Below are 105,791 nucleotides of genomic sequence, written 5' to 3'. Positions count from 1 at the left end.
TATTTTTATATTTTTTTAACTTTTTTTCGTTATAAATTAGTTTTTAAATTATTGATAAATTTGATAGTAATAATTCATATACTAATAACGTTAGTAATAATTTTGAAGTATTTAAGTAAATTGATTAAATATGTAAAATTTAAGTGATTAAAGTCATATAAGTTGAACTTCATTGATCTATATCAGAATGGATCTTTTCTCAACTATCATCAGAATTATCATTTTGACAACTATCACCTTTTTTTCTGCTTCTTTCAGGAGTATATCAGTTGAGTGGACTCTACTTCGGTGGTTATCTTTGAAGCTTTAAGAGGTTAATAAGAGATTTTGATACTATATTAGATTTCATTTTAAAATCAATTGATACTAAGTGAAATTGTCCAACAGATATATAAGCTGCACCTCAAAAACTGAGACAGGCGATGTGGAACTTCCTAACAGGTTCATGTGTTTGATCAACCTCCGCCAGGCGTACAGATTGCTTTGTTAGCAGATGTTGCTGTTGTTCAGTTCTTTCGTGGCTTTTAGTTTGGGCTTCTAGCCCCATTGTAAACCAAAGAAAAAAAATCTTGCAATTTGGTGATGTTTGTTAAAGATTCCAAGACAAATGACGAGTTTACCCAGCACTAACCCGTCTTGTGCATCAGGTTATAGACCAATTCATTATAATATCGGTTTTATTTTTTTTTTAATCCTTTTAACACTTAAACATGATTACATGAAGAACATGTTAATCTATAAATAGACAAATAGTGTCATCGTTAGATAAAAGTCTTCCATACGAGCTTAAGCGCGTTCAAATCACACTATTTTATATTCAAACACAACTCAAGGTAAAGGAATTAATATATGGTATAGTAAGATAATGAAATATTCACTTTATCATGGAACGAAAAATAAAATTATTTTTTAAAAATAAAAAAATATACAAATAAAATTGTTCTTGATTCCACATTAGATAATGATCCAAGCTTAGCTAGCAACTCAGCACACATTGGTTACCTTCACGATAAATGTGCTTAAAGAAAAGGTTCAATTGGCACACTTTGGAATTGTTGATTCTTCGAATAAAAGCTACATATATATGAATGAAAAATAGTGTCATTCAGATCCAGCATTTGAAGAACTAGCAACCAATCTGACTCATGAATGACATTTGTAAAGTCATCATCCCAAGCTACTTGTAGCCCGGCCACGCATGATTTCATGAAACTCGGCGATGACATTTGTGGTGAATTCACAGGAACACTTGAAACCCATAAGTAACCTGCGTTGCCCAAAATTGATATCTTATTACGAGTATGTGATGCTTATGAGTAGTTGCGACCTTTTTCAAAATCTTAAATAAATTTGACTTAAATATTTTTTCTTTTGTCATTTATCAATGACTGAATTTTGTTGTCCAGTAATTTTTTTTAAGGAATATGTAGATTTGCTGTTGATTATAATTTTGCAGCAGAGTTGGACTCTTGCAGGTGACACCAAAGCTAGGATGGGAGGATCATGTAGCTTTTGGTTGAGAGGAAATCTAAGCATATATAAAGCATACTTGTAATATGTTGCTATTTTATTATATTAGTTGCTTTGTATAGGTGTTGCACAATATTTGTACTTAATTAGCTGTTTGTTGTAGTTTGGGGCTTCGGGCACTACTTGTGCATATATTTTTTTTCTTTGGTTTGGTATCGTCGGGCCTTCCTCTCTCATTAGTGAAATAAATGTATTTTTATAAGTTTTGATTTTTTGTGAGACAAACAATATCGTTAAGTTTATACTTAAAATTCATTGTTTTTTTTAAGAATATATTTTACCGGGATTGAAATTAGATCATTTCCATAAACTTAGTGTGTATTGTCAACTGAATTACACTCATTGGATAAACTCTACTTGTGCATATAATTGAGTTTTAAGAATATTATTTATTTACCTTTCAAAAAAACTCCCTTTTTGGTTCGTAATAAAAAAAGTTATTTTATTTTTTTTTCTCTTAAAAATTCTATCACTTTGTACCAAAAACATATTTAAGTTAATTTGTAAATCGTGTTGTGCATAGTGAAAAAATGTTTAAATATTTTTTTATACCTATAAAATATTTCTTTTTCATATTACTACCTAATTTATTTATATTTTTGCTTTTAGTACCTGTAATATTTTTATGTTTGGTTTTCGTACTTGCCATTAGTCTTAGTATGTGTTTGGATTGGTGTTGACAAAATTAATTTTGAATGGAATAGATATTATAATATTAATTTTGAAGTGATATTGTTTATGTTTAGATATTTTTTTTATAAAATTAAGTTAGGAGTAAAATTCGATATAAAATTTTGATTCTAACGTATAAACTACTCAAAGTTGCTTCAACCCATAATCAATTCTTGATCCAAAAATAATTTTGAATTCTTCTTCAATGCGAAATTAAACATGTGAAAATGTATCTAAAATCAATTCTAGACCCAAAATCAATTCTTCAACGCCAAACCAAACACAAACTTAATCCGTTAAGTGATGACATGACAGATAAAGTGTCAAGTTATTGATGTTACATCGTTTTGATTTGGTTGAGTTGTCGTCCTCCAATTTTTTACATCATTAAGTTTTTTTTTTAACCATTGGAAAATGTTTCCCCTTTTCCACACACCATCGAAAATGTTTTTACATTTTTAAATTCTAACCAAATGAGCATTTCCAAACAATACACAACAAACACCAAAATTTCCATAATGAAACCCAAATTCAAACCAAAAGAGATCTAAAATCAAGGAAAATCAACATCACAAAACAACCAATTCAACAACCAAAAGCCATAGCGTGCAACCCAAAAAGGAGATCAAATCATCACAAGCTCGAATTAAGGAAAGGGAAAACATGACATAAAACAACTCGTTCATCTATCTTCAATCCAAATCTACAAAAACTTAGATCCACAAAATACAAATATGCAAAACCAAAAATGACGATGGTGAATGGTGGTGTCGCGATCCAAAACCCGTGGCGGTGGTTTAACGGAATGGTGGTGGGGGAAAACTGGTAAGGGTTCACACTTTCACGTTGGGTACCAAAAGGGCACAAATCTGGTTCTATGGGGGGGGCATTTTAGTTCTCCGTCGGTGGTGAAGGGTGGTGTCACAATGGCAAGCGTGTCTGGTTTTTTTTCACTGTCGCTTCGAGAATCCCGTCAATTTGCTCTTCACTATCGCTTTCAGATTTCACTCATAGTGCATTCTTTCTGTCGATGTGTCACTCTCCACCTAGCATTGCAATCTCTTCCAAGCTAGAACTAGAATTTAGATGTGCATATCTCAAAGTTTGAAGCAGAAATCTGAGACGATGGGGTGAATGCCAAATTTTTTGTTGCAATAATGTTGAGAAAGGAGAGGGGTAATGGTGGGCAGGGGTTGAAAAACTGAAAAATTGAGTGTAAACCGAAAACCAACCAAAAAACCACAAACTACAAAAAAAATCGAAGAGCATTGATTTAGTTTGGTTTTTGTTTTCCCAACCGAGCGGGTTGATTCAATTTTTGGTTTAACATGCAAAAATTGAACCAAACCAAATCGAACTGCACTTGTTAGTTTAAGTTTAATTATTATAGGACTCAAGACTCATGCATACTACATGTAGTTTAAGTTTAAGCTTATGTGTAAACGACGTTTAACACTCGATCTCTACTCTCTCATTTCAAATTGGACTAGATATTATTCAAGTTTTGTTTAATTATAATAATTTTATTTAGTATTTTTTTTAATACTCACTGGCATAACTAAATCAAATTACAAAATATTGATTTGATTTAGTTCCGATTTCATAAATAATTTAAACTAAACCAAATCATATTGTACATAATTCTTTTATTTGATTTGAACTAATTTTAAGTTAAAATCGCATGGCAAATACCTCTAATGATGGGGATGGAGGGGTGCGACACCAAGGGTGAAGTATAATAAAGGATTTTATCATTGTTGAAAGGAAAGAAAGGGAGATGAAAGACTAATAATAAATATGAAAACAAATCATAAAAATATTATAGGTATCAAAAGTAAAAAAAAAAATATAATAATCTGAAAAGGTTGTATTTTATAAATATAAAAAACATATTTAAATCATAAAAATAAAAATAAAAAAATATTTAAGCCAACGGTCCACCAAATCACCAACAATCAACGTATACATACATAAAACTAAGGTTGAATAGATTTGAAATATGAATTTCAAAACATTATATTATAATAAAAATTTAAAATATCTTATGAAATTAATTAAAATGTTACACTGTATCCAGGACAGGGTACATGATGAACACAACGAAACTCGACGTGTCCAATCTCCAATGTCCATATAATATAATCCGCGAAAAACATCTAAAAGCCTAATTATTCTATAACCTCCTGAGCTCCAAAAATATATATATCATTGTATGAATGAATACACATTTACAGTATTAATTAGTGATGCACATATACATTATTGTATGAATGAATAGGCATTTATATATATTATTGTATGGATGAATACAAATTTAGTATTAATTAGTGATGCACATGACTAGATACCCAAATATACTTTTCTCGATACGTGGTACTATGCACAAAGGTGAGTCTGACACAAGGGAAGAATGTTAAATGACTTGTAACCACCTGAAATTGACACGGTAATGTTAGGAAAAAAGAGGAAATTTAATAAGATAAATAATTAAATTCGTTCATGAAAATATATTGGGGTGATAAATTAATTTTAAAAGATAAAAAATATAAATTTAATTTTTAAATTTTTAAAAATATAATAAATAAATTATGTTATTAAATTTATGAGATTATTTTATTATTAAATTGTAATCTTCAAAGATTAATTTAATATTAAATTACAAAGTTAAAAAATATTTATAATTAAATTATCTAGAGAATTAATTTATTATATTTTTTATATATTTAGAAATCAAATTTAAATTTTTAACTTATAGAGATAAATTTATTAACTTCTCACACTTGGATGAATTTTACTATTTTACCTAATTTAATAAGAGGAAAGTGACTGAACAATAAACATGCCTGGTGCCTATTGGAACATTGTGAAAACCACAAATCACTGTTGATTGCATTGCATGTGCATCCTTTATTAGGATACAGATAGCATTTTTGGGGGAAGACATTTTTACCTTTCCTCTTTGAACAAGATATTTTTCTACATTTTCTTAATAATTTATCGTTGCTTTTGGTCTTTCTCTGGTACTTTTTGTTACTGTTGTTGGCTTGTTGCTTTTGGTCTATGCGTTATTATTGTACAAAACAGTCTCAAATTATAGAGGTAATTCCAAGTGTCCATGCAAGCCGCTTAGAAATGGTTTATTTCATTTTTTAATTCAATTAAAATGTACTAGAAACTAAAAAAAAAATTGTATATTATTAAATTGTAGTGCACAGTAAGATTATTAATTTTTGTTTACTTCAAAGTATAAAATACTTTATTAAATGGTATACGAAAATCAAATTTTTATTTTTTTACCTTTTTTAATTTTTTTTATAACATTGTTTATTTCAGTATAAGGTCGACTTAATCAAAACTCTAGATAATATATGAATAATATATGAGTTGAGATCAAGTTAACTTGATTTGTAAATATAATATATCAATCTTAACATTTATATGGCTAAATCATATAATTAAAGAAGTACAAAAATATAATTAGGAAATATTTCACAATATGTATTTATAAAAAATATTTGGTTTGTAAACATTATTAGTCTAAAATATTTTTACATAGACATCCCATAAAAATATGATTTATCCACATCGTATTAATGAATAAGGTTATGTGATACAATTGTTAAATCTTATTAGATATTTGTGTCAGATTATTTTACACCAATTGTATATATAAGCTAAATTCTTAAAAATAATATCAGTATAAATACAGTATAAGTTTAATCCTCATGTATTGAAAATACAAACATTTTATATTATTAATCAATAAAAATATCATAAAAATGATTTTTAAATTATTATTATAAAAATATAAATTTATTAATCATTAATTACCATGTAAAAAAATTTACACAGTGAATAAACTTAAATTAAATTCATATAATATCATAATATGTAAAATATTACTAATTAAGTTAATAAATCTTGTTGTTAATATAATTTTTTATAGAGCGTATGGCTCAAATTCATATTTGAAACACATCAAATCTAATTTTTTTAAATACAAATCCAACTTAAATTCATACTAGAATGAGTTAGTGGGATGAACACTCTAAAAGTAACCATGTTGGAGGATTTCTTCTTTCAGCACATGTTGGTCAAAATAGACTTTGACTATCCTTTTAAAATACCCATAAAGTTCAGAGTAAAATATAAATGATTGTGATATCAGCATCATCATTTTATACAAAGAGATTCTAAGAGTAATTATTCAAATTTATTTTTTTTATAATTATTTTTTAAAAAATATAATGATTTTAATGAATAATTAATTTTAATCATTAATAATAAGAATGAAAAATAACTATAAAAAATTACTCTGTTGAGTAACTTGATTACTACTCACACAAGCACGCACAACATACACACATATTTTAAAAATTATATATTTATTAATTTTTGTAATAATTATTTTAAAAATCATTATGTCACAACTTCTATATAATACATCTCATATTTTTTTCATGCTTTCTTTTTCCACACTTCGTTGTTCAAATTATTGTATAATATATTGTGTCAATTCATATGGATAAAAAAAATGCTTCATTCGTTTCATAATTCATTCGTTTCATAATAATTGGTATGTACAAAAATCTTAAAATAATTATCATTTTAGTTTTTTATATATAATTTAATTACTTTTTTATTTATATTCCTTATTATACTAATGATGAATAAAAAAAATTATAAATGAATTACTGATAATATAAGGTTATTTTGTAAAAGCTTTACTTTTTTATCTATTTATTAACTTTTTTTTAGTCAAATTTAAGATGATAATTATTTTGAAACGGAAGAAGTATTTAATAATTAATAATAGATAGTGTAAACAATAGCACATGCATAGAAATAAACTTATAGCTACCGTAAAATCAACATTTACTGAAATCGGTCAAATAGCTAGTATTGAGATAACATGCATGAAGTCATAAGTTTAATATCAATGCAATCATTATAAAACAATTATGAACACAATATCATGGATAATGCACAATTTTTTTGTAATGAGCAATAAATGAAATTGTGATCGTTATGTAATTTTTTTATCATAAATATTAGTTATTAAATTTCTGATTAGGAAATTTGAACTCATCATTTCTTCTTCCTCCATTCTTCTTTTAATATTAAATCAATCTTATAACTCCTAATATGATATAAATGACTCCTATCGTTTTAAAATTCAAATGCAATAATGATAGGCTTTCCATATTTTAAAACTAGACATAAAGGCCAGAAACTTGCTATAATATCTTGCAAGATACATTCTTGCAATAGTGAGGCTAGTTAGGCTATGCCTACTAATGATATATGTAGAGGCACTACCAAAACCTAGATGGTGACACATACATGAATTCATGATGTCAAGAGGCATCTAAATTAGAGTTATTGTTTAGGTAGATAACATTACAGCTGCATATATATAAAATAGACACTAATTACATCTCCTACAACATTTTAGGCTGAAAAAAACATAAACATCATTATTAGGGCTCCAACTTATTATGCACAGGCCTTCGTCTGTGAGGCAGAGAATAATCCACATGCCACCATCCAGGAACATGGTTTTTCCCTTTCATGTGTTGCTGCTGATCATGCTCATGCAGTCCTTTTGAACCTGCAAGCCACTCAAATGTTTTTGCTGAATGACACAAAAAATATAAGAATGTTTTTGCGAGCAAATATATGGAGGAAACTTAAATCAAGTACTTTAGGTATAGTTTCTACCATTCTCCAATCAGAATTAGAGTTTTACTTTGGTATTCTGCATAATAAAATTTGCATTAAAAGATTTCATGGATTAGTAAGGTAAAACTTCAATTTTGATTAGAGAACGGCAGAAAACAATAATACTTAAGGGCTGAGGTAGTGCATCTAAGTTTTATCCTAAATATATACCTGAATGGTGGAGCTGTCTAACAGAAAATGTTTGATACTGACTGAGCAAGATTAAGCAAAGAATCACTCTAAGAAACCCCACCACCACCTTCATGTTAAGCCAGTTTATTCATATTCTTTCACTTTATTTACTCCTTCAACACTAGCTACCATGTTGATATTGTTGAACACGACATGCTAGTATTTATATTCAACAAAGGTAGAGAACAAAGAGTAGGGGTCATAGACTCATAGGTTAATGTGGCACACGCTGATATGTGAAATGAAGACAGTATTGATTTGTGTGCGTGACATGTTAGCCTCTCTCTGTTTCTTTATAGTGCAACGAAACATCAACCTTTGAAAAGGAATAAAGCAATGTTGATTTGACCACTTGATCCATGGCCTTGTAATTGTATAGAGTCCCCTGGTTACTTATGGTGGAAGGGAAGAAAATTTAGGCCTAGGCTAAGAAACACAAACAAGCTGCTGATTGGGTTAAAGATATAACAATAGTTTAAATATATTTTTTATTCTTAATAAATATTCAATTTTTATATTTATTTTTTATCTTTAATATTTTTTTAATTCCTAATAATGGACAAATTTTTTGTTTAATAGAAACTAAAATAAAAATCATTAATTTGTCAAAAAATAAATACAAAATTCATTAATTTATCAATAAACAAAACAAAATATCAAAAACTAAAAAGAAAATTATGAACTGAAAAGAAAATTCAACACAAAACAAAAAATTATTAAGAATCAAACTCAAAAATTAAATATTTATTAGAGAAGAGAAAACATGTTTCACTTGGACAAAGATATGTTGATAACAAATGCTTCCATTTAAAACTTTTCAAAAACTATTTTTGAAAAAATTGAATATTTATTAGAGAACAGAAAACATGTTTCACTTGGACAAAGACATGTTGATAACAAATGCTTCCATTTAAAACTTTTCAAAAACTATTTTTGATTCATTCGCTTCCCCAATCTAAGGAGCAAAAGGGTACGTATAAGTTTTTAAAGACAATAAAATACAAACAATGTGACAGGTATATAATTATCACTGTACCAACAGATAACATTTCCCTCGGAAGAAATGGGTGAACATGCTCCCCTTTATTTCTCATGTATTCATTCGTAAGTTGAATATCTGAGCACCTATTTTCATACTCGATACTCATTTTCTACAAGACTTGTACACTTGATTAACTCGTTGATAGGAAAGAACATTAAATTTATCACATTCTAAGATTTATATAACTTTAGTCATCACTACAGAGTTTAACTTTAGTCCATGTAAAATACTTTTATATCATCAATTAATATGAATTCACCTTAATGACTTTTAAAATAATTATTAAAATAAAACGACAATCTATATATGACAATCCATAATTAGATGTACATTCTAATTAATTTCGTACATATAAACCGGTGCAACCCTCTCAAATTGAGTTGCCTGGCTAAATCAGCCAAAAAATAATAATAATGAACTAACCTTTCTTCAATTTGAAAATTTGAATCACAATATTGATCACCTTAAAAAGTTCCAAGCCCAAAATGGAACACATTGCTGGTATATTAAATGCAGTAACAACCAGGCAATTGTTTTGTTAAGGAGCTCTGTCATAAGGCTTTGTATCATTGTAACAAACATCCCATACAGATTCCATAGAAGCCTTTGCCACACCAGAGCAATAAGGATTTGCAGACAATGATTTCATAACTCTTCTTCTGATGCATTCCTGCAAGTTGCATTACAATAGTTCAGTATTTAACAAGTACCAGAAACAGAGTCTAAGCTGTTAAAATATATTAGGGACCTGTTTAGATAAACTTCTCCAACCCTACTTTTATAGTTTTAGGAGAAAAAAATAAAAAAGAAAAAATGAAATGAATTTCTCCATAAAATAAAATTAGCATATGCATAAGTTAAGTTGAAGTTCTCTCATATTAGTTTCTCTAAAATTTGATTTCTAACTTAAGCATGAGTTAATATTTTTTTTAGTATATATATGCATAAGTTAACTTTAGCTTATGGAGCATAAAAAAAGACAAAACTTTAATTTATGGAGAAACTTATATCATTTTTTTTCTTATTTTCTTTCCTAGAAGAGCTTCTAGAGAAGTTTTCCCAAACAAGACCTAGAACAATGATAAAATTAAATTTCACACCATGAATATAGAGAAGCAAGCAATGCAGTTTGAGGAAAATAAAATGGAACAGACTTCAACTACCCTTTACACATTTCATTTTTGTCATCAAAAGTCAATCTTGCAACGATAAAATATCTAATCAATGAGAGGAAAAGAGAGCCTAGTGCTGGTTTATTCTTTCTTTATTTTTCTGATAAATAAGGTAAAATTATTAGCTAAAAGCCCTACAGTCGTCTAGCAATTTATGTTATGCTTCCACTCAATATTAATTTCAATAGAATTTTTCTAGTTTCCTAATCGGTTTCTAATTTGAGAAACATAACCATTCTTCGTCATAATTTACAGACCAATGGCCACCATTGTCTTTCAATAAAAGATCTCTCATACAACCAGCTTGTTATACTATCAGGCAACATCAAATGATTTGCAGTAATGTCCACATAAAATCTTCATAGAAAAGGTAGGTGTAAGAAAAAGTTCCACTAGTCAGTCACTCAACTACCAAATAATGGGAAAACCACATGTTTGGTTCAAATTGGATCTTCTAGGAAGGAATTCACGCACCAAAATAACCCAGAACGAGTTTTAAATCTTGATCTACAGAATTCGGATTTGAGTGATTCCAAAACGAGGAGAAAGATGACGCTTTGAACTGTAATTTAGGGTCAAGAAACACTAAAAACAGATTCGTAAAAACGTGCAGAACGAACCTGAGAAAAATCGGGCTGAAGGCACAATTTGGAGAGCACAGAAATGCCGACACGAACATAAAATGTGTAAGATAGAAAATCAAATAGGCACCACAAACAACGAGGTTTGATAAGCCTAGAGGATCGCCACAAGAATTGAATGAATTCCTGATAAGATCAGTTGGTTCAAGGAAGAACCCTAGCAGAGACAATTCTCACACGACATTCTGCATTTTCATTCAGTTCCAAAAGATTTATACAAATTAGTTCTCAACAAAAATAAGAGAAATGTAAAATCCCAACATTACAAGCATAGCTAATATGTCTTAGTAGCTAAAGCGAGGCATAGTTTCGTTTGAGGTCAAGGGCTTAAAACCGGCTGCAAGCACTTTATTATTATTGTTTTTGTTTTAAATTAAATGACTAAGTCTGTAATTGGGCCTTCATCCCAAGCAATCAACACATAAGACTAGTAACTCTCCCTTGTGGGCCTCTCCCTGCATTTGAACTGCCCCTAGAATAGTCACCATATGTTTCAAAGTTTCTTGGGCCTTTTTAGCTCTTGTCATAGGTCCTCCTATGTCTTGTATTGGGTCTTGGGCTTCCATCTGGTCATGGGCCTGGGTCTGGTGGTTGTCATGGGCTTGGATGCCCATATCATTCCCTCCTTCTTGTAAAGTATTTGTCCTCAAATCTACGAAGTCATCACCTGCATCGAAAAGAGTGAGATCAACCACATTAAAAGTAGCACTTACCCCATATTCTCCTAGCAAATCAATTTTGTAGGCGTTATCATAGATCTTGGCCAGTACTTGAAATTGACCATCTCTTCTTGGCATGAGCTTGGACTTCCTTTGGGAAGGAAACCGCACTTTCCTAAAATGTACCCAAACCCAATCACCTGGTTCAAATGTTACCTTTTTTCTTCCTTTGTTTGCATACCCTTCCATTTTCTTCTCAATTTGGGACTTCAGAGATAATGCATACAAAATTGATTTGCTAGGAAAATATGGGGTAAGTGCTACTTTTAATGTGGCTGATCTCACTCTTTTTGATGCAGGTGATGACTTCAGAGATTTGAGGGCAAATGTTTCTCAAGAAGGAGGGAATTATGTGGGCATCAAAGCCCAAGCCCATGACCAGATGGAAGCCCAAGACCCAATACAAGGCATAGGAGGACCCATGACAAGAGCAAGAGCTAAAAAGGCCCAAGAAGCTTTGAAACATATGGTGACTATTCTGAGGGTAGTTCAAATGCAGGGAGAGACCCAACACTTGGAGGCCCACAAGGGAGAGTTGCTATGTGTTGATTGCTTGGGATGAAGGCCCAATTACAGAATTAGTCATTTAGTTAAAAATAATAATAATAATAATAATAATAAAGTGCTTGCAGCCGATATTGAGCCCTTGACCTCAAACGAAACTATGCCTCGCTTTAACCACTAAGACATATTAGCTATGCTTGTAATGTTGGGATTTTACATTTCTCTTATTTTGTTGAGAACTAATTTGTATAAATCTTTTGGAACTGAATGAAAAAGTGTGAGAATTGTCTCTGCTAGGATTCTTCCTTGAACCAACTGATCTTATCAGGAATTCACTCAATTCTTGTGGCGATCCTCTAGGCTTATCAAATCTCGTTGTTTGTGGCACCTATTTGATTTTCTATCTTTCACGTTTTCTGTTCGTGTCTGCATTTCTGTGTTCTCCAAATCGTGCCTTCAGTCCAATTTTTCTCAGGTTCGTTCTGCATGTTTTTACGAATCTGTTTTTAGTATTTCTTGACCCTAAATTGAAGTTTAGGGCGTCATCTTTTTCCTCATTTTGGAATCACTCAAATCTGAGTTCTATAGACCGAGATACGATCGAAATTTAAAACTCGTTCTAGGTTATTTTTGGTGCGCGAATTCCATCCTAGAAGATCCAATTTGAACCAAGCAAGTGGTTTTCCCATCATTTGATATGCACATAAAATGAAAATCATCAGGATAAGAGAAGCCATGCTTCTATTTATCCTAACAAATATGTTTAGAGTATTTGAAAAATTATACATAAGGGACAGGGTTAATGATAAATGTTCTGTAACATGTCAATATACACACTAGCATATTATTCAAGTTTTTCTTCTCTCTTTTCCTCGTTCTCTACCTAAATCACCATAATTTCAAAAAAGACATTGAAGTGGTACCCCTTTTCTGTGACCTATCTTTTCACTATTCAGCTGTCAAGTTCTCTAAAATGAGGGGCTCCACTTTTATCCTTTTGATTAGCCTTCTCTTATTCTTTTATCCTTCCAACTCCCTTTTTGTTTCATCTTTGTCATTGGGCTTTTCTAACACGGCAGCCACTATTCCTGCAGTTGCCCATACACCCAAATGTGCCAATTCTAAGTTATACCATGTTGCCCTTCCAACATGTAGTCATTGTGATAGGAATTCTACCTCTAGGTGGGACAAGCCCTTTAAAGAGGTCTGAGGCCCTTTTAGAGTAGTGGAAGTTAGTTAGAGGAGAGAGAGAGTGGGAATCTTTTTGTTATATTGGGGATTGAGGATTGTGTAAGGGATATGGATATTTTGGAATGAGAATTGGAAGTTCAGAGAATCACCTCTGACTATGGGGGAGCCTTGCTCTCATCATTTCTGTGCACTTTCTTCCCTTTTATCTTATTTTCTTAGACTAAACACTGTGCTTGTTACTCAATTCGTATCACATTGTTTTCTTGCCACCATCTGCTGACACCCACTTCTCTTGTGAGCTTTCAAGTCAAACCAACCTCTCACGTGCTCTCATAAGGACACATTCCATTTTCTTATGTCCTCCACACCACTGCTGCTGTAGAAGTCTATGCATCAACTCCACCAGCTGACCATACTATAATCTTCAACAGCTTCTGGTTGTCAAAACCCACCCAGTCATGTTGCCACCAGAGCATCCATGAGCTACCATGGCCTGTCACGCTGTCATTTGGTTTTCTAATAAGTGAAGGAACATCTGGCCACCATTTTGGTAGTCTGCATTGTTTGACTTGGCTGACTATTCAGGAATTACGATGATAATATCCACCTTTCACCCAGCAATGTGGCTGCTGTCTGTTACTCCATCAATGCCAATCTCTTCATGGTTGTGGTGCACACCAGCCTTCACTTCTACCTGAATCCCTATAGCCTCAACAACTCTTCTAAAAGCTTAAGCTATTAGATGAAAACTCAAGAATAGTTTTATATTTAACACTACCCCTCATGCAAGAGCCCTTTGGTCTTGAAGCATGAATCATGGATAGGTCAGTATACGTTGTGAAATTCAACAATAATTTAGAATAGGAATGAGATGTTAAGGATCAAATTCATGACCACATGGACATTGAGGCTCTGAAACCATGTAAAGAACCAACTTTTTCAGAGGCTTCAGCTGTTAAGTGAAAGGTCATAAAAGGTTTTATATTTAAGGAGAAAGAGATTTAGAGATTCAGACATAGTAAAAATAAAGAATAAAACTTGATGAAGATTCAGCAACACATAATGACCTCGGAAAAATAAGAAAATTGTCAATTCGTTATATGGTAATTAGCAGGGCAAGATGCATGTATTTCCACAAGTTTCCTTCTCTGGTTTATTTTCACCAATGTCAAGAACATCATTCGTTAAGGAGAGAATACGAATATATAAACATATGTGTGGTGTAAGAACCATGAGGGATGGATGGCCCTTTTTGTGGAAGATGCAATGTGACAACTTTGAGATGGCAGATTTGCTGGAATTCACAAGACAATAGTGTGATTGCACCACAATTGTTGCTATTCAGTAACACTAGACTAAAATGCTTAATAGAATTAATACTACTGACATGTTGCAGGACTGTAGGCCACATAAGCCTATTTCCCTTTATATGTGCTATGTGTGGTGCAAGCTTAAACTCAGTATTGTTCTGCTGATGTTTCTTTGCCGAATTCGTTATTTTATTTGGCATTTCGGTGGATGTAAAGAAGCAAAGCATATGTGCAATCTATGCTACACTTAGGTCCATTCAGCTGGAGCTAACTCATGTATATCTTAAAGGAGATTTCAATGGATCAGCAGTTGATTTGGAATAAAACTAGGCCTTTGGCACAAGTTAGATGGTCTTTTTAACGGGGTTGCCATTATATACTTATCCTAACGGCCCTTTTGAAATAATGTTCTCTTCAACTTTATGAATTTATTCTTTTGTGAAAGATGTTAAAATTACTAATTCATGTCTCAAACAATAATTATAAGACTTGAGACTAAGGACTCTTTTGAATACGTTTTCCTAGTTGCAGTCGATCCCTAGATAAAAAAAAAATAACAAATAAAAGCTGCTACAATATATCTGTGAAAATATTCAACTAAAGTAATAGCTTGTATAAATGGAGAAAGGAAAGAATCAACATACTTGTTCATGCCCTCGAATTTTCAGAGAAGCTAATTTAAGAAGTTCCCGTTTGAAATGGCAATCACCACTTAGATGACCAGCTCTTATCTGTTTCACATAATCATTGAGAAAAATTAATCAGAGAAACTCTATCAAAGTCAATATGGCAAAGGGCACATTGTCAGATAGGAACCTCGCTACAAGCATGGTGAGCACATTTTGTCCAATCCAAGTTTCCAGCACGACAGTCATCAAATACATGAATTAGCTCATGCTTTAACAGCTGGTCAACATCATCTTGAGATTCCATCTCGTTGCAGCACACAACTATCTGAGACAAAGCCACGCCAATGAAGTAGAAATATGATATCACGTTAGTAATTTTAAAGCTCATACTACCACCAGCCAACATGATATTATAGAATTTAATTGGAATGCACTCACAGTGTAAAGTATAAAAGTTTTTACACTAACATTCAATCATAGAGTATCACATAGTAAAATTACTTTTAAAAGTCATATGTAGCGTGATTTCTAATTCGATGGCACTGTAAAACTCTTTCCACTATCAGTGTATCAAAGTTAACTCTAAAATTATATCATCCAACACTATAATTGATGAGTAAATAGTTTATACACTAACAATTTAAAACAGTTCCACATTATCATCCAATTACAAACCATCATATATGATAAGTCTGCTTCAGTGCTGACGATTACAAATAACTACCTTAAAAGTCATATTAACAATAATTTCTTATTGATCAACAATGCAAGAAAAAAAAATTACACCGACAGTGCGTAGCAATTAAATTCATAATTGATAGCTTAGCTTCATATAGTGTGAGTTAACATACTCAGATTTTGAAGCCACCACACCCGAAAAAATAAGTAAATAAAATAAACATAATGTTAATTGCATGTATAAATATATGTAGAAGGCCAAACAAAATCATGAGAGAGAGAGAGAGAGAAAGAAAGAAGTACCCCTTCACCCTGAGTATAACCACCAGCTATTGCAATGTTGTCACACTTAACAGCTTTTATGAAATTATCTCCAACGAGACACCCAGCTTTCTCCAAATGTTCCCTCAGGAACTTCACCTGCGGAGCTGAGTCATGTCGATGAATGATCAAATCAAATCAAACGAACCCAAAAGTAATAAAAAATAATTTTTAAGAAAAAGAATGAAGAAATTGGAGTTTAAGAATAGAGGGTAGTGAGATGTGATGGTATAATTGGAATTGGGAATAATAATAAAGAATAATGAAGAATGAAGAATGAAGAATGAATAGATACAAAGGAGACTCTTATGAATCATGCGTTGGCACTGGTCCACAGTTACGCCGCGGCGCTGTGTGGAAGAGTCGGAGGAAGAGAGATTGTCTTCATTCATTCCCAGCTTTGTCTTTGATTTCAGATGCACTTCAGTTGCCACGCTTTATAGGGAAAATTGTATTTTTTTTTCCCTCTAATGATTTTTAATTTCGATTTTAGTTTTTTTTTTAAATTTATTTACAAATTTAAACCTTTAATTATGTCAAATCATACGCCCTTCAAGTCAGATTTAATGTCTAGGAATTTTTTGACAATTCATTTGTAATAAAATATAGGACATAATATGTGATCAAACATTTTGAGCCTTGATTGAATTTTTTATTTGATTGGATTTTTATTTGAATTGAATTGCTTAACTTACTTATTTTAGTGTGATGTTTGAAATTAATTTTATTTAATTTAATTAATATCAAGAGTTTGATTAGTTGACTTAGTATGATAATTAAATAGACGTGACTTTGATTATATAAGTAAGGAACTAGAAAAAAATGGACCTAGAAAAATAAAATAAGAAATTTGGGCCCAGGATTAGAAAAAAAAAATCTTTCAGAGGGAACACAATTAGCGAAATATGGATGTGCAACCAGTAAAAGAGGCCTTGGGCGGTTGATGGATTTCGACCCAACTAGTTAGAAAAAAACACCTATGGGCCTACAAAGATGGGATTTCCCCCTGAACTCAATCATTTCGATACAAAATGAATTAAACAAAAGAAAAAACTAGAGAAAGAGAGAGGGAGAGACTTGCATGGGAGAGAGATATAAGGGGAGGTTATGAAACTTTATCTTCCTAATTCATTGTTCCTCCTACCTGCAATAGTCACTTCAAACCTCTTCTAACACTTCAAACATTCATCACGAAATGTAAGCTAGATTTCCTCCAAGCAAAGATCACCATTGGCCATCCTTGCCATCTTCCCTAGACCAAGCTTCAGGCAACACCTTCTAGGACCTTCATCTGCCCCTGCAAATAGAGCCTCAACCATTGCTCATTTCACACTAGCTACTAGTACCAAGTAGAGAAAAGTTATTGATTTTGTGAGGTTTTTTAGTGAGTTTTGGAGTTGGAGAAAAGCTTGAAGAGTTCGTCTAGTCTTGGAGAGAAGGAGAGGAAGAAAAAATTCAGTTACCTTTTCTTCCTTGTTCATTCCAAAATTAAGGTATGGGGGAGTTGGGATTTTATTCTTTCATTGTGATGTTTTGCCATGGATTTTGGGGGTGATGGTTCTTGAAGAACCTTTTGCTTCATGTTCTTGATAAAATGTTATCTAGAATCCATAAAATGCCTATACTCTTAATATTTTGGTGTTGTATTGTGGTTGCCACATGTTATATTTATGCAATATTGATGGTTGATGTGTGAATTACATGGAATTGTTTTGATGTGATTGTGTATATATTGATATAATGATTTCCTATATTTATGCAATATTGATGGTTGTAATTGGCCACCAAGTAGTTGGTGGTTGTGATTTGTAGAAATCTCACTAGAAGAGTGAGGATTGGACATAATCTTAGGTTTGGGTTGGACCAATGTAAAAAATTTGTATTAAATCTTTTTTTTCTCTTCTTACATTTTGCTATTAGTTGTCATATGGACTTCTACATCAAAACATTATGAGCATCAGAATGTCATATATCAAAATGCAAACATAAGTAAAATGGCATATTTGAACTATATAATATTTGTGATGCTAAGATTTGTCTTAAACTAGTTCAATCATTTATATCAAGTATGAAAGCTTTTAGAAAAAGCATGAAAATAGATTTATGCATGAAAAACTTAAACAATATTTTGAACAATGTTTTCTTTAGAACAACATTATGAACAACAACTTCTTGGGTATAAGATTTTCATAACATGAGATAAGGTTTTCGTAATAACAATATTTTGAGAAATAGAAATACTTTTATTTAAGTAATGATATTTTGAATATAAGAATATGCACATTGACATTAGATTCTCATAATGTTATCAAACATTTAAAAATAAATGTTGAAACTAACCACTTAGAAAAAAACTACCATAGAAAATACTTTTACATAGGTTAAAAATGGTCTTGAACATTGGTTGTAGGGTCAAAAGTCAAACTTTTTACATCGATTATTAACTAATCTTAAAAGTATTGGTTCCTTACCGCCTACCTTCAAAACATACTTTTTAGATGTTGCACCTGATGAATTGATTGACTTTATGAAAAGTAAGAAAAATATATAAAAGAAACAAACATCGAGAAGGAAACTTGTTTATATTGAAACTGTGAAGGGTTATCAGAGGTAACATTGTCAAGGTCACCATCCCTTTCCTCATTAATTGCAACGATGAGATCTAAAAGGAGAAACAAAAATGTAATCTCTGAAAATTCTTTCTGACTATGGCAAATGGTGGTTGGCAATGATGGTCGTAAAGAAGACATGGTAAGAAGATGATAAAACATACTATATAAAAGGACAAACAAAGAAAACATGAAAAAATAGTAAATAAAAATAAAAAGGAATAAAATTATTCCAATGTATGCATGTTTATGGTATATATAAAAATTACCTAGATCCAATAGTCACCGTTACTTATGTATGATGAGAAACTTGTCTTACTTTTCCACAATAGATGCAACCATTTTTTTTAGTAAGAATGATGTATTTATCATTTTCTCCCTGTAAACAATCACCACAACTACATACATACCACATCACAAACAAACATGTTTGATAACAAGTTATAATATATTTCCTCAACAATAAAAGCATCAAATACATCATAAACAAATTATAGTCAAATATTCTAAACAACATGTACTACTCATTGACCCTTACATAATATAAACAACACCAATAAGTTTATCACAACCTTATATATGTCTTAGCATATAAAAACAAAAAGTATTCATTGGATCTTAACATGTATGGTCTTAACATACAAAAAATTATAAACAAATAAGTCTAAAAATTGTCAAGTTCAAGAAAACAAGTTGCCCAACATTGTTGAATGTTAACAATATCCTTATAAGGCATTGGAACCAAATTATCTAAGATCTAATTTTTTTTTAAAAAAAAATGACAAAGTATTTGTTCATTAACTAAAACTAAAACCATAATTAATTTAATTTGTTGAGAAGTTCATTAATTACATGTTTCCATGAAACAACAATATTGTAGGTGATGATTCTAAGCATATGTGTCATGACATAATATTCATACTCACTACTCCTAGGTTGTGTTTGACACTAAAAATGAATATCAAATTTGAATATAACTAAGAACTTTTTAATTTTTTTAATTGATTTTTCAGTTTGTAAACTACTTACACAATGAAAAGTCCATATAGACTTTTTTCTATTTCCTGACCCAAATCCACCATCCTTTAATATTTGTCCGTAGCTCTAACATAATAAAATAATCTATTCATAGAGAAGTATCCAACTTGTAAAGAGGAATCCTCCACCCCAAAGCTAAACATTAGTGAAACATACAATAAAGAGGAATTGGGACAATATGGTTGCAACTTGAAACGATTATCATCCTGACAAAGGATAAATCCCTTAATTATAAAAAAAAATCCCTAAATCATAAACAATTTCTATGTTTCATGTCCCTAGATAACATGGTAAAATATTTACTTTTGCACTTAAATTTGGATAACTTAATTCTAAAAGAATAAATCCACCAACAATTGTCAAATCTCTTGATGTCTGGTCTGCTTATTAACCTTAACATTTTCAAAATTGACACATAGAAACCCACACACTAATGAGAAAGCAATAACATTGACAAGGCTTAAACAAACCAAATTATCTCTTTATTTACATCGGGATGATACTTAAGAGCAATTTTCTGATAGGCCTTTTTTATTTTGTCAACGAATGTTGATGGAGACACACCCAAAACTTCATACAGTGACTTGTTACGCTTTGCTTTCACCGCCATCGTTCTATTCCTATTGCTCCATCCTTCTGTTTTGTGGTGCTTCCACTTAGAAAGGTTAAAACGAAATCCGTAGCTAATTTTACAAGTGGGTATGAAACAACTTGGTGGAGGGGTAAGTGGTAGAAAAGATCTCAAAAGGAAAGTGTTTGCAGTTGTAGTGAGAGAGAGAGATATTCCATGCATTTTATCTCCAAAGTTTTGTTCTCTCATCTCTTATCATCATTCATATGAGGATTTTAAATCAATCGTTGGAACACAAACATTACTATCTTATCACCCAAACTAAGTTTGAGACATTTGGAGTGAAATTTCGCTTTACTAACATGTTATGCGGTGCTTAAACAAAAGATAGTAAATGTATGAATCATGCACTCACATGGCATGATGAGAATGATACTAGATATTTAAATGGACATACCCACACCACAATAGCTAACATTTATCCAATGTTCATATTCATCTATAGTGTTTATCTTAGGTACGTAGGGAATTGCGTTTATATGTAATTAATTTTGAAATGTATATAAATATAGAGGAATGCTAACAACACTATCTCTGCTAATCTTCCTATGATTGGTTGGAATTTATTCAAAATCATCAATTTTGGTAGATTTTACTTCTCATTTAATATAAGTCAAGAGAGACAATCATTAAATAATAAGCAAAACCTACCAAAAATGATGATTTTCAATAAATTCTAACCAATCATGGAGAGAGTCTTAGAAAGAGAGTGTCACTAGCATTTCCCATAAATATATTACTAGTTGAGTGCATTTTCACTTTAGCAGTTCATTTATTCTTTAACATATTCCTCTAAAATGAAGAAACATATAAAGTGAGAAAGGAAGAGGTGTATAGTGAGAAACAAGAAACCACAAAATAAAATGGATTGCATAATCAATAAAAACTAGAAACCACAAGCTAACAATATTAGTGAGAAATCACAAAACCAAAAAGCAAAAGGTGGTACTTGGTTTGTTGGTAGCAACTACGTGGTGCCAGTGCTGGAAACCATGTGGTTTGCAAATGAAAAATCAAAGGAAAAAACTTGCAACCTTGACAATGAGGTGATTCACACATAAAAAGAAAATAAAGGCAATATAGAGGTCATAAGGACAATGTCAGTATTTGTACAATTTTTTGCATTAGTAGTTTAACAATTGATGAAACAATTTGGTAAAATGGCATTGTGTAGTAGTGAAACCAACTATTGTCACATCTCCCTTTGTTGTTCCTACTTCGAGTATCTCTTCCTTGACTCACATCTTACAAAAATCTCACACTTCCTTCATCTTTTATTGTCATTGCAAGTAAAAAATACCTATAGATATGGGTTGTATGAGACTTGTCCCCACCTCATTTACAAATGAGTATAGACAACTTTCAATTAAATTACCTACGGATACCAATTTAGATATTTATTCTCTACGACAAATTATACCCAAAAGTATTTGTGGGCATCAATTTTTGGTCATCTCTTGTAATGCTTAGTTCATTTTTGTTCTATAGAATATTATGAATGTTACATATAAACTCTTTCATTTTGTTTACTACCTCCCTGATTTGGAAAATAATTAAGAAAATTGACAAGTAGATAATATATCCATACAAACTACACTTAACAATATAGTGTTAGGTATTTATTACACTACTCAACAAAGTCTTTAAAAATAATTATTGCATTTCATTTTTTAAATGATTAATATATTGTGAATTATATAAATTTTTATCATTCGAAATATAAATTCTTGGTAAAAATATAGAAATTTTTTGGTGATAAAAATATTTATTATGCTTTCTTATTATTATCATATGATATAAAATCAATTTTAATTTTATCTATAGAATTGGTAATGTTTTGTAAAAGTTATTAGTTATTAGAAATTAATAATTTTTAAAGGAAGAATGAAAAAATTAACCTATATTGGATTGTGTGTTGGTTTCACATTTGGTGTGATATATGAGGTATAGATTCATGATTAAAGTGCACTCGACACATTTTGGTGTAGCATTGGGTCGATTTCATATATATTTGGTAGTCTAACATTGAATTTCAATCTAGTCAATCTATTAATGGGTTGATATGTCTAGAAAAAAATCTATTTTTTTATTCCTAGTCTAATTCTGGTATAGAGAAAATTCTATATTTTTTTCCTAAGTCTAATTCTAATGAGTGATATAATATTTTAACACACACTTATTTTAAATACCACATCAACAATTTTTATTTTTCTTTATCTTTCTCCTTTTATCACATTATATTAATTATCAATATATATTTTTTCCTCTTTTTATACATACTCTTTCTAGGCATCAAATAGCTTTTGGGTGTTAATTTTTTTTTTTCAAATTCTACTATAGTAACATCCTATATAGTCAGTCTATGAATTGTCATGTAGTCAACTTCATAGCCAAAGAAATAATCAAATTGTACACAATAATCATAGAAACAATGCATTTAACCTTAAAAAAATAGCAAACAATGTATTTAGTAACATCTTATCGCTACTCTAATTTTACATAAGGACATTTGGTTTTGTGTTGTCACTTTTCTAAAAATTGTCACTTTTGTACTAATCTAAAATAAACAAAGATAATTGTTTTAGAACTTATAAGTTTATTGTTTTAACATAGACTTACAAAGAACTCCTTCGATGGTTTTTTCGTGTCATAATGAATCCCTAGCTAGAGATTCAAGTCAAATGGTCTAAATTGAATCCTTACCCCCCTTTTCCAAGCCACCAATTTGATCCTAATTCTAACTATTTTCCAATTTCTACCTGTCTCACATCTCCACCACAAGTTCCTACCATGTCTCATAACCAAAAACCTATAAATACACCCCTAACTCCAACCCTTTCACTACATAACACATTGTCCTCCCATTAGCAATAATTCACAAACACAAAACCGCCACCACCAACACACAATGGCACGCCAAGTGATTGTCATCGCCGCTCTACTCATGGTAGCCATTGTTGGTGTGGCCCTGGCCGATGAAGCCCCATCAGCATCACCTAAGTCAGCACCAACACCATCATCATTACCAAAAGCACCAACATCATCACCGAAGGCACCGGCACCATCATCCTCCAAGGCATCACCACCAACCTCATCTCCTCCGACAACTTCCCCTGTTGTTGAGGAAGAGCCCGCCTCCCCACCGGCCCCAGGCAGCGAGGAAATTGAATTGGGTGCCCCCGTGCCCGCTCCTGCTAATGAAGTGGCCGTTGAGGAGCCTGTTCCAGCTGAGACCACCACTAGCATCGCCTCTACCCTTAGAGTGCCTGCTATCATTGTTGTCATCGCTAGCTTCTTCGCCTTCTAAGCTGCTACCTTTTACGAGCTTTTCTTATATGTGTTGTGTTACACCACCTTGAGTGTTGTGTTTGTGAAATGACTGTGTGTTATTGAATGAATGAATTAACTTATTATGAATGTGCATTCTAATTACTGCTTTGTTAATTATGAATATAATTAAAGGATAAATGTTATACCAATATAGTACTACCTTTTAACACTTTACTTTCTAACTTGTTATCTTCAATTCGTTAATTCTCACGTAGGTCACATATAAGATTTTAAAAGGAAGTGAAGGAAACAATCATGGAATTAAAACTTGTATGTCCATTTTTCTTTTCTTTTTCATGGATTAAATTTATATGTTTGAATGAAGAGGTAGATTATCTCAACATTGATTAATAATGACAATGATATTTTTAGACATATCATTATTTTCAACACCTTTCATTTTTGTTTATTTGTCTCTTTTTATAATATCATATTACTTATCATATATATATATATATTGTTCTCTCTATTATTATGTGTTGAATAGGATTTTGGGTGTCTATATATATTTATCCTAATAACAATAAAGGGTATCACATATGCTGGAGTTGACTTAAAGGTTGATTTATTTAATTTAATTGCCTAGATAATTTGTTGCAAATTATTTTAAGGAATTTAACAATTTTTATGGAACATTCCTTTTTCATTCTTCATCTTATGTTCCCTCCTTGAGCTCCATGAGTTCTGAAATTAGTTGGAGAAATTATTAGATAGTGTTAAACAATTGTCAATTTATATTTTTGACTAGTATTATGTGACACATATTTAAGTTTTTTAATTTAAGGAAAAAAATAATAGTACACGATTATTATATATAGATTGATTGAAATTATGAATCGGATGATTGTTTGGGACAACCTAATAATTTCTAATACGCCATGCAAAATTAATGGGAAGAAGTCCAGGATGGATATATGTGTTGTAGGTTCACCTATTTTTTTTTCTTGTTATAATTTTTCTTATATAATGTATATTCGACAACTATTTTTATGTAGAAATAGAGATATTTAGTGTTGTTTATTTTTCTACTTTTGAAAAAAAATATTTTTTTATAGTTTTTAATTATGGAGATAATAATAGTTTTCTCTTTTTAAATAAAATGTTTGAGTATCATTTATTTTTCTTTTTAATAGTATTTTATTTTATAATCCTTTATTTCTATTTTAAAAGGCATGTATAATTGTATTTGCAATCAAATAACTTTATTACTCTTCTCTTTATATCTATCTGATTATATCTAATTTGATAATTAATGACTATATTTATTAACCTTTGTGAGACAAATTTACAAAATTATATATAAATGATTGATAACTTAAATATTGAGACATATAAATAAATATTCTCTTTTCCTATCATTGTTCTCCTAATAATACTCTCTTTGTTTTTTTATTTATTTATTGATTTTGTCTTTATTTTTTTTCTCACCATTGTTTGTGAGGCTCCATCTGTTCTTCTAATCTTGAGTGTACATGTCTAATCATGGATAGTAATTTATAACCCTTTGAAAAACAAAATTTCTTCTTCAATAGTTATTTACTATTATTAATGTTTATAACTAATAAGATTTTTTTATATAAAAAATATAGTTAATGTAAATACCAATTTTTATTATGAATTGATAAAGATTTTTGGTGGCATGTGAAACTAATATTAATATTTAACATTTGTAATTATGTGTCTTTCAAAAAATATATTTAGTTTACCTTCTATGTAAATGTATTTTCTATTATTCATTACAAGAAATATAATTTTTTGTGACAAAACTTTGTCACGGATATAAAATTTGTCACTATTTATATATTATTTGTGATTAATTTTTATTTTATCACTAATACTATTTATAATAATGACCAAATTAAAAATCACTACTATAATTTTCACTACTATGAAATGCTCTATGATAAATTTGTTTTTCTTACTATAAGATCATAGCATATATAATTTTTTTTGAATATCTATAAAGTAAGAGCGACAAAAGATTAATTTTTCATAATATTATATCGTTAGTAGTTGATACCAAAATAATCACTTATTTTCTATAACCAGCGACAAATTATGTGTCAGTAATTTGAGGTACATGTGTTTATTAACTTATAATAAATTTTATTTGATATAGTAGTGATAAAATGTAATTTTATTATATTAGAATCAATTATAAAATTATACAATAGTTATTTACTTTATATTAATAGATAGTTCCATCATATTAGTGGAGTTTACGAATCATTTACATTTTATTATTCATGACAAGTTATTCATAACTAGGGATTAAAAATATTAGTGTCAATAATAATTTTTCAAAAATTCATTTCTATATTAAATGAGAAAAAAAAACACTTAATACGTTCTTATACGTTAGATTAGAATTCATGTACTTCCTCTCGCAAACCACCGTTACTTCCACTATGCCACCATACACTTATATTATATGTAAAATTGATATTTATATACGTATATTTTTTGAAATTTTAATAAAAAGTATTTTCTTATAATTAAAAATATACTAAGTTACAATTTTAATTTTTCTATAATTCTTAATCCGTAATAATCATCTTTCATTTTAAAATTTATGATTTGGGTCTGTCAATTTTTTAAATTATAATTTAATGTATACAAGTGGTGTGGCAAAACCGTTTATAATTTAAAACCACTAAACCATTTGTCTTGTTTTAAATTGTACCACAAACACTATATTATATATACATTATTATATGAGTTAATTGTTTTTAAATATTTATTTAATGTTAAATCTGATTTAAATAATGGATCTGTCTAATAACTATAAAAATAAAATAGATTAATAAAAATTTTCATGCAACCAGTGTTGTCTTTCAATATCTTTTTTACCCTATTTTCTTCTGATTTTTTTACCGCATCACTAATTATATAATTTATTTTAACATTAGTAAAAAAATAATATTGTTTATCTTTTACATGTTAAATTCTACCTTTAATGAAGTTAAATGATCTAATAATCATGTTTAAATTTTAAATTTTATTTAAATATATACGATAATGATAATATTTTTTTTTTATCTTTCACATGGGTTGGTTTAATTTTATCTTTACTTTACCTAATAGTAATATTTAAATAGATAACATAAAATAATATTTTTTATACATTTTACATGGTTTGGTTAAATTTTATGTAACGATTTTAAAAATAAAAAAATATAAAAAATTGAAATAAGGTGGTTATGTGATATAACTTCTGTTGATGCTTAGAGTTCAATGTCATTGTTTTGTCTGAAATTTGTAATAAATTCATCCAGTTCTGATATTTTTGTATCAGACTTGATATCATTAAACTTCATATGGAAAGCTTTTTCCATAATGAGATTCTATAGTTGTATACTTTATAGGTTTTAGGTGTCTGAGAGTATTCAAGCAATATTTCAGTGTCATACTTAGAGTCAAATTTATTCAAATTGACCTTAGTGTTTATAATCAAACATTTACATTCAAAAAGATGAAATTTGAGTTTTCATTCTTTCCACAATTCATATGGAATCTTTTTCAAAATATGTCTTATGTAAATTCTGTTTTACAAATTACAAGCAGTATTCATTGTTTTTAGTCCAAAAGTGCTGGGTGTAGAATTAATAATCATTCAATATAGTCCTAGTCATTTTCTATAATGATCTATTCTCTCTCAATTACGTCATTTTATTGAAATGCAATAGGAATAGGGAAATTATGAAGACTACTCTTCTTAGAATAGATGAAAATTTTGATTTTCAAACTTTCCACCATAATTATTTCTCATACATTACATGTAGTGTACTGATGTATTTATAATAGTAGAGTTTATTAATTATTGAAATGAGAAATGATCTAATTGTGAGTAAATGGAACGAACGATTATCATCCATTATATTTTGACCAATACAAATATCAAACACAACTTTTTCTTATAGATTAATAATTCTATTGATAATTTTCATATAATTATAGAACTAGTTCATTCTCACCGGTGTATCACAGAGGCACTCCTTCTAGTTATGATACAAGTTATTTATAACTGTTTAAAACTTTAAATTATTTTAAGAAAGGTCAATGGAACATATTTGTGTGGGTTGTGTTGTGACACATAGAGCTGCTGCTGTTTTGTATCCCACGGCAGACCAAAAGCGAAGGGAAAAAGGGCGGGAAGGTGGGACCCACCCTGCACTTTTCTCGTGTAAGTCCTCGTTACTCTTTCTCAGTCTCTCCTAATTCTAATTGTATGCAAACTAATTCATTTATCATTGTTCATTATTCATTATTCAATTCACATGACTCCTTCACCAACAACAAATTAATATCAATAGTAATGACAACAAGAACCTATCAAAAATGGGGATGATTGCATCTCAATATTAAAGAATAGCTTTTCAACAACTATTTTCTTAATTAACATCCAATTTAAATATAAATTGGCATAGTACCGTCTAAGTAATATAGACCAATTTAATGACGTAATCATCATTTACACTCCTATTAATAGTTAATATTTTCTTAATCGGATTTGAAATCTATTCTTATCAGTTATTAACACAAACATCATGTGAATACTACAGCACGAATATTGAATAATTTTTTTTATACAAAAATTGCTATACTAAATATTCATTTTTTTTTTGTATTTGATATCCGTTGCTTTTAAAACAATGGTGGCATAAATTTATTTTTAGTATTTTTAAAAGTTAAATTAATATAAGCAAAATTCTACAATAATTAATCAATTATATATATATATATATATATATACATATTTAGACTATTAAAAATATACACATATTTATCAATGAAATTAAACTAAAAATATCAATATTTTTTTATTTAAATTTAATTTATGCACATTATATTATATTAATCACAATCTCAAATATAAGGAGAAAAAAGAGATAATAATTAACAGTTGGAGAGAGTAACGTAATCTAGAGTGCCAATAAGGTAAGCAAAAGCTTTATACTTTTTTAACACTTGCACAAATTCCCTCCAAACCCAATCTATCACCTCATCTCTTCCAAAAACGAAATCCAGATAACATTAGAATCCACTCTCCGAACCAATCACAGCCCTCCACGTGTCGTACGGGCAACACGTCACATCATCCCTTGATGTTTCCGCGAAAAGTCGTCACCTTTTTGCTCACTTTTTCATTCAGCCAGAAACTGAAACTCCAACAAAAAGACCCAAAGAGTGTGTTTTTGCGCATTCATTCATTTGGTGATGTGCAACAAGAACAGTCCTTCTTCTTCGGACATTCAAGCAACCTCTATTATGAAGAGGACGCGGAAGCCGAATAGAAGGTATCATCATAATACCACTTCTTCCTCTTCCTCTTCTTCTTCTTCTTCTTCTTCTTCTTCTTCCTCCACGACGTCGTTTAAGCCGCACCGGCGCGGGAACAGAACCAAGACGCGGAAGCCCAAGTTTGTCAGCCTGCGGCTTCAGTTATCCGATCCTAAGAAAAAGATGAAAACAACCCAGCCCAAGCCCAAGCCCAAGCCCAAGCCTAAGGCCCAACAACAAGAACAGCAGCAGCAACAGCCGCAGCTGAATCTCTTCCCTCTCCATCCGGACCACCATGACATGCACGAGGAGCAGAACGTGGCGCTTCTCTTTAGCTCCGATGGTGGGGCCACACTCAACGGACTACTGGAGGAGGAGACGACTACGACGGAGGAAGGGTCGATGTCGGTGCTGACGTGTCCGGCGGAGGACACCGGGAACTGGCTGGTACGGAAGGCGATGCGGCGGAGGGAGAGCGAGGAGGGGAGTGAAGAGCGTTGGGTGTGCTACTCGGAGGTGGTGGAGGAGAAGAAGGAGGCCATGGAGGAGGTCACGAGTTATTGCGTCACGGGGGAAACGAAGACGAAGACGAAAACGCCGTCGTTTGGATTGTTGTCGTTGAAGCTGGATCACCAGGGGATATTGAATGCATGGTCTGATAAAGGCTCTCTCTACGTCGCGGCGGAGGAGGAGGAGGAGGGGGGCCCACAGACTGTCCCTGACATATTCAATGGTTTCCTTTTTCATAATGTAAGTTTTTTCACTTCACTCAATCATTATTTCATGGGTTAATTGTTTTGTTATAAAATAATTATTTTTGAAATCATAATATTTGTTATGTATGTCCCAGGATTGTGATATGCCGAAGGATTGTGTTGGAAAAAATGTGTAAAAATTTTTATATTGTCCATGTGCATAACTTTTTTCATTTTTTTTTATAATTTGGCAATTATTGATTTTTGTCCTTACGCTTTTAAATTAAAACCCTCACTTTATGTTTTGCATTTTTTTAAATACCCAAACTTTCGTCACATGGGTTTTGCCCCTTTTTGGACAAAGGCTATGTTTGGTTTCCTTCAACTTATTCAGGGTTGTGATATGTTTGATTTTCTTCAAAAGTAAATTTGCACAAAAATATTTGGCTTGAAAGTTTGAAACCAACAAGTTTGAAGTTTCAGTTGAAAAGTAATATCAAGACTGCTTTACAAATTTTAATTTAAACATGCACTGAGTAATTATACATAGATCTACTTGGATTGGCCTGATGGTGAGGGTTGAATAGATGCATGAGGAATTAAATTCGATCTTTATTGCTGTCAAAAACCGTAATTATACTGAAACTTAGTAGAGTAAGACTCATCAAAGTTTGAGCATTTAAAAATTATAGGGACAAAAAGTAGAAATTTCAATTTCGCGGGAATGAAAAAACATGATTAACCCTTTTTTAATTTGTGTGAATATTTTATCAATCATGTTATATGTTGGATCGCTAGATATGGAGAGATCACATAGACGGAGAGTAAAAAAATGAGGATGAGTCACGGTAGATTGTCACTGATTTGCTTTTAAGATTTGGTGGGCGCGTGTGAAGTACAGTTAGTTTATTTATTTATTTGTGTGTCGGATTGCGCCTTAGTTGAATTTTATAATGACGAGGGATCGATTTGGTATTCATAACTTTTTTGGGTCAACTTTGCGGTAAAGGGTGTGCTTCTATTATGATTTTTATTGGGGTACATTGTAGAGCTTTTCTTTTTTTGATTTTCTTACCTGGTTTGGAAGCATTGGCCTGAGGTAGATGAGCATGACCCAATTAAGTTACTCCCTCTGTTCACACCTAATTACTTAATTCATCAAAATTAAAAAAAATAATTAATTTAAATAATAATAAGAAATTTATCTTAAATTTTTAATTTTTTTAAAAACTATCTTAGTCATTAATATTTCTCTCTCTTCTATTGATTTAATGTGGGATGTTTTAAATCTAAAAATAATTAATACAAGTAATATTATATATTAAATCTTTTAAAAATAAACAATCACTATTTCAAACTTGTCTTATAAATATAAATGATGAGAGTAGTTGTGGTGAGAGGGGTTGGGCACTGTGCACATATGTATCGATCATAATTAATGAATAATAATTAACCGTCAGAAAGGTAGATGCATGTTGGAGGGTTACCAGAAATTGATAGCTAGCTTTCAATGGAATGGCTAGATACTAGAGAATTTTATTTTTAGGTTGGGGTAGTATGCATGGACACATAAATATGTGATGTGAATGTGATGCTCTCACTCTCTGTTAATGGGTTAGTTGGTTTTAAAACAGGTTGCATGGGACGGGTTGGGGAGTGGTGGTGTTGTTGGGAATGCATGGAATGTTCCTGAAAATTGTGGGGCTAACAAGACTAATGTGAAGGAAGAAATGGGTTGGAAGTTGGGGCAGAGAGAGGCAAGTTTGCAGAGATACAAGGAGAAGAGGCAAAGCAGGCTCTTCTATAAGAAAATCCGTTATGAAGTTCGCAAGCTGAATGCTGAGAAACGGCCCAGGATGAAGGTACTATTCCCTATTTTTATTGTTACTTTGCAAGAGTTTGGTTGCTTCTATTCTTTTTGATCCGTAGGAATTGAATACGGTAACATTCACAACAAACTGAGATAGACTCTCTTGGTTGGTTGCTTCTATTCTATTGTTATGTAACTTCATCAGAAAGTGTTACTTTTTTTTTTGAAAAAAAATAGAAAGACGTTATGACCCTATATTAAAAGTTGTTTTAACAACAGAATAAATGAGTTTTTAGTTTAACCAATGGTAGTAATAATATGAAGGATGTTAACATACACATGAATAGGTGGAGGTTAGAAATCCCTGTGTGTGTATGTATTGGCTACAAATTCTTGATGTAGGACATTTGATGTTGGAAAAAAACATCTTCATGCCCTCGGTTATATTGATTGCAAAGATATATAATAAATTTAATCTATGTTTTGTCCATTAGGCATTAGGAATTCCTCTTTGGCCTAGGGTATATAAGACACAGTTACTTCATAATTGACTAATTTAGTGTGTTTGAACTAAGCTATTTTGTATTCAATATAGAAAATCAAAATCTTGCAAAGAGATTGAAGAAAGAAAAAAAGTAGGTATCTTCTAAACTTTAGCAAATCCAAACACACATGCATACTCATAAATTGTCAAAGTTTCAACATTTGCTTCATGAAACAATTGCTTATTTAATGACATACAAAACTATATTAATCTTTAACAGACACTCTAATTTATTTATAAAGATACATAAAAATGCATCTTTTTCTTGAGACAAATTTTGATGAAAGCTTTTGTATTGAGCTTATGGGTTGCCTAACATCCATTAATTCTATACCAAGAAAAAAAAGCTCATTTGATTTCTCTCTTTAGACGAATGGAAAAAATTCTTAACATATGAAAATCATACTATTGAAAGATTTTCAGATTCAAGAATTTACCTTACACAGTGTAAACATATTTTATAAAGTCATATGTGCCAATTTCCCTACCCTATAGACTTCTATGTACTAATGCTAGGTAGTTCTAGTTGCTATTAAGCAAATAGGGAAAATGTATCAAATACTTACTATGTATGTATTCCATACTATTGAGTATGACTAGATGGAGCATATAGGGGAAAATAAGGAGGGGGAAGTGTTAAATTAAAATTGTTCTGTTCAAGCTCCTGGGATTTAGGCTCACCTGATCCTAACTCCTAAGGTAGAGATCGAGAGAACTACAAGAGTTGCAGTGAGTAATGAGTTGAAAGTGGTATTTGCAATGCTACTTTAATGCTCAAATCAATAATATGTACAAGGAAAACATGTTTCTGGGATTTGATTGTTACTTGTGTTTGTCCATATTCATAGTACGACCTTCAACCACATGATCCATTTATCGATAAGTGAGACCTAAAACAAATTTTAAAATATATTTTTTACTTTGAATGTGTTGGACCTTTTTACTAACATATTTGACCTTTTTATCAACATATGAGATCTTTTTTATTTTATAAATACTAATAACAAATATTTTTTTGCTGGTGGGCCCAAAGCATAAGTTTTAGTTGTTTTGTCCTTGGGTCGACTCTTATCAATCATGGTCTTGTGATGATAGGATAGGGATATAATGTTACTCATGATTGATGGGAGGGAGGAATGCTTAGTGGTGAAGGTAACGATTTTGAGAATGTGGTCCTATCTTGTTTGGGCCAATTGGCATGTCCCCATGTGATGAGAGGTGGGCATGGTCTAGTTCCTAAGATTAGAAATATGTTGCTGACAGTAGCCTATAAGTCGTAACAGTACCAGCATTAGAGATCTCATGTAGTAGTGCAGTAATTTTTTTTTTAATATAAATGCAAATTTGATCAAGTGGAAATTAACTAGCATACCTAGCTTGTTTCCATCAACCCGGTTAAGAATGCATTTATTTATTTATTGAGACTGTTTGGAAAGAATTTCATTATATGGCTTTCTGTTTTTGATATAATTTATTACTTTCTTCGGTACAGTCAAGAGTGAATTTTAATAATTTTTTTATAAGTGAAGGTGGACTACTAAAAAAAATGAGAAATTCTAGCAACATTTTATTTCTTACACATTTTCTTATTGGATGAAAACCATGTCGGTTTAATTTTTCATTTGGTGAGTCCTATTCTGAAACTAGTGATACTCACATGAATTCTAATTCTAAACCAATAAAATATAGTGTATTGTAAAAAGAGGATTAGAGAATGTGTTGATAGCATTATTATAAAGGATTAGAGGATTAGAGAATGTGTTGCTAGCAGTATTAAAACAAGATTTTGGGTGCTATACTTATTTGCTCGTTTGTCTAATTAAAAATGGGTTTAAAACATATGAAACTACTCATTCCTATTCTGGACATGCTGAACAACTTGGTCTCCCTGAACACTTCTGAAATGAATTTCTTTTTGTTACATTTTGCAGGGACGATTTGTGAAGAGGGAATGACAAGTGTAGAAGGATAGACACGGTTGATAATAAGAATGTTGTCATATTACAGCGTTGGAATAGAAGTTTTCGTGCCTTTGGTTTTGGGTAGTGCTGGGAAGCTTTTTCTTGATGGATACGATATAATTAATTATGCAATGTAAAATCCCAGTGGTACAAATATGAACACCCCGGGAAAATCTATATTCAGCTGCTGTGCGACACAACATGTAAGGGGCAGTTTCTAGACCTTTGATTGAATGAGTTTGACAAAGTTTTCACATGTGTTTTGATCTCAATCCAAGGCTTTAGAAACAGTCAAAAGCATGTTGTACAAGTACAACTACCAAAAAAATGTATAGGTTGTTCTAAAGACTTGTACAAATTCTCTCACAAAATTTAAATATTTGGAACATCAAACGAACTGGAAATTGAAACATTAGTCAGATCGTCAACACTAGGGGAGTGATCTCTAGGAGGAAGTGTTGTGTGACTACAACCTCCCACTGATATATCTTGGCATAAAATGAAATAAAAATAATGAGTGCATGAATGAATATTCTTTACTGTCATGTTTCATTGTAAATGAAGTTTTATTTTCAGTCAAATTTTTAGTTGAATTCGGTGTTTATGAAATTAAAGAGTAGAAGGGGAAGCAATAATATGCAACTAGATTGTTCTGTTGATTTTAACAGCTATTTTTTTAATATTAAACAATATCTGATTAAAGGAAATAATATTTATATAAAGGTGAATGTGAAATTTACCATTATATTGTACACGACAGAAATGTAAGAACTAAAAAATTGTCTTTTTCTTCTAAAGTAATTTTATATCTCTATTATTGTTTAGTTTTTTTTCTTTCCATATTTGACATTTGAAGTTTGTTTGTTAACATTCTTTTTTACAATTTATTCGTTCTAAGATGATCAATAGATTTATGAAGAGAATTTCGTTAAATGAGAGAATTCTACTGTTCTAAAAAGAGTAACATTACTCAAATTTTTGGTCTGGCATCAAGCATTAGTCTTTGTTTTTTTCTAAAGATAATTTATTGTTGATTTAAATATTTTTTGATCTCTGTTAAATATATAGTTTTTTTTTTTTTTTGCTTATTTTGATTTTTATAATGGCACGCTGTTCTGAAAGTATATTGTTTCATTAATCCATCAAGATGTCACAATTATAACAGCTGATTACATTGTTCAATTTATTTATTTATTAGTACATAGAACAATTGCATAAACAATAAACTATAAACTAATTTTTATTGTTTACCAAAAGAGGTGAAAACTGTTTTAAAATGATGTAAAAAACCAAATCAGTCCAATTTTTGTAAAATACGTTTTCATTTAGAAATTACATTTTAAAATGAATACTAGAAATTGACAATCACCCGAACAGGACCTTAATTAACATGGTTGGATTATTCTTCAAATAGTGTTTTGAGATTGTATGGGCCAGTAATTCTTTGGTTTCCACTCCACATAATAAGCTGGGAAATAATCTGATCAACCCTTTCAGTGGGATGAATGGAGTCAAAGAAAACATAATCTCTAGGATTCTCACATAACTCGTAATCTTTCACTGTTCTTTTACCTCCGAAACTGTAATCTCTCCTGTAAGGGTGACAAGAATCCCAAAGTTGTCTAAATACACCGGATCTATGGTCAGGAGTAAGATCAAATAGTCACATGATATCATTCAACAAATGTTACCAGTCATATTTGACAAGATCCAAGTGAAAAAGAACGAAAGCTTAGAGACATTCTCAAGAATCTTAATTGCTGAATACTCAAACTAATTTAAAGGTCCATATCAAATATTTTTTTATTTTTGTAATTTTAATTAAAGAAATTAGTACATTTTCAGCTACACCTCAATATATTGAGAAAATATGTATTTCGTGAGAGATTCTTTCTAGATTTCTTGTTGAACCAATTTCAGACTTATCAAAATTGAACCCGCTCCTAATATAATAAAGATCACATCAAAGGGCCACTGCCACAGCATGTCACACCGCCTTCTTTTAACCCTTTACAACAAATTAAGGCACTAAAATCAGAACAGAGATATGAGATTAAATTTTCACTTACTGTAAATATCCGCAGTTACATAACATTACACCTACCATATTTTGAAGGGTTGTTTATAAGATCAAATGATAAGTTACAAAAATCAACATATGAATATTAATATCCTTTTAGGTGTTTCTTTAACTTCTCAAGTTCCACAGAAAGCACACTGTTATGTAGTTTGGCTAGTGCTGAAGCTTCTTCCACGCAGGAACCTTCAGATCCATTTACTGGTGCCTTGACCAATGGAATACAACCCAAAACTGACTGGTTAAGAACCCCAAATTTCCTCCCTCCTTTCTTGTGAATCCCCTAATGTAATTAATGTTTCCGATTATATAAATCAATATTTAAAATGGTATAATTAATTTGTATCAAGTTGAACCTCTGATACTTGAATGTAGAAGTTTAGGGTATGTTCCGGTAATCTTATCCAGAAATACTTTTAAGAAAAGAAAATAAGAAGAAAAAAATAAAATTATTTTTCTCGTAAATTTAAATTTACTTAATTATACATAGGTTAATTTATAAAAATTCTCTCATCTTTTAGAAGTTATACTAGAAAATTTCTACAAATTAGTTTATACATAAACTAATTTTAGTTTATGAAAAAACTCATTATTTTTTCATTTTTTTAGAAGTGTTTTTGGATAGGTTTATCCAAACAAACCTTTAAGTAGCCTCTAATATATACCTTGATCACAGTTGTAAGGTTACCAACAACCATGTCGACATATTTCTCAGCAGTAAAGACACTCGAATTTTCTGTAAGAGAGACTAAATATCATTGGTTCCAATGTTAATCAAGTAAACAGCTTTGGCCAGAAGAGTTGTGGTTTCTGCATCTCCTAGTTCCTGCCTCAATACCTAGCTGACTTTCTTGAAATAACTTAGTTGAGTTCTCAGATCTATCACCTGGAAATTAAATACCAAAACATATAGATGCCATAGGCTTATGCATGCACTTGGAAATAAATTAGTTAATGCCTAAGTCAAAAGAGTACAACAATATTCAATTTCATCCTTAATTAATTAATAATATAGTTCTGCTCCTATTTATATGATTAAGTTTGAAATGATATATATTTCTTTTTATAAGACTCAATCTATAATATTTTTTGTATTAATTATTTTTAGACTAAAAATACCTCTAATTTAAAGAAGAGATAAAATATAATGATAAATAATTAGAAGAGAAAAAAAATATTAATTAATTACCGATATAGTTCTGAAAAAAATTATTAATTTAAGATAAATTTATTATTATCAATTAATTAATCATTTTTTTTAATCTTAACAAGTTAGATAATTGAGTCTTATATAAAAGAATAAGAGTAAGAGTAATATACAACAGACCACTCCTTGATGAGTTTCAACCAAAGGCCCAGCTCCAGCTGATGCAAAAATGACTCCATGAACGTATCCTTGAAAACCAGGAAATAGATATGGTGGGCTTAGAGGCAACTTAGCATACTTACCTGCAATAAAGTTCTGATATTATTAGTATGGTATTGCTAGGTGTTAATTAATTAAGCTCATAGAACAAAAACTATTATATATATACCTATGAAATCTGGAATCACCCGACCATCAGAAAATCTACCACTTGAATAATTGAGGAAGGTTTATGTTAGAAAATTAATTATAGAGATTAAATATGATTTGGATTTAAAAGTTCTTACTAATTCTCTTGATAAATTAGAAATGTATGACATTCATGTACTTTAATAATTTTTTTGACAAGTTAGAAATGTGTAATATTAATAAAAATTATCATATTCTATTTTCTTAACAGTTTTTTCATATGGAGAGTAATTTGCCTGATTATCAGCAGTGGTATTGCTGTAATTATTGTTTCCAACATCAAATAATGAATCTCCAAAAACAAATAATGCTGCAGCGTGTTCTTTTGGGTGGCGTATATCACTTAGGCAGCAAGTTATGCCATAGCTGCTTACGAAAAGAACTAGGAAACAGAAACTGATGAATTTTGGGCTTGCCATCTGAGTTTCACTTCAATTTTCCAATGAACTCAATGATAATTAAGCAACTTGTGTTTATATAGGACATTTGTGACCACATGCAAAATGAAAACCAAATTTCCTGCATTATCTTAATAATTTAATTATTAAAAATGTATTGTGGAAATTTCTTCTGCATGTGAGACTTTTAAGACAAGAATACAGTGTACAAATCGTATATATTAACATTAGCATAGTTGAACAACGACGAGATATATCAAGCCTATGAAGACTAAATATCAAACCATATCTCTAATGAGAAATAAGAAATCATATATAGTTAAGGTATATTTAATAATAACCATCACTGCTTAAATAACATAATTATTTTTTTTATTCAGTGAAAAAAAAATAACAAATAAATTTAAAACACATGAAAAACGCAATTTAATTAATCTAAAAGTTTGATGCAGTAAAAAGAATTAATCTAAAAGTTTGATAAACATCAAAATTTTAAATTCAGTAATAGCATTGACTTTAGGCGACAACATTACCTCTCTGCCCCCTTCTTTTTTTTATTTTTTATTTTTATTTGTTAGAGCTCGAATTTCTATTTCAACGATGTTAGTTTTTAAAATTGATTTTATTTTTAAATATATATTTCCAGATCAAATATACATAACACTTTTTAAATTTAATTCTTAACAGCGTGTTTTCTTTATTTTTTTTAAAAAAGTAATTACCTATTTATATAAGTTATTTTAAAAGAATTTTAAAAAAAGTGATTTATCCAAATTTAAATGTTACAGCATGCATTAAGTGTCCATTTTTTAAACCAATAGAACAACTTATTAGATAACGATGACGAATGGGGTATGGTAAATTGGCAATTGCAAGCTCAGATAGAAAGTTTCGATAAATGATATTCTCCTCTTCCTGATTTAAACCCAGTTTGGAAAGCCAATCCAAAAGTTCATTCCTGATTTAAAACATTACTTTGACAAGAGTAGAAGAGTTCTACGCAATGTTCAGAAGAAAAAAAAAAGTGTCCTACGAATATCAGCAAAAGATTTCACAAATTGCTGAATATAGACATGTCTTGTCCTCCATGTTGCGGTGAAGAAAACATAAATCAAAATGATTTGATTAATTCCAGATTTTTAAAACTCATATTAATATACGAATTTTGAAAAAAAAATATTAAATATACGTGGATTAGCAACTACTATCGCCTATGACTATTGACTAGCTTTATACAATGAACTAAGTTTGAAAATTGAAAATACAAAATAAAAGATAGCATAGTCAATCAACCAAAATTTAAAAGATAGTTATACAAAAATAAAAAAAAACCAAAACAATAGAAAAAAAGATAGGATAGGTGACATTTACATGTCTTTCTTTTCAACATACAATATATGTTGACATTTGTTTCGTACAGATAATATATGTTGATATAAAAATATAAAATGCAATATATCTAATATAATTTCATTACCTCTAATACCAATACTCTTTCAGACACTTTCTTTTCAATATTTTATGTGATTAAATTAAGAGATAAAATCATTAATGATAAATAAGACCTATCAAATCATCAAGCAAGTAGTGAAAAGAAAATGTGAGAGAGAGATAGAGTTTTGTTGACATTTCTCTAATTTAAAATGTTAATGTAATTTTAGATAAATTGTTGCTCGGGTTAAATCTAAATTCCCCTACTTGATTTCATAAAATAATAAAAAATATTCATCCCAATATTTCATTTTATATACTGCGTATATAATATAGTTTATATATATAAAAAATTTAAATTTATTTAGATATAAAAGAAAAACTTGTAATAATTTACTTCAGTGAGAGTATAATAAAAAATAATAATAATTAATGAAAGATTCACTTATTTTAAGAGTAACTCTTTAAGAGTTATTTTTCATTTTCATCATTTAATTTTTTTAAGATATAATAATTATAATAAGTAATTAATCTTAATCATTAAATAATGATAGAACGTGTAACCATAAGTTTTATTTTATATATATATATATATATATATATATATATATATATATATATATAATTCCATAAATAGAGATTGAATAATATTTTGCTTAAAAATTGGTTTCAAACATTAATTTTACTACTATAAACCAAATATTCAATAATAAGTTAAATGATAGTAAGCAAGAAAACAAATACACTAAATGAAAATTATTATAACAATAAATTAAAAAATATTTTTTAATAATTTAATATAACTTCAAGTTAGTTGTTCATTTCAATGAATTAAAGTGTAAATTAGAATTCAAGAAAATGAATGATGAATATGAAAAAATAATTCTAAAAGAATTATTCTTTCATAACTTGATTTCTTGTCATATACTTTTATTTTTACTTTTTTAAAAAATGTTTTAGCAGGTCACACTTTTAGATACAGTGTATTTTAATAAATCCAAAATTAGAGATTGATAACATATTATTTTTTGAAGAAAAAACATGTCTCTCTCTCTATATATGAATGAAAGGAGAGGCTGGTAGTAAATTTACCTATAAAACTGCAGGTTAAGGGAAATAGAGGAGAACTTAAGCCTGCTGCCATGCATGCTAAATTTTTTTTTCAAGAATTAAGTTTAGTTTGGAGAGTTCAGTGAGTGTTTCCAACCGGCCAGGAACTGATATGTTGATAGAAGAAAAGAGAGAACAACTGCTCATACACAAAGCCCTGTTGGGTATGTTCAGCTATGCTCTCTATCTTCTGTCAGCAGGCTCTATCTTATGCATGTGCTTGATCCTTCACTCTCTCTGCATAAAATACGAAAGAATATTATGCATTAGGATTGTCATCATATTATGATCACGAACCCCATATAACTAGAAGAGAAAAAAGCAATTAACAATATATATAAGATTTATAAGATTGGTTGGGTGGATAAGAAGGAAGAAAAGGTAAAAAAAGTCAGAGTTGCACTTGCTCCTATTAAAAAAAGAAACTAACAAAATTAACCTCTTCCGATAAAATATAAGTACCTTTACACAAGTTGTGGCATATGAACAATTAATATTTGTCGAGAAAATATAAATACCTTTACACAACTTGTGGCATATGGTGGATGTTCAATCTCACGGCAAGAGAAACCCAAGAGAAGATTGAGAAGAGGAAAATTACAAATTAAGTGTTTTTGGGTTTGGGAAATGGAAGTAATAAGAAATTAAGAAACCACGAAGAGGGTCTATTTATGGTATTATTGCAGGAGGCAACATGGAGAAGAATCAGGTTAACTGTTGAAAAAGTAGTTAAACAAAGTCTTGTCTGCTGAGATTTAAAAACAGTACGTAATTTCTAGACCTGTAGAAAACACGTGCTATGCCCAATTTTTTATATGGCTCATACGATTATAGGATTAAAATCATCTGTTTTTTTTAAATCATATTAAAAGTGCAAAATATTTACTTAAAAAAATTAAAATTCATTTAAACCAATATTATATTGATGAATTTATTTGTTTTTTTATTTTGTGTTAATTTTTCTGCTTTAAATTAAAAAATATTTTTTATTTTTGTGATTAATTTTTTCATTTATGTTTTTCCTAATATGTAAGTATTTTAAGATGGTCAACAATTTTTTTTAAATTAATTATCACTAAAATTAATATATTTACCGTACTTATATATATATATATATATATATATATATATATATATATATATATAAAGAAAATACCATAATTATAAAAATAATATTTTTTATTCTAAAATAAGTGTGATTTTACATAAAATAAGAAAAAATAATAAATAGATAAAAAATAATAATATTAATATTAGATTTAAAAATTAAAATAATATTTATTAGAAATGTTGATAAAATATAATCATTAATCTTAGATTGAAAAGTTGAGTAAAAATTTATTTTGGGATGATTATAATAGTATCTTTTAATCAATTTAAGGGTCTACACCACAAAAAGCAAAGTGGTGAATTTAATGACAAGGATAGCAATGAAAGATTTAAAAGTTTTCTAAAGCTTTCCTTTTCTTGATTGTAGTACCTAAATGATAGATCAGACCATTATTACATTACAGTGACTAATATTATGGTAGTCAAACTGAATTTAAATATCTTAAACAGTAAAGGTTTAGGTTTGAGTTTTACCGAAAAATAATTAATATAGATGAGGGAGAGATTATATTGCGATAGGTCATCAAGTAAGTTATTAACGAAGATTAAAATTAGAGAATAATTGACACCTATATATAATATATAATATGATTAAAAAAATTCTATCATGTGTATCATAGGAAAAAAAAAGACTTATGTATCATCAAATTTTTATTATTTTATAAATTTTATTATTCAAGTTTTATTTTCGTAAATTTTATCATCCTATTTTTATAATTTTATACTTTTAAGATTTTGCAAATTTTATTATTTAATTTTTTGTATTTTGTGCATTTTTATCATCATATTGATAATAAAACAATAGAAGGGATTTTTTAGATTTTTTATATATCAGATGTACTTATAATCGATATAGAAAAATGACTTTTTACATCGATTATAATTACAACTAATATTAAAAGTCAAAATTATCTATTTTTCATAAGTAATTTTTAAAAACTCTTAATTTGATATATAGTTTTATAAAATCATCTAATTTGAGTAAAGTAAAAAGTTCATCTACAATGATAAAATACAGAAAAATAAAAAAAAAATTGATGATAAAATTCAAAAAATAAAATTTTAAAATAATAAAAATTAAGTGATAAATTTTATACCACTTTCATTTTCACACATTAAAAACTAACTTGAACTACCTTCATCATATCCTTCAACGTGTGTCTTCATCAATCCATTATCCATGTGACACAATGGAAGGGCTTATCTATTATCTACTGTAGATTTAGGTGCTAGTAATTGGTACCAATTAACGGACCCAAATTCCGGAATTTCAAAACCAAAGGCATCCTAAGGTCCCACCATTGTTTGATTCTGAAGGAGAAAACAAGCTAGTCAAACTGGCTTGGATATGGTTACGCTAAAGTACAAAGTTGGGGAAAAAAACTATTGAGTTTTCCCTTCTTTCAACATCTGTAGCTGATGAATGTCACTGTTAGGTTACTTAGAGACTTGCTACGTTTCGCAATTCTACGGGACAAACCGGAGTAGAAGGAGAGACTTGCTACGTTTCGAAAAATCAATGGGTGCCAACTAGTTATATTTTTTATCTTACTGCAGTCTGACAAGGGTAATTGCGTGGGATTTTATTAAACGTGAACATTAAAAAACACAATACTATTTGGCCCCCATTGATTTTTCTTAACGGGGCAATATCATAGGGCCTGTTTTTAATTGGGTTAGTGAACCAATTCTACTTATCCAGTTTGATGATGATTAATATCTATCATGAAATTTGATTAATTATTTTTAATATTTTTTTTATTAAAGTATAAGTATGAGATAAAATCTTATAACAAAATAAAAAAATGATTCATAAATCTGAATCTAAGATTCTGTGTTAAGATGTGATGTCAAGTTCACTTAATATTTATGTGGAAGTTATAATTATTAATTTTTCAAGAAATATAACTAAAAAATAATATTTGAAATGTGAAACCAAATATATAAATTAAATGATCTGATATAATATAGGAGGTTATTTTTTTTTCACTTATAAATAATTTAAAGAATTGGATCGGTTATTATAGTCAAAGTATTTGACCCGCACAAATTGGTATAAGTAATATAAGTATATATATTAATTTTGTCGTAAGTTTAATAATTAATCATGATAATTTGATAATAAATTGATCTCCTAAATAAATTTTAAATCTTTGGTTCAATTTTTTAAGTGTACCATATTTTTTGTATTTTCATTAAATTATATTTTAAAAAATAATTAATTTTGATCGAACTGATTTAACCAAAGATCACTAGTTTAAGATAGAACTGGGGTCAGAGTCAATTATTGAAAGCATAATTAGCATAATGACGATCCTAAAATGCTGTAACAAGAGCTCCCCTTGTTCTAAGAAGAGTCTTTTCAATACAACAAACATATTCCTTGGATGGTGGGGGATTATAAACTTCAACTGCAAGAGTATTTGGATCAGCTTCAGCTTCTGCATCAGAATCCAATTCTTCAATAATGGGTTACACGTGACGAGTGAAGATGAAGAGGTAGTTGAACCATGAAAGAGAAGTTGCAATCAAACTCAGCAACAAAATCTCTCTTCCAAGGGAAGACTCTGTTGAAAGGAGTTTCAATGGTGAATAGGTATGATTCAGAGTCCTCATAGTGACACCCCACTTCATGTTGCCCTCCATATGGCGGCAACTTTTCATTAGGTTCAAGACTAGAGTAATGAGCTCTCAGTTTGTAGTATCACTTCAGAGCATACCAGTCTCCAACCGGTCATTATTGAATTAAATTTTTAGTTCTAAAAAAACATTTTTTTAACCATGTTATTGATACAAAGTTTTCACCAACTTTACTGATAACTAATCTCCATTCGAGAATCTTTAGTGAATTTTTTCTTTTCAATCATATTTTTTTTTTCATCTACAAAGCTCAAATCTAAGATTCTTAGTAAAAAAATTGAATCTAATACCACTTAAACCAACGATTTGTTGGTAAAAAAAGTACACTCTCACTACAACCACCATAATTATTGGCACTAACATTGTTTCATTGTCACCACCACTTCTACAACCTTCATCATTAGCACCATAACTACTAGCATCGCTACCGCTAGACGCTAGTGTCGCCGCCATGGTCATCGGTACCGGCCGACATCAACACCATCAACCACCACTACTAGAACCACCACCATCTACACTAGTATCGCCACCGTCATCATAGATACCGCTATTGCTATCATCACTACCAATATTGTTATTATTGTCATCATCGTTGTTAAGCTAATTTAATGGGATTTAATAAACTTTCAAAACGAATTAATTTTGAAACTAAAAAATTGAGGGGGAAAAGGCTATAACTAAATTTTAACATCGGGTTTTAAAAAAAATTTAAACTAAAATTAGAAACTTGCTTTTAAAATTTTGGAAACTTAAAATTCTAGTTTTGAAACTTCCCTGTTTTCTGGTCTTCTAGTCATACTATCAGCTATATAAATCCTGCTATCGTGTCGAACTTCCATGCTTCAAAACCAAGAAAAATTAATCACAATTCCTGATCCTCGTCTGACTTTTTTTATATCAGCAAAAATATAATGATCAGTTGGTGTCCAAAAAAGTTTTATGCAATTGTGCTGCTTTTATGGTATGCAGCAGGATCCATTCATGGATTTTCAATGGTGCAGAAATAAAGTGCATAGAGAGGGAGAGAATAGCACTCCTCAACTTCAAAGAAGGCCTCATAGATGTCTATGGCATGCTGTCTACATGGAGTGGCGATGAAACTAATAGAGATTGCTGCAAATGGAAAGGAATAGATGCAACAATGAAACAGCTCTTGTACAAAAGCTTCGTCTTCGTGGTCAGTATACACAATATTTGAGAGGTGCAATCAATATCACTTCTTTGATTGACTTGCAAAATGTTAAACATTTGGATCTAAGCTATAATGATTTTTTCTTCAGTCACATTCCAAAAGTCATTGGCTCGTTCACCCACTTAAGATATCTCAATCTCTCATTTTCTTATTTTGGTGGGAGCATTCCTTGTGAACTCGGAAAGCTTACACATTTACACTATCTTGGTCTTGGTAGCAATGAATTTCGTGGAGAAATCCCTTATCAACTTGGAAATCTCTCACAGTTGATGCATCTTGATCTTGGGGGAAATTCACTTTTTGGAGCAATACCTTTTCACGTTGGGAATCTTCCTATGTTGCACACTCTGAGACTTGGTGGGAATTTTGATGTCAAATCTACGGATGCAGAATGGTTGTCTAATCTCAATTTCTTAACAAATATTGAGTTTAGTTCATTCCATAATCTTGGCTCCTCTCATCACTTCAAATGATTCGTAAGCTTATTCCAAACTTAAGAGAGTTGAGCCTAGTTGATTGTTCTGTGTCAGACAATGATATCCCATCTTTGTTTTATTACCATTCCAAGTTTTCCACTTCCCTTATCATTCTTGATCTTTCTTCTAATAAGTTGACATCCTCAACCTTTCAATTGTTGTTAAACTTTATCCTTAATCTCCAAGAGCTTTATCTTTCCCACATTAACATAGTCTTGTCATCTCTCGGTTCAAGTTTTCCTTCTCTTGTGATCCTTGACCTTTCTTATAATAATATGACATCATTAGTATTTCAAGGTAGTTTCAACTTCAGCTCAAAACTTCAAAATCTTTATCTAGAAAATTGTAGTCTAATGGATGCACGTTTCCTATGTCATTTACTTTCATTATCAATTCTTCATTTTCTCTTTTCCTTGATCTCTGCTCAAATTTGTTGAAATCAGTGGCTATATTTAACTGGATTTCCAACTTCGCCGCCAATCTTCATAGCCTTTCCCTTGATGGTAACTTGTTAGAAGGTCCCATTCCAGATGGATTTGAGAAAGCAATGAACTCTCTTGAAGATCTTTATCTCTGCAATAACAATCTGAAAGGTGAGAGATTCCATCTCTCTTTGGGAACATGTGCACATTGCAGAGGCTATTCCTCTCACATAACAAGCTGAATGGGGAACTTTCTAGCTTCATTGAAAATTCTTCATGGTGCAACAGACACATATTTAAGATTTCGTATTTACCTTATAACCGGATTACTGGCATGCTACCTAAGAGCATTGGGTTGTTTTCTGAGTTGGAGAACCTTGCTTTGACAGGGAATTTTTTGGAGGGTGAGGTCACTGAATCACATCTTTCTACTTTTTCCAAATTAGAATCCTTATCCTTATCAAAGAACTCATTGTCTCTAAAATTTGACCCTAGTTGGGTTCCTCCTTTCCAATTACAATCCTTGGGACTAAGATCTTGCAAGTTGGGCCCCACTTTTCCTAGTTGGCTCCAGACTCAAAGTTCTTGATATTTCTGATAATGGGGTTAATGATTCCGTACCAGAAGGCTTTTGGAAAATCTTGCAAAATACGGCAATGTTAAATATGTCTCACAATAATCTCTTTGGAGCAATTCCTAATAAATCATTTAAGCTTCGTAACAGACCGTCTATAATTCTGAATTCAAATCAATTTGAAGCAAAAGTTCAGTCTTTTTTGCAAAAAGCTTCGGAGCTGAAGCTCTCCAACAATAAATTTTCAGATTTGTTTTCATTTTTATGTGAGGGAAGGCCACTTTGGATTTACGGTTTAGGGCATCAAAATTCAGAAGTGACAGTGTATCATGTCTATCGGTTCAATAACACTTACTTTGAAGTTTATGGTACTTTCAGTTTGGGTGATTATATGCTTGACATAACATGGTTATGGAAAGGTGTGGAACGGGGATTCAAAAATCCAGAATTGTTACTTAAGAGCATTGATCTCTCATGTAATAATTTAATTGGGGAAATACCAAAGGAGATTGGATATTTGGTTGGATTAGTTTCTTTGAATTTATCAAGAAACAATCTGAGTGGAGAAATTCCATATGAGATTGGGAATTTAAGTTCACTGGATTCCCTTGACTTATCAAGAAATCATTTCACTGGGAGAATTCCTTCTTCTCTTACTCAAATTGATGGTCTAGGCAAACTAGACTTGTCACAAAACTCTCTTTCTACCTTTGATGCCTTTAGTTTAGAAGGAAATGTTGATCTTTGTGGTGAGCAACTTAACAAAAGTTGTCCTGCAGATGGAGATCCGACAACAGTGAAGCCTCAAGAACCTGCAGTCCATGGTGATGATTCTGTTTTCTAAGGGATTATACATGAGCTTAGGGCTAGGATTCTTCACTGAATTTTGGGGCTTATTGGGGCCAATACTACTTTGGCTTCCTTGGAGAATTGCTTACATGAGGTTCCTGAACAGATTCACAGACTATATATATATATATATGTATGGTTATAGTGAATCAGCTGGCAAAGTGTTGCTGATGGCTCAAAGGCAAAAGAAGATATGTTGTAGCTTCTATTTTTCAAATCCATGGTTTATCTTCTGCCCTAGTTGTATATATCAAGAATTGCTTCACATATGAAAAAATGGTAATAGGTATTTTGAACAGAAAGCTCATATTAACAGTATTCTAATTGTTAGAAGTTTCCAAATTATTTGTTCATCGAACTTAATCAACAAATTGAAAACATTGTGTTTTTATTCGCTCTATTTTCAGTCAATCGTGATCGATGTCCTTATACTTTCATACTGCTAAATTTAGCAGTCAAACTTTATAAAAAATATGGGCATTTCAAATTTCAGAAAACAAGATAAATTCTTAGAGAAAAAAAAGACTAAATTCACATGTTTTTAAAAGTTTGAGAATCAAATTCATGAACGTGGAAATACATTAATCACATTTGACAAAAATTATAGACAACCTTATTACCCCTAACTATTTATTATTGCTTTCACTGGAGTGTAACTTTGAGAGGGGAAAATAAGAGAAAAAGAAAAACAGTTCATATTGTTGAAATGTTATTTTATTTTAATAATTCATCGATGCAATATTTGTAACATATTTTATTCAGGTGCATGTTTTGATGTCTTTAGATGTCTTTATTAATCATGTATCAAATTTTGTGAACAAAATATTGATCAGAGTTTAGAAATAAAAATTCCAGTCAACTCGGTCATAGGCCATACTTATATCTATCTTCACCGCTACATTCTTCCACCTTTCCTTTTCCATTTTAAGTAGTGGATAATCTCCGTAGCCATAAGTGCATTGTCTATTATGGATGGACCTTGAATGAAGGCTGATTGTTCTTCTGCTACACATTTGTCGATGAATACCTTCAACTTGTTACTTAATGTCTTCGAAACAATCCTGTAAATAATATTGTAAAACATTATTTTTATAGTCATATTCATGTATTTGATTTCAGTAATTAAAACAAAATGATTCATTTAAAAAATAGGCAAGAATTTGTATGAGTTCTTGAAATGTAATGACTAAAATAGCTATTGATAATAATGATTCGCATAAAAGAGTTGCATAACTCAATACCATCGTACTTAGGTGTATTATTAACCAATGGGACTGTAAAAAAGGTACTAATATTAAGGTTACAAAGGGGAATGGGGCGAAAGTCCCTTATCGAATTTGGGTGATCACACTTAGGAATAAGAACTATATTTGTATCATTAACCATGTTAGGATATTTATCTTCTTCAAGCCATTTGGAAGCAGCTTTGCAAACATCCTTGCAACATAGATCCCAGAATTTATGATAAAATGTCGCATTCCTCCCATCAGGGCTTGGAGATTTTTCTGGGTGCATATGAAAAAGTTCACATTTAAATTCTGCTTCAGTAAAAAGGGCTGTCAGCCTTTTGTTATCCTCCTTTGACACACAAGGTTGAACAAAATTAATAACAACATCACAATCACTATTCTGAGATGCATATAACTGGAAAAAATAGTTAAGAACTATCCGCTTTAAGTCTCCCTGCTCAGCTGTTCTTCGACTTCAATCCCTTGATCATCAACCAACTTTTCAGTTTTGTTCCTCCTCCTTTAATTTTGTTCCTCACAAGACTTACCAAAAGCAATACTATGTTTTTGTTTTTATTTTTATTTTGAAGATGCAGAACTACTTTGTTTTAATGTAACAATAAAGAACCTTTATGCTTTCCTAATTAATTAATTTTTTTATTAACAAATGTTGGTTTTGTTAACATAAAATATCAAATCAATAATTTTTTTTATTTCTTTTTTTCATTAACCATCTAACTCACCTTATATTTATATTTTCATCAATAGTTATGATTTGAGTTAAATCAAGCTTTTAAACTGGATAATTCATTTTAATCATGTAATTGAAATATTTCAAGATAAAATTACACGTTTGGATAAATCATTTAAAGAGAAATTGAATTCGGTCATTTTAATAAGGAATTTTTTTCAACAGAAAACAACGAAAGAATTGAAATTCTTTGCAAAAATGAGAGAATTTTAATTTCTTAGCAACTCCTCTCTACAGGCTGGTCTCCTTCATCACTCTCCACCTACACCTCACTTGCTTTCATTCATTCCTCTCCACCCACATGCACTCCCTTGCGACCCTACTCGACTCTGACTACTTTGAATCAAACACAACGTCGATATCCGGCATCAAATCCATCAAGGCATCATGCAAATCGCCTCGGTGAAGTTGAAGAGTTGAATCGCGAGACCTTTCACCGTCTCCATGAAGCAAGTGTCGTCGATGAAAGTTCCGCGCCGTCGAAGATTTTCTCACAGAGCTTCTTCTCGCTCACGAAGAGAGTTCTGACGCAGACCTTGGCGGCTTTTATCCAGCGTCTGATTTTGTTCTCGAGCTACTCCCACTCGAGGCACTGAACGTCTTCGATGCTGAGCTTTTCAATGTGGAGCTTGCGGAAGCTCACGTCTACGGAGGATTTTCACACGCTACCGTAGACCTGGATGCACTCGCGGAGGTAGCCAAAGGGGAGCATGCACTCGACGATGTAGCGGAGGTCGTAGATGGCGTCGGAGGGGATCAGATCGATCTCGCTGATGCTGCTAGTGGAACGGTAATTGCTGCTGTTAACGGAATTGAATGAAGGTAATATAAAAATTAAAAAATATAAGGAATTTAAAATTGTTTATCCAAACAAATAGTTTTAAAAATCCAACAATTTTAATTGATGCATTTTAATTTTCGTGAATCTTAAACTCCTTAAAATTTTAAAATACTCCATTCAAACATACAGTAAGTGTTGTATGAAACAGAATTTTATTTTAGACCAGAATTTAGCCTAATTTGAGGCATAATACTTGGAGATGCATTCAACCATATATGTTTGCTGAAATTGGTTGTTTACCAAAACCTTTAAATGAGGAGAGCCTTGGTTCAATCCATATTGTTAGCATTAAAAAAAACCATTCGTATGTTCCGGAATAAATTAAAATTAAATCTCACATATTTTGTGGTATTTGACTATTTATGTATTTAGAGTACATAGATTTGCAGACAATTATTCAGAATGTAGGGCTGGTTACGAATAAAAAAAAGTATGTATACGTAGGGCTAGTTATTAATATCGCAAGGATGACGTATCTCTTTCAATTTTGGTCTCCTTCATGTTTTTATGTTTAGAGAGAATACTACAACACATGGAATCTTTAATAACATTTTTAATAAGTGTGAGAAAAAAAATGTTGGCTAAAAATTATGTGTAATTGTGAAAATATAATAGTTGGCATAATGCAAGCAGGATTTGAAAATGTGTTAAGAACAGGATTCTCCCTCAACACAAAAATATAAAAGCGCAGCAGAGTTTATAATCAACTTTGCAGATTGCTAGTTAGTTTTTTTTTTTGGGTGAAGAGATTGGTAGTTAGCTTGTAGTATATTTTGTCATACAAATCATTCATAAAGGACAAGTTTACATGTTCCTTTAGAATAACGCAACACAAAAAAAACTATATTTTGGCATAATTTATTTTAATTCAATCATTGGTTCATTTATCGACACAGTCAATAAAGCATGGTTTTCCTGTTTTATATATAAATTGGACCAGGTATGGTCTATTCTTTTTTAGTAATGCCAAATTTTCGTGGAAAATTGCACTTTCCTTTTTAAAGTATTCAAATTACCCTTCTCTGTATTTTGATTCATTTTAATATAAATGACCGATTTTGCAGAGGAAAACAAATATGAATTAAATTATTAAGAGCATTTTTCCTCTCTTAGTAACTTTCATTCTTAAGATAACTATTTTCTGATAAGTCTTATTATTCACTTTAACATTTTATAAAATGAAATAAATTTTATAAATTTTTTTACTATTAACTTTGTGATTTTTTTCTTTAAAAAAACATGTAATTTAACGTACCATAAATATTGATTTTATTCTCTAAAGTCTCGGAGTTTATAATAGTGATGCAATATTGGTGTTTAATAACTTTGAGGGTCACATATTGAGAAAAAATATCTCTGACTCTGACAGTAGAACAAACTAATTAATGAAATAAAGTAACAAATTAAGTTAAAAGCGAGATGTAAATGCTTTAAAGAAAAATAAAATAACAAATTAAAATAATATAAAGACGGTGTACTCTTATTTAATAAAGAATTAACAAGTCTCATAAGGATATTTTAATGAATTAAAAATAAAAACAATTTTATAAATTAGAACATTTAATGCATTAAAAAATATTTTTAATTATTATTTTTTAACAAATACCATTTATAAGATTTACTTGTTTTAAAACTAGCTAGTGATCTGTTTTAATAAGAAAAATAAGTAAAATCAATTATTGTTAAGAAATAATTTTAATAAATTCATAATTATTCGGGTGATTGAGATTTCTTCTTTTTCTATCCAAAGTGGATAATACTTTAGAGGAATCCCAGTCCTTAGAAGTGTCATTTTCCTTAACTAAAAATTTCCATTTCAATAGAAAAGTACGTAGACTAGCTAGTACTTATTGATATCTCACGAGTTTGTAATTAATAACACTTATATAAATAAAAGTGATTTATGTCTTTTAATTAAGTAGTTTAAAGTTGAAATTAGAAAGAAAAAAAATACTCATCTTAATCATTCAATTCCTTTCAACAGGAACAACGACATAAGCAACTTACCAATCGAAAAAGAAATTAATAGGAAAAAAAATGTTGAGTTTGGTCCACTAATCAAGCAAGCGTGTTCTCAGGTACCCACCACCCATGTGCCATAGTCATTCACAAAATCAGCAGAAAAAACAATGCCTCACTTGTCTTCCATGTGTTCCGAACTCATTGGCTTTTCCCGTTCTCTTAAGTCTTGCTTTTTAGCAACACAAGGGCATAACTTAATATTTTATTCGTGGTTTTCTTCGTCCTTATGCACGCTTTCTAGTATTATATATCTGCCCCAACTACTTCAACTCCTCTTACTACACTTTCAGTTCTTCCAAGAAAAGGAGATTCAGAAAGCAATTAAGATGATTAAGTTGAGGTCAATGAGGTTTAGCCGAAGCAGCTCCAAGCTTGGAAATGGTGGGCACAAAGCAACAACACCCACTGAAAAGGATTGCAGAAGCATTGGTGAAATCCAATGGGAACTTAGGCCTGGTGGCATGCTTGTTCAGAAAAGGGAGAGCAACCAAAGCGCAGGGGAGGGAATGATCACAATTATAGTGTCAACTGTTTCACAATCGCATGAAATTTCTATCGAGGCCACATCAACTTTTGGTAAGTCTATCACACCCCTTTAATTTCTCTCATAATCACTCTCTAATTTCGCCAAAATAGTATGTATGTGATCACATAAACTTAAATTCTAACATAATATCATAACATATTTTAGTAATTATTGTTAGGTTTACGAAAGTGTTATTAGATCACTTGCAAATTTCGGTCATCAACATGAGGTGTGTTAGAAATCTGACTAATAAATATGATATGTTCTCCTGTATCATTTATAAGAAAAAAAAATTTACACTCATTAGAAAAATTAGTTAAGTTTATTAAATTGTGTGAATCTCAATTAAATCTTTTTTTTCTAAACTACCTTGCATTGGAATTTGATATCAAGCATAAATTTTCTATTGAATGAAGAATATTTTAAAAATAATCACATTAAACAAAACAAAAATAATTAAAACTTTCTTATATTTAAGATAAAGATAAAATAATTTTTTTTATATTTAAGACAAAAGTAGTATATAACTGGGGTAGTTCTCACCTTAAGTGTTAACTTTAGGGTTTAAGTTAGGTGAAAATTGAAATAAAATAAAAATAAAATGTTTATTTTCTTTCTAAGCTGCTCAATGCTTATTTATCACCCAAATTTTTTATTTTTTCAATTAATAGAGATAAACCTCATGTGGGGTATATGCAAGACAAAAGTTGTGAACAACTAATTATTTGCAGGAGAATTGAAAATGATTCTGTCACTGGCAACAAGTTTTGAGCCCCGAGAGCAAAGGCTTCTCTTCAAGGGTAAAGAGAGAGAGGATGATGAATATCTACATATGGTTGGGGTTAGAGACAAGGACAAGGTTCTTCTGTTTGAGGATCCAGCTATAAAGGAGAAGAAACTGCTTGGCTTAAGAAACCAACCCATTAACAATCCTAGTCGTACCATCAGTGTATGACTAATTAACCGAACTCGTTAATTAATTTTAATTAGTATTAATTAACCACAATGAAAGTTTGAGAAATTTAATGTAGTGATGAACCTTTTTTCTTTTTGCAATAGATTAGGATCTTAATTATGTCCCTATCTGTTGTTTGGAGCCTTCGCTCAATTAAAAATGTTGAGTTGATGAAATGCCAAGTCATTCTGCTTAGTATGATTACTTATATGTCTTTTAAGTGTTGAATATTCCTTTTATTATTTTAACATTTTCTTATTATGATGGTTTATGTACTATGTTCAAATATATAAACCCACGCGTGCCAGCCGACAAAAAGTAGATTAACAATGATAAAGGTAAAGTGCGAAGCTTTGATAAGGTTGGGACAATTTTTTCAGAAAAGATGGCAGATTATGTGTTTTAAAGTTCAGTTTGTGGGATCCAAAAGGCTATAGTTCAATCAAGCGTATACGATTAATTTTATGAAATAGAGTATAAAAAGAATTGGGGAAAAGTATTTACAGATGATGGGTTGAGATGGTAAAGTAATCTGCATGTTTAATTTGAGACGTGAATGTTAGTTCAAATCTAGAAAACATTTTTTTAAATGAAAATTGCATAACCGTCAAATGAAAATTAGTCCTAATCATGATTCAGAACTATTCAATTTTTCCCTTAAAAAAACTATTCGATTTTTTATCAGTAGAACTATTCGAATTTATATGTATGTGTAATAATAATAATAATAATAATAATTCGAAGCTTTATTATGGTCAGTCATGGAAGGGGCCCATCACAGACAAGGGGGCCTCTTTACTGGGAAGCAACTTGAATGGAATTTTGGATCTTGTTGGCTACCAGAATCAATTTCAAAATCCGTCAAATATTTTATTAATTTGTTCGGTTTAATGATCCTGTTCGCGTCCAGAGAACAAATTAGGCCATATGTTTTCTGTTTTTATTTTTATATTTTCAAGATTTAAAAAATATGTTTATTTTGACTTTTATTTTTTATATTCTGAAAATAAAAACATAAAATGTATTTGGTTTAATCAATTTTCATAAGAAATTGATAAAAAAAATTTGTGCATTTAATTTAACATAATAATAATATATTTTAAAAAAACTATTAAACATTTTATTATATATTATAATTAAAACAAAAAATATAATTATTTATTCTATAATATTTTTTTTGTAAATAATAAACATAATTAAAATGTTAATGAAAAAAATATAAAACCATATTGCATGATTATAAAACGATAAAGTGTATGATCTATCTTCCATCTGGATACCAAAAGTTTATTACAATCCACATAACAGTCTAAAAAAACATTTCACTCTTAGCAATGTATTAAGACCTACAATAATTCTCCCACACAAGTAAAAATAAAATAAAATTATTATACTTTGATAAATCATGAAGCTGACGTATCAATGCTCTTACTATAAGATATAAAATATAGAGCAATAGTTCAAGGGCTTCATGGCATGCACACAACTAACATGGGTTTAAAATTGTTGCTTGAATCAAAGTCATGCATCACAAAAAGAATTTACTTGGGTTCTTCCAATCACAGTCGTCATAAACCAAGTTCTATAACAACATGACAGAAACAAAACTTCATCAAGATACATGTGATGTCCCTGTAGGGTCAGATTTCTAATACCAGATTATTATAGTGTCAGATGAACCAAAAAGCCCCATTCTCTACACATGTCCTATTTCTTTTTTAATTATTTATCAATTTTGTAAAAACTTGTAATGGTAGACCTCACATTTCAAACTAATAAGATATAGCCTATACACTTTAACATGACAAATAAAACATCACAAAATAAGGTAAAAAAACGTACAGAACAAAAGAGAGAAGAGAAGCGCGCGACACCTACTCAAGTTCATGCGAATGCTCGAAATCGAAAATCAAATGAACCTTATTGGATTTCTGAAATTAAACAAAGAGATAAAAAAATAAAAACAAAAAATCTCAACATACATGAGTGAAGAGAATGGGATTACAACACAGGAGAAGAAAGGACTTCAGTTTAGAAACGATGTTGCTACTCAGCGAAACGATGTTGAAGGAAACCGAGAGTGACTCTTGTGTGAGCATAACAAGCTTCAATGTTGAGGAAGAGAGATTGATGATTTGTTGCTCTCATAGAACACAGAAGAACGGAAAACAGAAGTTGTAGTGCTCTAGAGAAAGAGGAAACGAAAGAGAGTGAGAGATGTCGTCGATACGGTTACGAATATTTTTCATGTCAATTATGGATATGCCACTAAATTTTCAATTTTTCATTTTCAAAACGTACCAAAGAAAACACTGAAAACAACTCCACACCATTTTCAAAAAATGGGCTCAAATAGGAAACATTTTCTTAAAAAACATTTCCTAAAACCAAACCAAACATGTTTTAAGTTCTTGAAAATGAAAAAAAAAAAATACACCAACCAAACACCACCTAACGATTAATTTTGATTTTGGTTTAAATATTTTTTTTCATATATCTAGCATATTTCTTTTTCAGTTTCAGTTGCTATTTCAGATGACATACCATCCCCTTAGTACCCCTTCCTAGGACCTAACACTAGACTCTAGGATTAGCATGCCTCTAGCTTTATGTCTCTGCTTGTTAATGTCTTTTTTTTGCATTTCCTTTTCTGCAGAGTAATGGACTATGTCTCTTTGTTAATCATCTATCAATAAACTATCTTTTTGCTTACATGATTTGTTTGCGTAACATATGTTTGATTAGTTGATTGGATTTGGATTCTACTTGTTATTTTATGTCTTTCTGGCCTTCAAATGCCAAAAGGGGGAGAAAAGCATGATTAAGTATATGTGTTAATTGTTTGTACCTAAGGATTGTGTTACTAAAAGGTTTATGTTGTGGTTTAGAAACAGGTACAATTAAACGAAAACATCAATACACATCATTTTGATTTGGCATTCTCAAAAACCAAAAAGAGGGAGATTGTAGATTGAAAATTTAGTCTTAGAAGTTTGATTTATGTAACTTTACAATATCAAACATGTTTTCATATATGTGACATTTTATATTGATTGTTTTTAGATCTAAGCATGTGTATGTACTCATAATTTACTTTATTTTGTATCAAGTTTAGACTGATGCATAAGTGATTGTGAATGCTAAGATCACTAAGTTTATATGAACATAGGTGTTTAACATAGGGTAATTGATTAGATAATTTTTGTAATCAATTATCACATGTTTAAACCTTGGCTAGACTTAAATTCAGTTGAAACAAGGTTATTCCTATCAAGATGATCGATTACAAGATATTGTCAATTGATTACCAAGCTTGTTTTCAAGAGAAGGAAGTCACTATGATCCATATAATCGATTATTATAGGTTTGTAATTAACTAAAAGTGTTCTTAAAAATTTAATTTGCTTTCTATGTGTAAATTAACCGATTATAACTTTATTGTAATCGATTACAACAACATATGGAAGGCAAATATGACAAATTGCAAGCGAGGTAATCGGTTATCGATTACTTGTAATCGATTATATCTTATTGCAATTGGAAGATTGTTCTTTGTGATAAAAAATAATTTATTACCTATTTATTGTAATTGATTACCACGATTTGAAAGTGCATAACAAAGGATATATAATAATCACCAAATATGCCTTAATTCTACACATGATTTGAGGCAATTATATAGCATTTTTTTATACATTGAACCTTCTTTTGACTCAAAGTTAGGATAAAATAAGGAATTACACGTAGATACTTTGGGTTTTTAAACTGTTGAGATTTTTTAATGTTTTATGGAGTTTTCTAAGAATTGAGTCAGAAATCACAAGTAGGGATTTGCTTGCTTAAAGGAGGCTTCTTGTGCTCTTAAGCGAGCCAAGACAAATGGATTTTGAGGAGCCACTGACATACCTCACTCAAGTGAGAGGATTTAGAAGTTGATTAATGAAGCTTGGCTCGCTTAAGCATGACATGTTATGCGCTTAAGTGAGCTCAGGCAAAGAGCACACTTGAAACCATTGAAGGCCTTCGCTTAAGCCTACCTTAGGGCACTTAAGCAAGCGAAACTAAAGCTAGGAAATTCATGAAGGCCTCACTTAAGGGAGGCTATACCCACGCTTAAGCGAGGGAGTCGTGTTAGGCCCAAAGCCCACAATAGTTTATAAAAACTTGGTTTGTGAAGGAAGAATCATCTTAGCACAAATTGAAGTTGCGATTCTTTAAGAGAGAAAGAGTATTATTTCTAGGTTGTTAGACTAAATTCATTTTGTATTATTTCTCTGAGCTATTGTACTCAAATTATGAGCAATCAATCTCCTCATTTGTTGAGGTTGAAAACGACAGAACCTAATCTCATGTAACTCCCCTTTTAATACAATTGTTTATGCTTTTATTACTCTTCTTCTATTCTTAATGTTTGTTCTAGAATGATCACCCATTGCTTGATCATAAGAATTGATAGTTTAGTTGACATACACTTTTTTGGTTCTTGAAATTGAGAAGAGTACCTAATTGAGATTGTCGCTAGACATAGGTCAATACCAATTAGGCTCTAACTAATTCTTAATCGATAATTCTAATCATTTAGATTAATTTGCCAAGACATTGAGAATCAATCTAAATAATTTAGGCTTTTTCACCTAAGACATTAAGATTAGAATATATTCGTGAATTGGGGATAAATTGCATGAATAATTAGATTAATTGTGTTTATTATATTGAAATAAAGGGAAACCAAGCCCAACCTTGCCTATTCAAACCTTTTAACTCTCACAATAATAATGTGATCAATCTTGCTACCTCATTTCTCATTACTCGTATTCTTGCAATCTTTCTTCATTTATTTATTTAAAAGTTGTGGAATCTATTCAACTCCTTCATTCTACATTCTCGGTCCAACTAACAAACCTGACAAGCTTTACTCACTTCATCACTATCTTTGTGTCTTCTAACTTCAGAAACCAACTTAATAATCTTCAAGGAAGGATGTCTCAATCATTTGTGCCATAGGTCCATGGAAAGCATTCCATTAATTTTGTAGGCTTTAACTTTTATATCTCCTCTGAAGAAATAGAACACATTTCTCCGTTCACCCGCTCCAATCAGCTGATAGGATGGGCTCTAGGATCAAAATTAAATGATCCAAGGATTATATAGAATGGAGTTAAATATGTTATTTTTAGTCATAAAATTTTGTTTTCATTCCTTCATAATAATAGGTGAAAAAGGGTACATTTATATAGTTATAAGATTGTCAATCGATGGATAATAATTATCCAAGTGTCAACATTATATTATTATAAAATAAACTAAAATTATAAAATACATGTTTAACTCCATCCTATATAGTTATTGGTCCACTTAATTTTGGGCCTAGAGCTGATCCTATCATTACTATCCCCTTCAAATATAAACTTGTGATGCATGTTGAAGACTTCACACAATGGGCTAGTGTAATGCAATGATGTTGTGAAAAGTTTAATGATTTGAGGAAATTGAAATAAAGGGAAATTAAGAAGACGTGTAGGGGCATGAGTAAAGTTTGGATAAAATAAGAAAATGTTGGATGGCTTAGATAAAGTGTGTCCATGTGAAGTGACAGAAGGTGAGTGAGAATTGAGGGAAAAGGTGGAGGCATGGTGCAATAAGGAGGGGACGCATAATGTTTTTGTCTTGTTGTGGTGAACTTTTGGAAGCCAAAAGTGGGGTGGTTGGTATAAGTTGGACCGTTTATGATTTAAGGGTTGGTGATGCAAGTAAGCAAGGGAGAATGAGAGCGAGGTGTTTTATGGGGAGTTGAAATGGGTAGTAATCGCATAGTATTAGGATTTTTGCTGGGGAAAATCAGAGATTGTGCAAAGAAGAAAGGTTGGACACATGGACGGTTGAGATTCTCAGTGATGTGATCTAATGTTAGTTGTGTTAATGAATGATATTGAGGGTTTTCTAGATTAATGGTAACAAATGGTCTAGATGAAGTATGGAAAATTGGGTGGGAATCAAGCGATGGTGAGATGTTTGGAGACAAAGTATGACTAAATGCAATAGAAGCACAATAATGAAACAAGGTCGTTGTGAACGAGAAATAAGTAGAGTGATATGGAGAGAGAACCAAGGGATTCATCTCCACCTTTGCGAAAGCCATGTGTGACGACCTTGAAACACTTCCATTGGTGATAGTGCGGGAGAACCAAGTAGTTGCGATGTAACCAGAGGATGGCAGCGAATGTGGTTGTAGGCTGGATGATGGTAAGGGTTGTTGCAATTGAATGGACGGTGACATCAATGACGGTTATGATTTTAAAGGCAAATGTTGACAGTACGATGAATGATAGTAATGGGATTGGGGTTGTGTGGTAGCATGTGGATGCAAAAGCAATTGTTAAAGTTTAGGTGGAGGAGGGGAAAGAACTGATGTTGAAGGCCATTGTGGTGGCGAGAATGGTTGTTGCGGCGACGGGTGATGTGATTGTTGTTACCACTTAAACAATTATGAAGGGTTTTGGGGAGAGGAATACCACCAAGGGGGTTGTTGATGGTGAGAACCTGTTATGTATGACGATGATTATGGTGGCAGGGACAACGGCAACGACGAATGTTGTGGTTGCGGAGGTGGTGGCAGAAGGTCAAAATGATAGATCACATTTTCGTGGACAAGCTAGGCATATCCAGATATGTTTGTGGAATTTGTTGGATAATTATAATGGGTGTTATGGGTGGTGGTTGATGAAATGGAAGGGCAGTAAAAATGGTCAAATACAGTGAATATAGGAGGGGAGTGAGCCGATGAAAACATCGCTTGATAGGCATCAAGATGATAATCTTCCATAATTCAAGAGTAGGAAGAACTCTCTAAGAAACAAAGGAAAAATAAACAAAAGTAAAAAAAAGCTAAAAGAGATAAAATTCTGATTTCATTCCTTCGTATCAATAGGTGAAGAGAGGTATATTTATATAGTCCTAAAAATATCAGGATAATAACTATTCAAGTGTCAACATCATATTATTCTAAAATAAATAAAATAAAACTATAATTATAAAACACATATTTAATTTCATCTTATATAGTCGTTGGACCATTTAATTTTTGGCATACAATTCATTCTATCATCAACATCCTCGAAGCACAGTCCTGCATAACGCATAACTTATCAATGAGTTGAATAACACATTTTAATTCACCCATCATTTGTGAAATAAATATCAAATTGTAGTTTAATTTTGGCACATAAAGAACATTAATATGTTTAAGCCTCCATCTAACACTACACTTCCTTCTTTGATCACATATGTATGTTGTCCGTTAGGAAGTTTAACACGACAATTTTTAATATCATGTAGTTCGCTCAAGTAATCAAACTTCAAGGATTTCATTAGAATTCAAATCATAAAGTGATGGAGTCTTCTTCACCTTATGAGTCTCCTCTTCAAGACCAACCATATCCTCACAATTTCAAACAAAGCCTATAGGCTCTGATACCATAAAAGATTCTTTGACAGAATAATTTATGTTCTTTTATTCATGCTTTGCATATGTACAAATATATACACGAAAGTTACAACAAGGCAAAATCTCTAAGGGTGTGTTTGATTTGCATTTTCATTTTCTGTTTTCATTTCCTGTTTTCATTTTTTGAAAACTGTTTTCATTTTCAAAAAATTTGAATTCTGAAAACATGTTTGGTTTGATTTCTTATTTTCTGTTTTCATGAAATAAAAATACTGAAAATTTATGATATATTGATTTATTGTCTTTTTGTATTTTTAGATTTGCTTAAAACTACATTCATTGTCACCACAATTTCATTTTAACCAAAATGAGGTTTCTGTAGTCAACTGAAAACGAAAATTTATTGTTTTCATTTTCTAGTTGTTTCCTGTTTTCATTTTCACTGAAAATGTTTTCAGAAATCAAACCAAACACATTTTCATCACCGTTTTCTGTTTTCAGTGAAAATGAAAACAGAAAACAACCAAACCAAACACCCCCTAAGTTTTGGCTATATAGATTGATTCCAAAAATAAACATATACAAATTGATTCTCAAAATAAAACTTCTAAAATTATATATACTAATATTATGGATTGATTCTGCTATAATTTGATTATGAATGTCTTGATATCTCATATGATCTTGTTAGTTAGTTTTTTTCTTTCTGACCATGATATTGATATAAAATAATTTCTATTAAAAATAGTGATTAATCTTCATTAAGGATTGTGAGCATACCCAATGTGAGTATTTTTCTTCTAACACAGTTTATTATATATCTAGAGATCAATCAGAATTCAATCCTTGAACCACTTAATTAAAAAATACAAGTCACTATCACTTGATCTCATTAGTTATCGATATAAAACTTTTTACTGAGCATAAAAATTAACTCTTAGTATATATTGTTATCATGTATCAATATATATGCATTCAATGTATGATAAACTAATACAAACAAGTATAATCCATTTTGTAGAACGGAAACAAAATTTATTACTCAATGTATTGGTTATCACATTATCAACTTAGAGGATTAATTTAAGAAGCATGATTTTTCTGGGGACAAGCTTGCGATGTCGTTGTTTTCAGTTGCTCCTCATAAATGCCAGCATTGCACATGTTAGCAAAGGCTCTTGTGTATTTTCTTCCATAGCTTGATAAGGTACCGCACTGGCTCTCATATGTTTTTACCTGCGTAAAATTTATTGCAAATGTATATCATCTACCATCCATATATACCATAGTATACAAACACTTTGTATGAAGTTCCTAAAATTCACTTAACTAAACTTTTAGTTTCTAAATTTTTTGAAATTTGATTTTTAGTCCTTAAAAATTTATTTGATTGATAATGGTTTTTTTCAATTTTTTTCTATTAAGATTTTTAGTTTTTTAAATTTTTGTTTGACCAGTCAATATTTTTCAATTTTTTTCTATTAAGATTTTTAGTTCCAAAACTTTTTAAAATATTAATTTTTTGTTTTTGAAATCTCATTAAATAAATATAAATAATGAATTCAGGAATTAAAAATTAAAATTTCTAAAAGTTGAGGAACATTCATCAATCAAACAAAAATTTATGAACTAAATCAAATTGTAAAAAAATTTAGACACTAAAAATTTAGTTCATTCTCTAAAATGTTATGATCAAAGAATGATTTCTTTCCATAAACAAAAAAGTGGAAATAATTAATCAACAATCTCATATTATGCACTTACAAGGGTCTTAAAACAATCCCAATCATCAACAAGAGGCTTGCCAGCTGGACGAACATGGAACATCATAGCAGAGCTATTCTCTTCTCCAAACAAGAGATCCCCTATGAGATGGACAACATTATCTACATGTTTCCTATGTGCAATTTCATCAGCTAACTCTTTCTGAGCTTTCAACTTCTCAGAACCATCTTGAGCCTTTTGCAACTGAAACAATTAATAAACAAACAATTAATACTTCTCTCCTAATTTTTAAAATTCTTATGGTCAAATTCAATGACATAAAGCAGGGAGAGAAAAAGAATAAAATCTTTCCATTTCTCTCTATAATTAACATGAACCAATAAATGGGTACTTTACAAAAACATAAATATCCAACCAAGAATTACCTCGAGCCTGAGATGGAGTAAACGGGTATCTCGTTGGCTAATAAGTTTAGTTTGAGTAGTAGATTGTTCAAAGGAATGTGCATTTTCATTAAGACTTAGACTGGGGGCTAGTGCACCAATGTAGATAGCTAGAGAATCATTGTTCAACTCTTTATCTCCATATTGCATCACATGGGAAGTGGCATTAATATGACTAACTAACGTTCTTCGACGAACCTATACATAGCTCACAACAATATTTTGCATTAGATCAACATTTTAAATGTGTACAGTACAATATACATGTATAAGTGTTCGAATTTGATGGCTTACTGTTTCATACTGTTGTTGCAGAGTTTCATTTACCATATCATTTTTGTCACTGATCCATAAACAATTTCAAAACAGTTAAGGCAGTTAATATATGAATAATGAATAAGAATCGACTTATGCATCTCTTCTATTATTTTTATATGAGAATCATCAAACAAACAATATTTTTATAGGTTTGGAGCTCTCAAACTCAATCCTACAAAATGACAAAATAAGTTTATATTATATTTTATTTATATATTTTATTTGACATTATTTTAATTAATATCTTAAATTTTTTTCAATAAAAATAAATAATCAAATAGAAGAACTTATATAATAAGCTTAACTTATTATAAAGAACTCATACATAATAATAATAATGAACAAATATTTCATTTATTAATTGAAGAGACGAAAAAGTCAAAAAAATATAATTATACCAAGAAAAAATAAACTGTGAATTAATTGTGTCCAATTGTTTTACATTCAACATAATCATTAGACTATTGTATTAATACTAAGGATTTTTATTTTAACTAAGTTGATTAACAAGGATATGTGACTGATATAAACCTTTTAATATTGAATTCTCACATGTAAAAAATGATGATTATTTGAACAAATGCATACCTGTCTTCTAACCACGAAATGCTGTACTCATCTCCCAAACAAGTAGTGTACTCAGGCGGTGGAGTAGGGTAGAGATCAGGACAATAAAAACCATAACTATCCTCATCTGTGTTGGCAGCGGTGGTCGCATATACGTCTATGTTATTCGGAAGAATACCTTCAAACATGCTCCCAGATTCACATGCTTCCATGTATATCACCTTTTGTTTTCCGTTAATGAAAAATATGTGCATCAATTTAAATATCTATGTGAGGACATGAACTTTTTACATAAATTTAATTATAGGACTAAATAACTATTATTGCTAATTAAGTATCTTTATTTTATATTAAGAAATATATATATATATATATATATATATATATATATATATATATATATATATATATATATATATATATGTATATGAATAAAAATTGACTCAACTATATTTGTGAATAAATTATAACAATCAAAATAAATATGTAAATGATTTGGATTTTTCTCTTCATAATACTTTATTCGTTCTTAAATATAAAGTTTTTTTTTTAATTTGATTTATCTTTTCTCATAATATTTTTTTTCAAGTTGTCATTTGCATTAATTATTTTTAGATCAAAATACTCTTAATTACTTTATAATTATTTCTCTTATAAAGATTGGAGAAAAAGACTACCATACATTAATTCATTAGATAGAAACTAATTAAATGGAAAGATAAATATGATGAGTTCTAATAATTTTAAGTATAATTTTGTAAAATATATATTATTCATAAATTTAATATTATTAATTAAATTAATTAACTTTCTTAAATGTGTGAATTAGTTTAAAGTATCTAAATGTTTTTATTAAAGTTGATGCCCTTAATTTAGAGGTTATTAATACGGACATGAAGATTTTACACGGGATATCAAATTTTGTACTCACTGTGTAATATTTTTTTATATAATACGAAATTAATAAATCCAACTATTGAATTGAAAACTACAATAAAATATATTATATTTATAAATTTTCATTTAAATAACAATTAATTGCTACTCCATCATACTGTACTATTTTATTTCAATAAATAATATATTATTTAAAATATTAATAAATATGATCTGTTGTACGTTAGTTAAATAGCATATCAGCAAATATTTAATTTATTTTAAATTTTATATACAAAATTAAAAATATAATATCAAATCATTCAGCAGTTAAATTCCTTAATTTTGTATGTAAAAAAAAGTTATTAGATATATAGTGTAAGTATGAAACTTTAGCACGGTCTCAATTTTTCCTATCCTATTGTAAGATTATATATAATGGTAATTGTAAAATACTAATATACTAATGTTCTCAACAAAGTAACGTTCTATGTATGAGTGAGCTAGATAATTTAAGTTTATCGTTCTAGCAAACATGTAACATATATAACAACAAACAACATTAACGAAAAACTCACCATCTTTTTGTAAGATTTAGCTGCATGTTTCTTCTTCAACACATCTACGAAATCGTTGGCCATCACAAAATCCCCAACTGGCATGCCTGATTAGATAATATTTTACCAAATTAAATATTTGGGTTTCAAAAATGTATCAATATATACACACACATATTGTTTTTCTATTACCTCACACACTTTACACATCAAAGTGACATGAAACGTTAATTAGGAAGTATGGAATGAATAACTTACCAATGACACCGGTAGCACCATGGTCCGCATAATAAATGAAAATGGTGTCATTCGGACCACTGTCCACAACCTTGCCACTACCTCCAGAGAGAGCACTTCGGTTACCACTAATTACAGCATAAAAGTTTTCTGAAGTGGTGGCATTTCCAGTATAATCCTAAAAAAGTATACTATTAAGTTTTCCACAACATCAAAATGGTAATCTACTATTTAGATGATTTATAAATTAGACTTAAATAAACTTTCAGTTCTTTTGGTTGGTTTAGATCATGTATGATTTTGGTCTTAAATTATTTTGGAGCTATAATTAAGTTTTTTTTTTAAATTAAGTAATTATGCTTCTATGTTTTTCTTTTTTCTATCTATAACTCTCAAAATGCTATTTTCAATACAAATATTTGAATGGTTATAATTGATTTGGCACATGAAGTGATTTCAACAGTTTATAAAAAAAATAATAAATTTGGTAAACACTTAATTAATAAAATTAGAAGGTTTTATAACATCTGAGTTAGGAATTTTAAAAAAGAAATATTTCATGTGAAATTTGAAGTTTTAATTTTTAAGTAAAAGATAATTTACTAAGTTTAATATGGGAAGATTCTATGTCAAAAATGAGAGTTTAAAGATTTTATGACTAAATTTACTCAATTTTATAAATTAAAAGACTTAATTGCCTAGGAAAAAAAACCTTAAAAGACCAAAATGTCAGTGAATATAAGTATCAACTCGGGGTATTATGACACCATTTTTATGAGAGTGAAGAGTCAAATTTGATGTTGCTTTGATTTTATCGTAAATATTTAAAAGCTTGGTAGTTTTTCTCTTTTGTCTCTCAAACATTCTAAAAATACTCAAACTTTAATTAGTAAAACTATCATTTTTCTTCATGTACTCAAGGTTTGAGTATAAGGACTAAAACAAATGGTTTAAAAGTAAGAAACAAAAACCAAAATTTGGATTTTTTTTTAAAGAAAAATGTATTAATCCATATTTAAAAAAAATATGAAATGTAATACAATAACAAATAAATTACTTGACAACTTATATGAATATAAGTATTTCGAACAACAAATCCAAGATTATCTCAAAAGGAGTTTTGATAGGCTTGCTTCTTCTGTAAAAAAAAACAAAATAAAAATAAAAATACTAGGGTTGTTTCTATGGCGGCTTCTACGGTAGTTCATGGGTACACCACCAATGTTAGCTATTGAATTTATTATTAAAATATTTTAATGACTGATATTAAAATTAAATAATTCTTTAAGAATTAAAATAAAAAAAATGTAAAATTGATAACTTAATCATTATCTTCTTCCATCAACCCCAACCCCAACCCCACCATCCATCAAATAGTTAGGAACATCGTCGTGCAACCTCTCACGGTGGCCTACATGGCCATTAACATTGACGACTCACATGTTATCGGAGCACCGGTGGTGCAGGCGTTCTCTCGGTCGGCGACACATTATTTTTGTCGTGCCGACAAACTCAAACAACACCACAATAGAAGGAGAAGGTGAAACCGGTCTCGACTCCGCCAATCACCGCCGTTAAGTTACAAATCTAGAATCAAAGCACAATTTTTCACCAACTTTAGATCTGAAAACAAAAAACTTAGATCTAAAAAACACTCGAATCCGTTGATGGGTAGTGCAATTAGGCGATGAACTTAGTATTATAATACTAAGTTCATTGAAGTAAATTGTGCACCATTTACTTCGAACACAAACAACAAAGCTTGCGTGCTCGTTAATTTGTGTTCCGCCTTTCAATCTCTTAACTTTGAAGGATCTTGGTCCCGCTAGCTTCTCCTAAGTCAAGGTAAATTAAGGGTAAAATTAACTTTTAACTAATAAAAAAAAAAATTTGGATGTGAACCACACTTATTTAATTGGTGCACGGTAGAAGCCTATACAAGACTTAAAGAACCAAATTTAACGAGGAATTCTAGAAACGAACTAAAATCTTAACTTTGTGAGAATAGCAAGAAGGCTAATCAGATTCAGAGGCATGCATACCTTGGGAACTCCTTTATAAACATCTGGACCATTTGGTTTATTGATTACAGTGCCAAGCCTAGGGTTTAGAGTATGGTTGGCAATGTCATCATACATGAAAACAATGATGTTTTCATCTTTAAGACCACCCTTCTTTAGTACTTGGTAGGCATGGCAAACATCTGCTTGGTGCCTATAATTATCATAACCCTTTGAACCAGCAACAAGAACGGCCCATCTTTTTGCCGTTGCATGCTTAACGTGCCCATGTGCCTCTATTAATGGATTAGGTAAAGGACGCACACCTTCCATTACACTCACTGTGAAGCTCATCCACACTGAGGCTATTAGTGTAACCCAATTTCTACTGTTGAACTTCATCTTGCGTATAATATGTGAAAGAGGAAAAACTTGCTAAGAAATCACACTAGAACTATCTATGCCAACATTGTATTAAGCAAGAGTGATAGTCCATCCAACCAAGTCAATAATATTTGTAGGGTTTATATATATATATATATATATATATATATATATATATATATATATTGTAATTTAGTGTTTTTTATTTTTGTTTTTGTAAAAAAAAATTCATTTTAGTGCTTGAAAATATATTCATTTTATTTTTTACTTTAAATTGTTTTAAATAATTTTTTTTATTGTTTAAAAGATTATATAAAGCATTTTAAAGATAAAAAATAAAACAGATATATTTTGTAAGGATTAAAATGGAAAAAAATTATAAAAATAAAAATAAAAAAATACTAAATTACAAGTAATAAAAATATATTTTAACCATATTTATATATACTGGTCAACTGAATTAGTCAAAATCACATGTGATGTGTATAAATTACTTATATTAATTAATGGGAATGCTTAACTGTACTTTAAAAATTTATTATGGAAACATATAATATTTATTGAAGAAAAATATACTTTTTTTTTACTTTGAAGAAAAATATTTGTTACTATCTCCTTTATTCTATATTTTAAGATGTTTAATGTTAATGCATATATATTAATAAATATTTAATGAAATATTTAATATTGTTTTAAAACTATTCCTGTGAATATTTTATTTCTTTTTTTATAAGATATTATTTTTAAATTAAAGAATCAAATTGAATCAATGTTAAAAATTAGAAGATTAAATTTAATCCAGAAAGAATAGAAAATCAAATCAAACTTAAATAATAAATTAGATAAAAAAATTAATTTAAACTAAAAATAATAGCAATAAATATGTATATTCAATGTCCGTTAAAAACGTCAAAGTAAAAATATAAAAATAAAAATTTAAACAAGTTATAAGTTAAAAATTCAAAAATCATTTAATGCCTTTATTAATTTGACGGTTTCACATTTATCCAATAGTACACATTATTTAATGATGCAACAAAAAAAGTCAAATCCTCTTAAAGAGAATCATAAAGAAATTATAAACTAAAGAACATTTATTATACTTTATTAAATACTACTCCGTTTCTTTTTAGATTTTTTATAATAGTTGTCCCTTTTTATAATTTTTTAAATTATTTATTGCATTAATTATTTTTTAAGATACCCATAATTATTAATTAACAAAAATTATTGTCAAAAAATAATAAATGCTAAAAATTATTGAGATAACAACCTCTTTCTCTCCTATATTAGGATGGGAGAACTGAGTAGCAATTAGGTTAGAAGAAATTCAATGAAAAGTGGAATGTTTAATTTTAAAAATAAAATTAAGGGTAATTTTAAAAAAATACTTACAAATTGATAAATTTAATTTCATTAACTAAATTAATCAATATTTTTAATATATGTAAATTAGTTAAAAGAATTTTATAAAAAGAAGCAAATCAAGAATTTCTTTTAAGGAAGAAAAAAATATTTTATTCTCTATATTTTATAAAGTTGTTGATTTTAGACGATATATTTCATCTTCCAATGTTTTGTTCCTCAAATTTAAAAAATAAGTGTTTTTAGTTCCTCGGGCAAACATTGTTGAAATTGTTTATAAAGTATATATTATCTATAAAGTATAGGGCATTTCCTATTTTTTATTACTCACAAATTAATTTTAAATACTTTTTCATACTATAATGATTGTTATGTAAAAAAGAAAAAAAATAGTTTCAGAATAAGTTAATAAAAAATTCAAAAATCATTTAATTCATTTACTATTTTTATTGTCTCGTGTTTCTCAAATAGTACACATTAATTAACAAGGTAACAAAATGGCAAGGACTCTTAGTGAATATCTTAAATGTATTATTACTATTATAATTAAGCAACATTTATTATTATACTTTATCTTAAATGTGTGCAATGGAGTAAATACTATTTTGAATAAATGACAATAATTATTAAATACTCTTTCTATCCCATCATAAGTGTGTTGTGTAAAGATGAAGAGTTAGTTCTAAAATAAGTGTAAAAATATTATTTTTCACTAATATTCTTAATAAGTGTTACTTACTTTTTAATTTATATAATTAATGATAAAATTAATTTTATAAAATTATTATTTTCTTTTATCTATTTATTAACTTTTTTTATTTGTGTAAAAAAACCAAAGAATTGAAAACACTTGTTATGAGACAAATGGATCAATTATAATGTACTATAATGAATATGTTGGTATTAACTTGAGAAAGTGAGCCAACTTGACTTATCTTGATTGTTCATGTGAGTTGCTCAAAAAGTGAGTTGGTCCAACTTACCCACCCATCCACACACATATGCATGAACACATATAGATCCAAAATCTTAAGTCAATGCGGAGAATTTATTTAAAAATAATAAATTATTAATTATTTAAATTGTAATTTTGGTTTCTTTTTAATTATTGAATTGCAATTTTGGTTGATATAAGTTTTTTCCATTTTCGTCCAAATCTCAATTTTACATACATTTACTTATTTTCTTTCTTTATTTAATTAAATAAATTAGAATATGTTACGCCTAAAATTCAACTACTCATGAACTAAAAGCATGATTCTGAAGGTATTTTATGTCAAGGGATGAATATCAAAAGTTACACATGACTTAAAGAATCATCAAATGTAATATTGAGTTAACAAGAGAAAACAAATGTGTTTACATAGTCAAGAAGCATGCATCATGTAGCAATGCACTACCTCCATGAAGCTCTATTTATGCACGGGATCTATTTGAAAAAAAGAGTGTATAGGGCAATATTATTTTTTTAATAATTCAGTTCCATTGAATTATAATAATCAATTATTAATTAAAGGTAACAATCAATTCTCCTAATAGAATACATTTAATATTAAAATTAATATCTTTTACAATATAATAAATAATATTGGAGAGAATGATTTTTGGGTTGTCACGCGACAAAACCCAAAAAATCAAATACTCTTTTATATATACTAGTTTAGCGACTCATGTTTTGCATGATGCTAAATTCACTTTATATAATTTATGAGTAATTTTTTATATTATTTAAAATTTTTAAAATATTATTAATTATTTAGTTTAAATTTTAATAAATATATATTAATAAATATTTCAATAAATATTTAAATATATACACACATACTCTACAAAATTGTTATTATTAGAGTGTTATCCTACGTAAGATCTTTTTTACTTTGATGATGTCTTACATGTTTCCTTTTGATTTTCTTAAAAAAACAACAAAATTTGATTCACTTTTTTTAACCATATTATTGGTAGGATGTATCTAATGACTTTGTTCATGGGGTAAAACCTTCATCAAAGTTAACATTATAAATATTTTATACAATGTTATGTAAATATAAAGGAAAAATATTGGAATTTTAATAAATCATATAAAACACCAAATGAGCCAAATATATTACGTCGGATTATCAAGATAAGGGTTTAAGGAATACTTGAATCTATAAAGTTTGATTAAACAAATGTAGTGAAACAATTGGTTTTATGATCTTGTTCTATCAAATTACCTTATTTCTTATGAAAGTGTCATTTTTTCTTCAAATGAGGAGAAAAGAAATTGTTTTGATTCAATGTATTGAAGATCATATTTGTTTCTCAATTTTAATCTATTAAGATTTTCATTATTCTCAAATTGATTTATGCTCATTAAGTTCATGTCAATTTTTGTTGGTAGTTTAATGAGCTCACTAAATTAAATTATTTATATTGAACTCATATAAATCTAAATGTAAATAAGTAATATAAATGATAATATTATAAGTAGCTCATATTAACTAATTAGTAATTATAAAATTCTTAACAATCTCACACTTAAACTTTATATTAGCCTTAGACATTTATATCATAAAACTATTTACACTTACAACCGTATATTATTTACTTTTCAACCTCTCTTTAAATAATTTGATTCATATCATATAACAACAAAGAACCATTATAGTTTTCATCACAACCTAACTTAATGATCATCATTATTATTTAACATAAATTTATTTAAGATTTGAATCAATCAGTCATTAATTTAATATTTAATGGAATAATTAAATTAATTTAATATAACAAATATAAAATTTATATTAATTAATTGAATTATTGAAAGCAAAAATAAATATGAGATTATCATGTGACATCTTATAAAATTAAATCTTCCTATATATATATTATTTAACTTTCTTCTCGTTTTTTTTTTCATTTCTCTTTCTGTTTTTTTAACTCTCTCTCAAACTAAACATACTATAAGTGACACGAATTTTTTTTTAAAGGATTTAATAACAAGAAAAGTACAAAAGTATTCAAAAAATGTAAAGTTATAAGAAAATAAAATATAATTTACCCAAAAATTATTTAATGAGAACAATTATAAATTTCATTCAATAATGAAAATAAAATAATAAAACTAAGTGAGCATTTTTTGTATAAATAAATAAATGCATTATTAAAAGTATCATTTTGAATGTAAATAAATTAAAATATAATATTTGGTTTCTTATTTTTTTCCCAGTAAACTTTCAATCACAATTATTTTCCCGCAAATTATAACCATCCAAAAGATCAGATGATTCACACACTAATCAGTGCCTCGTTGCTTCGACTAAAAAATTGGGTCCTATTCTGGCAAATAAATAAGAAAATAAAAGAAAAGAAAATCACACCTAACATAACAGCATTAATACTTCACATAAAGCAGAGACAGAAACTTTCGACTTGCTTTTGCTTTAGCCTAACCATAAAACAACAAAAATAATTTGTACACACTATCTTCAATAAGGGAAAGGTGTAAATGAATCGGAATATGAGGATTTGGCTAAGCATATTTATGTGATACTGATTCTTTTTCGGTGATATAAACTGCTTCATTTAGATTCCTCTGATTTTTAAGACTTGCAGATTTTCAACGGTGCCAGAAAAGTCACATTCCCCTTGTAGTTGATTTTTTTTTTTTTACCGTTATTAAGTTGGAGAAACCAACAGGAAGATCCACCACTTGTTTCTGTGCCCATTATCAAAAGCATAGTAAAGGGCAAGTTTGAGTCTTTATGCATGTTTATCGCTATGTGCTTGTAGAAAATTCGATTTTTGGCTTCTGGGTTTGGTTGAAACCTTTCTTATGTGCTGAGTGAAGGTTGAAGGGGGCAAAGATTGGATCTTTTCTACTTGAGGGTGGTGAGTGGGGAACTGAAAGTGTGATGAGTTTGTAGTGTTCTTTTGCAGAGATCTGAGTGAATGGAGCCTCCTACGGGGTTTTCTGCTTCATTGTTGAGTTTCATCCGGTTTCTTCCTTTTTTCATTGGGCTTCTGCTTCTAGGCACCACCAAAGGTAAAATGGCAATGGATCTGTTCTTTGTTCTTTTGGAATTTTTTTTTTGTTTTTGTGAGTTTCTTGGTATGCTTTAGTTGGGAATTTACTAATAGAAGTTAAACAATAAACATCATGGAGGCAATTTCTAGGCTCTTTGGACCACCTTTGCATGTAGTTTTTTGCTATTTATAATTTGTTAAATATTCAGTGATTTTGAAGTTGAATATCATGAAGTCAATTTCTAGGATGTTATTTCAGGAAATGAAATACTAATGGACCACCTTTGCATATACTTTTTTGCTATTTATAATTTGTTAAATATTCAGTGATTTTGATGTAAAATTTATTGAATTTACTTTTCCTAAACCAGTGGTGGGGAGTTGGGGTGGAGCCTGATGTGGGGTTTTACACGTGTTCCTTTGTGACCTATGTTTGTTAACAAATTATTCGTTTTTATTAAATTAATTGCTGTCAAGCACGCCTTCAATCATGCTTCAAGTATCTTATTATGGGAAATAATTGAATTTTGTATGTTTTGTTACTGATTAATCTTATGGATTTGTATGTAATATCATAGGAACTTAGAAGAAAGTTGAAAGTAAAAAGGAACAAATTTAAATGACAACCAACTATATAATAGTTTAAGATCAACTTTGACATATTTCTAGGCAAAACCAAGGATTTTAAACAGTTTGTGTACTTGTTTCATTTTCAAGTTTCCACCATGGAATATATAATAGCTTCTTGTATGCCATGCTTTACTGTACTAGAGAAGAATTAAGGGTAGGGTTTTATGTGAGGAGTATGATTTTAAACCTTACTTACCATTGCTCAAACTGTGAAATGCCAATCAATTCAGGTATCCTTTTCTGCCCTTTGATATGCTTAATAATTGCAACTGGGAACACTGCTATCATACTTGGACTTTGGATAGTGCATGCTGTTTGGACATATTACTGCGTTGTGAGGTGCTTTCCTTGACTGCCACTCTTTCAAGTTTTCGCTCACTTTTCTATCCCTGTATTATGAAATTGTGATTACTTTCTCATAGTGATTTCCCTAACGGACAGAGCTAAACAATTTGGGCCTATTCTGAAGCTTGTTATTGGCCTATGTGTACTACCAGTGCTGTTGGTTGTGTATCCGATTGTTGGTATTCTTGGAAGTATTGTTGGTGGAGCAGCCTATGGATTTCTTTCACCCATATTTGCTACTTTGGAAGCTGTAGAGGAAGGAAAAGATGACAAATTTTACCACTGTTTCATTGTATGTGTACTATGCTTCATTTCTTCTTGTTAAAATGCTTGTTATATCTGTTTTACTGTTATTAATTACAGAAACTTTATAATAAATCATCAGGATGGTACATGGAGCACTGTTGAAAAGAGCTGCATGGTTGTCAGGGATGTAAATGATGTTTGTTTTCATTCATACTTCTCGGTTATGGATGACCTGCGACAAAAAGGACCTCCAAATGCAAAATACTATGAGATCAGGTTTTGTCATTGTATGCCTTACTATTTTGTTTATTTTTATGTTGTGTCTTTAAAGTGCGGGCAAGCATTGGTGCAAAACTTGTGACCTGGGAGGTCACTGGTTCAAAACTTGGAAACAGTCTCTACAGACTACACTTTCTGGGGGTCAGGCTGCATACACTTACCCTCCCTTGACCCTACTCAGTTGGAGCCTTGTGTTGGACACTCTTATGTCTTTAAAGCATTTCTCTGATTATTTTTGTATTTATATCCAGATCCAAAGTTTCATGTTGGTAAAGATGTTTTTGATTGAAAGGGTCACTCTAGTAATGCCAAATTGCCAATCATGTCTTTTGGGAGTTAATAGTGGTTTAGTTCCTTCTTTTGGTTCAGGCTCCATTTTTTTCCTGTTTTTGAAGAGAGACTATGTTTGTATTGTAGGTCAAACTTTTACGCTTTAAAGCTTTTCAAATTTTAAACCTTAGTTGTGTAGACATATGGTATCAACTTGAATACTAGTTATTTAACTTTGAAATTAAAGGAGCTGTGGATTGTGAATGCTAAATTGAAACAAATTAAAAAAAATATCAATTTTCCCTCAAGTTGAGAAGGCAGATTAGTTTCACAAACTATAGGTCAGTTGGACTTCTCGTAGATTGCTATCTTTTGAAAACATAACTATTGAAATCACAGAGGGAATATCTCTTCTGTATTTCATTCTTACTGAACTGTGTTGGTCGGGTTATTTAAATCTTGTATCATTTGCATGCCAAACTTATTAGCAAGCTTGAGCATATTATTGAAAATTTTGGCAGAAGACATTGGTCTTGGATAGAATCTTAAAGAATGGCAATTCTTTTTGTGGGATATCTTCTGGCTTTGGTGACATTTCAGTAAAAAGTAGGAACCAAACTATAGAAACTTTAGTAACCAAAATGATTCTCAGTTAATTGTTCTTCCAAATTTTTCTCTGGTTTTTGGTTCTACCAATATATGGTGAAGCAGATAACACTAATTGTTTAACTAAGTTCTTCTTTCTTATGCATTTTGTGTGCTAGTTGTACTTGTATCTTTAGTTTGTGATAGATTTACATCACATGCGAATATTCAACTGTACTTTGAAAGAAAAATAAGAATTGTTGTTTTTGGGAACATAAAAGCACGACAAAATGTGACTGTGAAGAATGAATTTTAGATAAACACCAGTCATAATGTGCCCAATATGATGTTGTTAGACGACTCTGACACAGGATTTGTGCTATATGACTTACTTTGATTTTTTTTTTTCTGCTTTAGTGCAGGCTGCTTTATATTCCTGGTGCTTTAATAGCTGCAGTTATTGGAATCATTGTTGATCTGCCAATTATATCATTTGTTGCCCTATGCAAAGGTCCATACATGCTATTTAAGGGGTGGCATCGATTGTTTCATGACCTTGTTGGCCGTGAAGGCCCTTTCCTGGAGACCATATGTGTACCTTTCGCGGGTCTTGCTATCCTTCTGTGGCCATTGGCGGTTGCTGGGGCAATTCTGGCATCCATGTTAACAAGTTTCTTTCTTGGTGCCTATGCAGGCATTGTTGCTTATCAGGTCAATCCTCATATCTTTTCACTCCCTAGTTATTTTATACTACTATTGTTATTATAACCAATTATGATATACTTGGGTTAGACAATTACAAATATATACAAGTTTGATCGTAGGCTTTCTATTACTTGACTGCCCAATGCTTTTCTAGACTGGTTGCTATTAACAAGAAGGCCAATGCTAAATTGTGGAAGCAACACTGGGGATTTGGATGACAAACTAAATAAGTTTCAACATCTATTGTTGGTTGACATATCACAGCATCCAAGGTTCATATTAGGCAATGTGCCATGTATTTGGATGATTCATGTAAAAGGTGAAGGCCTATACTCAGTATTTGGTGTCCAACTGTACCCCTATACAAATATCAACCTTGGTCTGTTGAGACTTTGCCATTTCAAGCATACATTGTTGATGGATATGATCATAAATAGTGTTTGATAGATAGAACTTGAAAATTGCATTTGAAACATTATCCAACTAATAAAAATTAGCACTGCCATTTCTGCTTGGTTGGTGGAAACAATAGAATAACACAAGAACCTGAATCACAGTTCAACTTTTGTTTTGTCGACTGTTTGTTGGTCAATGCACAGCACAAGCAGTTGCAGATGGTATGTTGTTTCGTAAGCCATGATCAACGTTATTACTGGGGACTTGGGAGAGAAGATGCAGGTTGACCATTTCCTAAGAGAGATGTGTGGTGGTATATATCTTGTAAGGGCCCAAAATTGTCCTTCATCACCATCCAGAAATGGTTTGGAGATGGAAAATTGGAAATCACAGAGAAATAGTTGATCGATATTCTTCTTAATGGTGGGTGAAGGGGGCTCAAGGAAGTTCATGTTAATTTGCAAGAGACTAGCTGAGTCTATCAAGAAATAAGTTTTAAAGCGAGTTAACTAAATTTCTCTACCAAAAATCTTAAATTCATCTCATACCTACCATCCTCAAGAAGTTGTGTACTACTTGTGTGTGTGCGCATTTGTGGTATTTTAAAGTTACTAGGGGCTGTTCTTTGTGTTGCAGTAAAGCAAAATCAATTCAGCAATACAAAAAAGGAATGCATCAAGCAGGAAACAAATTAAGGAAGCATAGACACCTGTCCACTTGATAGGAAATTTTATTGAAACTATAGATCATAAGAGGATTGCTGACATTTTGTATTGGGAAGGCATGAAGGGTAATATTAAAAACTATGTTGCTTTCCTGCTGACACTTGCCTGAGGAGCATGTACCAAGGTTTATCTCGTGCTCATCTTTAGTACCGGCTCTATCTCGTGCCGGTCTTTTTGCTGCCTTTTCCAATACTGCATAGTTATGCTGTGACGTTTACACTGCTTTCCTGGATGGATACCATTTTGGTGGCAGTGGATCAACTTAACAAAGTATGGTCATTTTTTTCTTACCCATTGCCACCCATTTTCTGCTAAAGAGGTTGCTGACTTATTAAAGAAGTTTCAAGGCTTCATGGATTTCTTTTCATCATAGTTTCAGAAAAGAGATCACACTTTTACTAGAGAATTTTGGACTGAGCTATTTAAACAGGCAGGAACCATTCTAAAACTCAGCTCTGCCTATCATTCACTGTTGGATGGACAATTGGACATACAGAAATTGTCAAGGTATCTAGATGCTTTACAGGTTCTAAACCTAATCAGTGGCCCTGCTGGCTTAGTTAGTTGGGTTGAGTTCTAGTACAATGCTAACCTCCACATTTCTGCTAAATGTCTACTTTTAGGACCTTATATGAAAGAGACCCTCTAATGTTGCTCAAATGTACAGAAGATTTATCAACAGTAGAAGTTAAACAGTCTATGGCTAAAACGAATGTAGTGTTAGATGAGCTCAAATTATATTTGGTCCTGGCTCATAACAAAATGAAGCAGTACCCTGATAACGGATAGAAGGGATGTGAGGTGCCTGGAGACTTAGTCTACTTAAAGTTTTAATCATATATAAAGTCAGGATTTTGGCTAATAATAACGAGAAGCTAAATCTAAGATTTTACCTGTTTTTAGAGGTGATGATGATTGAGGATAGAGCAGGTTGCTTATAGGCTGAAACTTCTAGAATGCTGTCATTCTGATTTGGTCTTCCATTTTTCATTTTAACCATTTGGTATCATAGAAACGCCATGCTTTTCAAGAACCAGCCGTTCAATCCTGAAAAGGTCATGGATGATGCCTTGTTCCATACCTGGTCCTGGCTAAAATGTGTGGAGAAGGACTTCAACATGCACTTTACTTTCTGGTCAACCAATTTAAAGGATGTTTTTTCCTAGAGGGGATGGGTTTGTTCTTTGGGGGGCTGCCTACGGTCTCTCCTAATGGGGTGCAGACTGTATTTGTATTGTTTTTATCTTTGTTTTTTCAGTACACCTAGTACTGGATATCATATATAATATATTGATTTTTGCTGAGCAAAAAAAAAAAAAAAAGTAGTAGCTATAATTGTCAGAGCATCAACCATTACCATCTGCACTTTAACAGAGGTGGGAGCTAAAAGTACATCTTGCAATTTGCTGCAACTGAAACAGGACATGATGGTAAATGGGGGGTGCTCAATCAGTGCAACATCTATCAGTCTATGGGACAATATCTTCAAATTTCACCTTGAGGACACGGTGAAAGTGTTTGGCAGAGAATATTGATAGACACCCATTACTCAAGTATAGCACTAGGAAGAAGAAGCATGTGAGCAAGGAGAGGTAGAGTGAGAAAAGATGTCGTATATTTGTAGTAACAGAATGCTTTTAAATGGCAAGGAAGAGGGAGAGATAAAATGGGAGTTTCTTATGGATTACTGGGCTGAATGTAGTAGGAAGGCTAAGAGGTTGGTGTCAGTAAGTGTGTACTAACTTAGTCCTCCTAAGTGATTTGGGTGGTACAGAAATTGCATCTACTTGATCTATCAGACTTTTCCATTTTCTGGTTATAATTTCCTATAGTATTGATATCCTTCTGTTGTTTTGTTTTATTAACCTATAATAGTGGAAGGTGACCCCTGTGTGATTGCGTGAATAAACTAAACTCTGTTTCCTGTCCACACCTGGGTGCTGGTTGTTTATTTGTTCTTTTAAATGCAGGAGTCTTCTTTCTTGTTTGGCCTTTCGTACGTTGTTGCAGCTTTGGCCATTTATGATGAATACAGCAATGATATTCTTGACATGCCAGAAGGATCCTGCTTCCCTAGGTTTTTTTCTGCTCCCATGTGTTTATCACTATGACTTGCAATTAATGCTTTTATACTATGTTCTTATGCATTCGATTTCTGAATTCTAATAGGCCTCAGTTTCGAAAAGAGGTTGATACATCACAAAGAACTTCTAATTCAAATTCCGTATTAAGACCCAGCTCCTTCCGAAAGGCTCCTTCTCGCACATCTTCAATGAAGAACAACAACATTGCTGAGTTGAAATCATTTGAGGTATTATTTGTGGTATTTTGTGTTGAACAACACGACTCAAAATATCACCTTTATCTTCCTTGGATGTTCATGTTTTGAGACTTTTACGGTCTGTACTAAATAAATAATTGTTCATGAATTGTGTAGCTGTTGGATGCCTTATTCAAGGAATGTTTCCGTGTTGGAGAAAAATTGGTTTCTGAAGGTATAATTACAAGAAAAGACATAAAAGAAGCCAATTCTGGTAACGGGAGTAGAGTTATTAGTATTGGTTTGCCAGCATATTGCTTAGTCCAGGGACTCTTGCGCTCTGCAAAATTAAATTCCGTTGGTATAATGATTAGTAAGTGGAACCTTTCAACTTTTTTTGAGATTATTTTCTATTAGCCGTTTTGAAGAAACCATTTTGGTAACTTCCTCAATGTAGGTGATGAAACTGAACTAACTACCTCAAACAGACCAAGGGAGACATTTTTTGACTGGTTCGTTAATCCCCTTTTGATCATTAAGGAGCAAATCAAAGCTGAAAATCTTTCTGTCTCAGAAGAGGACTACCTCTGCAAATTAGTTCTCTTGAGTGGTGATGCAGACAGACTGAAAAATTCTAGCGTTGGCCCTGCACCAGAATCCGAGGTCAAACGTGCGGAACTTGAGGCATTGGCTAGAAGGTACTGAATAGACCAAACCTTGCTTAGTGTGTGTATTTGGGAAAACACTTTTAAACTTGATTTTGCAAAAAATGATTTTGGTTATGACGTGAAATTGTTTATGATGGGAAAAATCAAGTTTGCAGTAACACTTAGAGCTATAGTTCACATAAATTTCTCAACAAATACTTGAAAAAAAATAAATCAAACTTTTCACATGTCCTAAAATCAAATTTATGAACCTCAACCTTTTCAAATACTACTCCCCCGTCCAACTTTTCCATAAACACCTATAAACTTACACGTATAAGGGTAAGGGCTTTTATTGTAACTTAGGAATCAAGTACTTATCTCAAAGGAAAAACTTTCATATGCCTAGAAGCTAATCCTAATTGGGGCTTAATATACCCAATTTACTTTTTGCCCTTTTTTTCCGAACATGCTTTCACTTCGAATAGGTTTTGTTCTGATTATCCATTTTAAGGTTTGTTTTGTCTCATTTTGTTTTCATTTGTATACAGGCTGCAAGGAATCACCAAATCCATGTCAAGGTTCCCAACCTTCAAGCGACGCTTCGACGATCTTGTAAGATCGTTATCCGACGATCTGACGGAGATACATGGAGGTCCAATAATGACCAGATCAAAGAGTGCCTTTGCTCGGTTGATTAGTTTAAAATCTTTCAAGGGGACAAGAGCTAACGGATCTGCTCAAGGGTCACAACATGTTGCAAAAGACTTAGAAAATTCATGATGAGAATATCATGTAATTTACAAATCTTATGTCATAGGTGTAATCTCCAGTCCATTTTGGATGGAAAATTGAGGTGTTATTGACAATATAGTTAGAGTTTTGATTTCAATGTATTATCGGTGTAAATTTTTTTTGTACTGTTAACCAATTGGAAATTATAATTGGTATGACAGTTATTGTAAAAATAAAATAAATATATCATATATGTTAATTTTTTTAGATGATAGTGTAAAAAAATTATTATGTTGATATCTAGACTATTTTTTTCGAACTATAACATTGATAGTGTTATCTCCGCATAACATTGTAGTCATATCTTGTTATACTTCTCACGAGATCAATGAGTTTATTGGGAAACCTACCTAGAATTGAACATTCTCCCTCAGGCTTGTTCAACTTTTTAGTAGATTTCAAGGGGATTTGGTGTTGCTTGAGTAATAGTTTCACATTATTTTTAAATGCAACAAAATGGATCACCACAAAGTATTATTTTAATAAAAATAATTTTCGATGTATTTAGAGAGAATAGAGGATTGACAGTATATTTTATTAATATTATTTGAGAAAAACAATAAGTTTTGAAAGTTAATGAACTATATATTTTGAATATTAAAGTATCAAGAACCCGTTTTTGATAAACAATTTGATTGAGTTCTTATTGAATAGATACTTATTATATAAGTAATCATGTATAGACTTTTTCTATAATCAAGGGAGAAATAAGGTTAAATTATTTTTATGTAAATTATAAGTCGTTTTCAGAAGTTATCGTAAAGAACCTATTGAAATAAGTTGAAAGCAACTTATAAATATATCATAAACTATTTCATAAGCTCTTTAGACACTTTCAGAAGTACATAAGTTAAAATAACTTGTAAATATTTTTTTCCAAACAAGACCCAAATGTAAGTGTTTTAAGTTATTGATATAAAATAATTCATACATTATGTAGGTATATTTATAATTTTAAAAGAGCTTATTTAAACATAAAAGTTGCCAAAATATATATTTTTTGTCAAAAAATAAAAAAATCATACCATGGTAAAATACATTTAATCATTTATAATTTATTTACATGATTTAGAAGAGAGTATTATATATATATATATATATATATATATATATATATATATATATATATATATATATATATATATATATATATATATATATATACACGCAAATACTGTAATAAAGAAACAAAATTAAATCAACTCATATAATCACTAAACTTCGAATGAGACTTTTTTATTATCTTTTTAAAATCATAAGTATATTTGTATTTAAAATAATTGCATTAAAATATTTTTAGAGTATTTTATCAGTTTTTATTAAAAAAAAGCTTAATAATAATAATAATTAAGGAAAGGTACTGTAAAAATCCATTTAATGGTTGTCATAAAAAAAACGGTTTATGATACTAGTACACCACGTTATTACACTATTTTTTTACACTTTTCTTGTTTGGCTAAAAGAGTTATATATATATTGCCTACTATACTATTAATTATTATCGAGGAGTATAAAAATGATTAATGAAAAGGATTTTTTTAAGAGAAAATGGAAAATTTTATCACAGTAAAACATGTAAATTATATAGATCATAGAAAGAAAAAAAAAAACTTATTGGAAACCTCAACCAAGATTCTCTCTCTACTAATGAAAGTAGTCTAGTAACATCCAAGATTGGTGATATATATTAAGAGTCTAGTAAATAGATCACTGGAAGCACAGAAAATGGGTCTTATTTCTGACTAAAGCATTGAGAAACCAAAACATTGGGCAGAAGAAGTCTATGGTGATGATCAATTTATCCTTCTGCTTAGTGATGTGGATATAAGCATTGCAATTAACTGATTCCCCTTCATAGTTTGAGTTGTGATTTTGATGGCACATTTGAGCTAACAATTCTGTCAAATAAGGTGTAAAACTTCTGACCAAACAAGAAAGTGTGAAAAAATTACACTGCCCATAAATGATTCCTTATCATGAAGGAAAAACACAAAAGCACCAATTGGAAAAACCAGCAAAGGTTAATATGATACTAAAAACAATAATTGAACAAAGTGACTTAAAAGATTGCTAAATGTAAACTATAAGTCAGTTGCAAAAACTAAATTAATATGTAAAGGATTCAATTATTATCCTCTGATTAACAAATTTAGAAAGCAAGACAAACATCCTGTCATCACTTTTAAACAGTTGTTTTGACTTTAAAGTCAATAAGAGAAAACACATTGAAAAACAAAAATTCTTAAGAGGAACAAAGTTCTATGTCCTTCCAAATATTTGAGAATAAAAGTTCCGCAAAAAAGGGTTGCTAACAAAAGTGGAAGAAAACATATGACTGATTCTTTTACCTTCTTGGCCTACGGATACAAAAAATCTCCAGCTATGACAGAGCAGAATGTACAGAGGTTACATAATATTTGACTATGCTAATTTCAATGTATTAATTATTTATGGACTTTCTTCTGTCTGTGAGTGATAAATTTCATTTCTATCAAACGGTTGACTTCTTTTGGGAACACCAGCTAAGTTGTAGAATTCATTCAATGTTTTTCTAATTTGCACTTTCTTCTTTTTATCAACAGGGCGAGGTCCTAAAAGACCTAATTCAATGGTTGCATTATTAGCCTGAGAGGATTGGACAACTGCGTCGTAAGCTTTCGAAGAGAGGGTAAGGCCTTCGTTTTTAGCTCTCGTATATAACTGATATGCCAGCCTTGGCTTTCCATCATTTGCAAGGGCTACAATCAGCATTTCATAAGTTATCTCATTGGGAGAGATGTTCTGAACTTTCATTCGGTGAAACCATTCATACGCCACACTGCTCATACCATTATGTGCACAGCCAGTGATTATTGCATTGTATGTCACTACTGTTACCTCGATTCCTAATGTTACCATCTCCTGAATGATGGCGTCAACCCTATTAAAATTTCCTTGGGCAGTATGAATCGAAGCCATAATTGTGTAGGCATATGCATTTGGTTCAACCCCAACCTTGATCATATGGTTCCACACACGAAGAGCATCATCGTAGAGTTTTCCCTTTTCAAGAGCACTCAACAAAGCCCCATATGATATTATAGTGGGTTTTTCACCATTTTCCACCATTCTCTTGAATATTTGCACAGCTGCAGTAGTTTCTGAAGCCTTAGAACAGGCCACAAGAACTGCATTCCATTCCCTACATCCAGGTTTTAGGCCTTTATCCTCCATCTTGTTCAACAACTTAACACCCCATCTCCAAATTCCTTTCCTCTTGGCTGCACTGAGAAGAAAATTGAAGTGAGAGACAATCAGTTCATATGACAAGTTATTTGGTTTTGGCCCTTTGTCCAATAAATCTTCATATATCTCCAAAGCTGCCCACCATTTCTTTGCTTTTCCCATCAACCAAATTGCATGGTTGCAGACAGACAAGCTGATCTTATCATACCTTTCTCTTATCCGGTTGTACAGCTCTTTCACAACAATGTAGTGATCTTCACGGGTACAAGCCCACGCAAGCCGCTCAAGATCAGCCCGCGGTAGTGGAATCCCAACATTATCCATATCAACAAGAAACTTCAACACATTTTTGCTCAAGTTATCACGACTGACAAGCCAACAACGCATTACTTGATAGCAAACACGGATTGTGAACTTCTCTAGCTTCAAGCATTCTTTCTCCCAATCTTCTCCATCATCATCTTTTCCTATTTCACCTTGACGGTATTTTTCCCTAAACTCAACAAAGAAATTTAGAGCTCCGTAGCCATCTTCCATCCTCCGATATGCCAACAAGGCTTGTGAATAGGATACTGGAGATGGGGTAAGGCCATTCCTACGAATCTCCTCAAGCATATTGAGAGCTTTGTCACATTCTCCTTTCTCAATGTAAATTGCCATCAAGGTGTTATATGTCACCACATTGTAGGCAATTCCATCTTCAGCCATTTCATTCAAAATGACTTCCATCTCTGCAAATTGTCCAGATTGTTTGACAACACCTAATAGACCGTTATAAATGAAAAGGTTAGGGCCAAAAGAGCCATTAGTTTCTATCTTCCTCTTCTTCATCCAGTTGAAAAGAATCAAAGCAGAATCCATCCTCTTCTCTTTACCAAAACCACTGATTATTGTCGAAAACACCTGGAGGGGCAAGTCCCCCTTGTCCTTAAGAATACCCCCCACGTCCTCCACTGTCTTCACGGTCTGCAATGACAAGGCAAGTGCTCTCACATCAACCTTACCATCACTTTCTTCTTCACCACCTTCCTTGCTATTGTCATCACCACACATTTTTCCTTCACAATCACTGTCCTTAACTTGGTCCAAATTCAAAGACTTTACACCCTCCAAGTCACCGTTAACCAATGCATCATTAGAATCAGTCTGCTCCTCAACCAATTCATTGCCACCACTTTCCTTGCTATCGTCATCATAACCACGAATTTGTCCTTCAAAGTCACTGTCCTGAACTTGATCCAAATTCAAAGACTTTACACCCTCTGACTCACGGTTTACCGATGCATCATTAGAATCAATCTGCTCATCAACCAATTCACTCCCAACACCATCCTCCTCCAATGCCCACCCTAAGGGTGGAGCTAAGTCTCCAACATGACTCTTGTGTGGCTTCAAAATGATACCCAATTTGGGTCTAGAGCATCCCAACAAAAACCCACATCTCAAATCCAACTTTGCATGTCCAGAAAAGACCACAGTCCCATACCCTCTTGAAAATTGAAAAACACTAACTTTTTCACTATGAGAAACGGAAAAAGCAAAACCCAGTTTCACCCTCCTTCTCCTATTCTGATCAGTAACACCAGAAGGGCCTATTTCAAAGCGAGGAACCACCAAGTGGTTAACTTTGGAGGGCCAAGTGCTAATCATTTCTCAGAAATTTCGAAGCCAGAGAGCAAAAACCCACTTTCAAATAATCGATGCTCAAAATAAATTAGTCACGGGAATAATTGAGGAAGCAGCATAAGATGGATAAGTTATTAGTTCTTACCTTCTTCCACTGAGGCTCGTTCGAATCAGTTGAAGAAGAATGGTGACTAAGGGCAAGCTCGCTTTGTCACAGCCATTCGTTTTTCAGCGAATCAAATGGATAAACTGAGTGTAGAAATAAAATTTATTAAAATTATATAAATAGAGCACAGTTACTGAGTAAACCGAAAAGAGGAGAATATTATTATATAGGATAAATTGCTAATACAATTTTGGTAATTTCAAATCTTCAATTTTATTCGCCTATTTCTAAATTAAGTTCCTTTATTTTGTTACAATAAATATTTTTATATCTTTTTTGACCCAACACTTTATTAGTCAAGATTTATATAAAATGATATAAAATAAAATAAAAAAGTTTCTACGTCAATTATTTTTTTAGATTTATAAATCTTGTTAATTCGAAAAAATTAATAATGTGTTGGACTGAGTTAAAAAAAACTGTTATTTAACCTGTATATAATCATTATACATATCATATAATTAAATTTATTATTATATATAAATTAATTATTAAATAAAAACACATTAATTTTAACACACATAATTTATTAAATTCGACCACCTATATTTTTTATTTAATTTATTATTTTTATCTTATATTTATGCTTTTTCATGCTAATATAATATTTTATTTATATATAAAATAAAAATATTATATTAACATTAAAATTATTAATTTTATTAATTAAATATTATTATAATTTGATCTTTTTTTAATCTATTTAATCATTATATACTTACAAAATTTTAAATAAAAACAAATTATTATATTAAAAAAATTTAATTTTTACAAAATAAAAAATAATTTCTAAATATTTAAACCTCATTAATCCAACCCGATCCAATTCATTTATGATCGGGCTGGATTGAGTCAAATATGTAAATAAAATTGAACAAATTCAACCCATAAAATTTTGATCGATCGAGTTGGATGATTGATTTAATCAAACCTAATATATAAATACACTACATGTCAACACTAATATGTGACATTAAAATCAATATTTAACTTTAAATAATCAATTAAAATTATTGGTTTTGAAAAATAGAGAAACCAAATGTCTTAATTTAGAAATATGAGGACCAAAATCATGGATTTCAAGATATAAAAGAATCAAAATTATAATTTAACCTATTATATATTACCTTAAAAAAACTTTTTTTTTAAAATATCGTTAATTTATGAAGAGAATTATTATTCAATTTTTAAAATTTAACATATTCATCTAACTAAATTATAATTTTGATCTCTCTTTAATTTTTAATCCATTATTTTGATTTCTTTATTTTTTCACAATTTAATCCTTACATTTAAAAAAATTATAATTTTGATTTAATCCTTGGTGGTGTTTCAGGATTCCAATGTACTACATCCAATTTATATTTTACATTTTAATTAATACAATTATTTCTTAATAATACATTTTAAATGAATTTGTTAGATATAGGATTTAATTGGATCAAATTAAATAAATAAAAAAGTATGTAAAATTGACGATTGAATTTGAATCAAAATTATTAACCAAAATTGATGAAAAAGCTAAAATTGATAACCAAACACAACCATGGATAAATCGTGGTAGACATGGTGATCATGAGGTTGATAATAAAAAATTTAAAATTTGGTTTTTCTATTTTTGTTTGGTTGGGCTTAGATGTAAGAACATGTCTTGTTGGAGCTAAAAGTAAACTTTTGAGAATCCTTCTTAAGGAATTTGTACAACTTAGAGGAAGAGTTTAGGAAAATAGTGGGTTTTTTTTTTTGGTATAGAAAATAAGGATGTTTGTTTTTAAAGGTTTAATTCAAATTTCCCGTGAAAGGCTTGAAAAATGTGGTAATGTTAAAATAAAATAAAATGGATAAATGAAATAACTGCAGTGGCAAGTTTTGAAAGTGGATAAGTTGTCAACAGGTACATGTTCAACAATGGTATATAAATTGTTTAGAAATCAAGTAAACCAATAGTGTAAATAAAACTTGCTCAAGGCTTCAGCCTATGTGACCCTCGGGTACCCACTGAGTAGTTGTAGCTAAAGGCCTAAGAATAAAAATCAAAGTAAAGGCATATACCATTACAAAATCCTAGTATATATTTAGCCTAAAGCTCAATGTCGTATAATTTAATGCGTAAAATAAAGTAGCTCAGAAGTCACATGGTAACAAGGCCATGCAAGTGTTATCACCAAAACACAAACATACTTAATAATAAGTGCCTATAGGTATGACAAACTGTACGCTCTCACCTATAATAACTTGAGTTGACCGAACATAGGAACGAGTATTTTTAATACCTGAGTTTTATTTTCGGGGATGGGGATGTATAACCATTTTTTCCCGTATCCGTACTTGTTACCCGTCCCCTTAAGTCACAACTATATAAAATTAAGTATGTAATCTCATTAGGGTTACACAAGTAAAGAGAATAAATATTGTCTAAATTGTTGAATATATCATTTTGTTCGACTAAAATTTTGTTACAGACCTTTAGTTTTATTTCTTTATGAATCTTGTTATTGCAATGTCACTCACTTGACAAAGTATGTTATCTGCACATTGGTATCTTGAATGTTGTTTGTAGTGTCAATGATTGATCAAGTATGTTATTTGCACTGATATTTACTTAAAACAGTGTCATTACTGTGTAGCTTGTATATAATTATGAACCACTTATTATCTTTGTATTACATTTGAATATGATAATTCTATAAAATTTATTATATTTTTTTTAAAAAAAAATATTTTGGACTAGGGACGGGAATACCTAATCCCAAATGGGGATGAGAATGGATGTAAAGAATTAATCTCGTCAAGAATTAAGAAATATCAAACTCGTTCTCGTCCCGTCTCACTCCATTACCATGAGAGAGGGTCTTTGACAAGGCTGTATCCCTACAAAGTATTATAATTGAGATGGAGAATAGAGAAGGAGGGGAAATCCCCAAGGTAGTACAATTGCCTCTTGCTCTAGCATTCTCATACTCCATTTGGCTGCATCTCTTGGTACTTGCCACCTTTGTCTACTATTCGTCATAAGATAAACCAAAACACAGAGAAAGGAGGAGTGAGGTTTTGTACTAAAGTACCATAGATGCGGGAGAGTAAATACACACATGTTATCAAAGTCCTTTAACACATACACGTATATCAAATTGTACATCCAAACTATAAGATTGACAAAAACATCCAAATATATCACAAACAAATATATTAATAATCATAATAAAGTAGATTAATATCTCTCAAACACAGATAGTTATACTTACACTAATCATCACATAAACTCACTACAATCCACATATATCAATCACACATAAAACTCACAAAGTTAGAAGTCTTATATGAATGCGATGCATGTTCCTAAGTTAGTTTTTATTACTCTTTCATATATGATGTCATACAAGAGGTACCCAAATAATATTTATATGGTGCCCTTGACACTAAGCAGTGGAATAACCCAAAAACTTGGAGTGACACTAAGCTTGGTACGTAGTAGCACTAAGCCTGGGATATCACCATATTTGGGGAGACAATAAGCCGGACGAACACTAAGTCCTAGATGCCTTGATGCATGGTTTATTTTAGTTTCTTTCTCTTGGCATTAGAAATGAGATGGATGGGTAAATTTTCAAGAAAACACCCCTCATTTGTAAATCTATCTCTTTTAATTTGACAAGCCTTTTTCTCACCCATAAAACAAAATCATTAGTCTTTAAAAGAATAAGTGTTTAGTACTAGTTAAAACATCAAATATGAATTTTAAAAGTAAAGGATTTGGGATTTATACTAAGTAATATGATTATAGGTTCATATAAATCTAGATATAAATGTAGATAGTTAGTACTGAAGGAACTAAGTATGAAATTTTCTAAAACCAAAAGCTGCAGATAAGAACCATACATTAGCTTGAAAACAATCTAAATCAATAAAAGGTAGTTGGGTGGGAAAATCTATAAAAAAGAAAGCAGAAAAAAATATTATTTGGGGCTAAGAATTTACAGAAAATCTCCCAATTATAAAGAAAGCACTGGAATTTTTTCAATAATTTTTCAACTACCATAGCTTCCTTAAATCAAATCTCATTCCATCTCTAAAGAAGAACAAATTGCAAAATTTTATTCCATCTCATATTCATCTTATAAAATTCATAATCAATTCTCAAAAAATGAACAATCAGAAATTTCAAAAAGACATAAAACCCTTATGACGTCTATTTCCCACTAAAAATACATAGCAAGTATCATGTCAAACACTACAGTTTATTGCTTTTATCACACAGCTATACGGCATGTGCTGAAAGGGCCTATGGAAAGATATGAGAATGTGCCGGTGGTGAATCCTTGGTGCTCCAAAATTTGCATTTAGAAAGTTTAAGAATAGAAGAAGTTAAAGGGGTTGATGGAAGGTGGGGGTTTTGCTACATGGAAGAAAGACATAAGGATATTATTATAAATAAATTTGGAGAAGGAATTAAAAGAATTGGATGGCACGTTGCTGGCTGGAGGCATAAGGTTGCTAATTAATATAAATCTAAAATGAAATTGGGTTAGAAATTTAAGATGGTAGAAATAAAATTGGTATGTTTAGTTAAATAAAAAGACTAATTTAAGATGTAATTTAGGACACAATGGAATGACCACAATTAAAATTTGGATACAAAGGTAGTTATCTAAAATATTATGAACAGCTATAACAATTGAGTTTTGAGAAAGGAATTAGTAAAACAAACAATAGGAATTGTTATAGCAATAATTGGTTTCTTTAGAATTTATTTTGGATATACTAAGAGAACAAAAATAAAATTTAGATTTTATTGAGATTGTATAAAAATCCTGATACAGTTATTTTATAACCTAGATCATTTTAAAAGATATAAATTGTGTTCTTTTTGCATGATTGATCATTTTGATTCTAAAAGAGCTCCAAAGTATTCAGTCCTTTGCGCGACTAATTAGTGATTATCACTAACTGTAGCTATAAGCTAATCCGTCTAAGCTACAGGAATATGCATGTATGTTAATTAATAAAATACTCATAAAAGAGAACTTTATTTTAATAAAACTCTTTATTTGATAAACTTCAACATTTAATTATACAAAATAATTCACTATAAAGATCAATAGATTTAAACAATATTGCATAAAACACTTGAGATATAATTATCTCAATTTTAGAAACTTCAAATTACTTTGTATAACCAATACGAGAAAATATTGCTATGAACTCATATTATGTTATCCTTTTTATGTTTTAGATGATATAATATACAAAAATAAAAATATATAAACATCTAATTGATTTTCTTGTGTTGTCATCCTTAGGTAAAACTGAATATATCAATACACATCAATGTCATCAAAAGGAATTTAATACTACTATCATGTAAATAAGGCTCATAATATCCTAAAGAAATACTAGTATAATATGCTTTTCTTAAAATCATGAAAACTACTACTGCAAGTAATAACTTTTAATTTATAAAGAGCTTTCAACTATAAACATTTGTTATAACGCATTCATAGAATGAATATGATACTTTAGAAATAAGTATGCAACTTAGAAATAAAACAAATACTTCTAAATAACTTATTTTATAACTCTTAACAAATATAAATATAAGTATGCCTCTTAAATTAAATATGTATGCGAACGAATGAATTTATATACACGTGTGAGAATACAAGCTTGTCAACATTAAGTATCTATCCTTTAGGAAGGACATAAAGTACTTAATTGGGACTCTTATCCTAGGTCCTAAAATTAGGATGTTACATTAGACCCTAATTGTACCCTAACTTTCAAAATAGAGTTTTGAAACAGTGCGTATTGTCGGCTTAGGGAGTGAAGTGGATGTTTTTCTTGTCCTTGTTTTTAGTTTCTATGGGCTATACGTGAATAGCTTCCTTTATTTTAGGATTGAGGCATAACCATTGACCCTTATTGATGTTAATCTAATTGTTTTGGTGTTCTCTAAATTTCATTTTATTCTTTTCTTAACGCTTACTGTCATTTTCTATAATAGGGAAGTCCCAAGTGAACCTTAAGTGGTTTTTTTAGAGAAGTGAACCTTAAGTGTTGAATATATAAGAGAGGAACTTATGTTCTAAGTCATGACTATAGATTTAATCATAAGAGGGTAAATATAAATTAGCAAGAAACATAAATAGTCTAATTAAATTAAACATAGTTATACGGAGGACAAAAATCACCTTATATCAATTTGTCTTCAAATATAATTGACAAGAATATTGAAATAAGAAGTCTTGATGTGTAATTCCTAATCCGAGAAGCCTTCTAAATTTGAATTCATCCAATTTAATTATTGTTTTTTAATTGTAATCTGATTCTTAATTATTTTTCCCTAAATCAATTCCATTTCAACTTTTTTTCCCTTGTTAAATTTTGTTTAAATTGTGATAATTACAAAGTTAAATGCGCAGTTATTGTGGAGAGAACGATAATCTATCAAAAGAGCACGTGTACTTGTGGTATCATATCAAAGGACTTTCCTTCAATGATTTTAAATTTATGAGAATCTTTTTGTATAGTTAATTTTTGTTCTCTTTGCTCTTTGTTTTTCCTCACTCTCTTAAACCAATTTTAACCTAAAAATGAAAAATCGTCAGATAATTTTTTCTTTATTCATTAACTTTTATTCTAAACTTTACTTTTAAAACAATTGTAAATTTTAAAAAATAGACATACCCGTGGTTTTATTTAGACAAACGTTTCTCTGAGCATAGTCTCACTTTTACCCTTAATTCTACTTTATCTCCTATTTTTATTAAATGATTGCAAATTTTACCTTCATCTCTAGCATAATTACATTTTTTATTTTCAATTTTTTTTTACAAATTTTGCACCTATTTTTATTTTATTTTATAGCAAATTTTATTCTTAACTTTTATTTTTATTAATGAACAAATATAACGAAAGATAAAATTTTAATTTATTTTAAAAATAGAAGATAAAATAAGTTAAATTAAATTAATTTATTAAAAATAAAAATTTCCCAGAATTAATAAACCGAAAATAAAAAATATAATTAAACTTTGATTTTAAGATTTCATACACAACAAGAAGACCGAACAGGCTTATGGTGAACACGCACCTTCATGGCTTCATTTGTTAGAAAAATTAAATGCAGCACAAAACTTCCCACGTAACACCAATACACGAACGCTTCCCCTCCTGCCACGTCACCCATCACAAGTACTTTCCGTAATCAACGAGAACTTCCCAATCTACCCCCACTCCCCCTCCAAATTCACCAACCCACCCTCCCCTCATATAAAAAAGATAAAACGCAGAACGCACAACACTCCCGAGGGACCCTAATACCCATTTCGGTAATAACACAATCGCAATCCGTTACTCACTCTCTTCCATGGCGACGGGGTTACTGAAGAGGGCGGCGCAGCGTGTCCCCTCCTCGCCGGCGTTCAAGCTGGCCATTCTCCGGGCCCACGCGTCGGAGGCGCAGGCCCAGCAGGTGGAGCCCAAGGCCCGCGAAACCCCGACCCTCAAAACCTTCCAAATCTACCGCTGGAACCCCGAAAACCCCTCAAAGCCCGAGCTCAAGGACTACCAGATCAACCTAAAGGAGTGTGGGCCCATGGTCCTCGACGCGCTCATCAAGATCAAGAACGAGATCGACCCGAGCCTCACGTTCCGCCGCTCGTGCCGCGAGGGGATCTGCGGCTCCTGCGCAATGAACATCGACGGCTGCAACGGCCTGGCGTGCCTCACCAAGATCCCCTCGGAAAAAAACTCCGCCGCCACGACGATCACTCCTCTGCCGCACATGTTCGTGATCAAGGACCTGGTCGTGGACATGACGAACTTCTACAATCAGTATAAGAGTATCGAGCCCTGGCTGAAGAGGAAGAACCCACCGGTGCCGGGAAAAGAGATTCTGCAGAGCAAGAAGGAGAGGGAGAAGCTCGACGGGATGTACGAGTGCATTCTCTGCGCCTGCTGTAGCACCTCTTGCCCCAGCTACTGGTGGAACCCCGAGTCCTATCTCGGTCCCGCTGCGTTGCTCCACGCTAATAGGTAACTAACGCTTCTCCACACACACACTACTCTTGTTGTCACCAAGGTTTTAAAAAACGGTCCGCCACCGTGATTTGGGCCACAACATCAAGGTATTTTAACCATCCGCCACCGCAATTTTGACCACATCGGCCGCATTTGTCCGCCATATCAACCGCAACCGCCGCCGATAATTTTGGTCCAGTTAGTAAGGACCAGACTCATATCTAATGGGTTCGATTCCCCGCTACTTTCCATGTGAGGACGCTGTTGGTGGGTAAATTGTGAGTAGCACTGGTTCTGATGAGCCCCTAGGACCCAACTCACTTAAACTTTTGGTTCAAAGAATAAATCACGTAATTGGGATATGCTGTCCTGTTCGGTTCTGAGTGTTTTTGTTAATTGGATTGGAATGTAGGATTTTTTAATCATAATTATTACAGTTTTATCGTGTTTTGTGATTTGGGGCGTATTGTGTGATACGGTGGCAACAATGAAAGTTTATTGTTTTTGTTTTTCCTACATGTGTGTGAAGTTGGTTAAACGAGACAACGATGTTGTGAAAATCGTTTGTTGAGTTTTTATGAAAATTTGAAAATGATTTGTTGACTTTTTTTTATATATTTTCTTGTGTGATACTTCTACATCTGGCGAGGTAAAAAGTTAGTGTTTGTTTCCATGAACACCATTTTTTTTGCCTTGGTGGTACCACTTGAAGAGTAGTCTATTCAAACTGACTCTTGACTGCCATATTTTCCGGCTCTTGTCTTTTTTTATCCTTTTGTTTTATGTAAGTGACCAACTTTATGAAATTTCCGTTTGACTCTAACCTTCTCCTGAAAGCTAGTGGCCCACCACCAAGATTCTAGTAGTATGCATGCTGTTGCATTGATTTTCTTGGTTGAAATTGAGGGTGTGAGAGGAAATTGGTTTTGGAGTATGTGACTATGTGAGCATGTGTTTTTAGCTTTGTTTGTCAGTTAGTTGGTTTGCGCTAACTGAGTACGCTATTTGGTGGATTCTATCTGTTTGTTGTATTGTTATGATAATTCAATTTGAAGCTTGGGTTGAGAAAGGATTATATAGTTCACACCTGCCATGATATATGCATGGTGTTTTGTTGATTTACTTGTTAATACTAGCATAATATCTCATCTGCTGTTCTTGGTGCTATGCTTTGTACTTCAGCTAGTATAAGAGAGCTCTTTGCTGAATTCTATGTTTGTCATTGTATTGTTAATACATTCTTTGATGCTATTCGCTGAATTCTCTGTTTATAATTATATCATTATGCTTTGCTTTTCAGATTGCTATTTTATTATACTCCAGTGACATTTTCCATGTGTCATATAATGGTTGGTGTTTTAGTAGTTCCATAAGCTTTTTTTATCTTGAATATTCTTCATTGAAAAAATTGTGAGGGTGTTGTTGACTTGAAGAATCTTCTGTTAGTGACTCCATTTGTTGATTCTCAATATATTTCTGTTATGCATGTTTCAAGATTTTATTTGGTAACTGATTTTAATTTTTGTCATTGATAATGGTTCTTTAGTTCTGCAAACATAGGAAGGTTTTCAATTTAGTTCTTTAAGAAAGTGAGTGAGGCAAATGAGTTAGGAAATTCTGTACATTTCTTTTGGTAATAAGGAATTTCTGTACTTAAACTGAATACAATCTTCTAGATATGGGGCTTAGTTTGCCTCTTGTTTGTTTTAATGAATTCTTTTATCATCTTTTTTAGTTTTCTCCTTTCTATGTTTTATTTTATATGCTTGGGGATCTATCAGAATTCGCAAGTATTAAAATCTGTCCATTGTTATGCCACTTGTGCGTGACTTATTTTGGTTGATTAACATCATGGTGTTTCTCGTAAGAATGTGGTAAACGAATGATACCTGTACTGTTCTTGAAAGTGCAATACCTCTGCATTCTAAGTGTGTCTCTTTTAACCAACATGGCTGGTATTTACTGAATTATGTAGGGAAGTCAGTAATTACTTCAGATCTTGTCCTCCATATGTATTACCTTTTTTGGGATTAGTCATTTGGTATGATTATGTATACACTCACTGTTCTTCTGGCCTCAGGCATTATTAACTTTGAACTTCCCTGTCTTGTTTGTGTGGTTATATTTGTAGGAAATACAGTTTTAGTGAATGATAGGATAGGAGCGCATATCTTGATCATTAAGATCATGCTTGGTCAGGATTAGGAATGAATGAGTTCAAGTCTTCTTATTAGAAGATACTTTTTTTATTGAACTCGTTACATAAAATCTGCTGCATGCGGTGTGTTTCTGTTACAGATTGGTTATTCAAAGCTTTGAGATATTGTTTGTGATGGTATTTGCAGGTGGATAAGCGACAGCCGTGATGAGTACACTAAGGAGAGATTGGATGCCATTAATGATGAATTCAAGCTCTATCGCTGCCACACCATATTGAACTGTGCTCGTGCCTGCCCAAAGGGGTTGAACCCAGGAAAGCAAATCTCACATATCAAGTCACTTCAGCCTAAAGCTTAAAATTCTATTTTTAGAGGCATGATGATGTTTGCATTTGATCATTTGTGTTGGAACTTTGTATTTCTTCAAAGTTGGGGATGATTTAGCTATATTCTTGATTAATAAAACCTGAGCCCCTTTTGTAAAACTTGGGTTTTAAGTTTTTATTGACTTTGTGTTTCTGAAATAAATGTCAATAGCAAACAGAACCCCATCGCATAAAATTGGCTGTAGCTATGTTGGATTTAGATATACAAGCTAAATACACTCCCTGGATTTTCCCCCCCAAAAGATTTGCACTGGAAATTGGGAGGCACGCTTGTTTCTTTTTGTCTAAAATAAAAATTCTAAAGTTTTATTTTGTGTTAACTGTCCCTTTAGGTAATATGCATGTAAATGTATTGGGAACTTGAACCACGCCTCATGCTACCTAAACAGCCATTTTTGTTGCTTTAATGCTTTCCAATTGTGTTAAATCCTCGATCAAGATGATGATCAATATGGAGCTTAGAGTTGGACCCTCCTAAATTGTTACTCCCTCCCATCTCAAATATTAGAAGAAAAAGAAAACCTATTTTTTGTTTCAAATATAGGAAAATTTTAATTACCATTATCTTATTTAATATTATTATTGCTAAAATACTTTTCATTTAATTGAGATTGAGATGTTAGTTTTAATAATTCTTTTTGATTCTTAATACCATTGAAGGGTAAGTTAGAAAAAAATGTTTTTTAATTGAAATTGATGTAATTAAATGTAATTAATTATTTGTTTAATTAGCATGAATCTCTTTTATATATAGAGAAAGAGACTGGAGGGAGGGAGGGAGTATAAATTAGGGAATTGCGTTTAATTTGATCAAAGTTTTAAATTTTATTAGTATCAAATCATGAATTGACATAAACAAAAATGTGTTAAAATAAAAATCATGATTGTTGTTCTTATATGTTAGGAGTATGGTAGTTGAGTGCATTACATTAAGAGATTTGATCAAACTAAAAATATTGAATTTGAAACGCCTGATTCATAGAATTGTCATGAGGAATCTTCAATTTAGATAGGGTTGCAATATAATCAAAATCAGAAAATGTGTACTCACAATTAACACAACTTTAGAATGATCATTACTTCTAATCACAGCTTATATAAAAAGTATGAACATGTGAAAGAGATTTAATGATTTACATACATCAAAACTCTAGTTCTCTTATTAAAGAGTTTCAGTTGAGAACCATATATAACACACTCTATTGAGAAAAACTTCACATGCTATCACCATCACAATCATGAAGTCGTTGGCAGTAGCTTGGTTTATGGTTTTCATGATTTCTTCTGAGCATGGCATTAATGTTCAAGGTAGCACTCGCCTTTCAATTCTCAGGATTTCTCAGGGTATCCAACCATCTCAATATGTGACTATAACAGGTATTGCAGTAAAAAGTATAAGCTTGTAATACACATTTCATGCTACTTTATTTAGCAATGATAAGTAGTTTGGTCCAAATAATTAGGGTGACAATTACAGAATTTGCATATTTCCTAAATCCTTACAAGGTAGACAAATTAATGTTTCTACAGGATGCAACAATGACTGCGACACGGCATGTTGTAACTGTGACATCACTAAACAGCCTCCACTTTGTGTTCTATGCTGTCAGGAAGATCCTTAAAAGCCACAGGTATACTTGCCACTTGCAGTAAGGGATACAGTGTTAATCAAGTCTCTTATATTCAATTTAACTTGATGGTTATTTCTTCAGTTTTAATGAATCTTTAGCGCTTACTGGCGTGATATATTCACATAATCAAAAGGACTGCATCCGTCAAAGTAGTTATTCTCATGAATCTCATCCAAAGTATTCAGAGGATCTCCAGTGACTTTGATTCTCTTAGAACAATACCAGCTCTTTAGCCAATACGAAGAAAGGAAAAGGAATTCTATTTTCATTCAACCAAAGTTTCAATACATGAAACCAAGTATAAAATCATAAAAAAATGTTGTAAGTAATTATTCATATTGTACCGAGAAATTTCCAACTATAATATCAATTCAATCTCAAAAATCATGCTCGGAATATTTCAAATCTCAACAAGAACACTGCATATTTCGTAATCATCTTCCAATTCACACAACCCACAAATTTGTTTCCTATGAATAATGAAGCTGAAAGAAAACACTTGAACAAAGAATTTTACCTGTTATTCCAGTACAAATCAGGCCCTTTTAAAGCCATGTTTATAATGTTTCAACCCATGACAAAACTGTAACCATAAATAAAACTCTACAAAGCAAATTATGCGTACCCAAGAATATTTATTGTCTCTGGAAAGATCTGGATATGACAACAACCCCTGGTTTCCTATTCTAGTCTAGCCTGATAGCTAGTTCCTAGGATGGTAACGTAAAATATGAAAGGATGTTAAAAGCCTATATGCATCTTGATAAACCAAGAAATACAATTGCTGACGAAACCTGCACCCTTAGATCAGCAATATCCACATCATGGCCACCTTCTACGAGGCCCCACCTGTCCACCTGAAACAGAGAATCAAGACTTTTATTTCACAAATCATGTCAAGATTATGTCCTGTACTTCAATATTTAAGCACAATATAGAGAGAAGATTTTGAATCAGGTTACGGTTATAGTAAGTACCTGAGAATCTTCTTCAAGTCTAATAAGTTCAATTGCTTCCTCAATTTGCAATTTCCCCTGAACCATTCCAATAGCTATAATTAACGAATGTGCTGATGCTGCAATAGCATCAATTGCTGCCAATTCGCAATCATCTGTTTTCTTTAGAAGGTTCTCAATAGCCATTACAAGACCATCTTCCTGCTTTCCACCAAAAAAGCTGGTGTAAAGAACTGGCTTAAAGCCAAATTCTGACTCCACCCAACGAAGCAATGGATCAATTTTCTCCACCTGACGAGCTGCAAAGATGAATTTTCAAATTCAAATCCATACATCTTATTACTCAAAAATCAATGAGATGTTTCTTAACCTAACCCAGATGACTTTGATCAACAAAAACATTCATGTTTGGGGTTTCAACAAGTTATGTGTTGGGTGTCAAGGGCCTATTACAACCATCCCCCTTTACCCGGACTGGGACCAACTATGAGACCACAGGTGGAGTTAACAAGAACATTGCAAGAAAAAAAAAATAACAATCATTCTAGGTAAGTAAAGCTAAAATATACTCTAAATGATGCACTATGTCTCGGAACAGCTTGCCAAACATATATAATCACAACAATACCAACCCAATGAGAAAGTGAAAAAGAAATGCTCACAGTAAAAAATTTAGTTACATACTGACCTAAACTGTGACACTGTATAAGAAAAAAAATGCTTACATTTATGCTTGCATTAAAGAAAATCATTCCCACAACTATGATAAAGCAGATTATTCACCAGACTTGAAGTTCATGATCATATTAGGCGTGAAGATATCATTATTATTTATTTTCATTGCAATAACTGCTGCCTAAGTTATAAATTTCAAATGGTTGCTACAGAAAAATCCACACTCCGAAAACCATCAATTAAAAGAGCTATACGAAAATGCTTTTTACAATTTAAGATGATGACTTCAATTCAACTCACAAAATCCTAATGTACTCATCATGTATTTATATCGGCGCTGGTGATTCACCAGCTAAGAGGAGAGTGGGGACATACCACGCTATCAATTAATACCATACCATGTACATAGCTTGTCAGCTCATCGTCATCAGGTGCACGGCAAAATACTAAATCTTGATTAAATTTCTTCATCAAATTCTCAATAACTTTGCTCCTTGTGAGTGGAACTCTTTCCAAGGCAGTGCAAGCAAGTCTCATAAGAGGCATTGTGAAGGGCCTTATGCCATCCGTTTGCTACAACAAATCAAACTTCATTAGCAGCCCACTTTAAATGACACTCCTAAGCATCCATAACTATATTAAACTGAATATGCAGCTTCAAATGGAGATTATTTAAGTATTTTGAATGGCAATTTATGGGGCATATAATCATATTGAAGGGGAGGCTTGCATTAGCTATATCACCACACCAAGAGACTTTAAATTATTTTAACCCTATTCAGAGGAAAATTTATGAAACAAAATTCACAGCTTTTATGAAAGCAGGAAATAAGCATCTTTCTTTGCAATGATGATGAGGGATACTAGGCAGCCCTGGCATTCAGGATAGTGAAAATTATGACAAAAACATCCATAAACTAACATTGAAGGGCAAAAGTGAGCTATAAATTTTCAAAAAGTGGACATTTTTCTGCCATCAGCTAGGCCTGCCAATCCTTTAGCAGTTCAAATAACAATATCCTCTACTTTGGATGACAATACAGATAGTCATGATCAAATGATCAATTAACGTGGACAACATCTGGACCAACCCTTTCCCATTGTTATCAGTGCATGGCAAATAATAAAGTCAAAATCCTAATCATGTCTCTATTTTATGAAAATGAAGATCTTTAAGTTAAAAGTTTCACAACAAGGTCATATTCAAATATTGTTTCTCTCCCTCTTTCTCCCTCAATGGACACTAAATAGGTCTCACCTATCTCTCTACACAGAAAAGAGACAGACAAAAAATTTGAACATAACCTTATTTCATGATAGATGATAGAATCCATTCCCCCCACTAGACTATATCTCCTCAGGGAAACTGAAAAAACACTTGCATTGTGCCTCGGTATTAACTCTTTATTTGGTGACCATCATATTGATACGAAATAGTCTCTACCGAAAGTAGTGACTCATCTTCGTCAGGGACCTCGAGCGCACACAAGGTGGGTATTCCCCTCACAATACAATTTATTCCATACCTAAGGGCCAACTGGGATTTGACCCATGGACCACTTGGTTAAGAGAGGGACCCAAGCCGCTACCACTTGTGTCAGTTAATTTAAAGCAATTGCCAACTAATCGTCAACAACACAACACGACACTCTGTAGCCATACATCAACAAAAGACACGCCTTTTCCCACTAGCTGGACTCTACATAATCAAACAACCTCACAATGTTCATTCATAAACCATGCCCAATTCATACATTCCTAATCCTACCACTCATCCAACACAATATTTTAGTCCTGTTTGTATAAACTTCTACATTATCACTTAATAAGAGGGTATATTATTATTCATGAGATCCTCTAATAATTAAAATCAATTTATGAGCTTTAACTTTTAGAGAAGTTAAATGACAAAATTTTTATAAACTGGTTTTAACTTACAAGAGAAGCTCAAATTTTTTCACTAAAAGCCATATAAAAAAAAGAGGGACAAAAAAACACGAAAATAAAACATAATTAACCACCAAGAAGAGAAGGGGATTATAATCAAGAGCAAAACCTGGTATTCCCATTCAGCAGCAATGGCTTTAGCAAGAGGAAGAGAGGGAAGCTTGAGGGGTCTCTTGGAAGGAGTCTTTAGGGTTCGGTAATCGAGCATAACCGTCCAGCCGTTCCCGTCATCGGCTTCGCGAGTCTTCACCTCCTTGTAGAAGCGCTTCCCCACGATGGACCCCGTCATGAACGACATCGGCATCGTCACCGTCGACGACGGCGACGGCTTCCACTTCCCCGCCGGCGGCTTCACGTACACCTTCTCCCCCTCCGACGAGAAAGTGAACGACGACGGCGATTGCGGAGGGTCCTCGTCCGCCGCTGCCGCCACCGACGCTAGCCGCCGCCGAATCTCAGGGACTGCGAGTGGTGTCAGGAAGTTGAGGGTTGCAGGTTTTATGCATTTTCTTATCAACGAGTGAGCCATTTTGAAGAAGTGAAAGTAGTTCGATTCTCAGTTCTTCGAGCTATGATTGGTTTTCAGAAGGGTTTTATCAGATTCTGAGAGAGAGAAAAGCAGTTGGAAGAGAGAAAGAAGAGAAACGAGGATCATGGGCCTTAAGGTCCATTGAAGGGGATTCCTGGGCTTAGATTTGTTTGTTTCTTACCATACAATTATTTAATACAACCCATTTTTGCTTGGTGCACCCATGAATTTCTAATATTTCCTTTCTATCCTTCTTCTTCCTCTCTCCCACCACCTCCATCAATCACACTGATCCACCACCACTCATCTCAGAATCACCGCAAGCCAAGATTGCCATCATCCATGACGTCCCCTCTCCCTCCATGCCTTGCCTTACCTACCTCATCTCTGGCTCTTTCGGCAAAGCCGCCACCCTTGTCCGCTACATCATCTACCTTGATCCCAACTCCTCACCACCCACATCATCGTCCTGAAATTCCACAATGTGAGGGTCGTCACCAAGGCAAACCTCATCACTACTATTGCCTTGACCGAGAGTAATGACTAGGATTGGTTGATTAATATCAATGCCCCCTTGTGATATATTATAAATTGATCAATTTGTAATACAACTTGCTCAATTTATAATCCAAATGTATTATGGATTGATCAATTCACAATACAAATACATATGAATTATTTAATTTATAATATATTTTATTTTATTACTGATCGGTCAATCCATAATAAACAAAATACATTACAAAATGATTAATTCTTACTACAAAATACATTATAGATTGAACAATGTCTAATGTATATGCGGTTACATCTTTATGGTATGAGGTGGGCTTGAAAAGGGACGTACACAATGGGGTGTTAGGACTCGTAGGGGGTGTTTCAATACAGGAAGCAAGGACATTTGCATCTAATTGGGTCATAATTTTTAATTATACATGTTCCAAATAAAAAATAAGATGCTAATTGTCTTTTTACCTCTTTTTTGCTTTTTGCATAGTTGGATATATTTTTCTAATTTTTCTTAATATAAAATTATAACAAAACTAGTTTTCTTAATATAAAATTATAACAAAACTAGTTTTCTTAATATAAAATTATAACAAAACTAGTTTTCATTATTTATATTAGTTGAAAAGGAAAACTTAGTGGACAAATTATTTTATCCGTTCAAGATTGGTTGGTCGCTGTTCCCTATGCCTTTGATATGTCTCTCCCACCCTAGCAACAGCGGAAGCTTTCAGACCTTTTTTATTTTTAACAGCGCGACGTGTTGTGTTGTAAGGTCTGAAGGCAAAAAGGCTTCCGGATCATCGCAGCTAATAGAAGGATGAATGAGAATATAAAAAAGGTTATGAATTCATGGGAAAGATAATTGGGAAATCAAAGCACCTCACTAATTAAAATTAATATTTAATCTCAACTATTAATTTTTTTAATAATGATTCAAGGATTAAAATTAATTATTCTTATTTTTTATTATAAAAATTATACATATGTGAGAGTGTGAGAGTGAAAGGATTTAATCTTAACCTTTAAATTAAAATAAAGGATTTAATGATTTATCAAACACCTCACAAGTCATCACTTTACACTTGAATTTCCAATTCTCACAAAGTAATAATATTATTTTATGTAAAAATATGAGAATAAGTAATAATAATTATGTGATCAAAATTAAAAATAATAAATATTTAAAATTAAAATATTTAAAATTTTAAATCAAAATTTAATATATCATTAAATTTCTAAAAGATTAATTAAATAACTAAATATTTATATATATGAGGCAGCCTCTGGTGCAAACTAGCCAAGTCAGAGATTTTCTATAATAGAAATGTTTTCAGAGGAGGTTAGAGCTAATATCACTTTGAGTTTGGGGGTTGCAGGGCCCTAGTCGATATTTGGGGTATCTTCCTTAATTGGTTGGATCAAGAAAGCAATATTAGGGTATATCAGAGATCGTATGTGGAAAAGGATCCAATCCTGGAGTGAGAGATGGCACTCTAGAGCAGGGAAAAAGGTGATGATAAAGTTTTTGCTTCAAGCTAGCTATCCCAATGTATTGTATGAGCATCTATATATTACCTGATACTCTTATAGATGAGATTCATGGGATGCTCAATTCAATTTGGTGGGGAAGTAAAAAGGAGAGCAGAATGGGCGTGAATTGGCTCCGTTGGGACAAGCTAACCTTGAGGAAGGATCAAGGAGGAATGGTTTTTCAAGATCTAAAGGGTTTTAATTTGGCCCTTCTTGGAAATCAGGCATGGAGTTTTTGTGAGTAACCCTA

General features: G+C 31.1%; 9 protein-coding genes, 1 long non-coding RNA gene, 1 other non-coding gene and 1 pseudogene across 13 annotated transcripts; 5 read left to right on the top strand and 7 right to left on the bottom strand.

Annotated features, from left to right (window-relative positions):
• Positions 1-7,422: 7,422 nt before the first annotated feature.
• LOC106796371 (uncharacterized) lies at positions 7,423-8,668 on the bottom strand. Its single transcript, XR_001385355.3, has 2 exons — positions 8,095-8,668; positions 7,423-7,813 (listed from the first exon to the last, which is right to left on the bottom strand). It is a non-coding gene; the product is annotated as an uncharacterized lncRNA (long non-coding RNA).
• A 771-nt stretch (positions 8,669-9,439) lies between these two features.
• On the bottom strand, positions 9,440-16,743 carry LOC100798754 (mitochondrial inner membrane protease ATP23). The gene is made up of 5 exons (XM_003547641.4): positions 16,618-16,743; positions 16,305-16,429; positions 15,511-15,648; positions 15,339-15,425; positions 9,440-9,827 (listed from the first exon to the last, which is right to left on the bottom strand). Exons 1-5 carry the CDS (start codon positions 16,712-16,714, stop codon positions 9,696-9,698), a joined length of 579 nt encoding a protein of 192 aa, XP_003547689.1. The 5' UTR covers positions 16,715-16,743; the 3' UTR covers positions 9,440-9,695.
• Positions 16,744-23,508: 6,765 nt separating this feature from the next.
• Positions 23,509-23,907, top strand: LOC102664978 (classical arabinogalactan protein 3). Its single transcript, XM_006599731.1, has one exon. It carries the CDS (start codon positions 23,509-23,511, stop codon positions 23,905-23,907), a length of 399 nt encoding a protein of 132 aa, XP_006599794.1.
• A 5,072-nt stretch (positions 23,908-28,979) lies between these two features.
• Positions 28,980-34,750, top strand: LOC100798231 (two-component response regulator-like APRR9). Of its 2 annotated transcripts, none has more exons than XM_003547640.5 (3): positions 28,980-29,960; positions 31,540-31,767; positions 34,191-34,750. In XM_003547640.5, exons 1-3 carry the CDS (start codon positions 29,148-29,150, stop codon positions 34,212-34,214), a joined length of 1,065 nt encoding a protein of 354 aa, XP_003547688.2. In that variant the 5' UTR covers positions 28,980-29,147; the 3' UTR covers positions 34,215-34,750. The 2 variants fall into 2 exon arrangements, with proteins under 2 accessions (XP_003547688.2, XP_006599067.1); XM_006599004.4 differs by having other exon boundaries at positions 31,537-31,767.
• Positions 34,751-36,174: 1,424 nt separating this feature from the next.
• Positions 36,175-39,753, bottom strand: LOC106796396 (GDSL esterase/lipase 1-like; annotated as a pseudogene).
• A 1,204-nt stretch (positions 39,754-40,957) lies between these two features.
• MIR156R (microRNA MIR156r) lies at positions 40,958-41,123 on the bottom strand. Its single transcript, NR_126665.1, has one exon. It is a non-coding gene; the product is annotated as a microRNA MIR156r (primary transcript).
• An 11,897-nt stretch (positions 41,124-53,020) lies between these two features.
• LOC100797703 (BAG family molecular chaperone regulator 3) lies at positions 53,021-54,582 on the top strand. The gene is made up of 2 exons (XM_003547639.5): positions 53,021-53,473; positions 54,155-54,582. The coding sequence occupies exons 1-2, from the start codon at positions 53,023-53,025 to the stop codon at positions 54,376-54,378; spliced, it is 675 nt and encodes a 224-aa protein (XP_003547687.3). The 5' UTR covers positions 53,021-53,022; the 3' UTR covers positions 54,379-54,582.
• An 8,228-nt stretch (positions 54,583-62,810) lies between these two features.
• Positions 62,811-69,033, bottom strand: LOC100788554 (vacuolar-processing enzyme). Its single transcript, XM_006599003.3, has 8 exons — positions 68,588-69,033; positions 66,567-66,723; positions 66,330-66,415; positions 64,897-65,096; positions 64,285-64,333; positions 63,973-64,188; positions 63,587-63,790; positions 62,811-63,058 (listed from the first exon to the last, which is right to left on the bottom strand). Exons 1-8 carry the CDS (start codon positions 68,945-68,947, stop codon positions 62,906-62,908), a joined length of 1,425 nt encoding a protein of 474 aa, XP_006599066.1. The 5' UTR covers positions 68,948-69,033; the 3' UTR covers positions 62,811-62,905.
• A 4,647-nt stretch (positions 69,034-73,680) lies between these two features.
• Positions 73,681-82,389, top strand: LOC100797156 (uncharacterized membrane protein At3g27390). Of its 2 annotated transcripts, none has more exons than XM_014769043.3 (10): positions 73,681-74,318; positions 75,160-75,268; positions 75,371-75,566; positions 75,660-75,796; positions 77,077-77,365; positions 80,451-80,557; positions 80,650-80,791; positions 80,918-81,101; positions 81,198-81,438; positions 81,939-82,389. In XM_014769043.3, exons 1-10 carry the CDS (start codon positions 74,225-74,227, stop codon positions 82,168-82,170), a joined length of 1,731 nt encoding a protein of 576 aa, XP_014624529.1. In that variant the 5' UTR covers positions 73,681-74,224; the 3' UTR covers positions 82,171-82,389. The 2 variants fall into 2 exon arrangements, with proteins under 2 accessions (XP_014624529.1, XP_003547686.1); XM_003547638.5 differs by having other exon boundaries at positions 73,684-74,318; positions 80,918-81,113.
• A 2,035-nt stretch (positions 82,390-84,424) lies between these two features.
• LOC100788016 (protein LOW PHOTOSYNTHETIC EFFICIENCY 1, chloroplastic) lies at positions 84,425-87,277 on the bottom strand. The gene is made up of 2 exons (XM_041010240.1): positions 87,179-87,277; positions 84,425-87,093 (listed from the first exon to the last, which is right to left on the bottom strand). The coding sequence occupies exon 2, from the start codon at positions 87,055-87,057 to the stop codon at positions 84,631-84,633; it is 2,427 nt and encodes an 808-aa protein (XP_040866174.1). The 5' UTR covers positions 87,058-87,093; positions 87,179-87,277; the 3' UTR covers positions 84,425-84,630.
• Positions 87,278-94,264: 6,987 nt separating this feature from the next.
• Positions 94,265-97,862, top strand: LOC100796630 (succinate dehydrogenase [ubiquinone] iron-sulfur subunit 2, mitochondrial). Its single transcript, XM_041010239.1, has 2 exons — positions 94,265-95,233; positions 97,564-97,862. Exons 1-2 carry the CDS (start codon positions 94,566-94,568, stop codon positions 97,733-97,735), a joined length of 840 nt encoding a protein of 279 aa, XP_040866173.1. The 5' UTR covers positions 94,265-94,565; the 3' UTR covers positions 97,736-97,862.
• Positions 97,863-99,893: 2,031 nt separating this feature from the next.
• On the bottom strand, positions 99,894-103,780 carry LOC100796099 (ATP synthase mitochondrial F1 complex assembly factor 2). Its single transcript, XM_003547636.5, has 4 exons — positions 103,082-103,780; positions 101,424-101,598; positions 100,372-100,649; positions 99,894-100,251 (listed from the first exon to the last, which is right to left on the bottom strand). Exons 1-4 carry the CDS (start codon positions 103,499-103,501, stop codon positions 100,144-100,146), a joined length of 981 nt encoding a protein of 326 aa, XP_003547684.1. The 5' UTR covers positions 103,502-103,780; the 3' UTR covers positions 99,894-100,143.
• Between the last annotated feature and the right edge of the window lie 2,011 nt (positions 103,781-105,791).

The sequence above is a fragment of the Glycine max genome, chromosome 16, assembly GCF_000004515.6.
Source record: "Glycine max cultivar Williams 82 chromosome 16, Glycine_max_v4.0, whole genome shotgun sequence".
Classification (NCBI taxonomy): Eukaryota; Viridiplantae; Streptophyta; class Magnoliopsida; order Fabales; family Fabaceae; genus Glycine; species Glycine max.
Note: the sequence above shows the minus strand (reverse complement) of the source record. Positions and strands in the feature narration are given on the sequence as shown.

Excerpts from the sequence above, each read along its gene's own strand:
- LOC100796630 (XM_041010239.1), top strand. The coding sequence starts at position 94,566 with ATGGCGACGGGGTTACTGAAGAGGGCGGCGCAGCGTGTCCCCTCCTCG. Across the intron at positions 95,234-97,563 it reads GCGTTGCTCCACGCTAATAG|GTGGATAAGCGACAGCCGTG; the intron begins GTAACTAACGCT and ends TGGTATTTGCAG.
- LOC102664978 (XM_006599731.1), top strand. The coding sequence starts at position 23,509 with ATGGCACGCCAAGTGATTGTCATCGCCGCTCTACTCATGGTAGCCATT.
- LOC100798754 (XM_003547641.4), bottom strand. The coding sequence starts at position 16,714 with ATGAATGAAGACAATCTCTCTTCCTCCGACTCTTCCACACAGCGCCGC. Across the intron at positions 15,649-16,304 it reads GTTATACTCAGGGTGAAGGG|ATAGTTGTGTGCTGCAACGA; the intron begins GTACTTCTTTCT and ends GCTTTGTCTCAG. Across the intron at positions 15,426-15,510 it reads CTCACCATGCTTGTAGCGAG|ATAAGAGCTGGTCATCTAAG; the intron begins GTTCCTATCTGA and ends TATGTGAAACAG.
- LOC100797156 (XM_003547638.5), top strand. The coding sequence starts at position 74,225 with ATGGAGCCTCCTACGGGGTTTTCTGCTTCATTGTTGAGTTTCATCCGG. Across the intron at positions 80,558-80,649 it reads GAAGGATCCTGCTTCCCTAG|GCCTCAGTTTCGAAAAGAGG; the intron begins GTTTTTTTCTGC and ends GAATTCTAATAG. Across the intron at positions 81,439-81,938 it reads CTTGAGGCATTGGCTAGAAG|GCTGCAAGGAATCACCAAAT; the intron begins GTACTGAATAGA and ends ATTTGTATACAG.
- LOC100788554 (XM_006599003.3), bottom strand. The coding sequence starts at position 68,947 with ATGAAGTTCAACAGTAGAAATTGGGTTACACTAATAGCCTCAGTGTGG. Across the intron at positions 66,724-68,587 it reads TTTATAAAGGAGTTCCCAAG|GATTATACTGGAAATGCCAC; the intron begins GTATGCATGCCT and ends ATACTTTTTTAG. Across the intron at positions 63,059-63,586 it reads GGGATTGTTTTAAGACCCTT|GTAAAAACATATGAGAGCCA; the intron begins GTAAGTGCATAA and ends AATTTTACGCAG.
- LOC100797703 (XM_003547639.5), top strand. The coding sequence starts at position 53,023 with ATGTGTTCCGAACTCATTGGCTTTTCCCGTTCTCTTAAGTCTTGCTTT. Across the intron at positions 53,474-54,154 it reads CGAGGCCACATCAACTTTTG|GAGAATTGAAAATGATTCTG; the intron begins GTAAGTCTATCA and ends AATTATTTGCAG.
- LOC100796099 (XM_003547636.5), bottom strand. The coding sequence starts at position 103,501 with ATGGCTCACTCGTTGATAAGAAAATGCATAAAACCTGCAACCCTCAAC. Across the intron at positions 101,599-103,081 it reads CTGCTGAATGGGAATACCAG|CAAACGGATGGCATAAGGCC; the intron begins GTTTTGCTCTTG and ends GATTTGTTGTAG. Across the intron at positions 100,252-100,371 it reads GACTTGAAGAAGATTCTCAG|GTGGACAGGTGGGGCCTCGT; the intron begins GTACTTACTATA and ends TCTCTGTTTCAG.
- LOC100798231 (XM_006599004.4), top strand. The coding sequence starts at position 29,148 with ATGTGCAACAAGAACAGTCCTTCTTCTTCGGACATTCAAGCAACCTCT. Across the intron at positions 29,961-31,536 it reads ATGGTTTCCTTTTTCATAAT|CAGGTTGCATGGGACGGGTT; the intron begins GTAAGTTTTTTC and ends TTGGTTTTAAAA. Across the intron at positions 31,768-34,190 it reads AGAAACGGCCCAGGATGAAG|GGACGATTTGTGAAGAGGGA; the intron begins GTACTATTCCCT and ends TACATTTTGCAG.
- LOC100788016 (XM_041010240.1), bottom strand. The coding sequence starts at position 87,057 with ATGATTAGCACTTGGCCCTCCAAAGTTAACCACTTGGTGGTTCCTCGC.